At 43.5% G+C, this 121,958-nt stretch overlaps 2 protein-coding genes across 2 annotated transcripts; one reads left to right on the top strand and one right to left on the bottom strand.

The window, feature by feature from the left end:
- The first annotated feature begins 276 nt into the window (after nt 1-276).
- On the top strand, nt 277-45,678 carry cav3 (caveolin 3). Its single transcript, XM_059944884.1, has 2 exons — nt 277-387; nt 45,337-45,678. Exons 1-2 carry the CDS (start codon nt 277-279, stop codon nt 45,676-45,678), a joined length of 453 nt encoding a protein of 150 aa, XP_059800867.1.
- An 18,652-nt stretch (nt 45,679-64,330) lies between these two features.
- On the bottom strand, nt 64,331-110,599 carry oxtra (oxytocin receptor a). Its single transcript, XM_059944302.1, has 3 exons — nt 110,550-110,599; nt 108,821-109,919; nt 64,331-64,593 (listed from the first exon to the last, which is right to left on the bottom strand). The coding sequence occupies exons 2-3, from the start codon at nt 109,731-109,733 to the stop codon at nt 64,331-64,333; spliced, it is 1,176 nt and encodes a 391-aa protein (XP_059800285.1). The 5' UTR covers nt 109,734-109,919; nt 110,550-110,599.
- Nucleotides 110,600-121,958: the final 11,359 nt, after the last annotated feature.

The following is a 121,958-nucleotide window of genomic DNA, read 5'->3' as shown; positions in this document are numbered from 1 at the left end:
CAAGGCGCGGGATTGCCCTATAACGGTGCCAGTGGTCGCCCTCGGCTCTGGCTGTGAGGAGTGCCCCAGGGTGGTGGAACGGCGGGGGTGCAGGGACTCCGGGCAGTTTTGACTTGCGGGGCAGGCTGATATCCCGGGTGTGGCTGGCACTTCGTGGTGGGGGGTGGTTGCGGAGAAGTCCTCGCCACCGTTTCCTACGACCGACTTTCTCCTTTCGCCACTCAGTCCCGTCCATTCGAGCGGCTCGACCAGTCGGTAGCAAATTTACTGCGAGCCATGGCTGAGACTAAACCGAACAGCGCCGAGCAGAAGTTCATCGGTGGCATCACGAAAGAAATCGACCTGGTGAACCGCGACCCCAACCGCATCAACGAGGATGTGGTCAAGGTAGAAACCGCTTCCTCTATTGTAACCTGCATGCGCTGGGGATTTGTTTCTGGTAATCCCAAACCCGTTCATCCATTCATCAACCCGTGCCCTTCCTTTTGCACACATACCTGCCTTTTAATAATGTTACACTATTCAAAACAAACGCGCGCCGAAGTTTACTTCAATTTCTAAAGGCTAATTGCACTTCATTATTGGCCGTTTCGCCCACCTCTCCAGTCACTTTTTTTGGGGAGGGGGAAGTGTTACCGTTTTAAATGCGTGCCTACCCTAAATATACCGAGCCCCGAGGTGTTGACAGCCGCTCTATAATTAACCCGCCGTGCTCTGTTATGAATGTACAGACTCCGGATTGAATTGCACTTACTGTAGTACGGAATGCGATTCGATATTAACCACAGTTGTAAAGTCAAATTTTCATTGATTATCTCACATGTGGCGGCGGCCGGATATCATTTACCGAAAAGAGGACTACTTTAAACCGGAGCTTTAAAACAAAACAAAACAAACGTTCAAAAAAAAGCTGTTATGAGGTAAAATCTTTGACAATCAACAGAATGTTGTTGATACCCTGGTAAGAATGCATTGCAAGATCCTCCAAACATTCATCCCACAGTAGGTTTTCTGGAGACTCCTGCTCCAGCTCCTTGTACCTGGACTCTATCTTGTACCTCTCGCCCACCCCCAGCTTGTCCAATCCCTTCCTACCTACATCTGGGAAACATTCTTGCTTTCCACCATGCAGTTACTTCCACTGCCTCATCTTCATGGTGGACGTCCATCCCCGATATGGAAGGCCTTGGGTCTCTGTAACTTTCTAGAACATAAATCCAACCAATTCCATAGGGCCCTAACACACAGGAGGAGAAATAGACTATTTGGCCTATCGAGTCTGTTTTGCTGTTCCACCATGGCTGATTACTACCTCTCTCAACCCCATTCTCCTGCTTTTTCCCCTTGACCTTTGACACCCTTACTAATCAAGAGCCTATCAACTTCAGCTTTAAACATACCCAGTAACTTGGCCCCTACAGCTGTCTGCGGTAATGAATTCTGCAGATTCACTATCCTCTGGCTAAAGTAAATTCCTCCTCATCTCCATTCTAAAGAGATGTCTTTCCATCCAGTAACTCTCTCCTCTACTTGAGTGAACTTGTTCGTACCCTGAGCAACTTCTCTTTTGATTCATCCCACAATCAAGTGTGTAACCATGGGCACAGGCACGGGCTCCAGCTATGCCTGCCCTTTTTTTGGCCAGACCGAGTCGTCCACTTTCCAAACTCACTCTGGCACCACTCCCCAACTCCTTCTCCACTACGTGCATTTAAAGTGAGAGGAGGAGTGTTTAAAGGAGATGTGCAGGGTAAGTTTATTTTCACTGAGATTGATGAGTACCTGAAATATGCTGTCAGGGGCAGTAGTGGAAGCAGTTACAGACAGACAGACGTACCTTATTGATCCCTAGGGAAATTGGGTTTCATTACAGATGCACCAACCAAAAATAGTGAAGAAATATAGCAATATAAAACCATAACTAATTAAATAATAATGTTAATCATGCCAAGTGGAAATAAGTCCAGGACCAGCCTATTGGCTCAGGGTGTCTGACACTCCGAGGGAGGAGCTGTAAAGTTTGATGTCCACAGGTAGGAATGACTTCCTATGACGCTCAGTGTTACATCTCGGTGGAATGAGTCTCTGGCTGAATGTACTCCTGTGCCTAACCAGTACATTATGGAGTGGATGGGAGTCAGTGTCCAAGATGGCATGCAACTTGGACAGCATCCTCTTTTCAGACACCACTGTCAGAGAGTCCAGTTCCACCCCCACAACATCACTGGCCTTACGAATGAGTTTGTTGATTCTGTTGGTGTCTGCTACCCTCAGCCTGCTGCCCCAGCACACAACAGCAAACAGGATAGCACTGGCCACCACAGACTCATAGAACATCCTCAGCATCGTCCCGCAGATGTTAAAGGACCTCAGTCTCCTCAGGAAATAGAGATAGAAACATAAAAAGATAGAAAATAGATGCAGGTGTAGGCCATTCAGCCCTTCAAGCCTGCACCGCCATTCAGTATGATCATGGCTGATCATCCAACTCAGAACCCTATACCTGCTTTCTCGCCATATCCCCTCATCCCTTTAGCCACAAGGGCCATATCTAATTCCCTCTTAAATATAGCCAGTGAACCGGCCTCAACTGTTTCCTGTGGCAGAGAATTCCACAGATTCACCACTCTCTGTGTGAAGAAGTTTTTCCTCATCTCGGTCCTAAAAGGCTTCCCCTTTATCCTTAAACTGTGACCCCTCGTTCTGAACTTCCCCAACATCGGGAACAATCTTCCTGCATCTAGCCTGTCCAATCCCTTTAGAATTTTATACATTTCAATAAGAACCCCCCTCAATCTTCTAAATTCCGGTGAGTATAAGCCTAGTCAATCCAGTCTTTCTTCATATGAAAGTCCTGCCATCCCAGGAATCAATCTGGTGAACCTTCTCTGTACTCCCTCTATGGCAAGAATGTCTTTCCTCAGATTAGGGGACCAAAACTGCACACAATTCTCTAGGTGCGGTCTCACCAAGGCCTTGTACAACTGCAGTAGAACCTCCCTGCTCCTGTACTCAAATCCTTTTGCTATGAATGCCAACATACCATTTGCCTTTTTCACTGCATGCTGTACCTGCATGCCCACCTTCAATGACTGGTGTACAATGACACCCAGGTCTCGTTGCAACTCCCCTTTTCCTAATCGGCCACTGTTCAGATAATAATCTGTTTTCCAGTTCTTGCAATCAAAGTGGATAACCTCACATTTATCCACATTAAATTGCATCTGCCATGAATTTGCCCACTCACCTAACCTATTCAAGTCACCCTGCATCCTCTTAGCATCCTCCTCACAGCTAACACCGCCGCCCAGCTTCGTGTCATCCGCAAACTTGGAGATGCTGCATTTAATTCCCTCGTCTAAATCATTAATATATATTGTAAACAACGGGTCCCATCACTGAGCCTTGCAGTACCCCACCAGTCACTGCCTGCCATTCTGAAAAGGTCCTGTTTACTCCCACTCTTTGCTTCCTGTCTGCCAACCAATTCTCTATCCACATCAATACCATACCCCCAATACTGTGTGCTTTAAGTTTGCACACTAATCTCCTGTGTGGACCTTGTCAAAAGCCTTTTGAAAATCTAAATATACCACATCCACTGGCTCTCCCCCATCCACTCTACTAGTTACATCTTCACAAAATTCTATAAGGTTCGTCAGACATGATTTTCCTTTCACAAATCCATGCTGACTTTGTCTGATGATTTCACCGCTTTCCAAATGTGCTGTTATCACATCTTTGATAACTGACTCTAGCATTTTCCCCACCACCGATGTCAGACTAACCGGTCTATAATTCCCCGGTTTCTCTCTCCCTCCTTTTATAAAAAGTGGGGTTACATTAGCCACCCTCCAATCCTCAGGAACTAATCCAGAATCTAAGGAGTTTTGAAAAATTATCACTAATGCATCCACTATTTCTTGGGCTACTTCCTTAAGCACTCTGGGATGCAGACCATCTGGCCCTGGGGATTTATCTGCCTTTAATCCCTTCAATTTACCTAACACCGCTTCCCTACTAACATGTATTTCCCTCAGTTCCTCCATCTCACTAGACCCTCGGTCCCTTACTATTTCCAGAAGATTATTTATGTCCTCCTTAGTGAAGACAGAACCAAAGTATTTATTCAATTGGTCTGCCATGTCCTTGTTCCCTATGATCAATTCACCTGTTTCTGACTGTAAGGGACCTACATTTGTCTTGACCAATCTTTTTCTTTTCACATATCTATAAAAGCTTTTACAGTCGGTTTTTATGTTCCCTGCCAGCTTTCTCTTATAATATTTTTTCCCTTTCCTAATTAAGCCCTTTGTCCTCCTCTGCTGGTCTCTGAATTTCTCCCAGTCCTCAGGTGTGCCGCTTTTTTTGCTACTTTATATGTTTCTTCTTTGGACTTGATACTATCCCTAATTTCCCTTGTCTGCCACGGGTGCACTACCTTCCCTGGTTTATTCTTTTGCCAAACTGGGATGAACAATTGTTGTAGTTCATCCATGCGATCTTTAAATGCTTGCTATTGCATATCCACCGTCAACCCTTGAAGTATCATTTGCCGTCTATCTTAGCTAATTCACGTCTCATACCTTCAAAGTTACCCTTCTTTAAGTTCAGAACCTTTGTTTCTGAATTAACTATGTCACTCTCCATCTTAATGAAGAATTCCACCTTATTATGGTCACTCTTACCCAAGGAGCCTTGCATGACAAGATTGCTAACTAACCCTTCCTCATTGCTTAATACCCAATCTAGAATGGCCTGCTCTCTAGTTGGTTCCTCGACATGTTGGTTCAGAAAACCATCCTGCATACATTCCAAGAAATCCTCTTCCTCAGCACCCTTACCAATTTGGTTCACCCAATCTATATGTAGATTGAAGTCACCCATTATAGCTACTGTTCCTTTATTGCACACATTTCTAATTTCCTGTTTAATGCCATCCCCAACATCACTACTACTGTTAGGTGGCCTGTACACAACTCCCACCAGCGTTTTCTGCCCCTTAGTTTTATGCAGCTCTACCCATACTGATTCCACATCATCCAGGCTAATGTCTTTCCTTTCTATTGCGTTAATCTCCTCTCTAACCAGCAATGCTACCTCACCTCCTTTTCTTTCCTGTCTATCTCTCCTGAATATTGAATATCCCTGGATGTTGAGCTCCCATCCTTGGTCACCCTGGAGCCATGTCTCTGTGATCCCAACTATATCATATTCATTAATAACTATCTGCACATTCAATTCATCCACCTTGTTGCGAATGCTCCTTGCATTGACACACAAAGCCTTAAGGCTTGTTTTTACAACACTCTTAGCCCTTATACAATTATGTTGAAAAGTGGCTCTTTTTGCTTTTTGTCCTGGATTTGCCTGCCTCCCACTTTTACTTTTTACCTTACTGCTTTTTGCTTCTACACTCATTTTACACCCGTCTCTCTGCACTTGTTCCCATCCCCCTGCCACATTAGTTTAAAGCCTCCTGAACAGCAGTAGCAAACGCTCCCCCTAGGACATTGGTTCCAGTCCAGCCCAGGTGCAGACCGTCCTGTTTATACCGGTCCCACCTTCCCCAGAACTGGTTCCAATGCCCCAGAAATTTGAAACCCTCCACCTTGCACCATTTTTCAAGCCACGTATTCATCTGAAATATCCTCCTATTTCTACTCTGACTAGCACGTGGCACTGGTAGTAATCCAGAGGTTATTACCTTTGTGGTCCTACTTTTTAGTTTATCTCCTAAATCCCTAAATTCACCTTGTAGGACCTCATCCCATTTTTTACCTATATCGTTGGTACCTATGTGCACCACGACTACTGGCTGTTCACCCTCCCATTCCAGAATGTCCTGCAGCCGCTCAGAGACATCCTTGACCCTTGCACCAGGGAGGCAACATACCATCCTGGAGTCTCATTTGTGGCCGCAGAAACGCCGATCTATTCCCCTTACAATCGAATCCCTTATCACTATAGCTCTGCCACTCCTTTCCCTTCCCTCCTGTGCCGCAGAGCCACCCATGGTGCAATGAACTCAGCTGCTGCTGCCTTCCCCTGATGAGACATCTCCCCCAACAGTATCCAAAACAGTATATCTTTTTAGGAGGGAGATGACCCCAGGGGACTCCTGCACTACCTGCCTACTGCTACGATGTCTAGTGGCCACCCCTTTCCTTTCTGCCTGTGTAGCCTTTACCTGCGGTGTGGCCAACTCACTGAACGTGCTATTCACAACTTTCTCGGCATCGCGGATGCTCCAGTATGAATCCAATCGCAGCTCCAGCTGCTCAAAGCGGTCTGCCAGAAGCTGCAGTTGGACACACTTCGTGCACACATAGTCGTCAGGGACACTGGAAGTATCCCTGATTTCCTACATGCTGCAGAATGAACAAACCACGGGGCCAATCTCAGCTGTCATGACCTACCCAATACATTGCCTCAACTTTTAAAACGTTCTCCTTTGAAAGGAACTTACCCGGCCTTACCTCACTTGGAGTGAAGCTCGTCCTCAGCCTCTTCTCGTCGAAGCCTCTCAAATCTCCACTCCTTCACTGGCCCACTCACTCACTGGCCGCTTTCCACAGGATCACAGATGGCTCTGACCCTTCTTGTAGACAGCCTCAGTGTTCTTTGACCATTCCAGTTTATTGTCCATTCGTATCCCCAGGTATTTGTAATCCTCCACTATGTTCACACTGACTCCTTGGATGGAAACAGGGGTCACCGGTGCCTTAGCCCTCCTCAGGCCCACAACCAGCTCCTGAGTCTTTTTCACATAAGCTGCAGATGATTCTGCTCACACCATGTGACAAAGTTTCCCACCGAAGCCCTGTAGTCAGCCTCATCTCCCTTGCTGATGCATCCAACTATGGCAGAGTCATCAGAAAACTTCTGAAGATGGCAAGACTCTGTGTTGTAGTTGAAGTGCAAGGAGTAGATGGTGAAGAGAAAGGGAGACAGGACAGTCCCCTGTGGAGCCCCAGAGCTGCTGACCATTCTATTTGCCATACAGTATTGCAAGCGCACGTACTGTGGTCTGCCAGTCAGGTAATCAATAATCCATGACACCAGGGAAGCATTCCCCTGCATCACTGTCAGCTTCTCACCCAGCAAAGCAGGGTGGATGGTGTTGAATGCACTGGAGAAGTCAAAAAACATGACCCTCACAGTGCTCGCTGGCTTGTCCAGCTGGGCGTAGACACGGTTCAGCAGGTAGACAATAGCATCCTCAACTCCTAGTCGGGGCTGATAGGCGAACTGGAGGGGGTCTAAGTGTGGCCTAACCTTAGGCCGGAGCTGCTCTAGAACAAGTCTCTCCAGGGTCTTCATGATGTGGGAGGTCAATGCCACTGGTCTGTAGTCATTGGAGCCACTGGGGCGCGGCGTCTTCGGTACAGGAACGAGGCAGGACATCTTCCACAGCACAGGAACCCTCTGGAGACTCATGCTCAAGTTGAAGACATGGTGAAGTACTCCACATAGCTGGGAGCACAGGCTTTGAGCACCCTGGGGCTGACACCATCCAGTCCTGCAGCCTTGCTTGGGTGGAGATGTTTCAGCTGTCTTCTCACCTGTTCAGCTGTGAAGCCCACCGTGGTGGTTTCAGGTGAGGGAAGGGTGTAGACATGAGAACAAGGTAGAGGGCTATGAGGAGGGGTAGGAGGGGAGAGTGGAGTATGTGTTGGTTGAGGGCTGACAACAGATGAATTATGTGGGGGATGGGCAGGGGCCACAGTGTCAAATCTGTTGAAGAACAGGTTAAGTTTGTTGGCCCTGTCCACACTGCCTTCAGCTCCTCTGTTGCTAGTTTGCTGGAACCCAGTGATGGTCCTCATCCCACTCTAGACCTCTCTCATGTTGTTCTGCTGGAGTTTCCACTCAAGCTTCCTCCTATACCTGTCTTTAGCCTCCCTGATCTTGGCTTTCAGGTCCCTCCATTTCCATCTCTAAACACCCTCTTTTTAGCGTTCAGGATGTCCTTAATGTCCTTTGTTACCCATAGCCTATTATTTCAATAACAAAGGACAGTTCTTGCCCGAACATTGCAGTCCACACAGAAGTTGATGTAACCAGTGATGCACTCTGTGAGCCCATCAATGTCCTCTCCATGTGGCTCACAGAGGGCCTGCTAGTCTGTCACCTCAAAACAACCCTGTAATGCCTCATAAGCTTCCCCCGACCATTTCCTCACTGACCTCGAGGTTGCAGGTTTACTCTTCACCAGAGGCACGTAGCAGGGTTTGAGATGCACCAGGTTGTGTTCTGACCTTCCCAGTGGGGGGATTATGATAGTAATGTTTAAGAGGTCTTTAGATAGACACATCAATATGCAGAGAGTGGAGGAATATGGATTATGCATCGGCAGAAGAGATATATTTGACTTAGTAACATGTTTAGTGCAGAAACTGTGGACTAAAGGGATAATTTCCTGTGTTGGTCTGTTTCATGTGCTATATGCTCTACATTGACGGCTGTATTGGTGCTGCCTCCTGCACTTATAGAACTCGTTAATTTCATCAAGTTTGCTATTAATCACCATGTCTTTAGTTCAGAAGAAGGGATGAAACCTGAATAGTCAACTAGGAGTTTTTTTCTCTGCCGATGCTGCCTAACTCACTGAGTTCCTGCAGCTGTTTGATACTTGTACTCTGTTTTCTGGCATTGCGGAGGAATGAAAACTGTTCAAGACCTCGCTGTCCTTCATCACCTTCACTAGGGAAGACTCAAACAATCTCCCAGATGTAATAGTGGCCAAAGGAACTAGGGTAAAGGATGAACTGAAGGAAATTTATATTAGGCAAGAAATGGTGCTGGATAGACTGTTAAGCCTGAAGCCTGATAAGTCCCCAGGACCTGATGGTCTGCATCCCAGGGTACTTAAAGAGGTGGCTCTAGAAATCGTGGACACATCGGTAATCATTTTCAAATGTTCTATAGATTCAGGAACAGTTCCTGCTGATTGGAGGGTGGCTAATGTTGTTCCACTTTTCAAGAAAGGAGGGAGAGAGAAAACAGGGGATTATAGACAGCTTAGCCTGACGTCAGTGGTGGGAAAGATGCTGGAGTCAATTATAAAAGAGGAAATTACGACACATTTGGATAGCAATAGAAGGATCAGTCCAAGTCAGCATGGATTTATGAAGGGAAAATCATGCTTGACTAATCTTCTGGAGTTTTTTGAGGATGTAACTATGAAAATGGACAAGGGAGAGCCAGTGGATGTAGTGTACCTAGACTTCCAGAAAGCTTTTGATAAAGTCCCACATAGGAGATTAGTGGGCAAAATTAGGGCACATGGTATTGGGGGCAGAGTACTGACATGGATTGAAAATTGGCTGGCTGACAAGAAACAAAGAGTGGTGATTAATGGGTCCCTTTCGGAATGGCAGGCTGTGACCAGTGGGGTACCGCAAGGTTTGGTGCTGGGACCGCCGCTGTTTACAATATACATTAATGATTTAGATGAAGGGATTAAAAGTAACATTAGAAAATTTGCAGATGACAAAGCTGGGTGGCAGTGTGAAATGTCAGGAGGATGTTATGAGAATGCAGGGTGACTTGGACAGGTTGGGCGAGTGGGCAAATGTATGGCAGATGCAGTTTAATGTGGATAAATGTGAGGTTATCCACTTTGGTGGCAATAACAGGAAGGCAGATTACTATCTAAATGGAGTCAAGTTAGGAAAAGGGGAAGTACAACGAGATATAGGTGTTCTTGTACATCAGTCAATGAAAGCAAGCATGCAGGTACAGCAGGCAGTGAAGAGAGCTAATGGCATGTTGGCTTTTATAACAAGAGGAATTGAGTATAGGATTAAAGAAGTCCTTCTGCAGCTGTACAGGGCCCTGGTGAGATCCCACCTGGAGTATTGTGTGCAGTTTTGGTCTCCAAATTTGAGGAAGGACATTCTTGCTATTGAGGGAGTGCAGCGTAGGTTCACAAGGTTAATTCCCGGAATGGCAGGACTGTCATAAGTTGAAAGATTGGAGCGACTGGGCTTGTATACACTGGAATTTAGAAGGATGAGAGGGGATCTGATTGAAACATATAAGATTATTAAGGGATTGGACACACTGGAGGCAGGAAGCATGTTCCCACTGATGGGTGAGTCCAGAACTAGAGGCCACAGTTTAAGAATAAGGGGTAGGCCATTTAGAACAGAGATGCGGAAAAACTTTTCCACCCAGAGAGTGGTGGATATGTGGAATGCTCTGCCCCAGAAGGCAGTGGAGGCCAAGTCTCTGGATGCATTCAAGAGAGAGTTAGATAGAGCTCTTATAGATAGCGGTGTCAAGGGATATGGGGAGAGGGCAGGAACGGGGTACTGATAGTGTGTGTATGATCAGCCATGATCACAGTGAATGGCGGTGCTGGCTAGAAGGGCTGAATGGCCTACTCCTGCACCTACTGTCTATTGTCTATTATCATATCAATCCATGGGATCTTTTGCCTGGATGTTTAAGACAAGGTGTGTTTAACATCTCATATAAATAACCACATTTCTAAGAGTGAAGCTTGCTCTCTAAAACAGAATCAGAATCAGGTTTATTATCTGACGTATGTTACATTATTTGTGGTTTTGCAGCTCTACATAAGATATACATAAATTATAATAAAAGTAGGTCTTGCAAAAAGAGGTTGTGTTCATGCATTCAGAAATCTGATGGTGGAGGGGAAGAAGCTGTTTCTAAAATATTGACTATGTGTCTTCAGGCACCTCCTTTCTGATGGTACCTACCAATGAAATCCTAATGAAATATAGCCACTGACTATGGGCAGTCTTCATAACTGCATCATGAAGTTGGGCCCAGGAAAGATCTTCGGTGACGTTAACACCAAGGAACTTGAAACTGCTCACTCTTTTCACTACTGACTCCACAAAAAGGACTGGTGTGTGTTTCCTCAATTTCTTCTTCTTGAGGTCCACAATCAATTCTTTGGTCTTGGTTGAGTGCAAGGTTGTTGCTGCGACACCACTCACCCAGCCAATCTATCTCACTCCTGTACACCTCCCCATCACCATCTGCGTTTCCATCGACAGTAGTTGTGTCATTGGCAAATCTATAGATTTATGGAACATTGGAATGCCATTCCATACTCATTGTGTTCATATCAATAAAGTTGGGTTTGAACCCATGGTCTTCTTCGTCAGAGGTAAGTGAGAAAAATGAGCTTGGCACTGGTACCTTTAATCGTATACAGAACATAGAGCACAGCACAGGAATGAGCTCTTCAGCCCACAAGGTCTCTGCCAAACTGTGATATACTGTCTGTGCAGAGCATATTGTGTCCAAGCCCATAAGAACAGCACTTGAGCTTTCAAATAGCTCACATAAAGGTAACATGCAAGCAGATGTTGCTAATGTCTCAACTTGGTTCTCATTCAAAGAATCAAGGAAGAATTGGATGCTACAGTAGTGTAGTGGTTAGCGCGATGCTTTTGCAGCTTGATGTGTTCTGGAGTTCAGAGTTCAGTTTTGGCACTGTCTCGAAGGAGTTTGTATATTATCACCATGACTGCATGAATTTCCTCAGGGTGCTCTGGTTTCCTTTCACAGTCAAAGACATACTGTTAGTAGGTTAGTTGGTCATTGTAAATTGTCCTGTGATTAGGCAAGTGTTGAATAGGTGGGTTGCTGGGCAATGCAGCTTGTTGGACTGGAAAGACCTGTTCTGCACTGTATCTCTGAATAAAAAAAGAGATATATAAGATCATGAAAAGGCAACATAACTTCATTGGGCATGTGATTAGGGAAGAGGAATTAGAATGCACGGCAATTACAGGGAAGATTGAAGGGAAGAATGCAAAAGGAAGACAAAGACAAATGATGATGGAGACAGCAGCTAGAGAACTCGAAATGAATACCAATGAATTGATCCACTTGACCCGAAACAAGAGTGTGTGGGCCATGGCAGTCAAAGCTCAATCTGGGCCTGGCACCTGATGATGATGATGATGATTTCTAAATAAATAAATTGGGAATCACTGAGTGGAATGAAGACTAGCAAGCAGATTGAATAGCTAGATACACAAGGGAATGCTAATAGACTGGATCCTTTGGTCTGCACTGTATAAGATGGATGCAAAGTAAATTATCATCTGAATACATAGACATTACCATATACTACCCTGAGATTCATTTTCTTGCGGGCACTCACAGTACATACAAAGAAATGAAATAGAATCAATGGAAAAACTACACACAAACAAACAAACAAACAAACAACCAATGTGCAAAAGAAGACAAACTATGCAAATACAAAAAATAAATTAATTACATTAATTAAATAAATATTACTGAGAACATGAGTTGTAGAGTCCTTCAAAGTGAGTCCATAGGTTGCGGAATCAGTTCAGTGTGGGTTCTTTGATGATGGATGCTGCTTTCTTGAGGTAGTGCTCTTTGCAGATGTACTCAATAGTGGGGAGAGTTTTTCCTGTGATAGAATGTACTGTATCCAATACTTTTTATAGGTTTTTCTGATCTTGGGCATTGGTGTTTCCATACCAGGCCATGATGCAACTAGTCAGGATACTCTCCACTGTACAGCTAGAGAATGTCAAAGTTTTAGATGACACGCTAAATCTGCACAAGCTTCTAAGAAATATGGATAATGTTGTACCTCATGTTGGCACTTATATGGATCATTGAGACGGTTGATCCAAGCATGCCATCCAGTGAATAGTTGAGCAAAAGTACAGATTGTTGCAACGATAAATTGCAACCTTTCTTACTGGGATAAGCAGAGAAACAAAGTCCAAAGGAAGAATCTCAATATTCAATGGGTCAACTGCATTAATTGCATCTCAGCAGTTAATGTTTGACCTAAATGTGTCCAGCGGCATTTATTTTGTGTTTTCATAGAGAAAGTTAATTTATCCTATTTTTAACAATAACATTTGTGTGACTTCCATTGATCTATTCCTAAGTATTTTGCTTATTTGCTTGTAAACACACAGAGAACCATGGAGTTGTTTTTAAGTTTTTGAGTGGATTGAATAAATCCTTAATTTGTCACATCCTCCCTGGTGGATGGGTTTAACAAGTCACAGATTTGTTTAATTTACTCAAAACTCCAATCTTTCTCCATGTTGCCCATTTAATCTGCTGTTTTCTGTCGGTGGTCAAGGGAGCGGGGCTTCCATTACAAAGGTGAGCGTAACCAAGGCATGTCATTGGAATTAGCATTCTTCTCAGCTACAATCATACTGCAGAGCAGAGCAAACCTGAAAGGATAAGTGACTTCCTCCTGCTTTGAGTCTGGAGAAGACCTTCAGCAAGATGGTGGACAGCATGGACCCTGTGGAATAAGGATGAGGAATGCGCAGCATTGGATTCTCAGAGGCTAGAATCCACATCCCAAGAGAAATACCATGGGTCTCTCTACTGCACAGTCACTGCTTGCCTGTCCCGCCTTCCCCTTCCCTCACTTCTTCATTTGACTGAGATTTTTGCAATTCCTTCATTGGTAGATAATGCTTCCACTCTGCAAGCTTTTCTGTGGAGCAAGATAACCTTGTTGTGGTGCTCACATCCTCTTGAAATAAAGCCCAATGCACCTTTCATCATCCTACTTGCTGCATCTGCATGGTAACTTTCAGTGACTTGTGTACAGAGACACACAGATCCATTTTAAGAATGTAGTACAGAACAGGACCAACACTTTTCAGTCTATCTGCAATTTAACAGCACTCCACCTTTCTATTTTTTCACTAATTTAAAAGTACTCTACCTTTCATATTTTTCCACATTATCTTCTATCTGCCATGGTCTATGCCCTTTCATGTGAGCTGTCTACATCCTCCAAACACATTTTCTGTTTCCTTCTCACAGACCAAGTTGGTACCCAGTTTGAACATCAGAAAACTTGGAGATGTTACACTTGATCCGCTCTTCAGGACCATTGCTGCAGATAGACAATAGACAATAGGTGCAGAAGTAGACCATTCAGCCCCTCGAGTCTGCACCGCCATTCTGAGATCATGGCTGATCATTCACTATCAATACCCAGTCCCTACCTTGACCCTATATCCCTTGATTCCCCTATCCATCAGATATCTATCTAGCTCCTTCTTGAAAGCATCCAGAGAATTGGCCTCCACCGTCTTCCGAGGCAGTGCATTCCACACCTCCACAACTCTCTGGGAGAAGAAGCTCTTCCTCAACTCTGTTTTAAATAACTGACCTCTTATTCTCAATCCATGCCCTCTGGTACTGGACTCTCCCAACATCTAGAACATATTTCCTGCCTCAATCCTATCAAATCCTTTAATTATCTTAAACGTTTCAATCAGATCCCCTCTCAATCTCCTCAATTCCAGCGTGTAAAAGCCCAATCTCTCCAATCTCTCTGTGTAAGACAGCCCTGCCATCCCAGGAATCAACCTAGTGAATCTACGCTGCACTTCCTCAATTGCCAGAATGTCCTTCCTTAAACCTGGAGACCAAAACTGTACACAATATTCCAGGTGTGGTCTCACCAGGGCCCTGTACAAATGCAAAAGGACATCCTTGCTCTTGTACTCAATTCCCCTTGTAATAAAGGCCAACATTCCATTTGCCCTCTTCACTGCCTGTTGCACTTGCTCATTCACCTTCATTGGCTAATGAACTAGGACTCCTAGGTCTCTTTGCATTTCTCCCTTACCTAACTCTACACCGTTCAGACAATACTCTGCCCTCTTGTTCCTGCTTCCAAAGTGGATAACTTCACATTTATTCACATTGAATGACATCTGCCAAATATCTGCCCACTCACCCAGCCTATCCAAGTCTCCCTGTATTCTCCTAACGTCCTCTTCGCATGTCACACTGCCACCCAGTTTAGTATCGTCAGCAAACTTGCTGATATAGTTTTCAATGCCCTCATCTAAATCGTTGACATAAATCGTAAAGAGTTGTGGTCCCAATACAGAGCCCTGTGGTACCCCACTAGTCACCTCCAGCCAGTCCGAGAAACACCCATTCACTGCTACCCTTTGCTTTCTATCTGCCAACCAGTTTTCTATCCGTTGAAACCTGCCCCCAATGCCATGAGCTCTGATTTTACTCACCAATCTCCTATGTGGCACCTTATCGAAAATGTGCCTTCTGAAAATCTAGGTACACAACATCCACTGGCTTACCCTTGTCTAACATCCTTGTTACACCCTCAAAAAACTCCAACAGATTAGTCAAGCATGATTTGCCCTTGGTAAATCCATGCTGGCTCGGCCTAATCCTATTACTGCCATCAAGATGTGCCACTATTTCGTCCTTAATAATGGACTCAAGCATCTTCCCCATGACTGACGTTAGGTTGACAGGTCGATAGTACTCTGTTTTCTCCCTCCCTCCTTTCTTAAAAAGTGGGATAACATTAGCCATTCTCCAATCCTCAGGAACTGATCCTGAATCTAAGGAACATTGGAAAATGATTACCAATGCATCCGCAATTTCCTGAGCCACCTCTTTTAGAACCCTCGGATGCAGACCATCTGGACCCAGGGATTTATTAGCCTTCAGTCCTATCAGTCTACTCATCACAGTTTCTTTCCTAATGTCAATCTGTCTCAATTCCTCTGATATCTTATGACCCTGGCCCATCCATACATCTGGGAGATTGCTTGTGTCCTCCCTGGTGAAGACAGATCTAAAGTACGCATTAAATTCTGTTGCCGTTTCCCTGTTTCCCATAACAATTTCTCCCAATTCATTCTTCAAGGGGCCAACATTGTTCTTAACTATCTTCTTTCTCTTCACATAGCTAAAAAAGCTTTTGCTATCCCCTTTTATATTCCTGGCTAGACTGAGCTCATACCTGATTTTTTCTCTCCGTATTGCTTTTTTAGTTAAGATCTGCTGTTCCTTAAAACTTTCCCAATCATCTGTATTCCCACTCATCTTAGCCCTGTCATACTTCTTTTTCTTTAATGCTATACAATCTCTGACTTCCTTTGTCAACCACTGTGGCCCCTTCCCCCTCTTTGAATCCATCCTTCTCATTGGAATGAACTGCTTTTGCATCTTTTGTATTATCCCCAAGAATATCTGCCACTGCTGATCCACTGTCTTTCCTGCCAGGGCATCCGCCCATTTAACTTTGGCCAGCTCTTCCCTCATGGCTCCGTAGTCTCCTTTATTTAATTGCAACACTGACACCTCTGATCTGCCCTTATCCCTCTCAAATTGTAGATAAAAACTTATCATGTTATGATCACTACTTCCTGATGGCTCCTTTACTTCAAGATCACTTATCAATTCCTGTTCATTACACATCACCAAGTCCAAAATAGCCTCGTTCCTGGTTGGCTCAAGCACAAACTGTTCCAAAAATACATCCCTTAGACACTCCACAAACTCCCTATCCTGGGGTCCAGCACCTACCTGATTCTCCCAGTTCACCTGCATGTTGAAATCTCCCATAACGACTGCAATACCTTTAGCCCATGCCAATGTTAACTCCCTAAAAAGGCTTTTGCTATCCTCCTTTATATTCCTGGCTAGCTTGCGTTCATACCTCATTTTTTCTCTCCGTATTGCCTTTTTAGTTAAGTTCTGTTGTTCCTTAAAAATTTCCCAATCATCTGTCTTCCCACTCACCTTAGCACTGTCAAACTTTTTTTTTAATGCTATGCAGTCTCTGACTTCCTTTGTCAACCACTGTGGCCCCTTTCCCCCCTTTGAATCCTTCCTTCTCCGGGGGATGAACTGATTTTGCACCTCGTGCATTATTCCCAAGAATACCTGCCAGGGAACAGATGTTTGGCCAGTTGTACCTTCCTCACAGCTGCTGGACAGCTGCCACCCTCCATCTGTTTTAAATACTCATCGGGCTGCCGTTGTACAGATGAGGCTTGGAAGTCAAGTGCAAATGCTTCAGATCTCCAACTTGGAACTCCGAGTCTATTTTGTGCTTGGCTGTACCTACCCTCACCTTTCTGCACATACTCTTCAACAACATCTCCTCCCCCATAAATAAATAAATACACAAACACACACACACACACACACACACACACACACACACACACACACACACACACACACACACACACACACACACACACACACACACACACACACACACCTCCCAACTTTTCCCTGCCTTTGTTGTCCCTGACCCAGGGAACAGAAAAACAAATGCAGCCTTAGCTTTTCACCAGTCTTAGCCAACAATTATTATTGAAAGCAGATGAGAATGGGATCTAACTTGACTTTGAATTTACATTAATTTTACAGTCTGGTGCCCTTACTTCTACAGTTTAGCCTGAAAAATGAGGTATGAACTAGAGTAAATTGCCTGTGGAGTTGTGGATATTGATTCACTTTGGGTATTGGATGTGTACTTTGAGGAGCAATTGCTTATTGAATTGAGAGGATGGAGACTGTGATCAATTGTAACATATTCAAAAAGTTGATGCGTGAGTAATGTGCTGAGAGCTCTTTGATTCTGTGGTTGCCTGAGAGAGGTATGAGAGCTTCCAAAGCCTGTGTTTTTTTATATCAGAGATAGCTTCATTCTCAGAGCGTGTTGCTGTTGGTGCTGATGTCTGTGAGTGTATACAGCTGAATGTCTTGCAATGGTGCAGTCAGCCGAGCCACTGTTTCAGTGTGCCAGAAGATGGCCTCGACAGACCTGCAGCTGAAAAGTCACCTCATCTGGAAGGAGTGTGAGGGAGGAGGTGAATGGGCGGACGTAGCACTTGTTCTGCTTGCAGGTGGTTGCTTGCTCGCTCGTGTGTGGTTGCTCGTGGATTATTTTCTGTTTCTTTGTTTTATGGGTGCCCACAAGAGATAAATCACAAGGCTGTAAACTGCCCAAACTTTGATAATACATTTGGACTTTCAACTTTGAGGAGGGATATCAGATGGGAAGGCTGAGTGGATAAGGGAGTCGGTTGGGATCATCTACTATATCCAATACTCCTGGTGAGATCTCCTTCACAAAGGCGAGACCATGTGTAGATTGTTGGACCACTTCACCAAGCACCTTCGCTCCATTTGCCACGAAAGGCATGGCTACCAGTGCTCTTCAAATTCAACGTCAATATCCCATTCCCATTCTTACATGTCCGTCCATGGCGCCCTCTACTACCGTGATGAGGACACGCTCAGTGTGAATGAGCAGCACCTCATATTCTGTCTGGTTAGCCTCCAACCTGATGGCATGAACTTCAGTTTCACTAACTTCTGGTAATTGTGCACCTCCACTCCCTTTTCTCTTTTTCCATTCCCAATTCTGGTTTGCCTCTCACCCCTTCTCCTCACCTGTCCATCACCTTCCTTTGGTGCCCCTTCTCCTTCCCTTCTTCCTCAGTCCACTGCCCTCTCCTATTGAGTTACTTCTTCTTCCATCTTTTGCCTCTTCCACCAATCACCTCCCGGCTTCTTCCTTCATACCTGCCTCCCACCCACCTTCCTCTACACCTGGTGTCACCTATAGACCATAAGGCATAGGAGCAGTATTAGGCCATTTGGCCCATTGAGTCTGCTCCACCATTCAATCACAGCTGATCATTTTTCCCCTCCTCAGCCCCACTCCCCAGCCTTCTCCTGGTAACTTTTGATGTTGTGTCCAATCAAGAACCGATCAAACTTTGCCTTAAATACACCCAGCGACCCGGCCTCCACAGCTGCCTGTGGTAACAAATTCACCACCCTCTGGCTAAAGAAACTTCTCCACATCTCAGTTTTAAATGGATGCCCATCCACCCTGAAGCTGTGCCCTGCTGTCCTGACTCCCACCATGGGAACCATCATTTTCACATCCTGTTCACCTGCCAGCATGTACTCCTTCCCCTCCCCCCACCTTCTTATTCTGGCTGCTTCCCCTTTCCTTTCCAGTCCTGGTGAAAGGTCTCAGCCCAAAACATTAACTGTTTGTTTCCCTCCCTGACTTGATGAGTTCCTCCAGAATTTTGTGCAAGTTATCCCTGGGGGTGGGGAGTTGATAATGTGAAGAGAATTTAAAAAATGCAATTTGCTGGATTGGTGTAACAGCTGGTTGATGGTTGGTGGGGCCTTATTGGGCCGAAGGGCTTGTTTCTGTGCTGTATCCCTGTGTGGTCCTCTGACGAGTCCACTTTGATGGTCAATTATCTGGCCACTTTGGAGAGGGACTGGAATTTAGAAGGATGAGAGGGGATCTGATTGAAACATATAAGATTATTAAGGGATTGGACACGCTGGAGGCAAGAAGCATGTTCCCGCTGATTGGTGAGTCCAGAACTAGAGGCCACAGTTTAAGAATAAGGGGTAGGTCATTTAGAACAGAGATGCGGAAAAACTTTTTCACCAGAGAGTGGTGGCTATGCTCTGCCCCAGAAGGCAGTGGAGGCCAAGTTTCTGGATGCTTTCAAGAGAGAGTTAGATAGAGCTCTTATAGATAGCGGGGTCAAGGGATATGGGGAGAGGGCAGGACCAGGGTACTGATTGTGTATGATCAGCCATGATCACAGTGAATGGTGGTGCTGGCTAGAAGGGGCAAATGGCCTACTCCTGCACCTACTGTCTATTGTCTATTGAGTCCAGCTGCAGCTGCCAGGCCTCCTGCCCTTTCAGTGACCAGTGCATTTTTATTTCCAAAGGTTTTTCGAGAAACTGAACTCAAATCATCACATGACCACAGTGCAACAAATTCCTTTGCAGATTTCCTGAGGTACAGTCCTGATCATGTACTAGCATTGCATAAAGTCAAGAAGGATTAAAAAAAATACTCTTAGACCCGCAGTCTTATTTCACAGGCGATCTCTCAGGCCTTTGTTCCTCTGCTGGATTGGAGGTGGGACAGGTTGGTATTTGCTGAGGCAAACCAATGGCACAGAAGGGGTAGCTGGCAGCTGGTGACACCTGCTCGGACAGAATACCACTCCGATGGAATGCTTCACTCACACGCTATGCACTGCCAGCACTGCAGCCGAGACATGAGGGATCTACGGTGCCCAGGAGGGCGGGGTTGCCTGATAGGCTGAGCTGTAACCTGACCCTGATAAACGTTCTGTTTCTGGAGCGAAGGCTCAGCGCTTTTGCTGGTGTTTGGGCAGCCTAGCAACAAGCAGCACTCAGAGTAGCTAGCTTTATGCTTACTGTGCAGCGGACCTCACTTTCAGTTCAGTGTTTGAATTCAGTGGAGGGACAGAATTGGAAGTAGAGCCCTGGTGTCACTAATCTCCACCTCACATGGTTACCCGTATCATCTGCCAGAGTGTGCCTCACATCTCCCTTTCACCTCTTTATGCCTGCCACCTCTCCACTGCACTCCCAATCTCAACGAGCAGTTTACTATCCCTTTGCCTCCACAGAAGGTGTTCGGCCTGTTAGAATCCTCCAACGGCTTGTTGCTTAAGTCCATAAGGCCGTAAGGCATAGGAACAGAATTAGGCCACGTGGACCATCGACTGCTCCACCATTCTATCATGGCTGATTTATTATCCCTCCCAACATAATTCTCCTGCCTTCTTCCTGTAACCTTTGACACCCTGACTCCGCTTTAAATATACCCAATGACCTGGCCTCCACTGCCACCTGTGGCAACTAATTCCACAGATTCACAATCCTCTGGCTAAAGAAATTTCTGCTCATCTCTGTTCTAAAAGGACATCCTTGTATTCTGAGGCTATGCCCTCTCATCCCAAACTTCCCCACTAAAGGGAAAATCCTCTCCACATCCACTCTATCAAGGCTTTTCAATATACAATGGGTTTCAATGAGATCCCCCTTCTTTCTTCTAAACTCCAGTGAGTACAGGCCCAGAGCCATCAAATGCTCCTCACATATTAACCCTTTCATTCCTGGGATCATTCTCGTGAACCTCCTCTGGACCCTCTCCAACACCAGCACATCCTTTCTTAGATAAGCGGCCCAAAACTGCTCACAGTATTCCAGGTGTAGTCTGACCAATGCTTTATAAAGCCTCAGCATTACATCCTTGATTTTATATTCTAGTATAAACTTTATAGTTTTGCCTCAGATTACAGTGTTTGCAGTCTCTTGTGTTACCATGAGGCTGCTGTTTTATTAACTGATTCACTCAGGTTCTCAGGGAAGAAAACCTACTGGAATTAATTCCCATCAGAGGGATTTGCAACAGAGAGTGTGGCCACTGCTGTAATGGGACAGCATGGTAGTGTAGAGATTAGTGTAATGCGATTACAACACCGGCAGCCTGGGTTCAATTCCCACCGCCGTCTGAAGGGAGTTTGCATGTTCTCCCTGTAAATGTGTGTGTTTACTCTGGGTGCTCTGTTTTCCGCCTATATTCCAAAGACATGTGGCTGAGTAGGTTAATTGGTCACGCGTGTAATAGGGTGGCACGGGCTCTTTGAGCCAAAGGGCCTGTTACTGTGCTGAATCTATAAATAAAAAACAAATAAAATCAGATCCAATGCACATTTATTGAAATGCATTCTACCCGGCATTGCTTGTGGGTTTAAAGGCCCAAATGCAGTTAAACCTTAGGTAACCGTGTCAACACTTCCCAGAGGAGCTCCCTTCTGACGTATAACTCCATGGCTGAGGTCTGGAGTACTGTCTGGTGCAGGACCACTGAAAAATATTATAACCTACCTAAACATCAGAAGGTCTGTAGATTCAGGAAACCAAAACAACACACATAAAATGCTGGAGGAACTCAGCAGCTCAGGCAGCATCTGTGAAATGAATAAACAGGTGACACTTTGGGCCAAGACCCTTCTTCGTGACTAAGCCTCTTGGATGGTATCTGCCAGCTGGTTAAAGACAGAAAGTGCAGGGGAGTAAGTCCAGATTGCACCCACCAAATCATGCTCCATCCCAACTGGATGCCATATAACTTTTTTTCCAATATCACTAGGTCAAAGTTCAAGCATGCCCCAACCAACAGAGGAATATTTTCACCATATAACACCAGGTCAAAGAACTACCTCACTGCCACCTTCTACATATCTGTATATCCCTTAGACTTAGAAAGTGACCAATTTGCCTCATTGAGTCTGTGCATTCTCTCATAATAACCGCATTCCCACACTAATCTTCAATGTACCCTATCCTCCCCACATTCCATAAGAGTGCTTGGTGGCACTGGGCCTATATGCGTTGGGATTTAGAAGACTGTGAGGGGGGGGGATCTTATTTGCATATTCAAAGGCATAGATTGAGTGGTTGTGGAGAGCCTAGAACCAGAGAGCACAACCTCACAATAGAGAGATGTCCATTTAGAACAGAAGTTAGGAGGAATTTCTTTAGCCAGAGGGTGGTGAATCTGTGGAATTAATTGCCACAGGGTCCTGTGGAGGCCCAATCATTGGGTACACTTAAAGTGGAAGTTGATAGGTTCTTAGGGTGTCAAATCAGCCATGATGGAATGGCAGAGCAGACTCGATGGGCCAAAAGGCCTAATTCTATCCTTATGTCTTATGATTCAGATTTATTTATCATACAGTGAAATTGAAGTGTGTTTGTGTTAACAAGCAGCACACCCAAGGATGTGTTGGGGGGCTGCCCACAAGTGTCACCGTACATTCTCTTGCCAACGTAGCATGTCCACTTGGCTCAGCAGAGCAACACAGACAAAAGTACAGTCAACATTTTGGGCTGAGACCTGTCGATGACTTGGCCTCCATAGTCCTCTGTGGCAATGATTCCACAGATTCATTACCCTCTGGCTGGAGAAATTTCTCTTCAGCTTTGTTTTTAAAGGGATGTCCTTGTATTCCAAGGTTGTGCCCTCGGAGATGAGACTGCCCTACTAATGGAAGATTCTATCACATTCTTATCGGACTCTTGAGTGGACCTCCTGTATGATAAGATGGGTTCTTGATCTCATAATCTACCTCATTATGACTTTGCTCTTTATTGTTTACCTGCACTGCACGTTTTTGGTAGCTTTTACTCTTTATTCTGCATTGTTATTACACAGCACAATGCACTGTGTAAGGATCTGATCTCAATGAACAGTCTGCAAGACAAGCTTTTCGCTGTACATGTAACAATAATAAAGCAACACCAATCCTCTCCATGTATGGGATACTTGGTACGCTTGTCAATTCCCCAGATTGTACTACTCACCTACACACTTAGACAATTTACAGTGGCCAGTTAACCTACAAACCTGTGTGGTTTTAGGATGTGGGAGGAAGCCAGAGCAATGTGTAAACCCCCCCAGAAATTAGGATTTTTCTGCATCCAAAGTTAAGTTACCTAATGTGGTGAGTAGCAATTCAGCTTGAAGCTTTGCGGGTGCAGTTGTCTGATTCCCTCTCTGCCTCTTTCCCCCTGTCCACACTGACTACTTCCCTTCGTGGGCCTGACTGAGAAGGGGAAAGGGTGGCGGCTGTTGGTGGTAGAAGGAATTCACAGATGTGAGCTGCATATCACCACTCAATCAGGGGTCTAGGATACTGAGCCAACATTGTACCTAATTAGCCAATTCTGTGGTGGGAAAGGATGCCCATGTATCAAACCCTGGAGGGAGAGAACAAAGAATGTCCTTGCATTAGACCTGGGGGGTGGGAGGGAACAAGGACAAAGAATGAAACATTGAGTCTAGTTTCAGACCCTGTCTGCAAAATGAGATGGTCATAAGGGTCTGAAGTGAAGTGAGCAAGGTTAGTGTCAGAATCTAAACCAGTTTATTGGCAGACCAGGCAAGGATTATACCAAGATTCAAAATTATTCATCATGTCTGCATAAGTACAGTGAAATGCATTGTTTGCATTAACATGCCTGAGGGTGTTCTGGGGGGCAGCCCGCAAGTGTCAGGTACCAACATAGCACGCCTTCAATGCTTGGCAGAACAACACAGAATGTAACAAGCAACGAAAAAGCAAGTTCAGCAAAAAAAGCCCTGGTCCTCCCTTACGCACTCATCTAACCCCCAAGACAGGCCTCCAGCCTCCAGTGGACTTGGGCTCCCCCAGTGGACTTGCTGCAGAGTTCACAGACTCGCGGCTACAGTTTACGGGCCTTGGCTTCAGACCCTCAGCATCGACCCCAGAAGCAGCCGATCACTGGATACTAGGCCTCGAACTGATAGGATTTTGAAGATAAAATTATTCAGTAATTCCAGAGGGTGATAATGGGGTTAATAGAGAAGCATCTGTAGCCTGCTGGAACTACACTGAATGGTCACTTAATTAGGTCCTAACAGCTGAGGTTGATAGGTTCTTCATCAGTGTGGGTGTCAAGGGTTAGGTGGAGAAGGCAGGATAATGAGGTTGAGAGAGATAATAAATTAGCCATAAAGAGTAGAGTAGAGTAGACTCAATGTGGTGAATGGCCTAATTGGGTTCCTATGTCTTATGGTTTTCTTTTACCTAATAAAGTCGCCACTAAGCTTAAATCAAGACAAGTCAAATTTATTGTCATTTAACTATATACACGTATATTATGTATGTATACATATAATGTATATGGAAACGAGACAACTTTTCTTCAAACCAGGGTATAAAGCACAAAACACACACAACACTTGATAACTTATCAAGGATAAAATCTACAGATGAATCAGACATAAATAACAAACTAAAGTATATTCATGTTAAATAATGGAAGGTACAGAATAGATTAACCAGTGACACTTTGAATACCATGTGTACGGGAGTTCAGACGCCTAATGACCTGTGGGAAGAAACCGTTTCTTATCCTGACCGTTCTTGTCTTTATGCATCGGAGTCTCCTGCCTGATGGTAGAAAGTCGAAGATGGTGATGGGTGGGTGGGTGGGATCCTTAATAATACTAAGGGCCCTGTGTGTGCAACGCTCATGTTCGAGGTGTTTTGCTGCAGTAGCCCTTCCACTTCAGGGTTCAATCTGTTGTGCATTCAGAGCTGCTCTTCTGCACACCACTGTTGTAACGTGTAGTTGTTTGAGTTACTGTCACCTTCCTGTCAGCTTTAATCAGTCTGGCCAATCTCATCAACATGGCGTTTTCACCCTTAGAACTTATTGGATGCTTTTTTATATTCACACCAATCTTTTTAAATGCCAGAGACTGTCGTGCATGAAAATCCCAGTAGATTTGCCATTTCTAAGATTTTCAAACCATCTTGTTTGCCACCAACAATTGTTCCACAGTCAAAGTCACTTAGATCACATTTCTTCTCTATTCTGATGTTTGGTTTGAACAAAAATGAACTTCTTGAACATGTCAGCGTGCTTTTATGCATTGAGTTTTTGCCACATGGTTGACTGATTAGATATTTGCATTAAAGGGTAGGTGTACCTAATAAAGTGGCCACTGAGTGTATAAGCTCAGTATCATCTCACAGATTGAGTTCATCGACTTGGCCTGGGATAGGCATTTATTTCCTGGACAGGAGTTGTGAGATCAAACTTCACTCCAAGAACTTCATGCTATAATCTAGGTTCACATTCCTATTCAGTATTGATTTAAATTTGTACTGTAGGGATGAGAAGTTAAAGCAAAGTCCTGCCTGTCCTCTCACAGTGGTTCAAGAAGAAAAACAATATCACTTAAGTGCGCTTAAATAGTCACTTCCTTGTGATGCTTTGAAACGTTTTGTTGTTTTGCCAGTAAGCTGGTCAGCACACAGAAACTAAATAAAAGATGGAACAACAGATAGACGAATGCAATGCAAGCAGTGTGCATTAACAAAAGGACATCAGCCAATTTGCTACCTTTCCAATCATGGGAGACGCTCGGAGGGTTTATTTTCTAATTTGCATCCTATTCTGAGTGAGGAAAAAACAACCCAATTAGTTACTAGATCTACATGCAAATTAATGACAAAATATTCTAATTAATTCAGCTACAGAGTAATGAATTTGACCTCACAATTCATATTTACCACCAACATGTAATAGCCCATACATCAGTGTGGAGAAGGCAGCGACTTCACCTATCTATTGTTGGAACTATAGAACCATAGAGCACCACAACACACAAATAGGCCCTTCTGCCCATCTAGTCCATGCCCAACCATTATTCTGCCTACTCCCATCAAACTGTATCTGGACTATATTCCCAGTAAACTGACTGACCCACTTCCATTGGCAGTTCATTCCACACTCACACCATCCCCTGAGTGAAACAATTTTCCCTTGAGATCATATTGTCACATGAACGAAAGGTTGAACAAAAAACTTGACTATTCACACAGATTGAATCATTACACAACGTACAAAAAAGCAGGTCGGGCAGCGTCCATGAAAGGAGCAGTCAACGTTTCGGGTCGAAACCCTTCGTCAGAACTAAAGAAGAAGGGGGCAGGGGCCCTATAAAGAAGGTGGGGGGAGGGTGGAAAACCAATCAGAGGAAAGATCAAGGGGTGGGGGAGGTGAAGCAGGGAGAGGATAGGCAGGAGAGGTGAAGAAGGAATCCAAGGGGAAAGTACTATGGGTAGTAGAAGAAGGAGATCCTGTCTGTTGTGGCAGACACCTACTGTTGTGTACGTGCTCGACGAACAACAACAGAATCTCCTGGTTGCCACTCACTTTAACTCTCCTTCACATTCCCATTTGGATATGTCCATACATGGCCTCCTCTACTGCCACGATGAGGCAAAACTTCTTTTGGAGGAACAACATCTGATATACCGTCTGGGTAGTCTCCAGCCCCTTGGTATGAACATTGAATTCTCCAATTTCCAGTAACTCCCTCCCTCTCTCTTCCCCCATCCCACCTCTACTCTGTCTCCTCTTCTAGCTGCCTATCACCTCTCATGACTCTGCCTTCTTCTACTATCCATAGTGCTTTCCCCTTGGATTCCTTCTTCACCTCTCCTGCCTATCCCCACCCTGCTTCCCCTCCCCCACCCCTTGATCTTTCCCCTGATTGGTTTTCCACTCTCTCCCCACCTTCCTTATAGGGCACCTGCCCCCTCCTTCTTTAGTCCTAATGAAGGGTCTCGACTCGAAATGTTGACTGCTCCTTTCAATGGATGCTGCCCGACCTGCTGAGTTCATCCAGCCTTTTTGTACGTCTTGATTTGATAACAGCATCTGCAGTGTACTTTGTGTTTGAATCATTACATGGTACATCAAGGTAGAAAAGTTAAAACAATAGCAGAATGCAGAAGAAAGTGTAACAGCTACAGAGAAAGATCAGAGCATGTAAACAAGGCGATAAAGATTAATGACTTGCCCTATTTTTCACATTCATATTGAAACATAGAGTGAAATGTGTTGTTCGTGTCAACAAACAACAAAGTCCAAGGATATGCTGGGGGCAGCCCACAAGCCTCCTGTGTCAATGTAGCACGCCCACAACCCACCAACCCCCACGTCCTCGGAATGTGGGAGGAAACCAGAGCTTCTGGAGGAAAGCCACGCAGCCTTAGGGAGGACATGCAAACTCTACACAGACAGTGGCAGGAATCAAACCCTGATCGCTGGCACCCTCAAGTGTTCCAGCAACCACTAAGCTGCCTGCCAAAGCCATAATGAGATAGATTGCGAGGTCAAGAATCAACTAACGCCCTGTTTGGGGATTCAAAAATGTGGGGGTTTGGGATAAAGAGGGGCAAAAGAAATGAGGTATAGTGGGTCCATTGCCCCTCTCAAAATTATTTTACACTGAGGGTAGTGTGTGCCTGGAATCAATTGCCAAAGGAAGTAGTCAAGTTGGGCATAATTGCAACACATAAGAGGCATTTGGATAGGACTTGGAGGGTTTATATTTGAATTTGTGTCCCATTCTGAGCGAGGAGAAAAGAGTCCGATTAGTTACTAGATATGCATGCAAGTTAATGGAAATTTTCCTAATTAATTCAGCTGCTGAGTAATTAATCTGACCTCACAATTCATATTTATCATTTACATTGTTACGAATGTGCCGCAACTCTGAGGGGCCGAAGGGTACAAAGTCGCCCCCTCCTTCTTGAGAATCGCAAGATCGCTATTAATTCGTGTCTGGGACCCAGGAAATGAGAGAGAGACACGTAGAATCCACAAGGGTTGGAAAGTGTCCTGGCCTCAGCGAAACAAAACCACGGATAACGGCTATTGTCTCTTGGAGACGGAATTGTGTATTGAGTACTGTACTATTCATTGAAGCCCTCAGGGGACGACCAGAGTGGGCTGGTTGAGGGATTGCATCATCCCAACCTGATTGACATCTGAGACCCCGTGAGTAAGGATAAAAGAGGATCTGGGGAACAGCCCCTTTAGACACACCAGGAGAAACGCTAGAAATCCCGTGACAGCATTTAATAGCGACAGCCGATGGGGTCCGCGTGCGTCCTTCCCTTGCCTGGGATTGACCGGCTCACCACGGAAGAAGAAGAGGCCACAAGTGAACGGCCACCCCAACGAGACTCCGACTGATCGAAATCATAAAGGAAAGCCAGCAAGTTTTTCTCCCAAAACTCTCTCTCTCCAACTATTGCAAACCCAGTGGTCCCCAAACGCTGCAGCCTGTATGAACTGAGTGAACTTTATATTTCCATCGGACAATACATTAACCCCTAGACTACGATAGAGCTATTTCTTATTGATTATTACTATACCCGCACTTTTAGATTTAGTATTGATGACATATATTATCTGTATATTTGCATTGATATTATTTTTGTGTATTTTTACTAATAAATACAGTTAAAAATAGTATTATTTGACTTCAACGGACCTCTCTATCTTTGCTGGTAAGTGACCCAGTTACAAGGTTCGTAACAAAGTGGGGGCCTCGTCTCAAGATTTGATACCAAATTGGAGGGCTAGTGAATCGGGCTTTTAAGTCCAAATGTGGATCTGGTTGCGCGGGTAACCAGACGGGACACCAGCAAAGATGGACGTGGATGAATTTATAGAAAACCCGACTCTGGAGGCGCGAGAGGCTGCCACAAAGTCGGACTTGATAAATATTGCGAAAGGACTAAACCTCGCAGAGGTGGGGTTGTCGATGAAAAAGTGGGAGGTGCGGAGGGCCATATCTCAGTATTATATTGTGAAGAATGTGTTTTCGGCTGAGGTATTGGAAAATATCCCGGAAAAGGTACCAGCTAGTGGAACGGCTCAGTTAGAGTTGGAGAAATTAAGGTTGGAACATGAAACTAAGTTAAAGCAGCTGGAAGCAGCTGAAAAGGAAAAAGCAAGAGCCGAAAAGGAAAAAGAAAGTGCTGAAAGGGAAAAGGAAAGAGCCGAAAAGCAATGGGAGCATGAGCTCCAGCTAAAGGTGAAAAGGGAGCAGGAAAGAGCTGGGAAGCAGAGGGAGCATGAGATTAAGTTAAAACAGCTGGAAGCAGCTGAAAAAGAGAAGGAAAGGGCCGAAAAAGAGAAGAAGAGAGCTGAAAAGGAGAGGGAGTATGAGAAGGAGAAACAGAGGCAACATAACTTGGACATGGAGAAGCTAAGGCAAGAGCGAAGAGCTCAAGGGCCAGACCGAGAGGAGCAATTTAATGTTAGTCAGGAGTTTAGGTTAGTACCTCTGTTCGAGGAATCGGATGTTGATAGTTATTTCTTGCATTTTGAAAAGGTGGCAGTGAGTCAGAAGTGGCCCAAAGATAAGTGGATGGCGTTGAAACAAAGTGTGTTAAAAGGGAAGGCACAACGGGCATATGTGGCATTGTCCATGGAGGAAGAGGAGTCTGAGAATTATGAGAAAGTAAAGGAGACTATTCTTCGGACCTGAAGCCTATAGACAAAAGTTCAGAAATTTAAAGAAAGGGTGGAACCAGATGTATGCAGAGTTTGCCTATGAGAAAGGTGTGCTCTTGGATCATTGGTGTGCAGCAGAAATAGTGGAAGAAGATTTTTGGTGTCTCAGGGAGTTAATTCTGATTAAGGAATTTAAAGGTCGTGTTTCGGATGATATCCGGATCTATTTGAACGATAAACCGAATAAGTCCATATCCGAATTTGCTAGGTTTGCAGATGAATATGCCCTAACCCACAAGACAAAGTTTTCCTTGAATAAAAGTTACCAGAGAGACCGTGGGAATGGGAGAGAAAGCCTGCCAGCTGAGGCAGAGATTCAGCTGGGAGCTAATGGTAAAATTAAGGAGGAGGAAAGGCAAGATGGCAGGAGAGGTCCTGGCTTGTCCTGTTTTAATTATGGAAAGGTGGGTCATATTGCATCTAAGTGCCTTGCTCCGAGGAAGGAGGTAGGAAAAGGGAGAGCAGCAGTCCTTACAGTATGTGTTGTAGTGATCAGTAAATCGACGAGAAAGCCCCAGTAGACAGAATACGAGAGGGGCCTGAGAAATGTATTTCAGAAGGAACCGTGTCTGTGAAAGAGGGAGACACACCAGTTCCAGTGCGGATCTGGAGAGACGCGGGAGCTGAGCTGTCATTGATTCACAGTAAGGTACTAGATTTTGGTCGCAAGACTGGAGAGGTAGCTTTGAGAGGCATAGGAAAAGGGACAGAAGCGGTGCCCTTGCATAGGATCTTTATAAATTGTGAGCTGGTATCTGGACCAGTTGAAATAGGGGTGCGATCAGAATTCTCGAGAACTGATGTAGACATCCTTCTGGGTAACGATTTAGCTGGTGGTGACGTTTCGTTGGCCATGGAGCTGCCGAGCCAGCCTGTAAGTGTCAAGGTCCCGCCCCCAGATTCCAAGATCTATCCCGCATGTGCGACCACTCGCAGCATGTAGGAAAAGGCAGCTGAGAACGAGACCAGTTTAAATCAATCCAGTATCGATTTGGCCGAGACGTTTTTACCAACCCTGTACCAAGAGGGTTTAGAGGGTGGTAAAACGGAGAATAGGAAAGTGAAAGAGAGTAAGGGAGAGGAAGTAGACCTGCCCTTAGCCAGGAGGAAATTTAAAGAGGCACGGAGTAAAGATGAGAAACAGATAAGGCTGTTAAAAGGTCCAGGGTTGGACATGGATGATCTGTTTGGTTTGGCAGAACTGTTTGAAGAAGTTGAAAATTTTAAATGTGTTCCCGATAATGAAATGAGGGCAGTCCTAGATGAAAAGGAGGCCATTACCTTGAAGAAATCTGCTGGGTTGGCAGATGAGGTTGTTTCAGCCCGCGGGGTTGAGTTTACTCCGGAAGGGAGTTGCCCAGAGAGTAACTGGGAAGATCAGGGGAACTTAGAATTTGAAAAGGGTACAGATATTGAAAGCCTGGAAGAGGCAGATGTCCCGTTTGAGTGTGTTCAAGCTGTGGATGCATGTGGTACTGAACCTAGTAATGAAACTCAGGAAAGGTCTGAGGTATTTGATTCAGTTGAAAAGGAATGCAGTCCTTGTGGGTCAGATGGACTTGGTTCAGTGAAGAAAGGGTTAACCTTGGTACTAGTGGGAAGTGAGAATTCCCAGTTGTTTGTGTTTGAAGGTGTGTTAAAAGTTAGTGAGGAGGTAAAAGGTGGTGAGGTGAATATTATTATTGAAGGAAAAGGGAAAAGTGTAGTTCCTAAATTGAATGAAGAAAATTTAAAGTCTGGATTGATGTCAGAAGCAGCAACCAGGCTGCAGAGACAATGGCTTGGTAACATGGTGCCTGTGAATCAATTACAGGTTGATTTGGAATGTAAGGGTGCCCCACACGCTATTGTTATTCAAGAGAGTGCTGTGAAGAGGCTGAATTTGAAATGCTGTTTGGACAAAGAGGGATCGCTTGCAGAGTTTTAACTGAAAACTAATAGCATGAAGAGTCCTGAAGATAAAATTGACAACTTGCTTAAAATTAAAGAATTGTGTGGAAATTCAGAAAATGATCTAAGTTTGGAACACATTGTTGATAGAATAACTCCTATGAAAGTAGCATGCAAAAGCCTATTCCACACTGGGATACAAGTTAACCACGTGGGAGTTAACTGGAAAAGGGGCGAGGGTTGATGGGATGCCATTTTAAATAACAGGATCCGGTTTTAAGGGATTTCGACAAAGCATGTGAATAATAAAGACAACCCCATGGAAGATTGACTGTTAAGTTTGAAAGTAATATAAAGATTAGTATTTGCATGAACTTTTTGTAATATACATGTCAGCTAAGATCACAACTCTTTAGTTTTTGTTTGCTGGAGAAAAGGAATAAAAATAGGTGGTTATTAAATTGGAGTCTGATGCTACAAGAATTTATTAAGGTACAAGATGTTAAGATATTAAAGGAAGTGACAATGTAATCGCTAACTGTTTAGATGCTGAATTGAATGTATAACTGTATTACTCTGTAGTGAAAAAAAACTCATTTGTATTGCGTTAGATTCTGAAATCCTGTAAGACTCTGTATTAATTCATTTTTACCGGTGGTAAAAATCTTAGAAGGAAGGGGGTGTTACGAATGTGTCGCAACTCTGAGGGGCCAAAGGGTACAAAGTCGCCCCCCTCCTTTTTGAGAATCGCAAGATCGCTATTAATTCAGGTCTAGGACCCAGGAAATGAGAGAGAGACACGTAGAATCCACAAGGGTTGGAATGTGTCCTGGCCTCAGCGAAACAAAAACCCCTGATAACGGCTATTGTCTCCTGGAGATGGAATTGTGTATTGAGTACTGTACTATTCATTGAAGCCCCTCAGGGGACGACCAGAGTGGGCTGGTTGAGGGATTGCATCATCCCAACCTGATTGACATCTGAGACCCCATGAGTAAGGATAAAAGAGGGTCTGGGGAACAACCCCTTTAGACACACCAGGAGAAACGCTAGAAATCCCGTGACAGCATTTAATAGCGACAGCCAATGGGGTCTGCGTGCGTCCTTCCCTTGCCTGGGATTGGCAGGCTCATCACAGAAGAACAGCTTAGCTAAAGAAGAGGACACAAGTGAACGGCCACCCCAACGAGACTCCGACGGATCGAAATCATAAAAGGAAAGCCGGCAAGTTTTTCTCCCAAAACTCTCTCTCTCCAACCATTGCAAACCCAGTGGTCCCCAAACGCTGCAGCCTGTATGAACTGAGTGAACTTTATATTTCCACCGGACAATACATTATCCCCTAGACTACAATAGGGCTATTTCTTATTGATTATTACTATACCCGCACTTTTAGATTTAGTATTGACGATGTATATTATCTGTATATTTGCAATGATATTATTTTTGTGTATTTTTACTAATAAATACGGTTAAAAATAGTATCATTAGACTTCAACGGACCTCTCTATCTTTGCTGGTAAGTGACCCAGTTACGGGGTTTGTAACAACATATAATAGCCCATATGTCAGTGTGGTGAGGGCAGCAATTGAAGCGATGAGTTACTGAAGAGCTCAGGCTGAAACGATTGCTTGTTATTGCTGATTCATCAAACAGATAACAACTGGCACTTTACATCAACTTTAATATAGAAAAGTGTCCCAGAGTTCTTCACAAGAAGGTCAACAAGCAAAAAGATACTAGGGGAGGTGACCTCTTGGTCAAAGAAGTAGATTTTAAGAACTGCCAAAGAAAAGGAATGGGTTGAAAAGTTGAAGGAAGAAATCCCACGATGGCAATCTATCACTAATAGAAGAGCGAAATCATTCGGAAGAGCTTAGGTGGATGTCAATTGCCAGGATCGGTGAACTACTCAACCCAACCAGTAGAGTTAAAATCAGGGGTGAGCAAAAGGCTGGAAATCAGAAATACCAAGATCTGGTGTTGTTGCAGAACTGAAGAAGGGGTGAGGGCTGGGTTTGTGGAGGAATTTGAAATGAAGTGTCAGAGTTTTAGCTGGAACCATATCAGTTGAGCAATCATGGGGCAGAGAGCAAATCGGATGCAACTCAGAACATGACTTTGTTTGAAAACTGATTGTAACAAAAACCTTAAGGTTACATTTGTTAATGTGGTGAATTACATGTACCTGTCTGGACATGCCCCCCTCTCCCCCTGCTGACTGCTCCTGTGGCTCCTCCCATGGACCCCGGTATAAAGGCGATTGGAGACACAGCCCCAGTCTCAGTCTCCAGGATGTAGTGTGGTGGTCAATTGCTGCTTGTTCTTTCTTCCAGACAATAAAGGCCTATATCTCGCCTCATGTCTCCGAGCGTTATTGATGGTGCATCAGTTATAAATTGCAAATACAAGTAACCAGTTAATCAACATTTACATGTAAGTTCAATAAATTGTCCATTGAGTAGGTCCAGTCTTTTCTAAATCAGTCCATGCAAGAGATTCGTTTCAGTGTTGAGGTGATGTAGAAAACTGAATTTTGTGCTTGAACATAAAGTTCTGAGTACAGAATATTTCTCACTGTGAAACACCCATATTTAAAGTCTACAATACTCCACAGCACTGAGGTCAGACACCTTTTTGATGCTTGTACATAATGTGGAAAATAAGTCATATAATTGCAGCTAATCTCAAATAAATAAACATAGTTGCAGTAGATGTAATTACCTGCCATGTAATGCAATAACAACCCAGAATTCTACCCTGTATATTCAAAATTGGAAGATAATTTGATACCTCTTGTTCACTTTTTCATTATACAAACCAATGAAAGAATAAACTTGTAAGTAAGGACTCAAACATGCCAAGGTACCTTATAGCTAATGGAAAATGTATGAGCTTTAGTCAGAATATGTAGGAAATCCAGCAGCCTATGTGTAGGCAGCAAACTTGCATAGACAGCAGTAAATTTTGGTGATGTTGATTGAGGAATAAATGTTTCCCAAAATCCCGGGAGAAAATCTGAGCTCCTTTGCAAATAGTACCAAGTGAAGTATTAATCTGGTTCAGAGTATAGGCTGAGTCTTATTTTAAAGTCTTGACTAAAAGTCAATATCTCTCACAGTGCAGCCCACTCTCAGTATAGTACGCGGTAATGGGTGGGCTGTCTAGCGGGGCCAGACTGGAGGTGTTTGTGTGTGCATATGTAACAATCTCCATTAAGTGGAAAGAATGCTATTCCCCATTCCGATTTGGAGAATACAACCACAACAATTTATTTATGTTTATTTGGATGTTTATTTTGTGCATGTGTAAGTTATGTACAATATCGGTTAAATTAAGTTTATGTTAGCATGTTTGTACTTGTCTTATAATGTACTGTGATGTTGCTGCAAAGGGCTAATTTTAATGGTGTTAATACCCTATGACAACAAACCTGAAGTTGGAGTTTGCTGGTGTGTTGTTCTGGTTGATAAACTGATACTCCAGAGATCTGAAGGGAATAATCCAGATAATTAAATTGCAGTGACCCCCCCCTCCCCTCAATCACCCCTTCCTCCCTCTATTGCCCACTTCTACCTTGATTCAACTCTTAGCTTTTATGGACCACTGCTTTAGACGTTTCACATGTAACCCCTTGGGTCGCCTCAGGCTCGCTCAGCTCGTTTCGTCTAGGGGGAGCAGCCTTCGGCCCCGCCAAACTGGGTAATCAGCTGGTGTGGATGCTGTGTGATGTCCCCGCCTCGCCCAAAAACAGACAGTACACCATGCGATTAAATAAGTACAATTTATAAAGGTTACTATAACTAAGTGATTAATAATGATACAGTATATATGAAGAGAAAAAATAAAGAAAAGGTGCCAAACTTATCAAAGTCCAAACCACTTCGTGCACAACCGTTGGAGCTCAATTACTGAAGTCTTCTGGCTACCATTCAATCCCCTCCGAACTCCTCGACTCACAGCTCAGGACCCTCCAAACTCCTCGACTCGCAGCTCAGGGCCCTCCGAGTGGTCAACCAAGCACATCTAGCTTCATCCTCCCTCCTTGAAGTACCTCCCTGCCTCGGACCCCCGCTTGGGGTCCGTTCCTTGCCCAGCTTACAGCATTACATCCTCTCTCTCGACCCCCTCGCGCCGATCTGCCCAAAAGCCCGTCAACAAAAGCTTACAGACTCAGAAGAAAGAACATTAATCCCCATTTGGTTTACAAAGGAATACAATTCTCCCAGCACTCTCTCGCAACAAAGAAACATTCCTGCTTTTAACAAAACAAAGAAACCCTTTCCCAACAGTAACAAAGAAAAAAGAAACCAGATAATTAAATCGCAGAGACCCCCCTCCCCTCAATCACCCCTTCCTCCCTCTATTGCCCACTTCTACCTTGATTCAACTCTTAGCTTTTATGGACCACTCCTTTAGACGTTTCACACATAAAGCACCATTTGGCTCTATCTGCCAAATCTGCTCAATATTCCTGGGCCACCGGGAATGCAAACATAACTTCCAGTTTGTGCACTACGGACTTGACTGTTCCCATGCCCAGTTCTGAACACATCTTTACCCAATTTTATTCCCATTGCTATTTGTGCCCTTCCTGAGCCCATCTTATCAGTGATGCAGATCTGCTGCTCCCTCGTTCCTGTTCCCAGTAAACTGACTGGCCAGCTCCCCAATCTGGCTCCGTCAGGTACTGGGACCTTACCTTCATCACCATCCTCCTCAAAACAACCACAACCTTCAAACCCCCCTGTCTTTGCAACCTATTGCCCCGTCCCCAGCTTCCTCACTTCCCAACACACACCCATCTTAACTTGCTTGTAAATCTCCATTCATACCATTGCACTACCTGTATGTATAATCTATATTTTCATTTATATTTATCATCTGTTATGAGCAGATAGACAACATCTGCCGGAAGTAAATTCCTTGTATGTGCACAGGTACTTGGCAATTAAAGTCTGATTCTGATTCTGATTCTGCTGGCCTTTCCATAGAGTTGAAATGGCTCTATCCAATATTGCCAATAATGTAATGTGTGCTTGTGACCTCCCAACTCACCTTCCAGACTTATTTACAGCTTAGCCTCATACCTAATAGCCACTGAAAGCTGTTTACCTTTCAGAGGGGAATTTGTGAGGATGCTTGATGCTTGGGACAGGTTCCTTTGTGGCGGTAGTGCAGAACCAGAGGATACAGTATAGTGAAATAATTGGGGCAACCTTTTAATAAAATGAGTAGATAGCTCTAGAATCTCCCCTGGCTGGCTTAGTGCATGAGATTCAATCTCTGTATGTACTTGAAAGAAAATCTATTAGCAGGGCTTGGGTAGAGGAGGAGGAAGTGGAATTAGCTGTTGCTTAAGATGGTATGTGGCTCTTATGTTGGTGCGTGGCCTAGTGGATAATGCATTGGTCTAGTGATCTGAAGGTCACTGGTTCGAGCCTTAGCTGAGGCAGTGCGTTGTGTCCTTGAGCAAGGCACTTAACAACACATTGCTGTGCGACGACACTAGTGTCAAGCTGCTTGGGTCCTATTGCCCTTCCCTTGGACAACATCGGTGGCGTGGAGAGGGGAAGGCTTGGGCAACTGCCAGTCTCCCATACAACCCAATGCCCTGGAAACCTTCCAAGGCACAAATCCATGGTCTCACAAGACTAATGGATGCCTAAAAAAGATGGTACAGACTTGATAGACTAAATGTTCTCCAGTGCAATACTGTGATTTCTCCAATATTGTTCAGGTGAGTGGAATTGTTCTTGCCTGGCTTATTCTACAGCATCTAGAGAGTTCTCTGCCTGATCTCCTCTTTTATTGTGCACTGCTCAGTGTAATGAATTCAAAAGATTATAATTTGTAACTGGTAATTCTCATTAACAGCTGGTGTTTGGTATCACAACATAATCCAAAAACACAGCAGACATTTCTGCAATTACATTGTCAGTCTTCAGTTCTAAGCCAGTTACTCCCACCGTCTGCAAACTGATTTTTCGGCATAGCATGTGGTGTGAAGAGGAGTTATTAAGAACACTGAAAATACTTTCTTTATTCCCAATGACAAATCCAGTTTTCTAGCCATCAGCTTCTCCCTTGCCTCTGTCTGACAGACTTTGCAAACAATCCCACATTGGGCTCTGAGATGAGTTTTGAATCAATTATCCATGTCAAAGTTAAGTCTTAAACACCAGAGATTCTACAGATGCGTGAACTCTAAAGTAACACACAAAAATGCTACAGGAACTCAGCAAGTCAGGCAGCATCAATGGAGAGAAGTAACCATAGAAACATAGAAAACCTACAGCACAATACAGGCCCTTTGGCCCACAAAGCTGTGCCAAACATGTCCTTACCTTAGAAATTACCTAGGGTTACCTATAGCCCTCTAATTTTCTAAGCTCCATGGACCTGTCCAGGAGTCTCTTAAAAGACCCTATTGTATCCACCTCCACCACTGTCGCTGGCAGCCCTTTCCACGCACCAACCACTCTCAGTGAGAAAAAAAATTACCCCGACATCTCCTCTGTACCTACTTTCAAGCACCTTAAAACTGTGCCCTCTATACTAGCCATTTCAGCCCTGGGAAAAAGTCTCTGACTAGCAACATGCTCAATGCCTCTTATAATCTTATACACTCTATCAGGTCACATCTCATTCTCTGTCGCTCCAAAGAGAAAAGGCAGAGTTCACTTTTCTCATAAGGCATGCTCCCCAATCCAGGCAACACTTTGTAAATCTCCTCTGCACCCTTTCTATGGTTTCCGCATCCTTCCTGTAGTGAGTCGACCAGAACTGAGCACAATACTCCAAGTGGGGTCTGACCAGGGTCCTATGTAGCTGCAACATTACCTCTCAGCTCCTAAACTCAATCCCATGATTGATGAAGGCCAATGCATCATATGTTTTCTTAACCGCAGAGTCAACCTGCACAGCAGCTTTGAGTGTCCTATGGACTCAGACCCCAAGATCCCTCTGATCCTCCACACTGCCAAGAGTCTTACCATTAATACTATATTCTGTCATCATATTTGACCTACCAAAATGAACCACCTCACACTTAATTGGATTGAACTCCATCTGCCACTTCTCAGCCCAGTTTTGCATCCTATCAATGTCCTGCTGTAACCTCTGACAGCCCTCCACACTCTCCACAAAACCTCCAACCTTTATGTCATCAGGAAATTTAATAACCCATCCTTCCACTTCCTCATCCAGATCACTTATAAAAATCATGAAGAGTAGGGATCCCAGAACAGATCCCTGAGGCACACCACTTGTGACCGATCTCCATGCATGACCTGTCTTTGCCTTCTGTGGGTAAGCCAGTTCTGGATCCACAAAGCAATGTTCCCTTGGATCCCATGCCTCCTTACTTTCTCAATAAGCCTTGGATGGGGTACCTTATCAAATGCCTTGCTGAAATCCATATACACTACATCTACTGCTCAATCTTAATAAATGTGTTCAGTCACATCCTCAAAAATTCAATCAGGCTCATAAGGCACGACCTGCCCTTGACAAAGCCGTGCTGACTATTCCTATTCATATTATGCCTCTCCAAATGTTCATAAATCCTGCCTCTCAGGATCTTTTCCATCAACTTACCAACTACTGAAGTAAGACTCACTGCTCTATAATTTACTGGGCTATCTCTACTCCCTTTCTTGAAGAATAGAACAACATCTGCAACCCTCCAATCCTCCGGAACCTCTCCTGTCTCCATTGATGATGCAAAGATCATTGCCAATGGCTCAGCAATCTCCTCCCTCACCTCCCACTGTAGCCTGGGGTACATCTCATCCAGTGCCAGTGACTTATCCAACTTGATGCTTTCCAAAAGCTCTAGCACATCCTCTTTCTTAATATCCACATGCTCAAGCTTTTCAGTCCACTGTAAGTCATTCCTACAATATCCAAGATTCTTTTCCATAATGAATACGGAAGCAAAGTACTCATTAAGAACCTCTGCAATCTCCTCTGGTTCCATACACACTTTTCCACAGTCACACTTGATTGGTCCTATTGTCTCACATCTTATCCTCTTGTTCTTCACATACCTGTAGAATGCCTTGGGGTTTTCCTTAATCCTGTCTGCCAAGACCTTTTCATGGCCCCTTCTTCCTTTCCTAATTTCTTTCTTAAGCTCCTTCCTGCTAGCCTTATAATCTTCTAGATCTCTATCATTACCTTGTTTTTTTGAACCTTTCATAAGCTCTTCTTTTCTTCTTGACTAGATTTACACCAGCCTTTGTACACCATGGTTCTTGTACACCATCCTTCCTGTTTCATTGGAATGTACCTATGCAGAACTCCACGCAAATATCCCCGGAACATTTCCACATTTCTTCCGTACATTTCCCTGAGAACATCTGTTCTCAATTTATCCTTCCAAGTTCTTGCCTGATAGCCTCACATTTCCCCTTACTCCAATTGAATGCTGCAGCAAACCTCCCTGCCAGGATATTGGTCCTCCTAGGATTCAAATGTCCAGCTGGTGGCACAGTGACATCAGCGCCGGACTCCGGAGCAAACCTTTGCTCAAGTTCGAATTTCCCGAGTTGGATTGCCCAAGCTGGATTTCCTGAGTTCAAATCCAGTCAGGCCACTCTCGGACATGCTTTCCATCCGTGCCGGGTTGAGTGTCGAGCTCGCAACTCGGCCTTGTAAAAAAAATACTGCGCTGTGAGAAGGACGTAGGGAACCACTCACAAAGTCTTTCCTCCAAGACAACCACTTGAAAAAAAAGTGGTCGCCGAGCCTCTGGCAGAGTATGGCACACAAAAAAAAGGATTCAAGTGCAACCCATCCTTTTTGTACAGGTCACTCCTACCCCAAAAGAGTTCCCAGTGATCCAGAAATCTGAATTCCTGCCTGGGCTCCAATCCCTCATTCTATTCCTATACTCACTGTCACGTGGCACAGGCAATAATCCCAAGATTACTACCTTTGTGGTCCTGTTTCTCAACTTCCTTCCTAACTCCCTGTAGTCTGCTTTCCGGACCTCCTCCTTTTCCTTGCCTGTGTCGTTGGTACCAATATGTACCATGACCTCTGGCTGTTCTCCTGCCCACTTCAGGATATCGTGGACGCAATCAGAAACATCCCGGACCCTGACACTTGGGAGGCAAACTACCATCTATGCTTCTTTCCTGTGTCCACAGAATTGCCTGTCTGACCCCCTAACTAAATGGTAGGGCATTGAAGAATGCAGTAGAACAGAGTGTTCTAGGAATAATGGTGCGTAGTTCCCTGAAGGTGGAATCTCATGTGGATAGGGTGGTGAAGAAAGCTTTTGGTATGCTGGCCTTTATAAATCAGAGCATTGAGTATAGGAGTTGGGATGTAATGTTAAAATTGTACAAGGCATTGGTGAGGCCAAATTTGGAGTGTCGTGTACAGTTCTGGTCACCAAATTATAGGAAAGATGTCAACAAACTAGAGAGAGTACAGAGAAGATTTACTAGAATGTTACCTGGGTTTCGGCACCTAAGTTACAGAGAAAGGTTGAACAAGTTAGGTCTTTATTCTTTGGAGTGTAGAAGGTTGAAGGGGGACTTAATAGGGGTATTTAAAATTATGAGGGGGATAGATAGAGTTGACGTGGATAGGCTTTTTCCATTGAGAGTAGGGGAGATTCAAACAAGAAGGCAAGAATTGAGAGTTAGCTGACAAAAGTTTAGGGGTAACACGGGGGGAACTTCTTTACTCAGAGAATGGTAGCTGTGTGGAACGACCTTCCAGTAGAAGTGGTAGAGGCAGGTTCGGTATTCTCATTTAAAATAAAATTGGATAGGTATATGGACAGGAAAGGAATGGAGGATTATGGGCTGAGTGCAGGTCGGTGGGACTAGGTGAGAGTAAGCATTCAACACGGACTAAAAGGGCCGAGATGGCCTGTTTCCTACTGCAATTGTTATATGGTTATATAACTTCAGCGTCCCCTATCACTGCTGTCATCCTTTTCCTTTCCCTACCCTTCTGAGCCACAGGGGTACTCTCTAGCCTCTGACTGCTGTCCTTCTCTCTCCTGACCGTTATCTGTCTCTCCAGGCCCCGGTGTGACTACCTGCCTGTAGCTCCTCTCTATCACTTCCTCACTTTACCTAACAGGGTCCCGAAGAAGCTGCAGCTTGATGCTCCTGGTGCAGATGTGGCCATCCAGGAGGCTGGGAGTCTCCAGGACTTCCCACAACTGACACCGTGTACAGAACACCGGCCTCACACACATTCTTCCTGTCTGTATTCTATACCCTCGACCCGTTATCGCCAAAGCCCCGTTGAGCCAAAGCCTTTTTATTTTGTCTTCCTCTACTTTGTCGCCTGCTCTGCTGACGCCTGCTCTATAAGGTGTTTCTTTTTAAACTCTTCTCGCTGTTCTCACTGGCTGATGTCCACGCGCTTGCACAGTCGTGCCCCGATCAAACCGTTGAAGAAATAACCAGTCCATCAGTCAATCAGGGTCTTGGCCTGATACATGGGCTGTTTATTCCTCTCCGTAGATGTTGTTTGACCTGTTCCTCCAGCATCTTGTATGTATTACTCAAGGTTAGATCTGGCTCTTTCCACCTCATCTGCACCCAGCCTCAGCTTCTCTGCCACTGAAACTCAACCACACAATTCTTGATGTGTTCATCAGACTCAATGCCCTTGCCTAACTGGCAGCACACCTTTCACTTAACACTCAGTACTTGCCGCATTGGCTCCTCGTTTAGTAACACCTTAGTTTAAAAATTCTCATCCTTGTTTCAAATCTGTCCAGTGCCTCAGTCCCCTATCTGTCCCCTCCAGCCCTTCAGCCTCCAAGTTGTCTGCACAAGTTGTCTTGGTCACCCTGGGATTTTCGTGCATGCTTTTCTGTTCATAAGCAGAACTTGAAGATTTGAAATTAATTCCCTTCCTAACTCCACATCTCTCTCACCATCTTTGCTGCTTTCCTTCCCTTGCTAAGCCTTTTGGCACTTATTGTGATATTTCTCCTGGTGAGAAACCCTCTATGAAAATGGTTCAATGAGGCAGCTTGTTGACTAACGCACATCAGATACTGGAGGAACTCAGCAAGCCAGGCAACACCCATGGAAAGGTATAAAGAGTCAATTCTGGATCTTGATCCTTCATCAGGACTGGAAGAGGGAAGAAGGTGGGAGGAGGGGAAGGAGTATAAACTGGAAGGTGGTAGGTGATGCCAGGTGAGGGGGCAGGTAGGTGGATGGGAGAGGGGGGATGAATTGAGAAGCTGGGAGGTTAATAGATGGGAAAGGTAAAGGGCCGAGGAAAAGGGAATCTGACAGGGGTGGAGAGCGGACCATGGGAGAAAGGGAAGGAGGATGGGCACTTGAGGGAGTTAATAGGCAGGTGAGGAGTTAAAAAAGGGTAAGAAGGGAGTCGAATGCAGATTGGGAAAAGAGAGATTGGGGAGGGGGAGAAATTACTGATAGTTAGAGAAATTGGCATTCATGCCGTCAGTTTGGAGGCTATCCAAACTGAGTATGAGGTGTTGCTCCTCCAACCTGAGAGTGGCCTCATCATGGCAGCTAAGAAAGCCATGGACCAACTGCTCAGGATGGGGATTGGAATTACATTGGTTGGCCACCGGGAAACCCTGTTTGTTGCAGATGGAGCTCATTGGATTTTGCTGTGATAAAGGTGCTACGTAAATGCAGGTTAGTGTTGTCAGTTTGAAGCCCACCTGGATACCTTGAGAAGCTGAGTTCTGTTTCAAAATATCAAGAAATAACTAATTAGTATGAGTATGAGTGACTATAGAGTTAAGGTTAAATAAATTGATAACCTTAAGGGAAAATAAATTGGCCACATTTGTTTAGTCTGCCCTATATGTGACTCCAGTCCTTCATCACCACAGTTCACTGACAGTTACCTTCTGCACAGGTCCAAAATTTCACTCAATTTCAGAGATTTTACTGTCAGCCTTTCCGTATACAGTTAAACTCCAATAATTCTGCACCTTCAGGACCTTCAGGGTAGGATTATCAGATTTTCTGGACTATTGCATGTCACTCCTAGGACAACTTTGTCCCCACAGTGGTATAGTAAAACTTCTATTGAACCTAGTTAGGAGGGAGTGGGAAATACAAAAGCATTCTTAACCCTGGCTCACAATCCAGATGAACTGTCAGGTTTTGCAAACAATTGGATACTGGATTATTGGAGTTTTACTAAATACATCTTTGTACTGGGAATGAATGGCAATGAGTCTTTAAACTTCCTAAGCACCCTGGTAGTTATCACAGTGAGCTCTTGCACTTAGAAACTGTGGTTGAATCTGACTGGACTGATAATCAGGGTGACATCAGCTTGATACAATTTCAAAGTTTAATGCTACCGTTAGTCAAACTAATGGTAAAATTACACAATGCAATTTAATTGACCCTGCTAATCAGACCATGAACGTGACTGGTACAGTACATTTATGCTGCAGTGTAAATCAAAGTTCTCTCAATATTTTGGAAACTTTCAATTCTCCCTAATTTGGAAATTTGATATTGGCCCCACAGTTTCATTTCAAACAAAAGCAAAATAATGTATTTTCTGTGATTAGCGATCTAGAAATGTTGTGTGGTCCAGCAGTTTAGGATTGTGTAAGCAGATAGAGGCCAATATATTATGCAATTAGATCATTCATCTGTTTTGTTTCCTTAATCCTCTAATTAAAAATTGATCAACCTTGGTTCCAAGCAGTTCCCAATACCTACAACTTCTGAGAAAGAGGGAATTCTACTCTTCACTCCCTGTTAAATCCTTCCCAATTTCAGTCTTTAATGACTTAAGTTAATATTATGTTACAGGCCCCTCAACCCAAGGAAACTAAGGAAACAAGGCATTACACCACACACTCAAAATAAGAGCTCAGCCATTTAGGGGGAGAGGTGAGAAGATAGTTACTCACCCTGAGGCTGGTGAATCTCAATTGAGTCATTGAGCATATTCTAGAATGAGATTGGTAGATCTTTAGATATTAGGAAAATGAAGATTAGTGCAGGTAAGTGGCACTGACGTAAACAATCAGCTATGATCATACATGAGGAAATCTGCAGATGCTGGAAATTCAAACAACAACACACACAAATTGCTGGTGGAACACAGCAGGCCAGGTAGCATAGATAGGGAGAAGCACTGTCGATGTTTCGGGCTGAGGCCTTTTGTCAGGACTAACCAAAAGGAAAGATAGTAAGAGATTGACAACGCTACAGACCTAGTAGTACGGTGACAGTGGCATCATGGTCATGAGTTCACTACTGGTTTCTATAGGACGTCCAGTCTGAGTAATCTGATTACACCCAAAACGGTAAGCTTTGAGAAGGGATGAAAGTACTGTTGGGAAGCATTAGAAATTAGCTTAGGGTATTGATACAGTGATGATCTTAATTGTAAGCAGACATGCATGAAAAATCTCTTGCTATCTTTCCTATCTTTCCTTTCAGTTAGTCCTGACGAAGGGTCTCGGCCCGAAACGTCGACAGCGCTTCTCCCTGTAGATGCTGCCTGGCCTGCTGTGTTCCACCAGCATTTTGTGTGAGCTATGATCATATCGAGTGATAGAACAGAACAAGGGGCTGAATGACCTGTTCCTGTTTAGTTTTCTTACGTAATTATTAGGCTCTTACTGCATCCTCTGAAATGTTGAACTACAAGAAACATCACTTGATGGGGAAAGATTTAGAACCTGGTATTCTCTAATTTTCCACTCCTAAAAATGAGTTCCCCAAAATAAAATCTGATAGCTTAATTTTCACCAAACATCATGGAAATGCTTTCAAAACCAACCCAATTCTGTGTATTCTCTTCATAAACTTGTGGACTAAAGCAGGGTGAAAGAAGACTCTGGTAAAAAAGGTTTGAAGTATGATTTTGGTTCTTTCCCACAGGTGGACTTTGAAGATGTGATCGCAGAGCCTGAGGGGACATATAGCTTGGACAGTGTGTGGAAAACCAGCAACACAGTCTTCACTGTGTCCAAGTACTGGTGCTACCGGATAACCTCTGCTGTCTTTGGAGTCCCCCTGTCACTGATCTGGGGTTTCTACTTTGCCTGCCTCTCCTTCTGCCACATCTGGGCCATTGTGCCTTGCATCAAGAGCTACCTGATCGAGACCCAATGCATCAGCAGGGTCTTCTCCCTGTGCATTCACACCTTCTGTGACCCCTTCTACGAAGCCCTGGGGAAAGTATTCAGCAACATCCGTGTCAATTTACACAAGGAAATTTAGTTTCTCCTTATGGTTCCAATCAACAAATGTGGCCTGTCTGCTAAAGTGCTAGATTTTATTCAGAACTTTTGCAAATGTAACTGTACTTCGACTGTTGATATGGTTGCAACTTGATCTCACCGATGTTTTCCACTTTTGATCATTGAGCAGTTCAAAAAAATCGCTGATGACAAAGAGTTGTCTGAGTCATTTTTCATGCATGTCTGCTTACAATTAAGATCTTCACTGCATCAATACCCTAAGCTAATTTCTAATGCTTCCCAACAGTACTTTCATCCTTTCTCAAAGCTTACCGTTTTGGGTGTAATCAGATTACTCAAAGTCTGGACATCCTATATAAACCAGTAGTGAACGCATGACCATGACGTTTGCTTCACACTGCCACCGTACTACTAGGTCTGTAGCGTTGTCAATATCCTCCTCGGCCCATTTGCTCCTGAAACCCTCATGCGTATACCTACCACCGTTGGAATCAGTTATTTCAGCCTCTCCCTACATCAGGCTTTGGTTCACATGCTCTGTTCATAGCTGTTCTCATCCTAACAATCATTTTTAGATGGGAGCTGTAATCATTGGGGTGTTACAGGCATTCATACTGGGGCTCCAGTTCTCCACAGTCTGCTTGATGGAACTGATCAGGATATCTAGTGTAATATATCCAAATGCTCTTGCTGATGCTAAGCTGAGTGGTAGAGTGGGATCTGAGGAGGATGCTAGCAGGCATCTGTGGAAATAGTAAGCTCAAGTGATTCTGCTGATGATGGAAATTCAGAGCAACACACACAAAATGCTGGAGGAACTCAACAGGTTAGGCAGCAGCTATGGAGACGAATAGACAGTTGATGTTTGAGGCCACTCCTCTGCATCAGGTCCTGATGAGGGGACTTGGCCTAAATCATTGACTGTTTATTCCTCTCTCTAGATGCTGCCTGACCTGCTGAGTTCCTCCAACATTTGAGTGCTTTGATCAAGGGAAATAGACAAGCTAGGTTACTTGGCAAGGACATAGTAAATCTCACATAACCCCTGCTCCCAGGACACTGCCAGCATCCTCCTCCTTTTCCTTCTGCTCAGACACACAATGTATCTACCATCTTAACCTCTTTATGCTACAGAATGTGCATCCTCCTCCTGTTCCCTGTCCTATTCCTCAATGTTGTTTATGTCCTCCGCCACTCATCCTCTGCTTCCTGGGACACTGTATGCACCCTTTAATTCCAGCTGCTGGGACTGGCATCTTTCCTCTCTCTTTATCCTGTAGTTCCTTAGAACATTGGCTGCACCCTCTTCCATCTCTAACTTACTCAATCTTGCCTCCAGCCCCTTCTGCCTCTTCCTGTGCCTCTAAAGCTGTCTACCTGCTACTACTCCAGCTCATCTGATGTCATCTGCACCAGTCTCCTCCGGCTCCTGTTCCTTCCACTCTCCCCATCCTGATGCCTGGAATCTCCCTCAAAAGTCAAATTCATTATCAAGATATATCGTATACCACCTTGAAATTCATTCTCCTACAGATGTTTCCAGGAAAATAAAGAAATACAACAGAATCTACGAAAAACTCCACGTAACAAAGACTGACATGACATCCAATGTGCGATCCGTCTTCAAGCATATAACATGTATTCTCCTTCCTCTCTTCCTACCCATGTGGTCAAATACTACACTTACTTACCCATACCACTGGCACTTATGGCAGCAATGAAGGTCCTCCATGTCTGGCAGTGTTCAGAGCTTCATTCATTGTGTCAGTAGATTCCTTTTGGTTTTCACTACTGTCAGCCATGCAAGTCTCGGATGGAGGCTGAGGAATATTGTTGCATTCACATGTAGGAGGATTCTTCATTGTTGTTTCTGTAAGTTTTACCAGTCAGGTTGTTAGCCCTGAGCTAAACCCCTGAACCTGGAAGACCAGTGGACCACTCTTAGTCTGTTCTCTACCCTTTGACCTGTTGGGCATGGGTGACCTGACCAAAAACCAAAGCACAAAGCCCTGATTCCAGCCAACATAGCTCTCTGGGCCATCGAGGCATGCAAGCCTCCAAACTATGAAAAGCTTGTGGTCTTCTTGGAGGATGTGTTTAGATGTTGTTACTTTATTCTCCTCTTCCCACCCTTCTGCTCCCAGTTCATTGGATACTGCCTCCTATTTGCCCAAATGTTTGGAAATTTGCTGGAATCAAATGCCTCCCACCACTCTCACTCCTCATGCAGCAAAGGACTCCACTCACCTGTACCACAGGCATAGAGGATCTCAGGGACGGCTTTGGCACGAGCAAGAGTTGGAGGAGTGGCTTAGTGAGTGGGCAAGTCTGTCAGTGCTCTATTGGCTCCACTCAGAGCCTGATTGCTGTGGATAGGGGGTGGGGGGTAAATTCCAAATTGGAAGGTGTGAGGGTAGAACTGGGGAGAGAAAACACGTGGAAATGCTCTGCTCCCACCCTGCTGAAGGTAACACTAGCTCTACAACAGCTGACGATTCCAGCCCACTAGTCTCCCAAACACTAATATGTATGCAATTGTGCCCACAGATGCCACAAATATTATTTCTCCATTTTCCCTGCAGGTATTTCTTTTCTCATTGTCCTCCTGCCTCTAAACTTAATCCTTCTCCCCCCCCCCTGTCCCTCAAACTTCCTCCTCCTCCTTTAAACTTCATTCTCCTCCAGACCCTGAAACTTCAACCTTCTCCTCCAGAACCTCAAACTTCATCCTCCTTATCCTCCAGAACCTCAAACTTCACCCTCCGCCTCTTCCTCCCGACCCTCAAATTTCACCCTCCTCCTCCTCCAGAACTTAACTTCATCCTCCTCCTCATCTTCTAGACCTTCAATTACATCTTTCTCCTACAGACCCTCAAACTTCATCATTCTCCTCCTCCAGACCCTCAAATGTCATCCTATTCCTCCTCCAGACTCTCAAAACATCCTCCTCCTTCCCAGATCCTCAAACTTCATACTCCACCTGCTCCCCAGTCCCTCAAACTTAATTTTCCTCCTCCAGACCCTCAAACATCATCCAGACCCTCAAATTCATCTTCCTCCTCCTCTAGACCTTCAAACTTCACCTTCATCCTCCTCTAGACTACTAAACCAGACTTCTTCCTGACCTTCAAACTGGTCTGCTCCTCCAGACCTCCAAACCATCCTCCTTCCCCAGACCCTCAAACTTCACTCCCTTCCTCCAGATCTTCAAACTTTATCATTCTCCTCCTCCTCCTCAAGGCCCTCAAACCATTCTCTCCCCTTCCTCCTCCCAACCCTCAAAATTCATCATTCTCCTCCTCCAGATCTTCAAGTGTCATCCTGTTTCTCCTCCAGACTCTCAAACTTCATCCTCCACCTCCTCCTCCACACTCTCAAAACATCCTCCGCCTCCCCAATCCTCAAACTTCATCCTCCACCTGATCCCCGGTTCCTCAAACTTAATGCTCCTCCTCCTCCAGACACACAAACTTCATCTTCCTTCTCCAGACCTTCAAACTTCACCTTCATCCTCCTCCAAACCACTAAAGACACATCTCTTCCAGACCCTCAAACCATTCTTCTCCTCTTCCTTCTCCAGACCACCAAACCATCCTCCTCCCCAGACACTCAAACCATCCTCTTCCTTCTCCAGACCCTCAAAATACACTGTGCTCTTCATCCAGATCCCCAAACTTCAACCTCCACCTCCTCCTCCAGATTCTCAAACTTCCTCCTCCTCCTCTAGACCCTCAACCTTCATCCTCCCCTCCCCCTTATCTTCCAAACCCCCAAACCTCATCCTCCTCCTCCTTCTCCTCCTCCTGGATCTCAATCAGTCCTCTATCCTCCATTCTCCTGGTGCTCAGAGCCATTGGATGCAGGTCCCTCTTGATTCCTCACACTTAACCAGGTAAATAGTGTTTGGGAGCCCAGTGTCCTGGAATGGTCATCGTTTGCAGGGCCCCAGCTATCTTCTGCAGGGTGGGTACAGGATACTTCCATGTACCTGTTCGCCCCTATTCTACACACACACCTTCCAATTTAACAATTTACTCTCCCCTCCCACCGTCAGTGCAGTCAAGCAGAGGTGGGATTGGTGAGTAGATTAATTTGCTTGTTCACTCACTGAGCCAGTGACACTGACTGGCAGCCGCTCTTCCCACTGACTCTCCCTCCAAAGCTGCCCCTGTAATCCTCTCCCTTACACTTAGAACATAAAACGGGATCACTGCATGGGAACAGGCCCTTCAGTCTACAATGTTGAGCTGATCCAATTAAATTAGTAATCAAACGGGCATCCTAACTAATCACCTCTGCCAACACAATGTCCATATCCTTACGTTTTCCTCATTTTCATTTGCCTATCTGAAAGTTTCTAATGTGTATGCCTCTGCCACCACTCCAGGCAGTGCATTCCAGCCACCCACCACTCTCTGTGTAAAAAAAAAACTTGCCCCTCACATCTCCTTTGAAATTACCCCTCTCACCGTAAGTAACTTCTTGTTCATTTCTGACTCATGAACAGTTCAAATTACAATCTGTTCTCAAGAATGAAATGCTGTGGTAACCCGGGGACTTCTTGTATTCCCTTCACTCTCCTCTTCTTTGGAGATGCTGCATCCTCATTCCTCCGACTCTTGCCTCCAGGACAATGCCCCCATTCTCCTTATTCCTACTCCCAGTGGACAATGCCTTATGCTCTTTATCCTGCTCCATGTTAGAGACTGTAAGGTCAGAAGATGTAGGAGCAGATTAGGCCATATGGCCTATCATTAGGCCATATGCCATCATGGCCGATTTGTTATCCCTCTCAAACCCATTCTCCTGCTTTCTCCTTGCAACCTTTGACACTCTTACTAATCAAGCCCCTATTAATCTCTGCTTTAAATTCACCCAGTTACTTCGCCTACACATTGGCATCTGTGGCAATGAATTCCATAGATATCCCACTGTCTAGTTAAAGAAAGTCCTCCTTTTCTCTGTTCTAAAGGTACATCCTTGTGATCTAAAGCTATACCCTTTGGTCCTAGACTCCCCCACTATAGGAAACATTATCTCCACGTTCATTCTATCTAGGCCTTTCAATATTCGGTGGGTGTCAATGAGATAACCCCTCAATCTTCTAAACTACAGTGGGTACAGGCCCAAAGCCATCAAATGCTCCTCATATGTTAACCATTTCATTCCCAGAATCATTCTTCTGAACCTCCTCTGATTCCTATCCAATGCCAGCAGGTCCATCTTTAGTTAATGGGTCCAAACATGCTCACATTACTCCAAGTGCAGTTTGACCAATGTCTTATAAAGCTTCAGCATTCCATCCTTGCTTTTATTTTCTAGTCCTTTTGAAATGAATCCTGACATTGCATTTTCTTTCCTTACCACCTACTCAACCTGTGAGATAACCTTTAGGGAATCCAGCAAAAGGACTCTCAAGTCCCTTTGTACCTCTGATTTCTGAATTTTTTTCCTGTTTAGAAAACAATCTATGCTTTTATTCCTTCCACCAAAGTGCATGACCATACACTTCCCTGTAGATCAAAGAGACTTTTATCTGCAGCAGGTGAGCCTCCTGTTACTCTCAACACCGAAGAGTAGACAGGACCATTCCCAACCCTGGCTCTTGCTTCATGCTGTGACTCTTCATATCCATCCCAATCTTGTGCTGAGCTCTGGGTTGCAATGAAAACCAGTATGGGTCACATTAAATGCACCAGCACCCACCGGTCGTTCTCGTCATATGCAATTGTATGTAAAACGCCTCCTCCAAGGATTTTCTCCCCCAGACGAAGCCAGGCTCTGGAGGGAGAGAGGTTTTAGTTTTTAAATCCGCCAAGTTGTTTTTCAGTTTTAAATTACCTGACTGGTGCAGTATAAAAGCAGGAATAAAGCACTTATGGCATCTAATCAGTGACAGCTCATTCATGCTGGATCTCTAATAGCCCAACAATGCTTTAAAGGCTTCGGTACTTGAAGTTGCAAATACTGTGACCTTTAGTTCCTTTCCCTAAAGAACTAATACATTGTTAAAAGAAAACATAGCTTAAGTAAGGAAGGATTCATTCACTACGCAAAGCATTGATTTCAATGTCATTGTGATCACCAAAATATGTTCAATAGAAGGCCCTCAGTGATGCTAATCTTGTTTCAATCAGTGAACAATTCTAAAAAATGAATAGAAATTAACTTCAGCATTTCTACCAATAGTTAAACACTTTCTGTCAATAGATTAAATGTGTTTGAGGGTTTGGGGTCCACAATGAACTCAAATTGACATGGTGTTTGGAGGTTTTGGGATTTTCTTGAATTTACTAGTGAATTTACAACAGGGTGGAAATTAGCAAGGGTCTCTAAATGGCAGATTTTAGAGTGGAGAACTCACTAGGATACACAATTCTTAATGATTTAGCAATCAAACTGTATCGATCTATGACACAAGAAATTCTGTAGGTGCTGGAGGTCCAGGGCAACAGACTAAAAATAATTGAGGAATTCAGCAGGTCGGAAAGGAGTATACAGTCAGCGTTTCTGGTTGAGACCCTTCAGCAGGACTGGAAAGGAAGGGGAAAGAAGTCAAAATAAGGAAGTTGGGGCAGGGCAAAGAGTACAAGCTGACAGGTGATTGGTGAAACCGGATGAAGTGGAAGGTGATTGGATGAGGGGCAGGGGAACTAAGTGAGAAGCTGGAAGGTGATAGGTTGAAGTGGTAAAGTGCTGAATTCTGGCATCTTCCCTCTTCCTTTACAGTCCTGATGAAGGGTCCCTGAAACATTGACTGGTCCTCTCCATAGATGCTGCCTGACCTGCTGAGATCCTCCAACATTTTGTGTGTTGTATAGATGTATCATTATCATTGTCATTATGGTGCAGATTTTTCACCATTTATTTATTTCTAGAGTGATTTGCATTATCATTATACCTAATCAATCAGGCTCTGTTGACAAAAAATGAAATCAAATCCTGAGAGAGAGGTGACTGGGATTGGAAGATGTAGAATCCTTGTGGGTAGAGTTAAGAAGCCACAAGGGTGAAAAGGCCTTGATGGGAATTACATTCAGACCTCTCAACGGTTTCCAGGATGTGGCATTGAAATTAAAATGGGAGATAGAAAAGACATGTTAAAAGGTTAATGTTACAATATTCATGGGAGGATTTCAATATGCAGGGTGGATTGGGAAAATCAAGTTGGTGTTGGATTCCAAGAGAGGGAATTTATAGAGTGCCAAAGGGGCTAGTTTTTGGAGCAATTCTGGATTGGATTTTGTGTAATGAAGCAAATTTGATTAGGGAGCTTAAGGTAAAGGATCCTTTGGGAGGCAGTAATCATAGTATGATGGAATTCACACTGCAGTTTGAGAGGGAGAAGATAAAGTCAGATATATCATTATTCCAGTGGAGTGATGGGTATTATAGAGGCATGGGAGAGGAGCTGGCCACAGTTGTTTGGAAGAAGCACTATCAGGGATGACGGCAGAGCAGCATTGGTTGGAGCTTCTGGGAGCAATTCTGAAAGTTCAGGAAAAATTCATCCCAAAGATGAAGAAGTATTCTAAAGGAAGGATGATGCAACTGTGGCTGATGAGGGAAGTCAAAGACAGCATAAAAGCAAAAGAGAGGGTATATAATATAGTAAAAAATAGTGGGAAATTAGAGGATTGGGAGTTTTTAAGAACCAACAGATGGCACCTAAAAAGCCATAAGGAGTGAAAAAATGAAATATGAAGGTAAACTTGAAGATATTATAGGACAGATATTAGCATGGATCAAAAATTGGCTGACTAGCAGGAGGCAAAGCAGTGAAATAAAGGGAGCCTTTTCTGGCAGCCTGCCAGTGACTAGTGGTATTCTGTAGGGGTCCATGTGGGGACTGCTTTTATCATGTTATATGTCAGTGATTTGGATGGCAGAATTGATGGCTTTGTGACCAAGTTGGTGCACAATATGAATATAGGTGCAGGGGCAGGTGGTGTTGAGGAAGCAGGGAGTTTGCAGGAGGACTTAGACAGATTGGGAGAATGGGCAAAGAATTGTCAGATAGAATATGGTGTTTGGAAGTGTATGGTCATACACTTTGGTAGAAGGAATAAAGGTATAGAATGTTTTCTAAACGTGGAGAAAATTCAAAAATCAAAGGTGCAAAGTGACTTCAAAGTTTCAATTTAATGTCGGAGAAATGTATATAATATACATCCTGAAATGTTTTTTTCTTGGGAGTTCTTATGCAGGATTCCCTAAAGGTTAATTTGCAGCTTGAGTTGCTGGTAAGGAAAGCAAATGCAATGTCAGCATTCATTTCAAGAGGACTAGCATATAAAGCAAGGATGTCAAGCATCAGGCTTTACAAGGAGACCACACCTGGAGTATTGTGAGCAGTTTTAGCCCCCTAATCTAAGAAAAGATGTGCTGATGTTGCAGAAGGTCTGGAGAAGCTTTACAACAATGATCCTAGGAATGAAAGGGTTAACATATGAGGAATGTTTCATGGCTCTGGGCCTGTACTTGCTGAAATTTAGAATAATAGGGGGTTGGTCCTCATTGAATCCTATGGAATATTGAAAAGCCTATATAGAGTGGAGAGGATGCTTTCTATTGTGGAGGAGTCCAAGACCAGAGGACACAGCCTCAGAATAGATGGATGTCCATTTAGAACAGCGATGAAGAGGAATATATTTAGCCAGAGGGTGGTGAATTTGTGGATTTTTTTGTCACAGATGGCTGTTGAGGCCAAGTCATTGAGTATATTTAAATTAGGGGTTTATAGGTTCCTGATTAGTCAGGGTGTCAAAAGTTATGGGGAGAAGGCAGGAGAATGGGATTGAGAGGAATAATAAATCAGCCATGATTGAATGGTAGAGAAGATCTGATGGGCTGAGTGACCTAATTCTGCTCCCATGTCTTATGGTATCCAGCTATTTGAAAATCTTGATGGTCTTGGATCTGGCTCACTCATTAATGTGGAACTTGGTCAGGGGTTCTGAGTGCAAGCAAGGTGTGTCACTGGAGCCAGGTTACCAAATATGGATAAAGTGTGGGGTCTGGGTAGGGGTTGGGGTCAGTAACATGGTTGGGTTTACCAGGAGTGTTTGAATATTTCCTGGTCCCTTTAAACGCACTGGGTTCACTGGAAAAATTATTGTATTGTCTAACCTGTAAAAGAGAATGAAATGAAAAAATATTTAGATATCAGTAGGAGTAGAATCCAATAGTCTGGGGAACCTGCTGTTGTAGTAGTACCAAAGTCCCAGGGGTGCCAGATTATTGGAGTTATTGGATAGCAAGGCTTAAACATTGTGCCAATTCAAACCGGGGCGGATAGGTTTTTGGACATTTAGGTTAGGAAGATAGTGCTGGAAAATTGAATGAAGGCAGAAAACTAGCTGTGATCTTGCTGAATGGCAGAGTGGACCTGAAGAGCCAGTTGGTCATCTCCTCCTATTAACCTTGTTCTACTATTTTATATTTATCCAAACAATTAGCTAGCAGAAACACAATGTGATAAGTTGACTCCTTCACTGACAGAAACGTCAATCCTCATTGGGCATACTCAATTTGAAAATATTTGGTGTATCTGGGACCAGATGATCATATCTTTTTGATGAGGCTCAGAGCCAGAATATCCGATAAAGATAGATTTCATAAGTAAAAAGGTAGTTTACAGACCACTTTAAATAACTCTACACTGGAGATGATAGGAATGATTTTATAGTGTGAAATTAATTTTTTATAGTGTGGGCTCTGCTGCAATTGTATTAATTGATTGGAAAGTAAAGTTATAATGGACCATGTGGACTTCTTTCCATCACAAAGATCCAGTCAATAATGTGGTAATCCACAGGGCACGGTGCTTGTGTTATCAAGCAGTGTTGATGCAATATGAGATGAATGAATTTCTGACTCACTTAACTCACACAAAGATGAGTCATAGCTACTGTTTTGTCAGCTCACATCCACATACAGACACCAATGAGTTTAGAGTTTCTGGATAGTTCAATTGCAGAGGGGGAGTATTCCCTTCTCATCAGATGGAGAACGCCAAAACTTTACAAAGTAACCAAGCCCTTGATTTCTGAACAGAGATATGCCACATTTTCAGCAGCAGGATCAGGTTAATTATCACTGAGATGTTGTGAACTTCAAATAGAAGATCTGCAGATGCTGGAAATCCAAGCCACACACACAAAATGCTGGAGAAACTCAGCTGGCCAGGCAGCATCCATGGAAAAGAGTAAACAGTCAACATTTCGGGCCAAAGCCCTTCGTTGGGACCTTTGTGGTGAACTTCGTTGTTTTTTGACAGCAATACAGTAAAGCGATTGCGCTAACCACTATGTTTCCATGGCACTATGCGCAGTGGAACTGGCTGAGTCAACAGCCTTCTGCATGTCTTTTGGTCCTCCAGATGGGATGCAACCAGTCAGAGCGCTCCTCAGTATACGGGTACCTGCCGAACTTGCTGGAGTCTTTGGTGGTATACTAAATCTCCTGAGTTTTGGTAATATGTCCAGTTGCATTAGAATTTTGTCTTACCTCAATTGCAAATCATTTATTGGAGTTACTGGTTTCAGATGGCTATAATGTGATTGGGTGTTTGGGGGCCAGTACATGCATCCTTTAAATAGCAGTGCGGGTGCCTTGCCTAGTGCAAGTAAATCATTCACAGGGAGGAGGCTAGGCAGAGAGTCTCACAAATATTCAACAAGAACGCTGGTAGGTGTTAAATAAAGAGCAGGGACTGACAGAGTGGTAGAAGAGCCTGACATACCAAAAATTCAGCAATGCAAGGTCTCCTGGACTGAGAGAGAGGTGGGACCAACTGCTGGACTTTGATGAGTGGGTTGTATCATGCCCAGGGAGGTGATGCTAGCATTGCAGGTTGCCCCTCATCCCAGACTGCAAAGCAGTACCAGGTGGAGACCAAAGGACTGGCCAGAGAAGACCAGGCAACAGAAGTGTTTTGAGACACGGAAGACCGCAAATGCTGGAGGATAAACACATGAGATTTTGCAGATGAAAGTCCCTTTCTCACATCTCCGATTTCAGCCATGTGCATCCAAACAGCACATGGGCCACATTTGGTAACCGTCACTCAATCAGGACAAAGTGGCACACAGTATCAGTGCTAGGCTCTACCCAGATGGGTCAAAGCCATCTTGGAATCTGTGGTGAACTACATATACCTGTCTGGACACGCCCCCTGCTGACTGCTCCTGTGGCTCCTCCCACGGACGCTTGGAGACACAGCCCCGGCCTCAGTCTCCAGGATGTAGTGTGGTGGTCAATTGCTGCTTGTTCTTTCTTCCAGTAAAAATAAAAGCCAATATCTTGCCTCACGTCTCAGAGAGTTATTGATGGTACATCAATTTTATTGGCTGGAAGTTTTAAAACATGGAAAGTATTTTACGTCCGGAAAAATTAGACTTGGACCCCCAAAACTCAGAAGCAGCTCTTGCCTTTGAACTCTGGCTTGCATGCTTAAAATCATACTTGGAGGAGGTTCGTGCAACTGAGCCCGCTGTTATGCACAGAATTCTCCTCTCGAGGGTCACCCCGAAAGTTTACTCACTTATCAGGGACCTGCCAACCTACGAAGGGGCACTGGACACCCTCAAAAGACAGTACCTGCGGCCGGTGATCACCATCTATGCAAGACATCGCTTAGCGACGTGGCGACAGCGGGCTGGAGAGTTCAGCACCGAGATTCTCGGAGCCCTACAGACACTCGTGCGAACTTGTGACTGCAAAGCTCTCACGGCAGAACAACATGTGGAGCTGCTAGTACGAGACGCCTTCGTTATGGGGATCAGGTCAGTGTATGTGCGCCAGCGGCTGCTGGAAAATGCCGATCTTACCTTACGCTCGGCGATCGAGACGGCCGATTCGCTGGAGGCTGCTCTGCACAACGCTGACGCTGTCCAGCTGCGCGATCCCCTGCCGGTCCCATGGACACATCAGACCCTGCCACCCGCGAGCGAATCGACCTCGGCCGTTGCCAGTCGCGAGTCCACGAACTACCCGAACCTGACCACAGCTGCTGCCAGTCACAAGTCCGCGCAGTGTTACTTCTGCAGATTCAAAAAGCACCCCTGAAAACGCTGCCCAGCCTGAGAAGCGACCTGCTCCAGCTGCGGGAAGAAGGGCCATTTCGCCAAGATCTGTAAGTCTAAACCACGAGCGGGGTCGGGCAGCGCTGCATGTGAGGCATGGGGGCCGCCATCTTGCCTGCCCGGATGGGGGCGGCCAACTTTGTTGGTGCCAACATGCCCCGCCCCCTACCCACTGGTGCTTACCGGGCACCATGACGGCAGTTCAGCTCTAGCCTCCGTAACCCTCGATGATGGACATCCTGGTGGAGGGGCACAGGACTAGCTGCCTCTTTGACACGGGCAGCACTGAGAGTTTTATTGACCCTGACACAGTGCAATGCTGTGGACTCGTGACACGGCCGGTAAGCCAGAGGGTCACCTTGGCTTCTGGGTCGTATTCCACAGACATCTGGGTGGGTTGTGTAGCGACATTGGTGGTGCAGGGCACAGAATATTGGAACTTTGTGCTACTGGTCATGCCTCAACTGTGTGCACCTGTGCTATTGGGGCCGGACTTCCAGAGCCATCTCGAAAGTGTGACTATGGCATATGACGGGCCCCTCCCACCACTCACTGTCAGGAATCCTCAGTTTGGTGGGACTTCGTCATATACCCCACTACTGACCACTCACACACACCGAACCACACGTCCCACCCAGCACCATGCCGACAGCTGCGCTACCGACACCACTTGCAGCCTCTCCACTCTCAAGGTCCCTCCCCCATCGCTGCTCGCCAACCTGACCCCTGACTGTAAACCTGTGGCAACTAAAAGCAGGAGGTACAGCGCGGGGGACAGGGCCTTCATTCAGTCAGAGGTGCAGCGGCTGCTCAGGGAGGGGATCATTGAGCCAAGCACAAGCCCTTGGAGGGCCCAGGTGGTTGTTGTTTGGACCGGGCAGAAAAATTGGATGGTCGTGGACTATAGCCGGACCATCAATAGGTTCACGCAGCTTGACGCGTACCCCCTACCCCGCATCGCGGATATGGTCAATCAGATAGCTCAGTACAAGGTGTACTCGACAATAGATCTGAAATCTGCTTATCAACAGCTCCCCATCCACCCAGAGGACTGCCCCTACACCGCCTTCGAGGCGGGCAGCAGGTTCTATCACTTCCTGCACGTCCCCTTCAGTGTCACAAATGGTGTCTCTGTCTTCCAGAGGAAAATGGACCAGATGGTGGACCAGATGGTGGACCAGTGCCAACTGAAGGCCACATTTCCCTATCTGGATAACATCACCATCTGTGGTCATGACTGGTCGGATCACAATGCCAACCTCCAACGATTTTTCCAGGTGGCCAAAGCCCTGAACCTTACTTATAACAGGGACAAGTGTGTGTTCCGAACCACCCGACTCGCTGTCCATGGGTATGTCGTGGAGAACGGGATCATTGGCCCTGATCCTGATCGTATGCGCCCCCTGTTAGAACTCCCTCTTCCCACCACCCTCAGAGCCCTCAGACGGTGCCTGAGCTTCTTTTCCTATTACACCCAATGGGCCCCCCATTACGCAGACAAGGCCTGCCCCCTGGTCAAGTCTACCACTTTTCCCCTCTCTGCTGAGGCCCATGCGGCCTTCAGCTGCATTAAAGGGGACATTGCCAAAGCAACGATGCATGCGGTGGACGAGACCATTCCCTTCCAAGTAGAGAGTGATGCCTCTGACTTCATGCTGGCTGCTACCCTCAATCAGGCAGGAAAGCCAATAGCATTCTTTTCTCGTACCTTTCAGGGCCCTGAAATTCGGCACTCTGCGGTTGAGAAAGAAGCCCAGGCCATAGTGGAAGCTATTAGGCACTGGAGGCACTATCTCGCCAGCAAAAGGTTCACATTGCTGACCGACCAGCGCTCAGTTGCGTTCATGTTCAGCAACCAATAGCGGGGCAAAATCAAAAATGATAAAATTTTGCGGTGGAGAATAGAACTCTCCACCAACAACTATGATATCCTGTACCGGCCTGGCAGACTCAGTGAGCCCCCTGATGCCCTATCCCGGGGAATGTGTGCTAGCACACAGCTCGACCAGCTGTACGCCCTTCATGCACAACTTTGCCATCCGGGGGTCACCCGATTTTACCATTTCGTGAAAGCCCGGAACCTGCCGTACTCCCTTGAGGACATCAGGACGATGACCTGGGACTGCCAAGTCTGCGCTGAGTGCAAACTGCACTTCTACCGTCCTGAAAAGGCGCAACTTATCAAGGCCACCCGCCACGTTGAGCAACTGAGTGTTGACTTTAAGGGCCCCCTTCCCTCCATTGACCACAATGTCTACTTTCTGAACATTATCAACGAGTACTCGCGGTTCCCCTTTGCCACCCCCTGCCCCGACACCACTGCCACGTCCGTCATAAAAGCCCTGCACCAGCTCTTCACTCTGTTCGGATGTCTCTGCTATATCCACAGTGATAGAGGGTCCTCCTTTATGAGTGATGAGCTGCGCCGGTACCTGCTGGCTAAGGGCATTGATACTAGTAGGACCACGAGCTATAATCCCTGGGGAAATGGACAGGTGGAGAGGGAGAATGCCACAGTGTGGAAGGCCACACTTTTAGCCCTTAAGTCAAAAGGGTTGCCGGTCTCTCGATGGCAGGAGGTCCTCCCCGAGACACTCCGCTCTATCCGCTCCCTGTTATGTATGTCCACCAATGCCACCCCTCATGAGCGCCTCTTTTCTTTTCCCAGGAAGTCTGCCACTGGGACCACCCTACCGGCTTGGCTGACATCCCCAGGGCCAGTGCTGCTCCGGAGACATGTGAGGAGCAATAAATACTCCCCGCTGGTCGAGAGGGTTCGCTTTCTACATGCGAACCCCCAGTATGCCTATGTGGTCTTACCTGATGGGTGGGAGGACACGGTCTCCGTCCGCGACCTGGCGCCTGCAGGAGCAGCAGACCACTACCCCGAACACTCCACGGTAACTACGAGCCCTGTACCCGAGGTGACACCGCGCACACCGGGCCCTACACAGACTCCTCACGAGACTACAATACCGGGTGTCTCGCACACGCATGAGGGATCACTGACGCCTAGTGGGCTGACACCTCCAGTTAGGCCGGAACCAGCACAACCACCGTCTCCGGTGCAATCACCACCGGCACCTGTGCAATCACAGCCGGTGCTACATCGGTCGCAGCGACAGATTCGACCACCTGATAGACTTAACCTGTAAATATACTTGTAAGAAACTTCGCCCCATGGGGACTCTCTCTTAAAACAAAGTGGGGGTGAATGTGGTGAACTACATATACCTGTCTGGACACGCCCCCCCCCTGCTGACTGCTCCTGTGGCTCCTCCCACGGACGCTTGGAGACACAGCCCCGGCCTCAGTCTCCAGGATGTAGTATGATGGTCAATTGCTGCTTGTTCTTTCTTCCAGCCAATAAAAGCCAATAATTCACCTCACGTCTCAGAGAGTTATTGATGGTGCATCAGAATCATTCCAAACCTTTACACAAGGCACTGAGGTGAACATGAGCCGTTCCACTTGAGTGCAAGGCAGGGCTGTATGTTCTTGGTGTCAAGGAACAGAGTAGCTGCACAGGTATGGTCTCCCTTTAAAGCAGCGTAAATCACCAGCAATTTCCCCCTAATTATGAGAGATTGATATTCATGTGTTGGAGACAGGGAATAATTCATATGTGCTTCACATTTACCCTCCTTTTCTTCCAGATCCTTTGACAAACCATTTAGGAAATTTTATGCATAAGGATAAGTGCCAAGCTTTTTGCCATATTTGTGTCATACACCCACCTGAACCATAATGAGATTCTATTAAACAAGTTGTAGAGCATGGACATGACATTTGTAATGTGAAGCTCCAAGTACAGTACTGGATATAAATTTGAGGAGAGAATATAGAACATAGAACATTTCAGCACAGTAGGCCCTTTGGCTCATGGTGCTGTGCTGATGTTTTAATCTAACCCTTCCCTCCTAAATAAGCCTCCATTTCTGAATCATCCATGAACTATCTAAGAGTTTCTTAAGTGCCCCTAATATATCTGCCTCTACCAGTAGAGCATTTCATTCACCTCTGTGCAAAAAAAACCCGTGACACCCCCCCCCCCCACAATACTTTCCTCCAATCATATTAAAATTATGCCCCCTTGGTATTAGCCATTTCCGCCCTGGGTAAGAGTCTGTGGTTATCCATTCAATGTATGCCTCTATCATTTTATACACCTCTATCAAGTCAACTCTCATCCTTCTTCGCTCGAGAGAGAAAAGCTCTGGCTCTCTCAACCTACCCTCATTAGACATGTTCTCTCATCAGTCTCCTCTGCACCCTCTCTAAAAGTTCCACATCCTTCCTATAATGAGGTGCTAATGAGCATGTTCTAATGCTGTAATGAGTGCTTTCAATTCCCAAAGAAACTCCAGTCAGAACTATTTGTGAAGCAAGGTTTGTTTAATCATGAACAGGGTCTCTGGTACAAATCAAAACACAAAGGCACCTCACATTTTCCTTTTATTTCACTGCTCTCTCCCTGCACTAAAAGTTACATCTGGCTTTAGCCACTTTATTCACCCTTTTTCCAAATACCTTTCTTATAATTGAAGTTCTCATGATTGGTCCAGCCCACTGCACGCTTACTCCAGGAAACTCCTCAGAATGTTCACCACATTAGGCCCCTAGTTTTAGCATACGACAGGAGCTTGGCTGTGCATCAGTCTGGTGTTTCAATTGACCCTATCTTATTGTAGCTGAACACTTCTGGAAATGATGTACCATGAGATCGACATTTGCTGCCAGATTTCAGGTTCATACTTAGCTTGTTCTGATAGTAAGGTTTTGTACCCACTTTTCACTTGTAGATTTGCCAAAAGAGTTTCCCCTAACAGTCTGGAGACCAAATTATCATTATGTGTTTTTTCACTCACAGCCCTCTTCAGACCGCAGCACAGCAGTGGAAACTGCGGACAGTTTCAAACTCATGGGAGTGCACATCTCAGACAACTTCTCATGGTCTCAGAACACATCCTCTGCAGTCAGAAAAGCTTACCAAAGCCTCTACTTGCTGGGGAGGCTGTAGAGAGCCAGTCTATGCACACCAATACTCACGACCTTCTACAGCTGTGCAGTGGAGAGCATCCTAACACGCTGCATCACTGCCTGGCACAGAAACTGCACTGTGGCAGACAGGAAGGTCCTACAATGGAGAGCCAAAACTGCCTGATGCATCATTGGCACTAGCTTATGTGCCATCAAAAGGTGCAGGAAAAAGACCAGCAATATCCTGAAGGATTCCATCCACCCTGCTCATGGACTGTTTGTCCCGCTCCTACCAATGAAAAGGTTATGCAGCATCCAATCAGGACCCACAGGACTCAAGAACAGTACCTCCCCTCAAGCCGTCAGGTTGATCAACACCTCAGTCCATTAACCCACCCTACCAGCAGTACATATACATCACCCAGCAACACTTTATATACATAAATCTGTCTATGTGTATAACAGTTAATTACACATTCTGTTTTATAGAATGGCTTTTATATTTATATTTATTGTGTTTTTTAAAAATTCTGTTCCTGTTCGTTTTTTAATGCTTAATGTGTTTTTAAGCTGCATCAGATCTGGAGTAACAATCATTTCATTCTCCTTTATACTTGCGTACCAAAACAATCTTGAATTTTCAGCCTCTCCTGGTTCTGGATGAGGAGTGATGACTCAGGACTTGGATGAATCATTTCCAATGTTGATCTCCCCATCAGATGGTTGCCCATTCCTTCCCTGTGCGAGTAAATGGTGATCAATCTCTAACTCCAGGTGGCTAGTTGGGGGAGGTGAGCACGAGCCTACAATGAGTTTCTGGGATCTGTAACAACTCAAAACAAAATTCCTGCAAGACCCCTGTCAAAACTTTCAGTCCTTTCCCAATCCAGGAGTGGCATTGTAATTTGTGAGGAATTCCCATCTTGCTAGCCGCTAGACATAATGTGGACCCAGAAAGTGATTAACTTCAGGTCACAACAACACCAAATTGATGAATGCATTCGAAATAAATACAGAGAAATCTGCATGACAAATATGATAAAGAAACTTCCTAGTAAAAGTTAAAAGTCATAGCATATTTTTATCAGCTAATTCTTGTTTCATGCTGCTACTAGAAGACAACCAGAAGTTGGTAAGGTGTAGACAGTGATGGACATCAATGATATCTAGAGCTTTAGTCACAGCCAGCCGATCTATATGACGCTGGCATTTCAGCTGGTTACAAAATTTCCTCCATCCAACAAATGGCAACTAATTATGTGGACCACTTCTTTCTGTGTTGGCCTCCTGAAGTGGGCTTTGACCTCTCTAAAGTGAGACTGTAACATTGCCTCCACCCTCAGTAGCTATTTAGTTCAAGCTAGTTGGGGGACAAATAATGGTCCTGCATTATCTCTGTCCTCAGAGAACTGCTGGTTGTAATAATGGCACACCAAATGAAACAAATGGTTGTAAGGGTCAGTTCTATCACTGCATTAAAGGGAATTTGAGAGGAATCAGAACTTATCACTGGCATGGCATCTTGCGAAATGGGTCAGGAAATAAGCTGGAAAGGGAAAGTTCCAGGGAACAGTCCTCACATCGCCTGGTCGAGATCTCCTCTGTCTATTGCTCCCCCTGCTGCAGCTGGAGAGAGATGCTCCTCTGACTGCTTGAGCTCTTGAGACTGACGGCAAAGGTGGAGGAATTGCTCTTCTTGCTGCAGGTCAGCTCCCCGCTGGGCTGCTCGACGCGGTTAGGCCGCCTGGGACAGCAGAGGAAGTGCTGGACCAGGTCGTGGAACAGCCGCCCGGTGAAGAACATGTAGATCCAGGGGTTGCAGCAGCTGTTGAGGCTCGCCAGCAGCATCGTGATGACGAAGGCTATGTCTAGGGGAAGATCAAAGCAAACAGCTGGATGACTCCTTTAACCAAGCATTCATCATTTCATCAGTCAGAATACTGAGTCCAGGATTAGGGACATCATGTTACAAGACATTGGGCAATATTACACTTGGAGCATTATGCGCATTTCTGGTTGCCTTGCTGTAGGAAGGATGTCATGAAACTGGAGAGGGTGCAGAGATTTACGGAGATGTTACTGGGACTGGAGGGCTTGGGTTCTGAGAAGAGACTTGTTAGACTGAGGCTTTTTTCCCCCTAGAGTGTAGGAGGCTGAGCTTATTGAAGTTCACAAATTCATGAGGAGCCCAGATAAGGTTAATAGCCATGGTAGGGAAGTCCAAAACTGGAGGGCATTGAGTTTAAAGTGAGAGGGGAACTAATTAAAAGGGACTTTGGAGGCAACTATTTCACACAAGAGTGTGTTAAGGAATGAGACCATAAAACATAGGAGCAGAATTAGGCCATTTGGCCCATTGAGTTTGCTCCACTATTCCATCATGGCAAATTTATTATCCTGTTCAAACCCATTCTTCTGCCTTCTCCTGGTAACCTCTGTTACCCTGACTAATCAAGAACCTATCAACCTCTGCTTTAAATATACCCAATGACTTGACCTCCACAGCCATCTGCAGCAATGAATTCCACAGATTCACCACACTCTGGCTAAAGAAATTCCCTCTCATCTCTGTTCTAAAGGAATGTTCTTCTATTCTGAGGCTGTGCCCTCTGGTCCTAGGCTCTCCCACTACAGGATACACCCTTCCCTCATCCACTCTATCTAGGCCTTTCTATATTCGATGGGTTTCAATAAGATCCCCCTCATTCTTCTAAACTCCAGAGAGTACAGGTTTAGAGCTAACAAATGCTCCTCATATGTTAACCCTTTCATTCCTGGGATCATTCTTGTGAACCTTCTCTGCACCTTTTCCAATGCCAGCAAATTCTTTCTTAGGTAAGGGGCCCAAATCTGCTCACAATACTCCAAGTGTGGTCTGACCAAAGCCTTATAAAGCCTCAGTGTAATGTGCTTGCTTTTGTATTCTAGTCCTTGCAAAATGAATGCTAACATTAATTATTTGCTGCTCTACCTGCTGGAGGGAGAGGTAGAAGTGAGTTCAATAATGACATTTAAAGAGTATTTGGACAGGTACATAGGTAGGAAGACTTTAGAGAGATCTGGGCCAAACTCAGGCAAATGGGATTAACTCATGAGCCAACTTGGTCAGCATGGAGGGTTGGGCCCAATGCCCTGATCCCGTGGTGCATAACTTTATGGCTCCATTCATGCTCATAATATCCCAGTGTGGTGTGTTCTAGTCTGAAAATCACCTCATTCAAATTATAAGTTTTGTTTAAAAATCCTTCCACAACCTTGTTCCCAAGTATAATTTCATTCAACATTCACTGGGCCAACATTGGTTGCTCTCGCATTGAGTGGTGTTCTAGGTGACCTCAGAGGTATTTAAGAATACAACTATTCTCAGATTTCTAAACTCCCAAGGCCTTGAAACTCCCCAGAATTCTGGCCTTTCACTCAGCGTAGGTTCCTGTTGTATAAACTGAAGAGGGAGGAAAGCATTGTTCATGGTCAGATCACCTGCTACTGCTGTTCAGGAGGATTTAAACTAATGTGGCAGGGGGATGGGACCAAGTGCAGAGAGACAGAAGGGTGTAAAATGAGGGTAGAAGCAAAAAGTAGTAAGGTGAAAAGGAAAAGTGGCAGGCAGGCAAATCCAGGGCAAAAAGCAAAAAGAGCCACTTTTCAACATAATTGTATAAGGGCTAAGAGTGTTGTAAAAACAAGCCTGAAGGCTTTGTGTGTCAATGCGAGGAGCATTTGTAACAAGGTGGATGAATTGAATGAGCAGATAGTTATTAATGAATATGATATAGTTGGGATCACAGAGACATGGCTCCAGGGTGACCAAGGATGGGAGCTCAACATCCAGGGATATTCAATATTCAGGAGGGACAGACAGGAAAGAAAAGGAGGTGAGGCAGCATCTGCTGGTTAGAGAGGAGATTAACACAATAGAAAGGAAGGACATTAGCCTGGAGGATGTGGAATCGATATGGGTAGAGCTACAAAACACTAAGGGGCAGAAAACACTGGTGGGAGTTGTGTACAGGCCACCAAACAGTAGTAGTGAGGTTGGGGATGGCATTAAACAGGAAATTAGAAATGCGTGCAATAAAGGAACAGTAGTTCCTTTATCTACATATAGATTGGGTGAACCAAATTGGTAAGGGTGCTGAGGAAGAGGATTTCTTGGAATGTATGCAGGATGGTTTTCTGAACCAACATGTCGAGGAACCAACTAGAGAGCAGGCCATTCTAGATTGGGTATTGAGCAATGAGGAAGGGTTAGTTAGCAATCTTGTCGTGCAAGGCCCCTTGGGTAAGAGTGACCATAATATGGTGGAATTCTTCATTAAGATGGAGAGTGACATAGTTAATTCAGAAACAAAGGTTCTGAACTTAAAGAAGCGTAACTTTGAAGGTATGAGATGTGAATTAGCTAAGATAGACTGGCAAATGATACTTAAAGGGTTGACGATGGATATGCAATGGCAAACATTTAAAGATTGCATGGATGAACTACTACAATTGTTCATCACAGTTTGGCAAAAGATTAAACCAGGGAAGGTAGTGCACCCACGGCTGACAAGGGAAATTAGGGATAGTATCAAGTCCAAAGAGGAAACATACAAATTAGCCAGAAAAGTGGCACACCTGAGGACTGGGAGAAATTCAGAGACCAGCAGAGGAGGACAAAGGGCTTAATTAGGAAAGGAAAAAAGATTATGAGAGAAAGCTGGCAGGGAACATAAAAACTGACTGTAAAAGCTTTTATAGATACGTAAAAAGAAAAAGATCGGTTAAGACAAACGTAGGTCCCTTACAGTCAGAAACAGGTGAATTGATCATGGGAACAAGGACATGGCAGACCAATTGAATAACTACTTTGGTTCTGTCTTCACTAAGGAGGACATAAATAATCTTTTGGAAATAGTAGGGGAATGAGGGTCTAGTGAGATGGAGGAACTGAGGGAAATACATGTTAGTAGGGAAGTGGTGTTAGGTAAATTAAAGGGATTAAAGGCTGATAAATCCCTAGGGCCAGATGGTCTGCATCCCAGAGTGCTTAAGGAAGTAGCCCAAGAAATAGTGGATGCATTAGTGATAATTTTTCAAAACTCCTTAGATTCTGGATTGGCTCCTGAGGATTGGAGGGTGGCTAATGTAACCCCACTTTTTAAAAAAGGAGGGAGAGAAAAACCAGGGAATTATAGACCGGTTAGTCTGACATCGGTGGTGGGGAAAATGCTAGAGTCAGTTATCAAAGATGTGATAACAGCTCATTTGGAAAGCGGTGAAATCATCAGACAAAGTCAGCATGGATTTGTGAAAGGAAAATCATGTCTGACGAATCTTATAGAATTTTTTGAAGATGTAACTATGGATAGGGGAGAGCCAGTGGATGTAGTATATTTGGATTTTCAAAAGGCTTTTGACAAGGTCCCACACGGGATTAGTGTGCAAACTTAAAGCACATGTATTGATGTGGATAGAGAATTGGTTGGCAGACAGGAAGCAAAGAGTGGGAGTAAACGGGACCTTTTCAGTATGGCAGGCAGTGACTAGTGGGGTACCGCAAGGCTCAGTGCTGGGACCCCAGTTGTTTACAATATATATTAATGATTTAGACGAGGGAATTAAATGCAGCATCTCCAAGTTTGCCGATGACCCGAAGCTGGGCAGCGGTGTTAGCTGTGAGGAGGATGCTAAGAGGATGCAGGGTGACTTGGATAGGTTAGGTGAGTGGGCAAATTCATGGCAGATGCAATTTAATGTGGATAAATGTGAGGTTATCCACTTTGGTTGCAAGAACTGGAAAACAGATTATTATCTGAACGGTGGCCGATTAGGAAAAGGGGAGATGCAACGAGACCTGGGTGTCATTGTACACCAGTCATTGAAGGTGGGCATGCAGGTACAGCAGGCGGTGAAAAGGGCAAATGGTTTGTTGGCATTCATAGCAAAAGGATTTGAGTACAGGAGCAGGGAGGTTCTACTGCAGTTGTACAAGGCCTTGGTGAGACAGCACCTAGAATATTGTGTGCAGTTTTGGTCCCCTAATCTGAGGAAGGACATTCTTGCCATAGAGGGAGTACAGAGAAGGTTCACCAGATTGATTCCTGGGATGGCAGGACTTTCATATGAAGAAAGACTGGATCGACTAGGCTTATACTCACTGGAATTTAGAAGATTGAGGGGGGATCTTATTGAAATGCATAAAATTGTAAAGGGATTGGACAGGCTAGATGCAGGAATATTGTTTCCAATGTTGTGGAAGTCCAGAACGAGGGGTCACAGTTTAAGGATAAAGGGGAAGCCTTTTAGGACTGAGATGAGGAAAAACTTCTTTACACAGAGAGTGGGGAATCTGTGGAATTCTCTGCCACAGGAAAAAGTTGAGGCCGGTTCATCCGCTATATTTAAGAGGAAGTTAGATATGGCCCTTGTGGCTAAAGGGATCGGGGGTATGGAGAGAAAGCAGGTACAGGGTTCTGAGTTGGATGATCAGCCATGATCATACTGAATGGCGGTGCAGGCTCGAAGGGCCAAATGGCCTACTCCTCCACCTATTTTCTATGTTTCTATGAACATTATAGATACCATGGTAATATTAGACACTGGTTGGATTGTTACCCAACTGACTAAAAATCAAAAACACAAGGGGTTCTGCAGGTGCTGGAGATCCAGAGTAATACACACAAGATGCCGGAGGAACATAGCTGGTTAGGCAGTATCTATGGAAAAGAGTAAAGATCTGATGTTTCAGGCCAAGGATTTTATCAGTTCTAAAGTGAGGTCTTGGCCTGAAATATTGGCTATTTTGCCTTTCCATAGATGCTGCCTGGCCAAAATTTAATTCAATTCATCTGCTCATTACATTTTTTGTTGTTTATGGGACCCAATGTAATGAAAAATGTGTTAAAATTTTGTTATGTATTCTTTCCTTGTCCAGCTCAAGCTACTTGCATACGCATCAGCCAACAAAGGAGACACTTCACACATATTCGATCAAAAGAAAACACTATTAGAACAATCACAAGTGCAAATTAGAAAGCAAAACAGATGTCTACAGTAGCAGCAGTACAGGAATCAAAATAATACTGAATCGACGAAGCAAGCTGATCTCTGTGGTATTGAAGGGAGTCACAGATCTGACAAGTCTACTTGGAGCCAGTTTTTTCTCTCTCTCTCCCTTTCTAACTTGACACTCGCTGACTCTCTCAGCACCAGCCATGATCTAGCCTAAGATAAAACTCTCTCTAAACCCCATTCCCCGCCCCGCACAATGTGTTTTATACTCTTCAAAACCCCTTGCACCGGTACTTTTCCCACTTGGTGATACCAGCTGCACTCCCCATGTCTCAGCTCAGACAAACATGTCTTTCACTATATTCCACCATTATGGCTGCATTCTTATCCTTCATGGTGCTCACAGAATGTTGCTGTGGACTGGTTCTCTTGTACTTTCTCAGAACCACCTTCTCCCACTCCAAGCTAACACCATTTTGTCTTGCAGACTTCCATTTGAGCATATACCAAGAAGGAAGCTCATTTAACTCTTCCCTTACATCCAAAACACTAATTGATTCTGACGTTACAGAATTCCAAATGGGCCACATTAGCCCTAGTATTAATCCATAAGGATGTGAATTAAAGTCTCAGCTGTACTGAGGAGGCCCAATCCATTCATTGCGCAATTAATTGGCCGCATGGACACTCACCATACTCTGGCAATCGAACCTAAACAGTTCAGTAGTGATATGCAAATTGACTGGGTGAGATGGGAAGACAGTTGTTAAGAATGGGGTTTGTTTTCGACTCGTAAACCAAGGACCTCCATTTTAATATCAGCCACCTCATGCCTCCATATCTCTCCTCCTCTCTGAATTCACCCTGGGCCAGTAGCTGGATAGTAAAAAGTGACTCCTGAACAGACACTGGTCCGGTGGGAAGTAATACAGGCCATCACCTAGAGCAGCCTTGAAGTGTGGTCAGCAAGGGAAGTCTCATGGTTTCCTGAGCGACAGATGTTTGCCTGGGAGTTAGGTTGATTATAGGGTGGGTAGTTCCTTCAGGTAATACTCTATAATCAACAGTGGTCAACAGTGAAGTTCTGGTGTTACCTGGAGGGAAGCCAATGTTGATTTAAGTGTAGCTGTTAGTATTTGAGGGGTCTGATGTTTGTTGGTTTGTGGGAGGGGGGATGTTCCACATTCATCAGAAGAGAAACACTGGTGATCAGGGGATCCCAAGTCTGATGGTGGCTGGTCCTTTGGTGGTCAGGCTGCTCATTAAGTGGTCAGGGTTAGTTGTGGAAGTGGCCAGAGCGGTGGCTGGTGAAGACATCAAAGGTGGCCAGCACTACCAGTTTGAGAATATCTGGTAATGGTTGGTTGGAGAGGCCCGATGTGGATGTGTAGAATGGTGGATGAGTGGAGATCTAATATTAGCCCTTGGGGACCTCATGGGGTTTGGTAGGAGATGGGGTCTGATAGCATTTATTGGGAGAGGTTAGTCTAATGGTGGGAATCAGGATAACCTGATGAGGAACCTGTTGAGGATCAGTGGTTGGAGTGTGATCTCATGAGGTGACAGTGAATGGTGGGTATGGGGAAGGAAGTTATTTAATGATTTATTATTGTCACATGGAACATGGAACAGAGACCACTACAGCACGGTACAGGCCCTTTGGCCCATGATGTATCTACTTTTTAACCTACTCCAAGATTAATCTAACCCTTCGCTCCTATCAAGCCCTCCATTTTTCTATCATCCATATGCCTATGAGTTTCTTAAATGCCCCTAATGTTTCTGCCTCTATGACAGACAGACAGACAGACAGACATACTTTATTGATCCTGGGGGAAACTGGGTTTCGATACAGTCGCACCAACCAAGAATAGTGAAGAAATATAGCAATATAAAACCATAAATAATTCAATAATACAAAGTAAATTATGCCGAGTGGAAATCAGCCAGGACCAGCCTATTGGCTCAGGGTGTGTGACACTCCGAGGGAGAAGTTGTAAAGTTTGATGGCCACAGGCAGGAATGACTTCCTATGACGCTCAATGTTGCATCTCGGTGGAATGAGATGTACTGAATGTACTGGCTGAATGTACTCCTGTGCCTAACCAGTACATTATGGAGTGGATGGGAGACATTGTCCAAGCTGGCATGCAACTTGGACAGCATCCTCTTTTCAGACACCACCGTCAGAGAGTCCAGTTCCACCCCACAACATCACTGGCCTTACGAACGAGTTTGTTGATTCTGTTGGTGTCTGCTACCCTCAGCCTGCTGCCCCAGCACACAACAGCAAACATGATAGCACTGGCCACCACAGACTCGTAGTACATCCTCAGCATCGTTCGGCAGATGTTAAGGACCTCAGTCTCCTCAGGAAATAGAGATGGCTCTGACCCTTCTTGTAGACAGCCTCAGTGTTCTTTGACCAGTCCAGCTTATTGTCAATTCGTATCCCCAGGTATTTGTAATTCTCCACCATGTCCACACTGAGCCCTTTGATGGAAACAGGGGTCACCGGTGCCTTAGCCCTCCTCAGGTCCACCACCAGCTCCTTAGTCTTTTTCACATTAAGCTGCAGATGATTCTGCTCACACCAAGTGACAAAGTTTCCCACCGTAGCCCTGTACTCAGCCTAATCTCCCTTGCTGATGCATCCAACTATGGCAGAGTCATCAGAAAACTTCTGAAGATGGCAAGACTCTATGTTGTAGTTGAAGTCCAAGGAGTAGATGGTGAAGAGAAAGGGAGACAGGACAGTCCCCTGTGGAGCCCCAGAGCTGCTGACCATTCTATTTGCCATACAGTATTGCAAGCGCACGTACTGTGGTCTGCCAGTCAGGTAATCAATAATCCTTGACAACAGGGAAGCATCCACCTGCATCACTGTCAGCTTCTCACCCAGCAGAGCAGGGCGGATGGTGTTGAATGCACTGGAGAAGTCAAAAAACATGACCCTCACAGTGCTCGCTGGCTTGTCCAGCTGGGCGTAGACATGGTTTAGCAGGTAGACAATAGCATCCTCAACTCCTAGTTGGGGCTGGTAGGTGAACTGGAGGGGGTCTAAGTGTGGCCTAACCATAGGCCGGAGCTGCTCTAGAACAAGTCTCTCCAGGGTCTTCATGATGTGGGAGGTCAATGCCACCGGTCTGTAGTCATTGGAGCCACTGGGGTGTGGCGTCTTCGGTACAGGGACGAGGCAGGACATCTTCCACAGCACAAGAACCCTCTGGAGACTCAGGCTCAGGTTAAAGACATGGTGAAGTACTCCACACAGGCTATGAGCACTCTGGAGCTGACACCATCCAGGCCTGCAGCCTTGCTTGGGTGGAGACATTTCAGCTGTCTTCTCACCTGTTCAGCTGTAAAGCCCACTGTGGTGGTTTCAGGCGAGGGAGGGGTGTAGTAATGAGAGCAGGGTGGGGGTCTGTGAGGAGGGGTAGGAGGGGACAGTGGAGTATGTGTTGGTTGGGGGCTGACAACAGATGAATCATGTGGGGGATGGGCAGGGGCCACAGTGTCAAATCTGTTGAAGAACAGGTTAAGTTTGTTGGCCCTGTCCACACTGCCTTCAGCTTCTCTGTTGCTAGTTTGCTGGAACCCAGTGATGGTCCTCATCCCACTCTAGACCTCTCTCATGTTGTTCTGCTGGAGTTTCCACTCAAGCTTCCTCCTATACCTGTCTTTAGCCTCCCTGATCTTGGCTTTCAGGTCCCTCCATTTCCATCTCTAAGCGCCCTCTTTTTAGCGTTCAGGATGTCCTTAATGTCCTTTGTTACCCATAGCCTATTATTTCAATAACAAAGGACAGTTCTTGCCCGAACATTGCAATCCACACAGAAGTTGATGTAACCAGTGATGCACTCTGTGAACCCATCAATGTCCTCTCCATGTGGCTCCCAGAGGGCCTGCTAGTCTGTCACCTCAAAACAACCCTGGAGTGCCTCATAAGCCTCCCTCCACCATTTCCTCACTGTCCTCGAGGTTGCAGGTTTACTCTTCACCGGAGGCACGTAGCAGGGTTTGAGATGCACCAGGTTGTGATCTGACCTTCCCAGTGGGGGGAGGGGAGAGGAGCTATATGCATCCTTAATGGTAACATACAAACATACATCAAGTCCAGGGTCCTCTCCCCTCTGGTTGTACAGCTCACATACCTCTGACAGTGTGTTCTGTGCACTCACCACTCTCTGTGTAAAAAAGGTACCTCTGACATCTCCCCTACACTTTCCTCTAATCATTCAACCATAAATGAATACCCATAAGTGCCTACAAATGAAATAACATTACTCTAGGGCCAAAGTACAAAACGCAGTACCAACAGTCATACACAGTACAAAACACACACAGCACATATAAGACAACAGTAAAATACAGTCACACAAAAAAATATATAGTCCAAGTTCCCAAGTCCATGAATGTTGCAGCAGTCTGCATTCGAACACAATACGCTTTGTCTTCTGCCGAGCGAACACTGGAGAGCAGCACTGACTCCAGCATGTATGTCGTGCCACACTGCCTCTTTCACTCTGGTGGGGCGCACCAACTCTGATGCCTCTCTCCTGGGAGACTACAAATAGGTGATAATGTGGCTTGAGGCCTCGTCCTCACTACTGAGGCCACGTAGCTTCCCTTCCATCTACCCCCACCGTTCGCCAATAAACCAGTGAACTGGACTTGCAGCATCCCACATTAACAATGTCCAACAGGGTCTTGTGATCACAAGAAAAGCAACTAGGACAATCAATCGCTCTTAGGCTGCACACTTCCTTCATGCATACACCCCGACGCCTCTCAGACACAGGCGGCAGCACAATCTGCACCGGTTCCTTCAGTTTCTCTGTCAATGAGCAACTTGCCGATGGGCTAAATCTACAGTCCTTTAAGTTTTTAATGTCCAGCAGGGTCTTGCAATCATAAAAATAGGTTTAAAAAGAACAATTACACCCTAGGTTAGCTCCCTGCTTTCTTATCAGGAGTCATTTTTGCTCTGGGAAAAGTCTCCAGCTATCCACTCGATCTATGCTTCTTATCATCTCATACTCCTCTGTCAAGTCACCTCACATAAACTGATTAGAAAGGCTGGCTCTGTTATAGAAGTCAAACTGGACATATTGGAGGCTGTGGTAGGACAAAGGAGCCTACAGAAAATCCTGGCAATTCTGGACAATGTTTCTCACCCTCTGATTGCCACCTTGGCTGAACAGAGAAGCACTTTTAGCAATAAGCTAAGACAACTGAGCTGCTCCAAAGAGTGTCATATGAGGTCATTCTTACCCTTGGCCATTATAATGTCAACCTATGGTTGGCAAAGTGATGACCCCCTCCTGTTAGACTGTTTGAGGTAACTTATTTTAACATTCTTCTTTCTTCTTTCTTTTTCAATCTTTTTATTAAATTTCATATATAAAAAAAAAACAACACAAAATAATGAATAGATTACAGATTCAATAAACTTGAGATTACATTAGTAATAGGATAATAATATCCTATTAAAACATCCATCAACAAAAGGTGCATAAATCAATCAAGTCTATGTAAATATATATGAAAAACAAAAATAATCGTCGAAAAAAGAGAAAAAAAAAAATTGAAATTATATATGAGAAAAAATATATAATGAAAAAAAATACTAAACTAACACTAACATGGGCAATAATAACACTTTATAAATATATAAAGGTGTCAAGAAAAGAACTCCAGAACTCCATACCTGAACAAGTATAAGTAGAGAAAAGGATCTGAAATAAGCCAAATTAATTCATATGAAAGTGTCGAATAAATGGTCCCCAGGTTTCTTCAAATTTAATTGAAGAATCAAAGATAGTGCTTCTGATTTTTTCCAAACTCAAATAAGAAATAGTTTGGGAGAACCACTGAAATGTAGTAGGAGGATTTACTTCTTTCCAGTTTTGTAATATAGACCTTCTGGCAATTAATGTTACAAAGGCAATCATTCGTCTGATTGAAGGGGAAAGTTGATTGCCATCTTCATTTGGTATACCGAAAATTGCAGTAATAAAATGGGGTTGTAAATCGATATTCCATACTGAGGAAATGACATCAAAAATGTCCTTCCAATAGTTATGTAAAGTGGGACATGTCCAAAACATGTGAGTCAATGAAGCCACTTCTAAGTGACATCTGTCACATTGAGGATTGATATGCGAATAAAATCGGGCAAGTTTATCTTTAGACATATAAGCTCTATGTACAATTTTAAATTGTATTAAAGCATGTTTAGCACAAATAGAGGAGGAATTAACCATTTGTAAAATTTTTTCCCATTTATCTGTTGATATATTACATCGAAGTTCTTTTTCCCATTCTTGTCTAATTCTATCCGATATTTCTGGCTGTATCTTCATAATCATGTTATAAATAAAAGCTACTAATCCCTTCTGACAAGGATTAAAAGTAAAAATCAAATCTGAAAAATCCGATGGAGTTGAATTAGGAAAAGATGGAAGAATTTTATGTAAGAAATTTCTAATTTGTAAGTATCTAAAAAAATTAGATTTAGGTAATTCAAATTTGTTGGATAGTTGATCAAAGGACATCAAAGTACCTTCAAAAAAAAGATCACGAAAACATTTTATACCTTTCCTTTTCCATATACTAAAAGCTTGATCTGTCAATGAAGGTTTAAAAAAAAAATTACATAAAATAGGGCTGTCCAAAGCAAAGTTTTTCAGATTAAAGAATTTGCGAAATTGAAACCAAATTCGTAGTGTATGTTTAACAACAGGGTTAGATATCTGTTTATTGAATTTGGCTAAATCAATAGGAAGAAAAGAACCAAGAACGGAAAATATAGAATATCCCTTAACCTCACTACATTCCAAATTTACCCACTGTGGGCACACAGGTGAATCCAAATCTAGTTTCCAGTACATTAGGTTACGAATATTATTCGCCCAATAATAAAATCTAAAGTTAGGTAAAGCTAGACCACCATCTTTTTTAGACTTTTGTAATTGCCTTTTGCTTAACCTAGGATTTTTATTTTGCCAAACAAATGAGGAAATCTTTGAATCAATATTATCAAAAAAAGATTTAGGAATAAAAATTGGTAAAGCTTGGAATAAATATAAAAATTTCGGTAAAATCATCATTTTAATAGCATTAATCCGACCAACTAATGATAAAAATAAGGGAGACCATCTAGTAGTAAGTTGCTGAATTTGATGAAGCATAGGTAAAAAATTCAGTCCAAATAAATCTTTATATTTCTTGGTGATTTTTATACCTAAATAGATAAAGTTATCAGTAACAACTTTAAATGGCATCCTATCACTCAATAAAGTTTGCGCGTTTAAAGGGAATAACTCACTCTTATCTAAGTTTAACTTATAACCAGAAAAACTACCAAATTGAGCCAACAAGGATAAAATAGCAGGAATAGACCTACTAGGATTAGAAATATATAACAACAAATCATCAGCATAAAGCGATAATTTGTATAACTTCTCATTACGGGTAATACCAAAAATATTAGGAGACTCACGAATAGCAATAGCTAAAGGTTCTAATGCAATATTAAATAATAAAGGACTTAAAGGACAACCTTGTCTCGTACCACGAGATAATTGAAAAAAAGAGGATCTATAATTATTTGTAAGAACAGAAGCAACAGGTTTATAATATATTAATTTAATCCATGATATAAAATTAGGACTAAAATTAAAGTTTCTCAATGCATTAAATAAATATGTCCATTCAACTCTATCAAAGGCTTTTTCAGCATCTAATGAGATAACACATTCTGGGGTTGTAGGTGATGAAGTATAAATTATGTTAATCAATTTTCTAATATTAAAGAAGGAATATCGATTCCTAATAAAACCAGTTTGATCTTCTGAAATAATCTGTGGTAATACCTTTTCTAATCTAATGGCTAAAATTTTTGTAAGAATCTTAGAGTCTACATTTAATAATGATATAGGGCGATAAGATGCACATAAGGTAGGATCTTTATCTTTTTTAAGAATTAGAGAGATAGTAGCTTCATAAAACGATTGAGGTAATCTCTTCTTAACAAACGCATCATTAAAGATTTCACATAGCCAAGGAGAAAGCAATAAAGAAAAAGTTTTAAAAAATTCTACAATAAAACCATCAGGACCAGGAGCTTTCCCTGAATTCATTGATGAGATAGCCTCTCTTATTTCATCCATAGAAATAGGAGCATCAAGCAAGCTACAATCTTCATCTATCAGTTTAGGAATATTCAAATTATTAAAAAAATTATCCATCGTAAACCGGTCACCGTCAAATTCTGATTGATATAAAGATTTATAAAAATCTTGAAAAGTGTTATTGATTTCTTTATAATCAGTAGTTAAATTACCGTCTTGTTTACGAATTTTAATAATTTGTCGCTTAGTCGAAATAGCTTTTAATTGATTAGCTAACAATTTACCAGTTCGATCACTATGAATATAAAATTGAGCCCTAGTCTTAATTAATTGATTCTCAATTGAAGAAGATAATAATAAACTATGTTCCATTTGAAGCTCAACTCTCTTCTTATAAAGTTCTTTGGTAGGAGTAACAGAATAAATCTTATCAATTTCTTTAATTTTATCCACCAATAAAGCTATATCTGAATATCTTTGTTTTCTTTTACCAGCGGAATATGAAATAATTTGTCCACGAATAAAAGCCTTGAAAGAGTCCCAAAGTATTCCTTTATCAATCTCTTCATTATAGTTTGTTGAAAAAAATAAGTCAATTTGTTGTTTTATGAAGGTAATAAATTCTGGATCTTGAAGTAAAGTAGCATTAAGTCTCCAAGATCTAGTATTGATAGAAGAATCCGAAATCTTGATAGATAACTTCAGAGGTGCATGATCCGAAATAGCAATAGAATCGTATTTACAATCAATAACATCTGTTAATAAACGATGATCAATAAGAAAGTAATCAATTCTAGAATAACTATGATATACATGTGAAAAAAAAGAAAATTCTTTACCTTTAGGGTTCAAAAACCGCCATATTTCAGTAATTCCAGAATCAACCATAAAAGAATTAATAAGTAAAGCTGATCTATTCGGAAGAGTTCGAATAGGTTTAGATCTATCCATCGAAGGATTCAAACAACAATTAAAGTCTCCACCCATAATCAACATATATTCATTCAAATTAGGAAGAGAAGTAAATAACCGTTTAAAAAATTCAGGACAATCAAAGTTTGGAGCATAAATATTAACTAAAACAACTTTCCGATTAAAAAGTGAACCAGTTATCAACAAAAATCTACCCTGTGGATCAGAAATAATTTCATAATGTGTAAACGAAATTGAGGCGTCTATAAAAATAGACACACCCCTAATTTTAGCGGTACAATTTGAGTGAAATTGTTGACCTTTCCAGAACCTAAAAAAACGTTGATTATCCTCCCTCCTAATGTGGGTCTCCTGTGCAAAAATAATATTAGCGTTCAATCTATGGAATACTTTAAATATTTTTTTACGTTTAATCGGATGATTTAAACCATTAGTATTCCACGAGATAAAGTTAATAGATTTATCCATCATACCAATATTAATTGTGTGTATCATAAAAGGTTAAAAAAAACACATAACCCACAATTTAGGAAGAAGGAAAATTGATTCAGGAGCAACCGGAGATCCTGACACCTCAACAATATTAACAATTTAAAGTCAGCCCATAAACTAAAAGCAAAAAAATAAAAAGCAAAAGCATGAAAAAAGATCCCTCCCCCCTCCCCCCACCCTTTGAAAGAAAGCCAAGCGGCAGGCGCATAAACTAATACTAATATTACCCCCATTTCAAGATGGCAGCTCCATAAGAAAATTTTTTAAGAAAAAACTATATAACACCCCAATTAAAATATAGAGTTGCAAAAAAAAAATATATATATATATATATACCTACATATATATATATATATATATATATACATACACATACACATACACACCCATATCAGACAAATCAAAAAAAAAACTAAAATAGTAAAACCAGAAAGATCATTAATAAAAAAAAATGCACATTAAAGTTTAAGAATGTGATACACCTTTAAAAAAGAATTTCCATATTCAGATACAAAGATGACGTTTCACAAGCCAAGACTTATGGGAAGAAGAAACGACATTTTGAGAAAGCCATATTACAAAATATGAATATAAATTCAGCAATCTAATGAGAAAATATAGTAAAAAAAAGTTATCAAAATAGAATATTTTTATATAAAAAAAAGATTTAACAGACACTACAACATATTTAAAAAAAAACTAAAGAAAAAGAATTCAAAACCTTTGTTCCATTTCTAAATACAGGCAAGCAAATAAACGCTTATAAAAAGTAAAGACTTATGGGAAGAAGAAACGACATTTTGAAAAAAATAATTCATTATTACAAAATACAAACGTATATAAAAAAAGGATATTATAAAGATTAAAACAGCATCTATAAGCGATAATAATAGTAAAAAAAAAGACCCAGACCCATAGTTCAAAATAAGAAGTTATAACCCAACTTCCAGGGTTAAAACTTAAAATGAAATAACATCCTCTCTCCAAAAAAAAATCTTCAATGTAACTCATAGTTCAAGTTGCACTAGAGGATCGATATTCTTCAACAAATTTCTTCGCTTCTTCAGGAGTGATAAAAAAGTGTAGACTGTTGTCGGGCAGCACCATTCTAAGTTTCGCTGGATACATTAAAGCTTGTTTAAAACCAAGCGAATGAATCTCTGCCATCACTGGTTTAAAAGCGATCCTGGCTTTCATAACTTCATACGAATAGTCTTCAACTATTCGAAATGAATAATTTCTGTAGGAGATCATACCTTTTTTACGAGCTAATCGAATTAGAAGCTCTTTCTCACGAGGATAATGAAGGCGAACAATCACCGCTCGTGGTTTATCAGACACAGACGAAAGCCTCGCAACTCTATGAGCGCGGTCAATAACAGGTTCATTTTTCAAACCTTCACCACCGAAAATTTCCCACAGTAATTTAGAGAAAAATTCAGTTAAATCACCGGACTCAACTTTTTCGGGAATTCCGATGATGCGCAAATTCTGTCTGCGAGAACGATTTTCAAGATCAGTAATTTTAAACTTGTACTGATCTAAAGTTTTAGCAGTCGACTCTATCTTCTTCTCTAACACTTCAATTGTACGTGCTTTTTCACAAATTGATTGTTCAAGAGTCGCGATCTTATTTCCATGCTGTTGAACCTCTAACGCCTGCGACTGAAACTTAGTTTCAAGCGATTTAACAACTCCTTCAAGATCGGATATTTTCGAAGTAATCCTCCTTTCCAAACTTAACAGTTTACTGTCCAATTTACCTTCTAGTCTGCCTTCCAGAGCCGCAAATTTAGCATCCAGTTTATTGTCCAATTTACTTTCCATAGCCGCAAATCTAACATCCAGTTTAGTGTCCAAAAGACCAACAATTGCGTCGATGGATAAAGGATCCTTAGCCGATTTCTTACTTGTAGCCATTTTAGGTTTGACAAGATTAGATCAACTATTATTTTAGGAAAAAAGGGTCAATCAAAGGTAGCAACTCATATGATTAAGTTCGAAAAGGTCTAATTAAAGGGTGATTATAGTTAAAAAAATAAAGAGCGCCTAAAAGGCAGATGCTTACGTCGCCATCTTGAAACTCCTAACATTCTTTCTTACTTCTCTGCTAATACTTGTATATCTGTGCACATATAATGCACTGTAATTTCCTTTGGGATCAATAAAGTATCGAATAAAGTATCCTTCACTTCAAAGAGGAAAGCCCAAGCTCACTCAACCTGACCTCATAAGACAAATAGCATCCTAATAACTCTCCTCTGCACCCTCTCTAAGGCTTCCACATCTGTCCTGTAATGAGGCAACCTGAACTGAACACAATATTCCAAGTGTGGTCATGTATCTGGATAACAGTGAAAAACATTTGCCTGCATACCTTCCAGGCAGACCCTTCCAAATATAAATACACTAAGAGAGAGGAAAAGGACAAAATGCATGGTACAATGCACCAGTTACAGCAAAAGGGCAGTGAAGGTAGACAAAAAGAAGTAAGGCCATGTCAAGGCAGACTGATAGATCATGAGTTCACCTATATTGTACAAGAGACGTTGAAGTCCCTCCCATCTCCTGCAGCTCGAGACATATTCAGTTCTCTAAAGGGACTTTCTCTCTGGCCACGCTTTTAATAGACCTATAGAATCTCTTAAGATTTTCCTGAACTCTACCTGCCAGATCCATCTCATGCCCTCTCTTTGCCCTTCTGCTTTCACTCTTGAGTATTGTTAATACTTTTTAATCATCATGAGATTAACTCATCTCCAATCTCCTAAACCTGATTCACGCTCCCTTCTTTTTCTTCATCATTGTCTCAATGTCTTTCATCAGATAGGCTCTATGAACTTGCCATGTTTAGCCTTTACCCCAACAGGAAACTGAAACTCTCGAACACTTTGACATCACACACTTCTGATAAGAAGGCGGCACGCTTGGGCACAGCTGCATCTGAGCGTCCAACCAGAGGTGCTATCTTCTGTAAGAGTGATTTTTACCATCGCAACACCCTGCAGGACATTGAGAACGCAGAGTGCTGCATGTCTATAGCATCAGAGGGTTGCTCGTTGGCGGAGCGGCTGGGTTTGCTGTGTGCATCGGAGAGACATGGAAGGAGTCGATGAGCAAAGGAGGTGCGCTCTCTAACAGCGGGTGATCGTCTCACTCACTTTTCTTGTGATCTCATTGTTGCTGTGGAATGCTGCAAATCCAATCCATTGATCTATTGGTGGACCAAGGGGGAGCTGTGTGGCTTCAGTCTTGGCAAGGATGAGATCCAAACTGGAGCCATTGCTGCCCCACCATTGTCCGCTTGGCAGAAGACAAGTCACATTGGGTTCAGCTGCAGACTGCTGCAGCATCTATGGACTCAGGGCCTTGGACTAAATACGTTTTGTATGACAATATTTTACTGATAACTTACAGGTGCTTATATGTACCTTGTGCTGTGTGTGACTGTCGGTACTGTGACCCTGGAGTAACATTGTTTTGTTTGGCCGTTTTCGTGGGTACTCAAGAATGGTTGAATGATAATGAAAGAGGAATTGAATTGGCTTGAATTAAAAGCCTCACACTTGCCATTCATTCCTTTGCCTTCAAACAGACTCGCCCAATAGACCTTTGTTAGACCCTGCTTAATTCCCCAAAAATTAGTTGAGGCGTTTTAGAATATTAAAGGATTTTGTATGGCAGGGAAATGAAAATACGAGGGGTGATTGATAAGTTTGTGGCCTAAGGTAGAAGGAGTCAGAAAGTTTGAAGTTAATAACTAATCAGTTAATAACTCATTGGGGTGATTGATAAGTTCGTGGCCTAAGGTGATGAGTTATAAACTTCAGACTTTCTGCTTAATCACTCAAAGAGTTGAACTGCGTGTGCATGTAACGAGAGCTGTATAACTCATCTCCTTCTACCTTAAGCCACAAACTTATCAGTCACCCATGCTGTGGACACTTTCTGGAGTCCAAGGTCTGTATGCTCCACAATCGCTGGACTAAGTGTATAAGTGTAGGAGGGGACTATGTTGAAAAATAAATGTGCTAGGTTTTCTAAAATTGACTCCTTCTACCTTAGGCCACAAACTTATCAATCAACCCTCGTATTCATTTAGGTACAAAAGTCCAGAACAATGAGCCTGAATTAAAGCTTGGTGATTAAATGTTCAGCACACAAAGACATTTTAACAAAAAAAGTAGTGAAAATTTGGAAATCTCTTCCAAAAAGCTACTGAGTCTTATTATCAATTGAAGACTTCAGAACTCAGTCTGGCAGACTTTCAGAGACAGGGATATATTAGTCAGTTGAAGTCAGGCATGTCTTGACTTGTGGAACTGCACAAGGATGAACTAAACACCATTGTTCCTATGCCCTATCCCATTGAAAAAACTGGGAGGAATTTGCCTTCAGTGCTGTATAAAAGTCACATCAGACTGTTTCGCACCAGTAGCAGTCACCTCTCTGCAATCACCTAATTGATTTGCTGAAGTGCATACTCAGAGGCTCAGGGTAACGTCCGGGGCCTGCATTTCGGGTCTTGATCCGGTCCGTGGACTCCGGACTCTGGGTCTTGTAGCCATCCCTCCTTTCACCCTTGAGCCCAATTAGTCACACCTGTGGATCATCGTGGCTTGTTTGGAGTCAAGGAGGCGCTCCTGATGCCCATCGGCTGGCGGTGTATATAACGGGCTCTAAGACTGAGTGGAGCTGAGGGTTGTTTTGCTCCATTGGTTGCCCTGGCTTGGAGTTCCCCTGTTTAAAGATGAGTTCTTTGAGTAAGTCTGGTAGTCACCCTGGACCTAGTTCCCTTCCTATTCTTTGCCTCGGTTGGCAAGCCTGGCTGAACTGCTGTTGCCTGGTGGGGGGACTCTGCCCCTTTCCATCCCTTGCTGCTGATGGGTTGTGCCCTGTGACCTGCTCAGGCCCGTGTGTTCCTGCCTGGGAGATCTGGGCCCTGCCTATGAGTTATACGGCCTGCCCAGAGGTCTCTGCCCCTACCTATCCCTTGTTGTTAATGGGTTGTGCCCTGCTACCTACCCAGGTGTCCTGTGATCTGCCCATGCCCCCGTGTTCCTGCTTGAGAGGTCCGGGCCCTGCCTAGGAGTTATGCGGCCCACTCAATGAACTCCAGGATCCTGTCTTGCCTGAACTCTAAGACTCTCCCGGAACCCCAGAATCACCTTGAACGTTACATCCCTCATGCACACCATGGTCAACACATCTTGTCTATTGTTTAGTTGTTCCTGTCCTGCCCCTAGTACTTCAGTGCCTGCATCCTGCTATTGTGTCCAGTCTCCTGTCCCCTTGTGACACGTCTAGGATGAGAGCACAATGTCTTGGGATGAGGTGGTCAGCCAATTAGGACTGAGATGACTTTACTCAGAGTAGCAAGTCATTGGAATTCCTTGTACAGATGGGTGCAGGTGTTCGGTCCCTGTCTGTTTTCTGGCCTGTTTTATAGACTTTGGGCTGTAAAGTTTTATCTGGATCTTAATGTCTGACGAAATGGCTTCTGTCAACCATGTGGTCTACTCCACCTTTTATGCACTATGTTCTAAGGTGCAGAGCTGAGTGACGCTCACTCTGCATTCCGTCTTCCAGCCTTTCAGACAATCTCAAATCCCTGCAATTTGACTTCTGACGAAACAGGTCTCCAGTGGACACCACCTCCTTGGCCCCATGTTCATCTCTGAAGCCTATGTCATAGGCCTATGTCATACCTATGTCAGGCTAATGTTTATTGACCTCAACTCGCCTTCAAAACCTTAATTCTAAACAAACTCATCACCGACTCTGGACTATGAGAGTCAACGCCTCCCTCTGCAACTCGATCCTTGACTTCCTGCCCAGCGGGCCGCAATCAGTAAAGACAGGCAGCGACATCTCCGCCATGTGGATCCAAAACACTGATGCTCCACGAGGTTGCATCCTCAGCTCCCTGAACACTCACGTGACTGTGAGGCCAGATTCTGCTCCAACCCCATCTACAAGTTTATGGATGTTACCAACTCAATGGGCTGCATCTCAAATAACGTTGAGTTGGCGTACAGGAAGGGTTTAGAGCTTAGCATCCCGCTATCATGGCAACAATCTTTCCCTCAGTGTCAGCTGGTCATTAATTTCAGGAAGGGGAGGGATGAGCGCTTTAAAGTCCTAACAGAGAACATCACCAATAGCCTGTCCTGATCCACCCTCATAGACACCATGGCCAAGAGGGTTCACCAGCTCCTCTACTTCCCTGTCGACTTGAGAGTCCTCATGCAGGATTGTTTGAAGGTTGAGGTGGTGGCAGAAAAGACAAATGCAATGTCCGAATTCATTTTGAGAAAAGTAGACTATAAAAGCAAGGATTTAACGCTGAGGCTTTTTAAGGCATCGATCAGACCACACTTAGCATATAATGAGCAGTTTTGGCCTCTTATCTAAGAAATTATCTAAAAAAGCATTGGAGAGGGTTCAGAGGAGAATTATCTTGGGAATGAAAGGTTAACATGTGAGGTGTGTTTGATGACTCTGGGCCTGAACTTGCTCGAGTTTAAAGGAATGAGGGGAATCTCATTGAAATCTATGGAATATTGAAAGGCCTAGATAGAGTGGGTGTGGAGAGGATGTTTCCTACACTGGGGGTAGACTGCAGCAGAGGGCACAACCTCAGAATAGAAGGCTGTCCCTTTAGAACAGAGATTAGGAGGAATTCCCTTAGCCCAGGGGTCAGCAACCTTTACCACTGAAAGAGCCACTTGGACCCGTTTCCCACAGAAAAGAAAACACTGGGAGCCGCAAAACCCGTTTGACATTTAAAATGAAATAACACTGCATACAACGTTTTTTTTGCCTTTATGCTATGTATAAACAAACTATAATGTGTTGCATTTATGAAATTGATGAACTCCTGCAGAGAAAACGAAATTACATTTCTGCATGCAACAAAAACATTTTGAACTCCGAAAAAAAGACGTTGGGTTGAAGGTTACTTTTAAGTAAAATACTCAACGTCTATTTGAGTCCTTCTTGTATTTATGAAAAACACCAAACTTAAATTTGCCGCCAGCAGCAAACCAAAAATAACATCAGCCAGCTGTCAGCCTGAAAAATAAAAGGACTATTTCACTGAACAATGAAAAAATATGAATATACATAAAATAATAGGCAATTAAAATATTTATCATACTTGGTTAATGGGATTTCTGCTCCTGGACCTCAGCGCACAGCGTCTGCACATCAGGGCTGTATGACGTCACCTTCATTTTTACACAGGATCGCAAGCTGTCATCTGTGAGGCGTGCGCGATGTTTGTTTTTAATAAAGTTCATGTTGGAGAACACCTGCTCACATACATATGTGGATCCAAAGATCGACAGGACTCCAAGCGCAAACTTTTTCATGTTTACATAAATGTCGGGCATAGCATTCCATGTTTCGAACACAAGTTTGTCCGGTTTTGGAAGGTTTTCAATATCACTCCATTTGTGATTCTGAGCAAGAACGGCCTTCTGACGGGCAACATCTTCAAGGTCTGCTGTCAAGCGTCTAAACTTGGACACCCATATGTCTTTGTCGGCTATGTCGGCCAGTTCCATCTCAAGATCAGGTTTACTCACACCTGCCAATGCAGTCGTATTCAGTAGGGAAGGATCGATGCTTAAGGGAGTGACCGGGAAGGATAATGTGTTTTTTTCCTCTCTGAACTCACAGAAGCGTTTCCCAAACGATGTTTGCATTGCGATGATTGCAGAATGTAAATACTCCGAAATTATCATGTCGTGACCTTGTTTGAACTCTCTCAAATTGGGGAAGTGAGACAAAGTGCCTTTCTGTAAATCTCTGGCAAGCACTGTCAACTTGCGCTCGAATGCCAAAACATCCTCCAACATGTGCAGGGCTGTGCGTCCTTTCCCCTGAAGAGCTGTGTTCAGCGTGTTCAGGTGCGCTGTCATGTCTACCATGAAGTGTAGCTTTTCCAGCCACTCTGGCTGTTCCAGCTCAGGAAAGGTGAGCCCTTTGCTGCCCAGGAAAGTTTTCACTTCTTCCAGACACGCGACAAAGCGTTTCAGCACCTCCCCTTTGGACAGCCACCGGACTTTGTTGTGCAGCAGGAGATCAGAATATGCGCTTTCCATCTCGTCCAGTAACAAACGGAATTGACGGTGATTTAAACTTTTTGCCATTATTTTATTGACAATCTGAATGACAACATCCATTACTTCTGTGCATTCCGGAGGAAATGTTTGAGCGCACAGTGCCTCTTGGTGCAAGATGCAGTGAAAAGTCAGCAGCTTTCTGTCCAGCGACTTCTGCAGTAAAGCCACAAATCCCTTGTGCGTTCCCGTCATATTCGGAGCCCCATCAGTAGCTACTGACACCAGATGGGTGGTCTTTATTCCTTTGGCTCTTAAACAATTCAAGACAGCCTCACAGATGTCCTCCCCCCGTGTTTAGTCTTTTAGAGGTATCAACTCAATCAGTTCTTCCTGTGGCCCGGCAGAGTTTACATACCGGCAGAACAACGCTATTTGTTCAATATCACCTTTGTCTTTAGACTCGTCACAGGCAATCGAGTAGGCCACAGCTGAATTGATGTCTTTAATTTGCTGTCTTGTGATGTCTTCTGCCATTTTTATGGTTCTGTCTTTGACAGTCTTTGCAGAGAGGGGCATATCCCTGATTTTCTGCACAATTTCACTCTTGTTTTTAAAGTCCGTGAATAGATGTTCTGAAATCTTAATGAAAGATTCTTTTATATATTCACCATCTGTAAACTGCTTCCCGTGCCTGACTATTTCCTGAGCGGCAATATAACTGGCGTATGTCGTTGATTTTCCAGACTTCATCCATTTCTGGAAATGATTTTTGCTCAGATCAACCTTCCGCATCAGTTCCGAAACGGCTTTTTTTCTCTCATCTCCATCCGGATATTTTTGAGCAAAGGCTGCGTGTTTACTCTGGAAATGCCTTGTGACATTTGACTTTTTGTTGTTTGCTAGTTTCTCATTGCATATTAAGCATACCGGTAAACCAGTCTCGTCAACAGTGAAAGCAAATGAATCTGTCCACGTATCATTAAACGTTCTGTTTTCTTCAGTCACTTTTCTTTTTTTAGAATTCTCCATAGTTGGCTTACCTTGGATCGAAAAATTAAAGAAATCGCGCACTGGCGGGTGTCAGGTATTGGCAGTGGTGACGTATATTAATAGCGATAAAAACACGTTGTAGCGGTGTGCTCACGCAGTCAGTAAACTGCAGTCGAATAACTTTATTCGAACTAAACAGCCTTGCTTTTAAGCCTCCCTCAACCCAGCCCCCATTGACGCAGATGCTGCAAAAGACGCGTACTCACAAACCCCCGTAGGCTATCTCCCTTAGCCGGAATGCTGGCTAATTGTGAGGAAATGTGTCGCCACACTTAGATTGTACAAGATCACCATAATCTTCAAATTTAGAATTACATTTCAAAAGCTAACAAACTAACATAAAATACATTTTAATTAAATACTGACCAATTATTTCCCAAAGCCACAGGGAGCCGCAGCACAGAGGTGAAAGAGCCACAAATGGCTCGGGAGCCGCAGGTTGCCGACCCCCGCCTTAGCCAGAGGGTGTCGGATACGTGGAATTTGTTGCCACAGGCAGCTATAGAGCTATGTCATTGGGTACATTTAAAGTGGAAATTGATGGGTTCTTGATTAGTAAGAATCTCGAAGGTTACAGGGAGAAAACAGGAGAATAGGGTTGAACGGGATAAAAATCAGATAAGATGAAATGGTGAAGCTGCCTCAATGTGCCAAATGGCCTAATTCTGATCCTATGTCTTACGATCTTAACAATTTTTATCAATGCACCTCAGAAAACATCCTATCTGGATACATAAGGCTTGGTATGACAACTGCTCAGTAAAACAGTCAGCATAATCGAAAACCCTAACCAGCCCGGACATTCTCCCTTCTCCCCTCTTCCACTGTACAAAAGTCTAAAAGCAGATACCACCAGGCTTAAGGATAGCTTCCACCCATTATAAGACTATTAAATAGTTTCCTAGTGTGATAAGTTGGACTCCTGACCTCATAATCTGTGTCATTATGATCTTGAACTTTATTGTTTATCCACACTGCAGTTCCTCTGTACCTTTTACTCTTCATTCTGCATGATTATTGTTTTACCTTGTTCTCCCTCAATGCACTGTGTAATGATCCAATCTGTATGAACAAGCTTTTCACTGTATCACAGTATATTTTACAATAATAAGCTAACTCTAATTCAATTTCCAATTCCAACTCCATGGATGCACACTTAAGACACTGAAGGCAGATATCTCCCTGTGATCCTTCTGGATTTGACATGCCAACTGTTAGGAGACAATCTAGTCCTCTGGTGTTTGTCCACAGCAGAAAGATCACGGATGGGATGATGCCATGGATACATCACTGTCAATCTCACTTTCTCCACTCTTTGATCATGTTAACGGATGGGGACAGACATCATTGAGTTGACGCTTAATTGAAGTCTACAAACTAATTCAAAACCTGATAGTGTTGAACAATAACTCATTATTTCTCACTGATATAAGAAAACAACATTTTAGTTTTAAATTGATCTCTGGGGACTAAAGCTAGAGGCACTTTTCAAACTAAGATCAGGTAGAGTGAAATCTGGAACTCTCCACCTCTGGTGTTTGTTGGATTACAGTAGTTTTCCACATCAAATTGATAATATTTTGTTGGCTATGACTATCTCGAAACGAGAGAGGGAGCAGCTTGATGGATCTGTCATCCTAAATTCATTTGATCCACTCCTGGAGCTCCCACTTACCATCTGTTTATATTAAACTTCTGAACTTGGTTAGCAACTGAATTCCTGGATAGTTTGTCTAGTAACACCATTAACTTGACTGATTATTTTCCTCCTCAATCCTTTACCCAGCAGTAATTTATCCCAGTTCAGTTGAAAGATCATTGGCTCATGACATTAGTTTTGTTTCATTCCTACTAGAGTATCACCACTTTTTTTCTAACCTTATTTTCCAATTTCCAGCATCCACAATATTTTGCTTTCGGTGTTAATATGATCCAATGAGGGAATTGTTCTTTTGCACAGTACTTTTGATGATCTATACCACATGAGATGCAACTTTACATCACACCAGAGACTGAAACTTCCTGACTAAGTTGGAACAGGCTCTGGCACATGAATCAGGTTGGATCGCAATCACTTAATTCAGAGCAGTGCAGATAAGTTGGTTGTACTTTACAGGACTGCCGGCAGAGGGCAGCAAAGCACACCTGTAATTGCATCGATTCAGTGGACAGCACTCGAACAGAAAGTTTTTGAGTTCAGACCACCTCACCCAAGTACACAAGCAGGTAATCCAGTTTAGCATTTCACTACCAAATTTAGAAATGGGAAGTTAAAAACAATTTGCTGTTAATTCTTCTCGATAAATACTAATGCTAACAATTATAAACACAAGACAATCTGCACATGTGGGATATCCACAGTAACACACAAAATGCTGGAGGAATTCAGCAGGTTAGGAAAGGAATAAAGAAAGGAGTAATGTTTTGGGCTGAGGAATGGAAGAATAGGGGAGGGGGAGGAGTGCAAGGTAGAAGGGCAAAGGTGAAACATGGGGAATAAAGCATAAAGCTGGGAGGTGATAGGTGGAAAAGTAGACTGAAGAAGAAGGAATCCAATAGGAGACCAGAGTGGGAGAAAGTGAAAGGGGTGGGAAATACCAAAAGGAGTTGATGGGTAGGTGAGGAGAAGGGGTAAGAGGAAAGCCAGAATGGGGAATGGAAAAATAGAGAAAGGGGAGAGAAATGACCAGAAGTTAGAGAAGTTGATGTTCATGCGTTCAGGTTAGAGGATACCCAAATATAACATGAGGTGTTGGACTGCCAACCTGAGAGAGGTCTCATCATGTCAGTGGAAGTAATTAAAAGCATATTGTTTGAAATTGCAAGCTGCAAGTACTGGAATTTTTACTGGTTTATTATTGAGTCATGTACCGAAACATTGAACAGTTTTATTTTGAGTACCATCCAGACAGATCATATGCACGTTGAGGTAGTAATTTGAGAAATGGAATGCAAATTAAAGTGCTACAATCACAGGGAAAGTGCAGTGCAGCTGGACAGGTATAATACGACAGTCACAGTGAAGTAGACTGGGTGCTCAACAAGTTCATATTTTAGCAAATGAGAGGTCTGTTCGATAGTTCGACAGCCGGATAACAGCTGTCCTTCACTCTGGCGGTGCAGAGCCTCAAGATTACTGGTGGTGGTTGAGCTGTCTGTTTTGAGCTGCTTTGGAGTGGGAGCTTTGTCACGGACACTGGGGAAGGATGGCAGGATTTTGCCTCTGAATGTGACACAGTGCTTCCTCAGAACTCCAGGGAACAATATCCCACTGTTACCAGACTCTTGAACAGATTTCTTGTATGATAAAATGAACCACTGGCCCCAGAGTCCATTTGTTATGTTCTTGCACTTTATTGTTGACCTGCTCTGCACTCGTTTGGCAACTTTTACACTTTATTCCACATTGTTTTGCCTTGTTCTACCTCAAAGCATTGAGTAATGAATTGATCTGTGTGAAAGGTATCAAAGGCAAGCTTTTTACTGAATCTTAAACCATAAGACATTGGAGCAGAATTAGTCCATTTGGCTCATCAAGTCTGCTCCACCTGATCCTTTATTACCCTCCTCAGCCCCACCCCCCAGCCTTCTCCCTCTAACCACTGATAGAAAAACAGAGGGCTATGTGCTGGGAAATTCTAGGCAGTTTCGAGAGTAGTTTACTTGGTCGGCACAGCATTGAGGGATGAAGGGCCTGTAATGGGCTATAAATTTCTAAGTTTATGTTCTATGATGCTGTGTCCAATCAAGAACTATCAAACTCTGCCTTAAATACAGTCAACGGCCTGGCTCGAGACAAACACAACAGGGGAAAAGGCCCTTCAGCCCATTGAATCTGTGCTGATCATCAAACATCCATTTACATTAATTCCTCTTTGTTTGTTCTCCCCAGATTCCCAGATTCTACCACTCACCTATGCACTAGGGCCAATTTACTTTGGACAATTAACGTACCAGCTCTCACGTTTTTTTTTGGGGGGTGGTGTGTGTGTGTGTGTGTGGAATCAGAACACGTGGAGGAAACCTCTGTAATCACAGACAGAATGTGCAAAAGTAACACAGAGGCGACCCAAGGTTGGGACTGAGCCTGTGAGGAACTAGCTCCATCCAGGTTCTTTTTATTACAAGGTTTATGAGTGTACCGGAGGATGAGATCAGAGCAAATGCTTCAAATGGAGAGCTGAAATGGTGATGGAGGAGAGAGAAAATGCCTCTGTCTAGGCTGGAGATTACCGCGATTCTATTGTTTGGGAACAGATAATCCGTATTTCCCTACAACACAGCCTGTTCAGTCTATACTGGTTTATAGTGTGGCACCATATCCCCTCTAATTTTACCTGTCATTTATTCCCCTCCAGTTTGATGCCTGTAACAGAGCCAGCCTTTCTAATCAGTTTATTGAGCCTGTTGGCATCACCCATATTGATGCCATTGCCCCAGCACACCACCGCACAGAAGATTGTACTTCTATTCTAACCCACAGACTTTATTTTTTGAGAAACTTATTTATTGCTTATTATTTATTATTTGAGAAACTTTATTCTTTGATGGGTGTCAGTGACCTGAACGGGTACAAAGGAATTTAAAACAACACAATCTAAGAAATGGAATAGAGACAAAGGTCTGCACAGGATATTCCCAAAAGAAAGAGGAAACTAACAAAAATAACTTTAAAAAGTTACTAAAATGAAATCAAAAACCGGATACAAAAATAAATCAAATCAATCATCTGGATCTTAGTAGATTTTATCACTCTATTTTCACTTAAATTCTCCAGCAAATTAAACTTAACTTACCTCAGTGGAATTTAAAGCTGTTGCCAAGTGTTAGACCAAGACAGAACAAACATTGTGTGATTTTGGTGTATCTGAACTACACATAAATCCTTCCTCTTTCCTCCTCCTTTCTTGCTTCTCCATCCCTCCACATTCCCTCTCCATTTCTAGATTTTCCACTCCACACCCCGCCTTGTCTTTTTTCTCCCTCTCCTTTCATTATGTCTCCCTCTCTCTTCCTGTCCTAAGTTTTGCTAGGCCAACATACTCTGGAATTGCTTTGGGTCTTTTATTGTGTATCCAGTGTTTTTTTTGGGGGGGAGGTAGTGAAATAATTGGGTGCAAGTGTATCTCAGTACCTTCATAACAACTCTTTGCCATGGTATAGCCTAAGCAATGACAACTGGTGTGAGCAGCAGCCTTTAATGCAGGGTTCTGAACCTGGAGTCCATGGATCCCTCAATTAATGGTTGGGGTCTATGGCATTAAAAAAAGGTTAGGAAACCCCTACTTTAAAGAGTGTCTGACGCACAATTACATTTTATAATACCTCTTGTTAAGCTGCAGGATAAATACAAGAATGGGGTGGGGGGGGGGGAGTCTCATTGAAACCTTTTGAATATTGAAAGACCTAGGTACAGTGGACGTGATGTTTCCTATAGTGGGGGAGTCTAGGTCCAGAGGACACACCCTCAGAATAGAAAGATATCCCTTTGGAACAGAGAAGAGGAGAAATTTCTTTAGCCAGAGGGTGGTGAATCTGCGGAATTCATTGCCATAGATGGTTGTGGAGGCCAAGTCACTGGGTATATTCAAAGTGGAGGTTGATAGGTTCTTCATTAGTAAGAGTGTCAAAGGTTACAGGAAGAAAGCAGAAGAATGGAGTTGAGAGGGATAATAAATCAGCCGTGATGGAATGGTGGAACAGACTCGATGGGATGAATGGCCTAATTCTGCTCCTATGTCTTATGGTATTAAAAATCAAAACCCTTAATCAAAGCTGGTTTGGTTCGGGAAGACTGCAACATTTTACCTACATAACCTTACCTGCAGTATGTTTTCTTCCGACTACCAATATGGCCTAAGATCTAAAATTTTGTGATAATCCATTAAATTGCAGGACTCTTTGGGACTTTGCTAAGTAAATAACCTCAAGATTTGGGGGAGTAGGTTTAGGACGGAGATGAGGGGGAACTGCTTTTCCCAGAGAGTGGTGAATCTGTGGAATTCTCTGCCCAATGAAGCAGTGGAGGCTGCCTCAGTAAATATATTTATGACAAAGTTGGATAGACCTTTGCATCTAGGGGAATTAAGGGTTATGGGGAAAAGGCAGGTAAATGGATCTAGGGTAGGTGGATCTCTGCCCAATGAAGCAGTGGAGGCTATTAAGGGGAATTAAGGGTTTTGGGGAAAAGGCAGGTAGGTGGATTTCTTATATTCTTAAATGAAAATATAAAAAATACTGCAGATGCTGGAAATCTGAAAACAAAATATGCTGGAAGCATGCAGCAGTCAACAGCCTGAACTTTCTGAGTCGGGCTTTGGTGTGCACCTCAAGTTTAAGCCCTGCATCTTCAATTTACTCCCAGTTCCTCACATGATAATTTAACTTCTCAATACGTTTGCCAATAAAATGAATGAATAGAGCATGGGAGCTCACTTACCAGATGTCTTTCCTAATTATTACAGCACAATCGGGGGACCTTTTCCTGCTCTTCTTCCTCAGATCAAACAGATCTGGCTGAACTGCACAACCATCAACTCCTTTGACCTATACTCCTCTTGTGGCAGCATAATCCAGTGTCTTATTAACTTCGCTGGTTGCACTTGCTTAACATTAATTAAAGTAATTTCAACATTCTTTTGGGATGTTTTCCATCTGTTCCTACATGGAGCACTTTACACTTTGACATCGTTTGGGAAGCAGGCAGGGGAATGGGATTAAGGGAGCTAATAGATCAGCCGTGATGGAATGGTGGAGCAGACCCAATGGATCAATCACTCCCCACTATCAAGCAACCTATTCTGATTTCATGCTTCCTATAACCTGTGTGTACAATTACCCTGTACTGACATTCTGAATACAGATTTCAATACAGATCCTCAAGTTAACCAGAATATTCTGCCTCAACGACTACCATCCTGTTGCACTCACATCCATCATCATGAAGTATTTCGAGAGGCTCGTCATGAGGCATATCAAGACCCTGCTGCCCCCCTCACTGGACCCCCTGCAGTTTGCATACCGTCTCAACTGTTCAACAGACGCCATTGCCATCACCCTCCACCTGGCCCTAACCCACCTGGACAAAAAGGACATGTATGTTCAAATGCTATTCATAGACTTCAGTTCAGCATTCAACACAATCATCCCTCAGAAACTGATTGGAAAGCTGAGCCTACTGGGCCTGAAGACCGCCCTCTGCAACTGGATCCTAGACTTCCTGACTGGGAGACCTCAGTCAGTCTGAATCGGGAGCAGCATCTCCAACACCATCACATTGAGCACGGGGGCCGCCAGGGCTGTGTGCTCAGTCCACTGCTGTTCACTCTTCTGACCCACGACTGTGCTGTAACACACAGCTCGAACCACATCATCAAGTTCGCTGATGACACGACTGTGGTGGGTCTCATCAGCAAGAACGACGAGTCAGCTTACAGGGAGGAGGTGCTGCGGCTAACGGACTGGTGCAGAGCCAACAAACCTGTCTCTTAATGTGAACAAAACAAAAGAGATGGTTGTTGACTTCAGGAGGGCACGGAGCAACCACTCCCCACTGAACATCGACGGCTCCTCAGTAGAGATAATTAAGAGCACCAAATTTCTTGGTGTTCACCTGACGGAGAATCTCACCTGGTCCCTCAACACCAGCTCCATAGCTCCAGCAGCGTCTCTACTTTCTGTGAAGGCTGAGGGAAGTCCATCTCCCACCCCCCATCCTCATCACATTCTACAGGGGTTGTATTGAGAGCATCCTGAGCAGCTGCACCACTGCCTGGTTCAGAAATTGCACCATCTCGGATGGCAAGACCCTGCAGCGGATAGTGAGGTCAGCTGAGAAGATCATCGGGGTCTCTTTTCCCGCCATCATGGATATTTACACTACACGCTGCATCCGCAAAGCAAACAGCATTATGAAGGACCCCACGCACCCCTCATACAAACTCCTCTCCCTCCTGCCATCTGGGAAAAGGCACATTCGGGCTTTCCCAACCAGACTATGTAACAGTTTCTTCCCCCAAGCCATCAGACTCATCAATACCCAGAGCCTGGACTGACACCAACTTACTGCCCTCTGCTGTGCCTATTTTCTTGTTTATTATTTATTGTAATGCCTGCACTGTTTTGTGCAGTTTATGCAGTCCTGGGTAGGTCTGTAGTCTAGAGTAGTTTTTTTTCTGTGTTGTCTTTACGTAGTTCAACGTAGTTTTTGTACTGTTTCATGTAGCACAGGGTCCTGAAAAACGTTCTCATTTTTACTGTGTACTGTACCAGAAGTTATGGTCGAAATGACAATAAATGACAATAACTGGACTTACTAGTTCCCAACTCTGATGAGATCCAAACAATGCCTGATATCTATGTTTTTAATCTGTTGCAGCAATTCATGCAGTACCTCTTCAGATTTGAGTTTAATCTGTGGTATACGGAAAGGAATTGTGAATATATGCACACATATCTAATTTATTATTTAAAGCTAATAGTATTGTAGAGCCAATATAGAAAATAAAGGAACTAAAGTAAGCTATTTGGCCTTCCAAGTTCAAGCTTATTGTCCTTCAACCATACATTTGTATTGTGCTCAATGAAACATTGCTTTTCTGGGGTCAAAGGGCAAAACACGGTACATACAGTGACAGAATAATATTAGCACAAGTCCCTGAGTGCATGGTCTGAAGAGTGACAGGTTGACGTAAATTGTGAGGTGCATGTTTATGTAAGACAGTATAATGTTACTGTCAGTATTATAATAAGCAAGCAGTCGCTCATATAACTATGTGAAACAGCAGCAACAGTGACAAGCGACCAGTGTAGGACGAGTTGGGATATGGGCACGGCAAGGAATTTAGACAGGTTGTACCCATGTGCTGGGTTTCTGCAAGGTGTTACCCTCTGATTGAGGAAGTTTCTCCGTGTCTCAATCCTAAATAGCCCAGCCTTTATCCTGAAACAGCAACCCTTGGCCAGGGAAGACCTTAAGACATAGAAGCAGAACTAGACCATTCGGCCTATCGAGTACATCTGCTATTCAATCATGGCTGATTTATTATCCCTCTCAACCCTTTGCTGTCAGTGGACCAAGCACTTTAAATTGAGTAAGTTATAGTGAGATCTAAACTCTAGAGAACTCAGACCTAGTTTACCCAATCATCTCTGTTGTTTTTAGTTGAAAGGACCTAACACTGCAGATGCAATCTCACCAAGGCCCTGTGTTGCTGCAAGAAGATACTTTTGCTCCAATACTCAAATATTCTTATAATAAACTCCAACGTACCATTTACCATTCTTATTCTGCACGCCGGTTTTGAATGAGTTGTGTACACTTTTGAACATCAACATTTCCCAATCTATCACTACGGAAACAATACTCTTCTATTGTGAGCACCAAAGTAGATAACCACATTTTTCCCACATTATTTTCCATATTTCTATTCAGTCACTTGTAAATATCTCCCAAACTTCTTTATACATCCTCCTTTTCCGCACTAGTCCAACTTACAGACCAACTGCCCATAAATGGGATGAATAAAAATAAGCACAATGGTCAGAATGGACAATGTGGGCTGAAGGGTCTGTTTCTGTATACAAGTTCAAAGTAAAATTATTATTGAACTATGTATATGTCAATATATACTACCTTGAGATTCATGTTATTGTAGGCATTTTTTGGGAAATAAAGAATCTATTAGAATTTATGAAAGAACTATAAGTAAAGAAGACAATCAACCAATGTGCAAAAGGAGTCAAATCATGGAACTAGAAAATAAATGATAATACATTGCAGAGTCCTTGAAAGTGACTGTGTAAGGTTGTGGAGTCAGTTCAGCATTGAAGTGAGTGAAGTCATCCACGCTGGTTCAGGAGCCTGATGGTTGAAGGGTAATAGCTGTTCCTGCACGTGAGGCTCCTCTACCTCCATCCTGATGGTAGTAATGAGAGGAGAGCATGGATTGGATGGGGAGGACGGTGTCCTTGATGATAGATGCTGCTTACTTGTTTGTAAATGTACTCAGTAAAGAGGAGGGCTTTGCCTGTGATGGACTGGGTGGTATCCACGGCTTTCAGTAGACTATTCCATTCCTTAGTATTGATGTTTCCATACTGCACCATGACACAAGGAGTCAGGATCCTCTCCACTGTACATCTATAGAAGTCTGTCAAAGTTTTACATGACGTGCCTAATCTACGCAAACTTCTAACAAAGTCGAGCCACCGTTGTGCCTTTGTGACAGCACTTCCATGCTGCTTCCAAGACAGATCCCCTGAAATGTTAACACTGAAGAAATTAAAGTTGCTGACTCTCTCCACTTCTGACTCTATGATCAGCACTGGCTCTTTCCTCCTCCTGAAATGATTCTCTGACTCTATGAATGACATTGTTCACTTGCACATCAACTTTTATAAAATCTATAAACTTGAAAATATGACATTTTGTCCCCTCAGTCAAGTTGCTAATGCAGATTGTAACAGGCCGCAAGCCAAGCATTGATCACTACATACTCCACCAGCCACAGCCTACCTACCCAGGGGTAGGTGTTAATATTGGTATTAGTTTTTATTGTCACATGTACCGAGCTACACTGAAAAACTTTTGTCTGCATGCCCTCCAGACAGACCATTCTATGTGTAGATTAATTGAAGTACAAGAACAAAAACAGAATGCAGAATATAGAGGTGCCACTGCAGGAAAAGAGCAGAGCAGCGAGATGCTTAAAGTGCGCGGAGCACGAGAAGGTAGATTGGGAGATGAAGAGTTCATTTCTTTTAATGTAGAAGAGGCCCATTCAAGAGTCTGGTAGCAGCAGGACAGAAACTGTCCTTGAATCTTGTGGTAACATTCTCATCTTTTTGTGTCATCTGTCTACAGGGTGTGAGGGTCCTTGATTATGTTGTTTGCTTTCCTGAGATAGCAGGAAGTGTAGACAGAGTCAAAGGAGAGAAGGCTGGTTTTTGGCTTAGAATGGGTTGTGCTCACAACACTCCGCAATTTCTTTCAGCCTTGGGAAAAGCTGTTGGGATACCAAGCTGTGGTGCTTTCTGTAGCGCATCTGTAAAACTTGGTGAGGGTCATCCGGTTTAGGTTCTATTTCCTTAGGAAATAGAAGCATTGGTGTGCTTTGATGGCCCTAGAGTTCATGTGGGTTCATAAATAAAGGGGAACGTTCATTAACTAATTTCATGCAGAAGTGAGATCTACAGATTTTTGGATATTGGAGGAATTGAGGAATTTGGGGAAAAGGCAGGAAAGTGATGCTGAGGTATTACATCAGCCATGAACAGTGGGGTGGGCTCAAGAGGGGAAATCGTCTACAGCTGATCCAGTTGCTGATCTCTTCCAACATACACTCAATTGCAACTTCATTAGGTACACCTGTACAGCTACTCATTAATGCAAATATCTAATCAGTCAATCACGAGGTAGTGATTTTATTCACTAAATATTTTCCATATCACGTTGCAGCTCCTCAGTCTTCCAAAACAGCCAGCCTGAGAGGGTTCTGCCTCTTTCCTCATGCTCCATCTACACCTAGGCTCCCACATGGGCTTAGGCTGATGTCCACCATTTGACTTGGCACACTTTAGTGACATTCACTTCTGTGGATTGAGCTAATTTGCAAATGAATGCCTCATATTTTCTGATGTCCACTCAGTGGCCACTTTCATAGTTCATCAATTTTTGCTCATTGATGCAAAAATCAGCCTATCACGTGGCATGCAGACATGGTCAAGAAGTTCATTTGTTGCTCAGATCAAACCTCAGAATAGGGACTTTGATGGTGGAATGATTGTTAGTGTCTGACGGGGTGGTTTGAGTATCTCAGGAACTGCTGATCTCCTGGGATTTTCACACACAACATGCTAAACTTTACAGAGAATCGGAAAACAAAAAATGTCCAATAAGTGGCAATTCTGTGGCTGAAAATGCCTTGTTAATGAGAAAGGTGAGAGGAGAATGGCCAGACTGGTTCAAGATGACAGGAAAGCGACAGTAACTCAAACAACCACAACAGTGGTGTGCAGACGAGCATCCCCGAATGCACAACACTTCGAAGCTTGAAATGGATGGGCTATAGTGGCAGAAGGTCGTGAAGATACAGCACACCTAGTGACCACCTTATTATTTAATATAGTGGCCACTGAGTGTATATTACAGATTATTCTAGCTTTCCTGAAAAAAAAACACACTATCAGTGGTTAAACAATTCCAGAACCCCTAAGAACCAGCCAAATAAATACTGAATTTTTATGAAATGAATATATTATTTCAAAGTGATTGATGGTGGCATGGCAGCATACTGGTTAGCATAACGCTTTAAAGCACCAGTGATCAGGGTTCTTTTTCCACCACTGTCTGTAATTCTCCGTGTGACGGCGTGGGTTTCCTTTGGGTGCTCCGGATTCCTCCCACAATCCAAAGACTCATGGGTTAGGGTTAGATGTACGGGCTATTTTGGCATCGGAAACATGGCATCACTTGTGGGCTGCCGCCAACATATTCATGATGCAAACGATGCACCTCACTGTATGTTTCGATGCTTCAATGCACATGTGACAAATAAAGCTAATCTTTGAATCTCGATTGGAAAAATCATAGCTGTGACTATCTAGACAGCCCATGCTAAGGTCTCTGAATAATAATCCACCTGTTTAGCAAGGGGATAGCTGGAAATCCAGCCGCAGGATGCCCTGTGGGCTTTGATTTATAGTGTAGCCAGGCTTTGCTTAAAGGTGTCATCTGGCTAAGATGCCCACTTGTTTGACCTCCCCTTCAGCTCAGAGAATATGTGCCCATTAAGTTTCCGGAAGTGCGGTCTAATAACTGCTTGATGACAGAATCTGGCTATCAATCGAAGGGCACAACTAACAGGGGAACACTCTCACTAATGAGATTTAAGGACTGGGAACAAAAGGAGGAAAGACTGAAAAAAATGGGTGAATTAGAAGAAATAAATTCATTGTCCATTCAAGTACAGGAAGTGAAATTCAAAGAGGGATAATGTTCAATCAGCAAGAGAGAGAGATAAGCAAAAGACACAACATTCCCATGTTACCATAAGTTATATTCCCATAAAATCAAGCATGTTGCTAATTCTGTAACTAAAACTTGCCAGAAAAATGACAAATTTGATGTTTGTTTCACGTACTGTTTTTATTTAGTTTTTCTATGAGTTTCTGTTGTGATGCATTGATGGAAGGGACCAACAACTGCTTCAAAGTTTATATTGGAACCAAGTGGCGCCGGTAAAAATTGCCAAAACCAACTTCTAAAACATGAAACCATTTTGACCAACAGACACATTTCTATGACAATAAGGCTTAGGCTACTAAAGGGCTACATTTGGTCAATCTTGCTGTGTGCTTTTGAAACATGGACTAAAACACCAGAACTCCAAAGAAACTTAGAAGCAACACAAATGTGGTTTCTTAGAAGAATGTTGAAAATATTATATAGAGATAGGGTAACTAATGAGACAGTACTCCAACGTGCCCATACAAAAAGATCTTTAATGAGAACATTAAATAGGAGGAAACTTAAATTTCTGGGCCATGTCATCAGAAAGGGAGAAATAGAATGCCTTACATTACAAGGCTGAATGCCTGGGAAACGTAGAAGAGAAAGGCAAAGAAGAAAATAGATGGACACTGTGAAAGAACTAACAAATCTAAGTGTGCGAGACATCATTGACTCTGTGTGGGATCGTTCGATGTGGAAAGCCATGATCACCCAAGCATGTAACGTGCAAGGCACATGAAGAAGAAGTTGTGATGCAGGAAACATGGCAGCTAATTTGTATATAGTGAAGAGCTGCAAACAGTAATAGCCCTATCACCCGCTAAGATGTGATATAGGTTGAATGGTCAAGTTAGATCGGGGCACTGAGGTAACATTCAACTGTCACTCAATCTGTCATGGTCACAGATCACTGATCCCCACCAGAAACACCAATGCCCAGTGTAACGAGCCGGTTCATATCTTTTTACTGTTATGCTGCTCTGTATTTGACTTTTGCACCGTTCTCTGCAAGCTGCTTGCTTGGGTTACTGTTGAAGATAAGAGATAGGAGAATGGTGTGCCGTCCAATGGGGATGGCCGGATTAAGGGACAGTTTCACTGGTGATGACACAAAGGTTGGGCTTGGGGCTTTTGTTAAGGGGTAGAAGAGAGAAGAGGTTGTAGGATTTGACCTGGAGCGGGGCCGTGATTTGCCGAAGCCCGGGGTGGGATCGAAGGAGGATCGGCAGTGGGGAAACGGTGAGCTCCAACTTAGGCACGTTAGACTGTTTCATTAAAATGGACCCTTTTCTTTGCTCTTTCTTACTAACCTTTGAGTCAAATTAGGAATTATAAAGCTAAATCTTTTAATTGTATGCAGTGTTCTGTTACTTCCTGTCACTTATTTGTAACAGGGTAACGTCATGCACCATCTACATGAACAGAGGGTTTTGGAGTGGGCTTGTGCCTCAAACTCACAGGCTTGGTGGGGCCGGAGGTAAACGCAGCCGATGGAACCAGACTGTTACAGAAAGTCTACAGAAAGTGGTGGATACAGCCCAGTCCATCATTGAAAAAGCCCTCCCCACCATTGAGATTGAGCTCACTCATAAGGAGAGCTGCCACAAGAACATCTATCATCTAGGGGCTCCGCCACACAGGCCATGCTCTCTTCTCACTACTACCATTGGGCAGGAAGAGTTATTACCCTACAACCTTCAGGCTCCTGAACCAGTGTGGTTAACTTCACTCACTACAACTTTGAATGGATTCTGCAGTCTACAGACTCACTTTCAAGGAGTCTACAACTCATTCTCTCCATATGATGTATGATTTTTAACTTGTACAACTTGTCTCCTTTTGCATTTGTCAATCTGCTTATGTGTAGTGTTTCATAAATCAGATTAGATTTATTTATTTTCTTGTCAATGCCTACAGACAAATGAATCTCAAGGTAGCTAACTTAAAATGCTGGAGACGTACAAAAAAGCTGGATGAACTCAGCAGGTCGGGCAGCATCCGTTGAAAGAAGCAGTCAAAGTTTCAGGTCGAAACCCTTCATCAGGACCAAAGAAGGAGGGGGCAGGGGCCCTATAAAGAAGGTGGGGAGAGAGTGGAAAACCAATCAGAGGAAAGATCAAGGGGTGGGGGAGGGGAAGCAGGGAGGAGATAGGCAGGAGAGGTGAAGAAGGAATCCAAGGGGAAAGCACTATGGATAGTAGAAGAAGACAGAGTCATGAGAGGTGATAGGCAGCTAGAAGAGGAGACAGAGTAGAGGTGGGATGGGGAAGGGAGAGGGAGGGAGTTACCGGAAGTTGGAGAATTCGATGTTCATACCAAGGGGCTAGAGACTACCCAGATGGTATATGAGATCTTGTTCCTCCAACCGGTTTGGCCTCATCATGGCAGTAGAGGAGGCCGTGTATGGACATATCTGATTGGGAATGAGAGGGAGAGTTGAAGTGAGTGGCAACTGAGAGATCCTGTCTGTTGTGGTGGACGAAGGTGCTCGATGAAGGGATAAGTGCCAGGTGGGAGATCTGTGGGGAGGGATGTGTGGACCAGGCAGTCGCGGAGGGAACGATCCCTGCAAGTGCAAGTGCTACACCTGTCCCTACACCTCCTCTCTTACCACCATTCAGGGCCCCAAACTGTCCTTCCAGGTGAGGCAACACTTCACTTGTGAGTCTGTTGAGGTAATCTATTGCATCCGGTGCTCCCGGTGGGGCCTCCTCTACATCGGCGAGACCCGACGCAGATTGGGGGACTGCTTTGTCCAGCACCTACTCTCTGTCCGCCACAACAGACAGGATCTCCCTCACTCACTTCAAGTTTGCTTCACATTCCCTTTCGGATATGTCCATACATGGCCTCCTCTACTGCCATGATGAGGCCAAACTTTGGTTGGAGGAACAACATCTCATATACCATCTGGGTAGTCTCTAGCCCCTTGGTATGAACATCGAATTCTCCAACTTCCGGTAACTCCCTCCCTCTCCCTTCCCCATCCCACCTCTACTCTGTCTCCTCTTCTAGCTGCCTATCACCTCTCATGACTCTGTCTTCTTCTACTACCCATAGTGCTTTCCCCTTAGATTCTTTCTTCAGCTTTCCTGCCTATCCTCTCCCTGCTTCCCCTCCCCCACCCCTTGATCTTTCCTCTGATTGGTTTTCCACCCTCCCCCCACCTTCTTTATAGGGCCCCTGCCCCTTTTTCCTTCAGTCCTGATGAAGGGTCTCGACCCAAAATGTTGACTGCTCATTTCAACGGATGCTGCCCGATCTGCTGAGTTCATCTAGCTTTTTTGTATGTCTTGATTTGACCACGGCATCTGCAGTGCACTCTGTGTTCAAAATGCTGGAGGATCTCAGCAGGTCAGGCAGCATCTATGGCAAGGAATAAAGAATCCATGTTTCGGGCTGAGACCCTCCATCAGGACCGCAAGATGACAGACTGTAAATAAATTTACTTTGGCTTTGACCTCGACAGCTTGTTTCTCTATCTCTGCTCTGCTACTTAAAACTTTCTAACTTTACTGAGTTCTGCTGAAAAGTCAACCACGGATACTGCCTGTCCTGCTGAATATTTTAAGCATTCCCTCTTTGCATAGCAGAGATGGTATTAAAATGCCTTGGGCAGGGTCTTGGCTCGTGGGAACTTCCAGTGGTGCAGCAGCCCTTCAGCTTATCAATGAGTGTGACAGACTAGATTCCACATTCACATGGTCAGCCGAAAATGGAAGCATTTTGCAAAGTGTGCGTGTTACTAACCAGGCATGGCGAGCACCTCAGAAACAAAGGATTGTGAATTGAACTAATGGAGATCTTGTAAGAATGCAGAAAAAGAAGAATTGTGCAATATTAGCTTTTATTTTAAATCCCAGGCTATAACATGTTCAGTTTGGTTAAAGCAGCTCTAAAAGGACATGATACATATGAAGTGATGCTCAGCAAACTTTAATATTTGAGTTTGGGACCAACAGTCTGATTGGTATGTATCAGACTTGTTCCTAAGTTTTTGTATACCCATCGAGCAAAGTCCCAATTGGTGCCATGTGTACACAAATCAAATATTTCTCTCGTGCCTTGAGCTGCTGTAACTAATCCCAGTTCCAGAAGCATACAGGAAGGCAGAGATCACTGCTGCCCAGTAGACCATGAGTTCTCAGTATGGTTTGAGGCCTTGATCTTCAAACATTCTTTTCCCCAGTGCGTCAGTTCATTTAATTTACAGAATTTTAGAAGACATAGATGGAAGCAGGGTCTTTGAACCTTGGAGTCATCACTAGCCACTCAACACCCAACACCACTATTACTAATCCTACACTAATTGCATTTTATTTTTCTCACACTATCATTAATTGCCTCCAGATTCTACTCACTCAACTACACGTTACTGGCAACTCACAGCAGCTAATTAACCCACCAATCCACATATTTTTGGATACAGGTGGAAGCGGGTCTACTAAGTGGGATTCAGGAGTGTGAACTATTTTCATAAGCAGACAAGTCTATTTAATATCAATGTTTCACTGTTTCTTAATTTTCCTCTGATAAATTAGTCGAATGTAAATATTACTCTTGGCAACTTTGTAAATAGTGATGGATGTTTATGGATAATCACAAAGCAGTAATTCCACTACTGAAACAGATAATGTCATAACCACTCAATCACGGCTCGAACAGTAATAATTGCTTTCAGGAGCCCTGAAAGAAGCTGGTGCTTGTAAAAGCTTCATATCTGTTATTTTTGAAACATGTAAAGAGGCTCACAGGATTAGATTAATTTCTATTTCCACTTTTTCAAACTTTAATAAATATGGTAAAATTCACAGTCACTTATGGTGAATGGTTAGTGAGTGGAATAATTCCACTTTAGGTATTTATTTGCATTTGGTGTTATTAGCATCAAACCCCATCTACACTGATCTCATTCTCTCTCTCATGTTCCATTAGACATAGAATAAATAGGAGGCTCTCTGAGGACTACTGGTGAAATACCACTACTCTGATCATTTGGTGGACAGCTTAGTCAGCATGGACAAGTTGGGCTGATGGACTTATACTCCTCTCTGTCTCAATGACTCTTCGATAAGTATCAATCACCCCCACTCCTCTAATACACTAGGGGAAATTTATAGTAGGGAATTAAACTTCCAAACAGCACATCTTTGGCCAATGGAAGGAAACCTGAACACAATCATGGCAGCACATGCAAACTCCACACAGAGAGCACCTGAGATCTTTGGATCTAAGAGGTAGCAGGTCTACCTGCTCTACCACCCTGACATGTAATCTTTGTGAGCTTATGAGTGCTTTAGGCCATGTAATAAATGGAAATAGCCAGTATCTATAATGAGAAATGAATTTATAACTGTTCAATTTTAACATATATACAGTTATATAGACACATATATGGAAATTAATTTATAACTGCTGAATGTTAACACAAATGGTTAACACATGATAATTGTCAGTAAGCATTGTAATCTGTCAGTTTTTAATATATAAAGGCAGAGTTTATGTTGGCTTGCATTATTAACATGTATTAACAATACAAATTTGATCAAATTGTCTTAACTTGTAAAAACAAGTGGGAAATTGTAAACATTAGTTATGTCAAGTAAAAATTCAGTTTTGTGAAAAGGCCGGTTAATAAAGTAATCTTAGTCAAATTTGACCTGAACCCCCATACACTCACAAAATGAACCATAACACAAATCAAAGCAGTGAGAGTGAAGAGGTCCATCTATATTGTACATTTGAGAAGGCTCTACAAATAAGTATAACTATTCTGCTTTTTGCACACAGGCACCAGGAGGTATCTTTAAAAAATTACTAAGGAATTGACAGAATGCACAAAAGAAACAAGTAGAGACCTATATTAGGACATCTCTTGGTGAAAGTATAACTCTGTTTTCACTAGCTTACCACTAACAAATACATGAAGGAATAGTTTTTAATTCAGAGAATATGTATTAAGTAGTTAAGTCCCTCTAGGGGAAATTGATTTCCCCTAGTGTCTGTTATTAAGGACAAGCCCTTTTCTCACTGTTACCATCAGGTAGGAGGTACAGAAGCCTGAAGGCACACACTCAGCGATTCAGGAACAGCTTCTTCCCCTCTGCCATTCGATTCCTAAATGGACATTGAAGCTTTGGACACTACCTCACTTTATTTAATATACAGTATTTCTGTTTTTGCACTTTTTAAAATCTATTCAATATATGTAATTGATTTACTTGTTTATTTATTATTATTATTATTCTCTCTCTCTGCTAGATTATGTATTGCAGCTGCTAAGCTAACAAATTGCGCAACACAGGGTCGGTAATAATAAACCTGACTCTGATTCTGATGCAACACTTACAAAATGCTGAAGTAACTCAGCAGGTCTGGCAGCAACTATGGAAAGGAATAAATAGTTGACATTTCGGGCCAAGACCCTTCATCAATACTCTTCATTGGCTCTGCATTTCCAGCATCTGCAGAGTCTCCTGTGTTCATGAAATTGATTGCACTGGTTTATAAACTATTTGCGTTTACGGAACATTCTTTCAGCAGTATAAACAAGACAATTTCAAGAATAAATTGCACCAAATTTCTTGATTAAATTCCACACCAATTAATTAGTATAGAATTTAATCAAGAAGCAACCAGTAAGCAATTAGTCTACATTTACTGAGCACTTATGTAATTAGTTGGTTTTAAAGCGGCTGTATGCACATCAATCAATATGTAATGATAATTCATCCTTAAACAACTGGCCAGTAAACTATATGTAATGAGTTGGTGTTCGTTTTAAGTAGAAGTAAATAATGTGAGAATACATAATCAGCTAGTTTCCTTATCTGTTAGAGATATCAGGTGTGCAGTATATTATGCTGTCATATTGAGAAGCATGCAACTAATATAATTTTGATGCTATAATTAATATAAATTTCATTGCACCCTGGTGTATTGAAAATAAGCTAATCCAGCTCTGACATGAATTTTGAATAAAATATCCAATAATGTTGAGTACAGTAGGACTGTTGGACTAATGTAATAATCAGAATAGCTAATATACAACTGTCAGAGTTATTCATATAAGACTATAATATAGCCATGAATCAGATTAATATGGAATGGTCCATAATCACTGTAAATGTTAAACAAGTCATAACTAGAATGAATAGAACGATTAGTATAGCGACCGTGAGCTCTTTTTAATTAATGTGACTGTCGGTGTACATAATAAGAAAATTACTTATGACTAGGCAATACATAATAACTTAGTCGGGTCGGTTCGCCGAAGAGGTAACACGTACGACTCGGCTATTTAATGGCTATATTATCCCTGCCCTGTTTCTCTCTTAACTCCCTTCGCCCACTGTGCCAGAGTGTCTCGGTGTACGGGAACGGCTTTCGACTTCCATCGAGATGAACTTACTTTCATGAGGCGCCTTCTGATCCCACGCATTCCACATCTGCACGATGAAGAACGGAGTCCAGCACACGATGTAAGCCAAGACGATGACAAAAGTCATTTTGACGGTCCTGATCTTGGCGCGGGAGATGATTTTTACGCTGCTGACCCGGGACATCACCCTTTCTTTCGAAACTTTGGCCTCCTTGCGGGTCTTGAGTTTAACGTTCTGCCAGATTTTGAAACTGATCAGCGAGTAGCAAATGATTAGCAGGATGACCGGGATGATATAGACGGAGAGGGTGATCCAGGTGATGTACGCCTTGGCTCCCCACGGCTGCACAAAGACACCCCAGCAGTCGTAAGCGCCGGAGTCCATCCTCCTGAGCGAGAAGATGAAGGCTTGGGGAAGGCTGAAGAGAAGGCTGATGGCCCAGGAGAGGATGACAAAGAATCGGTTGGAGTTCTGGTGCAAGGATTTCAAGGGTTGGCAGATGGTCATACAGCGGTCAATGGACATGACGATCAGGAGGTAGGTAGACGCAAACATTCCCACTACCTGTAAGTACTTCACCGCCCTGCAGAGGAAATCGGGCGCGTAGAACCTGAAGGTGATGTCCCAGATGAGTTGAGGGAGCACCTGGAAAATGGCCACCACCAGGTCGGCGATGCTCAGGTGCTTGACGAAGAAGTAGATCCTGGAGGGCTTGTGGCGGCTCGAGTAGATGGCCAGCAGGACTCCGATGTTGCCGCTCAGGGCGAGGATCAGGATAATGGCTAGCACGGCCACCTCGATACGTGCCACCACCTGGTTCCTCACGACGATCTCAGCCGAGCCGTTGCAAGTCACCGTGGCATTGTTGCTCGGCACTGCTGCCCAGCCGCTGGACGTGAAGTTCCACGCCCCTGCATCGAGCTGCTGGCAGGATGCGGCCATCCCCCCTTCTCACCTCCAGGACCACCTAAACATCTATTTCTTCTTTCTCCTAGCCGCTCTTGATTCGCTCGGATCGACCGAACTGGTTGCGAATTCCGTGGCAACTTCCTTCTGCCTCAGTCTCGCGTCCCGGGACACAAGCCTCCGGATTCCCTGTCAGTTTCAACCAACGCACGTCCGGGGAGACTGGAAAACAAAGCACCCCGTTCAAATCCCCAATTCAAAACACTGCAGATGCATCTGGAACAACAAACAAATTGTTGGAAGAACCCAACGGACCAGCCAGGATCTGAGAATGCAAATGGCCAGTGAACTTTTGATAACTAAATGAAGGACCTCAACCGAAAATGTTGACTCCATTTTCCCTCCATAGATACTGTCAGACCCGCTGAGTTCCTCCAGCAGTTTGCGGTTTTTTAAAAAATAATTCTTAGTAATTCTTAATAATTCTTCAACAAAATGAAATCCGTTCCATCCCTCCTTTTAATGGCACGAACTCATTAGTCTTGTAAGTTAACATTTGGTTCTCCCCTTCACCGTTTTTCCAGCAACGAAACTGTGATGTTTTACTGAAAACAGATCCCAGACATTAGGCTCCCACCCTTCATCACCAAATCGCGGTTAGCGCATTTTCCTTCTTTTTAACCTCGAGCCGTTCGAATAATTTAGAACTTGATCACGATTCTCCCGATCTTAAGGATCGAGCAACGCCGATCTGGTTAGAAAAGTCACACTGCAATCGAAAACCTTGCAAAAATGATTAACCCTGCGCTGCATCTTGCAAATAAACGAAACTGGGCGCAGTTGAAGACCTACCTATTTGTGGCGACTGGGGACGGAAAAGGACAGAGCGGGTCTTGAACCCGAGTCGTTAACCCCAGTGAACCGACAGCCGCTGCTGTATATGGAGTATCAGACCGCTAACATCTACACACCGAGAATATCCGACGCTTTTCGTTGATGAGGGGTGGGGTTACTCTTGGTTAGTAAACTGGAAAAAAACGAAAGCTTGCGGAGACTGACTTGTTGAGCTTCCAGCTCCTAAATATATAGCAGCTTTAGGAGATGGATGGGGAGGAGATACGTACGACGGTCCTCCGACAGGGGGAGCCAGTGACAAGGCACAGCCAGTCCACATCATCCGGACCTCGGCTCATCCGGGGAAAGAAACGGGGCAAGGGAAAGAGGGACGGAGAGGGGGGTAGTGGCGGTGGAAATCAGTCCGGAGACAATAGGGGGGGAAGTAGGAAGAGGAGAATCTACCAGGCGGAGGGGAGCAACAGCTATGAGAAGGAGAGAAAGGGCGAGGCGACGGAGAAGAAGTGATTGAAGGAATGAAGAAATAAGCAAGAGAGGAGGAGGGGTCAGACAGACGAGAGGACTCAAGAAGGTAAAGGATGACTGATGGGGACTCCATGGACAGAAGGTCTGTTTTTGTGCTGCATACATAGAAAATAGATTACTACAGTACAGGAAAAGGCCCTTTGGCCCATCATTCTGTGCCTAACACAATGCCAAATTAAACTATTCCCTTCTGCCTGAATAAGATCCACATTCCTTCACACACTAAATATTCCCATGTCCATCTAAAAGCCTGGTGAAAGCCCCTACTGTACCTGCCTCAAACCTGGGAGCTGCTCCCAGGCACCTGTCAAATTCTGTGTAAAAAATGAACCCCCCCCCATGCATCTTCTTTAAACTTTCCCCCTCTCACCTCAATGATATGCTCTCTAGTAAAACATTTGTCATTTTTGCCATGAGAAAATATTCAGACTGTTTACTCTACGTATGCCTCTCTTAATAATATAAATCTATTGCGTTCCCGCTTTGTTTTTAACAGCTGCATGGACCAACCATTCCCCGGGCAGGAAATTTTTACATGGCCTGAAATCTGTGCAGCACTTTAAATGTTTTTGTATGTTGTTATGTGCATATTTAGAATGACAATTGAAAAATCACATACTTTTGACTTGTTAAGTAAAGGGTATAATAAAATAAGGAGCATCAATGCAAATCCTTCAAGTTTTGCAAACTGTTACACTTAGACAGCATCAAGCTGGCGGTTTATGAACAATGAGCTACCGACTTCCATTCTGTGTTTACTGTTACAATTTGCAACAGTGTTATAACATGAAACACTGACAATATAAATATGTCAAAGCTCTCAAATGTTTCCAAGTGAAGGTTCTAGTTTATTTATTATTAATAAAATTTATGGATTATACTCATTAGCATATAATTAATTACAGGGTATTTCACAATTATATTAACATAGATCTCAAAAGTATATTTGCATCATTTCAAAGCTATATTAAGATATAAAAGAAAATTCTAGCTGCATGGCAACAAAGGCTTTGTGCACAGGAGATTTCAGTTACTGTGCGGCCGCGCACCCACACAGCGTAGACGAAACAGTGTTCCAGTTCTCAGTGAGGGGTTGATAGTGGAAAAGGTGAGAAGCTTCGAGTTCCTGGGTGTCAGCATCTTAGAGGATCTATCCTGAGACTAGGATAACAATCATGAAGCAGCTCTACTTCATTAGGAGTTTGAGGAGCTGTGCTATGCCATGAAAACCTCTTGCGGATCTCTAAAGGTGTGTAGCGAAGGTTGCATCACTGGTTGCATCACCACTTGGAGACTCCAGTAAGCTGGATCAGACGAGGCTGCAGAGGGTTGTAGTTTCAGCCAGCTGCACCGTGGGCACAACCTCCCCATCATCAAGGACACCTTCAAGAGGCATTACCTCAAGAAGACAGCATCCGTGACTATAGACCCTCACCATCCAGGACATGCCCTCTTCTTGTGACTACCATCAGGGAGGAGTTACAGCAGCCTGGGAATGGGTTCATCTTCCCTGCCACCAGATTTATGAATGGCCCATAAAGATATGGACATTACCTCATTATTCCTCATTTGCATTATTTCTTTATTTTTTAACTTATAGTAAGTTTATGTCTCGCATTGTACTGCAGTTACAAAACAACAAATTTCACGTTATGTCAGTGACAAAAGATTTTAATCCGATTTGATTCTGACTCTGATCTCTCCCCTCAGCCTCCGACACTTCAGAGAACACAAGCACATAGGAGGGCCCAGCCTCTTACCCTCACCCTGACAGTTTCTATCATCGCAGATTATCCATACTGGCCTCAAAGAGAGCCAAGAGGAGGGAGAGTGACAGGATAAAGGGAGCAGACCAGAAAGAGACAGATCGGAGTGAAACAGGGGTCAACAGAGAGACAGGAGAAAGGCCAGGCACAGGAAAAGGAGAGAGAGGCCACAGAAGTGATGGAGGAAAGGTGCATTGCATTCCCCATTCTGATATCTGCTCCCACCCCTTCTACCCATCTCCACCCTCTGGTGCCCTTCCCCCTTCCCTTTCTTCCATGGTCCACTGTCCTCTCTTTCTTTAGTCTTTCTCCTTTAGAAGATATTTTCTTTTTTAGTCCTTTATTTCTTCTACCTATCACCTCCCAGCTTTTTAATTAATTCCCCCTTCCCCCACCCCCCACCCACACACCTACCCCCTCACCTGAGGTCCGTAGCATCTCAGAAAGTAGTGGTTTTAAAATAGAAGAATGGATGAAAGGGTAGTGAAGCTGGTATCATCCTCTGTGTTAGGAGAGGGCACATTCCTCTTGTTATTGATTAATCATTTGTAATATAGTTTTTGCCTTTCTTTTCCAAATCATCAATCCATGGGACTGCAAGTATTCCTCATTCTATGGGGATGTTCTGAAGATAAAAATAACGATCAGCTTCACTAGTCACATGTACATTGAAACATAAAGTGAAATTAATTGTATTGCATCAAATCAAATCAGTGAGGATCGAGCTGGGCAGCCTGGAAGAGCGGCTAAACTTCTGCCTCCAACATAGCATGCCCACAGCTCACTGACCCCAACCCGTGCGACTTTGAATGTGGGGGGGAGACCAGATCACTTGGAGGAAACCCACACAATCACAGGGAGAATGCGCAAACTCCTTACAGGTAGCAATGGAAGTAGACTCTCGATTTGTGATCGTTGGCACTGTAAAGAGTTGGACCTACTGAGCCACCCGGTTTGCAGTTAGTTTGTATGAGCCTGAACATTTGTACATTCCACAGGTGTCCCCTGTACATTTAGCAACTCTGCTTCTAGCCTCCATCATCTGAAACCCCTGGCAACTCCTCTCAGCCTCCCTCTCTTCATTGAAGATTTTCCTTTTAGTCAAATGCCTTCTCTGAGTCAATACTGATTCCACTTGACAATTGCTGCTGTGAGGCACCTCGAGCGGCTCTGCTACGGTCATAATGTGTTAAGATAAATGCTAGTTGTGGTTGTTGTTGTTATCATTCACCATACAGTTAAGTATAGACAAACCACAGTGAACCAATCAGCCTGCAACCCGAGCAGATTTGAACAACCATTGGATAAAACTTGAGCAAATAAAAACTGCAGAGGCTGTACGCTGACATCATTGAGGAAATATGTTTAAGTCGCCATTCATGATTTTAAGAAATCACAGAGCATCTCACAGCTGATTAAGTGCTCTTCAAATCTAGTTACTGCAGTGATGAAAAGGGATATGAAAACACATACTGAAATATACTGTGATGCTTGTGCTAATCTCCAGAGATAGGTTCACAAGGCAGCTGTGGAATTTAAACATTGAAAATTATATAAATCTGGGAATTACAGTAATGACGATTGTACATGCTTTGGATCATTGTAAGCGATGCCACTGAGGAACAGTCCCTAACTGATTTGGCTTGCATGTAACTTCATTCCAAATCAATGTGTTGACTCTGCCTGCTGAAATTCTCAATTAACCCTTTACTTTCCAACTGCAGCAGAGAAAAAAAAGTATAACTAGACACACTATCAGGCACCAGGCATGTTAAATGAATATTTTGCACAGTGGCCCCCTCAGAGTCCCTACTAGTAGCTGGGGAGAGCAGCTCCACAGATTAGCCAAGCCTAATTACACCCCAGAGACACACAGAGTGCAGTGAGCACGCACAGAAGGTCCCGAAGAGGAACTACAGAACATGTGGCGTAGTGGTGATCAGTAAGCATGCATTGGCTCTATCGGCTGACAAGTCAATGAGAATGGTAAGAGCTGAGAATATATTTTAAATCATAAGGCATAGGAGCCCAATTATGCTATTTGGCCCATCGAGTCTTCTCCACCATTTGATCATGGCTGATCCATTTCCCTCTCAACCTCATTCTCCTGCTTTCTCCCCATTACCTTTCATGCCCTGACTTATCAATCTATCAACCTCTGTCTTAAATACACCCAAAGACCCACCCTTCTTAGCTGCATGTGGGAATGAATTTCACAGATTCACCACCCTCCTCATCTCCATTCTAAATGGACGTCCCTCTATTCTGAGGTTATGCCCTCTGGTCCTAGGTTCCCCCAATACAGGAAACATTCTCTCTACATCCACTCTATCTAAGCCTTTCAACATTTGATAGGTTTCAATGAGACACGCCATCATTCTTCAAATTTCCACTAAGTATTGCCCAGAACCATCAAATGCTCTTCACATGTTAAGTCTTTCATTATTGTGAGTCTCCTTTGAACATTCTCCAATGTCAGCACATCCTTTCTTAGATAAGGGGTCCAAAATTGCTCATGATACTCCAAGTGGGGCTTCAACAGTGTCTTATAAAGCCTCAGCATTACTTCCTTGTTTTAATATTCTAGTTCTCTTGAAACAAATGCTAATGTTGCATTTGTCTTCCTCACTACAGGCTCAACCTTCAAGTTAACCTTCAGGAATTTCTGCACAAGGACTCCCAAGTCCCTTTGTACCTTGAATTCTTGAACTTTTCCCCCTGTTTTTATTCCTTCTACTCAAGTGCATGCCCATTCACTTCCCAACACTATATTCCATCTGCCACTTCTTTGTCCATTCTCTTATCCATCTAAATCCTTCTGCAGCCTCCCAACTTCCTTAAAACTATCTGTCCCTCCATCTACCTTTGTATCATCTGCAAACTGGGGCACAAAGCCATCAATTCCATCATCCAGCAAACATGAGGAAATCTGCAGATGCTGGAAATTCAAACAACACACACGAAATGCTGGTGGAACACAGCAGGCCAGGCAGCATCTATAGGGGGAAGTACTGTCAACGTTTCGGGCCGAGACCCTTCATCCAAATCATTGACATTCGATGTAAAAAGAAGTGGTCCCAACATCAAATCCTGCAGAACGTCACTAGTCACTAGCAGCTAATCAAAAAGGCTTCCTTTATTCCTCCTCTTTGCCCCCTGCCCATCACCAGCTCTCTATCCATGCTAGTATCTTTTCTGTATTACCACGGGCACTTGTTAAGCAGCCTCATGTGGGCACTTTGTCAAAGGCCTTATGAAAATCCAAGTACACAACATCCACCCACCGATTTTGCTTGTAATTTCCTCAAAGATTTCCCACAGATATGTCAGGATTCTAGGAAGATCATTAGTAATTCCATCAAAATCTCTTCAGCTGCTGTACCTCTTTTGGAACTTGGGGTGTAGTCCATTTGGTCCAGGTGACTTAACTACCTTCAGAGCTTTCAGCTTCCAAGCACCTTCTCCCCAGTAGTCGCTACAGAACTCACTTTTGCGCTCCCCCCATTATACTCAAACTTCCAGCCTACTGCTAGTGTCTTCCACAGTGAAGAGTAGTGCAAAAATACTTAATTAGTTCATCTGCCATTTCCTTGTTTCCCCTTTACTACCAGTCCAGCATCATTTTCCAGTGGTCTGATATCTACTCTTGCCTCTCTTTTACTCTTTATATAACTGAAAAAAAAATTGATATCCTTTTGGTTATTATTAGCCAGCTTACCTTAATATTTCATATATTCCCTCCTCTTGGTTTTTTAGTTGTCTTCTCTTGGGTTTTAAAAGCTTCCAATCCTCTAACTTCCCATTAATTTTTGCTCTATTATGTGCCCTCTCTTTTGCTTTTATGTTGGCTTTAACTTCTCTTGTCAGACACAGTTATGTCATCGTTCCTTTAGAATACTTCTACTTTGGGATCTATCCTGCATTATTTAAGTTATTCCCAGAAACTTCAGCCATTACTGTTCCTGCTAGTGGCCCCTTCTAATCTACTTTGGCCACTTCTCCTCTCATGCCTCTGTAATTCCATTGTAATAATGATACATTTGGCTTTAGCTTCTCCCCCTCAATTTTTATGGTTATTTCTATCATATTATGACCACTACCTCCTAAGGGTTCCTTTACCTTAAGCTCCCTAATCAAATCCAATACATTGCACAACATCCAATCCAGAATAGCCAATCCCTTAGTAGACTCACCCACAAGCTGCTTAAAAAAGCCATCTCATAGGTATTTAATAAATACTTTCTCTTGGGGTCCAAGATCTGCAGCAACTTGATTTTCCCAATCTATCCTCAATCCCCCATGACTATCGTAACATTGGCCTTTTGATATGCATTTTCTAACTCCCATTGTAATTTGTAGCCCACATCCTGGCTACTGTTTGGAGGCCTGTATATAACACCCATCAGGATCTTTTTACCTTGCAATTCATACAACAATTCCACACCTTCCAATACTATGTTGCCTCTCTCTAAGGTTTTGATTTCATTTTTTTACCAACAGAGCCACGTCAACCCCTCTGCCTACCTGCCTGTGCTTCCAATACAACCTGTATCCCAGCTATAATCTCCTTTCAGCCACGACTCAGTGATGCCTACAATGTTATACCTGCCAATCTCTAATGGTGCTACAAGACCGTCGACCTTATTCCATATACTGCATGTGTTCAAATAAAATACCTTCAGTCTTGTATTTGTCACCCTTTTGGTTTTGTCCCCCTGTTATACTGCAACTTATCCCACTATCTGCAATTTTGCCCTGTCACTTGCCTGTCCTTTCTGTCAGTCTCACTACACACTGCCTCTACTTGCATTCCAACTGCCCCATCCTCAGCCCTTTTACTCAGTTCCCCATCCGCCACCCAAATTAGTTTAAACCCTCTCCAACAGCTCTTGCAAAACTGCGTGCAAGGATATTGGTCTCACTAGGGTTCGGGTGTAACCCAAACCTTTTGTGCAGCTCAAACCTTCCCCAGAGTAGATCCCAATGATCCAGAAATCTGAAACCTGCATCAGTTCCTCAGCCATGAGTTCTTACACTCACTGGCACGTGGCACAGGCAGTAATCCAGAGATTTCCTCCCACATACTGGTTAGTAGGTTAATTGGTCATTGTGAATTGTCCTGTAATTAGACTGAGGGTTAAGTAGGTGAGTTGCTGGGCAGTGTGGTTCGTTGGGCCGGAAAGGCCTGGTCTGGACTGTATCTCTAAATTTAAAAAAAGAACAATTAAAGTGAGGAAGGGCCAGAATAAAGCACTTTAACTGCCAAGTGGATAATCTCGCTCAGTGTCATCTGGTATTCATAAATAATTAGACAGCTGGACTAAGGTAATAGCTAAGTCCAGCTATCTAATTATCTGAGGAGCCACACACAAATTGCTGGAGGAACTCAGCAGTTGAGGGAGCACCTATAGAGGGGAATAAACAGCCAAGGTTTTGGGCTGAGACCCTTCATGAGGACTGGAAAGGAAGGGAGAAGAAACCAGAGTAAGAAGGTGAGGTGGGGCGGAGGGGAAGGAGCACAAGCTGGCAAGTGATAGATGAAGCCAGGTGACGGCTACGCGGGTGAGTGGGCGAGGAGAATGAAGTGAGAAGCTGGAAGGTGACAGTTAGAAAAGGTAAAGGGCTGAAGAAGAAGGAACCTGATAGGAGAGGAGAGTGGACCATGGGAGAAAGGGAAGGTGGAGGAGTACCACAGGGTGAAGATGGGCATGTGAGAGAAAAGGGACGAAGATCCAGACTGGGGAATGGAAAAAGAGAGAAGGGGGAGGGGGGAGAAATTACTGGTAGTTAGAGAAATCGATGTTCATGTCACCAGGTTGGAAGCTACCCAGACTGAATATAACCTCTTGTGTTTATGGTGTAACCATCTCCGTTGAGTGATCACAAGAACTGACCTTTACAGCCAACTGGTGTAGAGAATTTCAAAGGTATGCTGTCCTCCAGGGGAAGAACTTCCCCTCACTCAGTTCTGGTCGTTGAATCCTTTATTCTGAAGCTGTACCCTGAACCGAGACTGCCCAGCCAGGATAAACATCCTCCCTGCTTCATCTCTCCTATTATTCTTCTAAATCCTTCTCTACAATTTGTTTGACAAATACATTCTTTCTTAGGTAGTGGAGACTATTATTTTATTTTTATTTTGACATAAAGCACAGAACCACCCAATTACACTCATGACTGACTTTCCTACTAACCCGTACACCTTTGGAGTGTTGGAGGAAACTGAAACACCTGATGGAAAACAATACGGTTGGGGGAGAACCTTTCAGGTTGGCACTGTAATCACGTTACACTATCCATTACCCTATCATGGATTTGAGTTGCGGAACACTACAATCCAGGTGCAGTGTCAGCAAGGGCTTACACAATCACAGTAAGATTTCCTTCTTTCTATGTTTATATCTCATAATATAAAGAATGACATACTAATTCCCCCTTTTGAATTTCTTAGTGCACTGGATATTAGGCCTCAGTAATTCGTGAACAAGCATATAGTATATACTCTATGTCCCTTTGAACATCAACTCTATCCAGTCTCTCACCATTTTATTGTATTGCCCTTGTTAAGATTTCCACTGGTACACCGTGAGGTATTTTATTTCAGCAGTGTTCTGCAAAAGCATTATGTCCTGCTAGTGAGAGTGTTTTGGCTTCAGCTAAAGGTAAGGAGCATATTGACCAAGTTCGGAATGTTGTGTCAGCCAGTCGGGGTTGTCTTAGTACGTGTTGTAACTTTCTGCCCAGTGGGATGCAAGGGAAGATTCCAGAGAGCTGCGCGGGATCAGATTTCTGAAGGACAGTAGCCTGGTTTGGGGTCTTTCAGTGGGAGCAGGGAGTGGGGCACAAGGAAAGATGCTGCTGAGTGCCATTTGAAGGAGAGACCCCATTGTAAGAATTGCTTTGTGCAGACAAATGGCTCCAAGGAGGAAGTGTCAGTACTCCTGAGCTAGCCAATTTGTTCAAGATGGTCTTTGAGGGAAGTTCAAATGTGGCTGTTGTCTTTCATGCAGAATGTGGGTTCAATGTTTGAGTAAAGCAATACACCTGACTAGTCCAGAAATGAGCTCCACTGTTTATGTGCACATTGGACTGGTTTAACTGTAATGGGAACTTCTATTTTCTTTCTGTAGCTGTTTGTTAAAGTGGAAAACTTGGTAAATATACTTTCTTCATAATTTTATACCAGTGTACAATCTGTCATTTCCTGGTGAACAATAACTATGCATGGGTCAGTATTTACAGAGCATTTGCTACAGTCAATGTTACTCAATTGGAACATCCTAACTTTCCTGATTGGTGGAACCCTGAATCATTCGGATTCTAGACATATATTGTTAATGAAAGGTGACCTTCTCACTGCTGAGTCATATGGCTGTTAGCAGAGCTGCCTAATGAGCTAAGTTTGTATATGAGCCCAGTGAGTGGACTGCATACTAAATACTTTGCTTTTCTCTTATGTGTATGTAAATGGATGAGCTCACGTGTTATATCTATATAACGTGATATATGCATGTTATATCTAATCTGCCCGGTTCTTGCCCGGCCTTCTCCATATTCATAATCCTGACCAGTTTAGTATTTTCAGCAAATATGAAAATATAACATTTCCACAGCTAAATAATTTCTTCAGGTTGTGTCTAGCCAGGACCCAAGCACTGATCCCTGTGGTAACTCATGTGTCGGAGACTCCCTACATGAGAACATCCAGAAGTTTCCCAATCTTTGCTTTTCATCCGATAAGCAAAAACTCCATTTTAAAAGGGAGTTAATCTGATCAACCTTTAGTTAGCAACCCCATCCCTCTGTATCTAGTATCTGCACTATAAACACTTTAAACCACTTTTTATAATGTTGTTTACATTGTAAATATATGGTGGTATTTATGTATCTACACACATTTTATTCCATATGCATAATTTGGTCTCTATAATTATTTATATATAATTCTTTATTCCTGTAGTTGTTCAGTGTTGTTTATTTTTGTTGCATGTCATACCAACACACCATGGCAACTTACTAATACATGTAAATTTATCTGATGGATAAAGTTAATCCTTGAAGCCATGTCAGTACATTGTCAACAGTTCTACATCATCTGTTGTTGCTGACCAGTCTTCAACATAGGGTCCTTATCAAAGGCCTTCCACAACCAATGCTTCCCCCTTATCTATTCTACAAACCAGTTTCTCATAGTCCTCCAGCTGATTAGTCAAACACTATTTTCTTTTTGGATATCCATGTTAACGCGGCTCAACCCTGTTAGGATATGCTTTAGAGAGGTTTCAGCCATTGATCCACCACCATTGTTAATCATTTATTTCCTTTTTTTTCCTCTCCCTCTTTTCTGAAATAGTAGAGTTAAATTTGCTACCTTCACCTTCATAGAAGCAATGCCAAAACCTATGGAAAAATGGATTAGTGTTCTGGTAAGTCTACTACATAAAAAGAACATAGGACATAGAACATTGAAAAGTACAGCACAGGAACAGGCCTTTCATCCTGCAATGTTTACACTAAAAAAAAATGCCAAGTGAAACAAAATCACTTCTGCCTATGTATGATGCATATCCTTCCTTTCTCTGCATATTCATGTATCTATCTAAAAGCCTTTCAAATGCCGCTATCATAAATACTTCTACTAAACAGCATGTCCCATCCACCTCCAACTTTCTGTGCTAAAAATCTTGCCCTACCCATTTCTGTTAAACTTTCCTCCTCTCACCATAAGTGCACATTCATTGGTATTTGACATTTCTGCCCTGGAGAAAAGGTGCTGATCGTCCACTCTATTTATACCTTGTAATTTTATGAACTTCTATCAGATATCTCCTGTAACCTCTGAGGCTCCCATAGAAATCAACCAAAGTTTGTCCAACCTCTCCTCATAGATCACAGATAGGATTAACTTGGTTGGTGACCTTCATTCATTCAGGAGGATTTGCCCCCTTATTTGAAGGTGGCTGTCCTCTGGCACATCGTCATTACCAGAGTTGTCAATCTTCAAGAGTAATTATGGCAAGCACAAGGCACTGTAGCACCAGTGCAGACAAGGCTTTTATTTAACGCTTCCATCAGAATGATATATCATCAAGGGATTTATAGAATCGGGGGTAAA

Source organism: Hypanus sabinus, chromosome 19, assembly GCF_030144855.1.
Source record: "Hypanus sabinus isolate sHypSab1 chromosome 19, sHypSab1.hap1, whole genome shotgun sequence".
NCBI lineage: Eukaryota > Metazoa > Chordata > Chondrichthyes > Myliobatiformes > Dasyatidae > Hypanus > Hypanus sabinus.
Note: the sequence above shows the minus strand (reverse complement) of the source record. Positions and strands in the feature narration are given on the sequence as shown.

Bases quoted from the DNA above. Each gene is read 5' to 3' on its own strand.
- cav3 (XM_059944884.1), top strand. From the start codon at position 277: ATGGCTGAGACTAAACCGAACAGCGCCGAGCAGAAGTTCATCGGTGGC. The intron at 388-45,336 runs GTAGAAACCGCT...TCTTTCCCACAG, and splicing joins TCAACGAGGATGTGGTCAAG to GTGGACTTTGAAGATGTGAT.
- oxtra (XM_059944302.1), bottom strand. From the start codon at position 109,733: ATGGCCGCATCCTGCCAGCAGCTCGATGCAGGGGCGTGGAACTTCACG. The intron at 64,594-108,820 runs GTAAGTTCATCT...ATCTTCCCCTAG, and splicing joins TCAGAAGGCGCCTCATGAAA to ACATAGCCTTCGTCATCACG.